This window comes from Gallinula chloropus (genome assembly GCF_964237585.1).
Source record: "Gallinula chloropus genome assembly, contig: HAP1_SCAFFOLD_143, whole genome shotgun sequence".
Taxonomy (NCBI): Eukaryota; Metazoa; Chordata; class Aves; order Gruiformes; family Rallidae; genus Gallinula; species Gallinula chloropus.
This window is the reverse complement of record NW_028168343.1, coordinates 1-107,274: the sequence shown is the minus strand read 5'-3', so window position 1 is coordinate 107,274 and position 107,274 is coordinate 1. Positions and strand designations below refer to the sequence as shown.

General features: G+C 41.1%; 2 protein-coding genes and 1 long non-coding RNA gene across 3 annotated transcripts; all 3 read right to left on the bottom strand.

The window, feature by feature from the left end:
* Positions 1 to 24,101: 24,101 nt before the first annotated feature.
* LOC311204600 (DNA mismatch repair protein Msh3-like) lies at positions 24,102 to 72,014 on the bottom strand (the record flags this gene model as incomplete). Its single annotated transcript, XM_084281004.1, has 12 exons — positions 24,102 to 24,556; positions 27,612 to 27,786; positions 29,941 to 30,070; positions 30,274 to 30,460; positions 49,551 to 49,708; positions 53,014 to 53,128; positions 56,629 to 56,736; positions 58,402 to 58,518; positions 59,770 to 59,834; positions 63,156 to 63,324; positions 65,351 to 65,538; positions 71,958 to 72,014. 12 exons carry the CDS (start codon positions 72,012 to 72,014, stop codon positions 24,448 to 24,450), a joined length of 1,578 nt encoding a protein of 525 aa, XP_084137130.1. The 3' UTR covers positions 24,102 to 24,447.
* Positions 72,015 to 74,242: 2,228 nt separating this feature from the next.
* LOC311204599 (ephrin-A4-like) lies at positions 74,243 to 75,450 on the bottom strand (the record flags this gene model as incomplete). Its single annotated transcript, XM_084281003.1, has 4 exons — positions 74,243 to 74,331; positions 74,416 to 74,475; positions 74,667 to 74,735; positions 75,120 to 75,450. The coding sequence occupies 4 exons, from the start codon at positions 75,448 to 75,450 to the stop codon at positions 74,243 to 74,245; spliced, it is 549 nt and encodes a 182-aa protein (XP_084137129.1).
* A 2,702-nt stretch (positions 75,451 to 78,152) lies between these two features.
* LOC311204603 lies at positions 78,153 to 79,433 on the bottom strand. The gene is made up of 4 exons (XR_014618079.1): positions 79,387 to 79,433; positions 79,077 to 79,148; positions 78,812 to 78,933; positions 78,153 to 78,246 (listed from the first exon to the last, which is right to left on the bottom strand). It is a non-coding gene; the product is annotated as an uncharacterized lncRNA (long non-coding RNA).
* Positions 79,434 to 107,274: the final 27,841 nt, after the last annotated feature.

Below are 107,274 nucleotides of genomic sequence, written 5' to 3'. Positions count from 1 at the left end.
TTGTTGTTTTGCTTTCCCAAACAATTACAGTCAAACTGATCCTACAGTCCATGATGTTCTTGTAAAGACCTTCAGTATCACCTGACTGGCCATGAACCTGATCCAAACAGTGAAGCTTGGCCGGCAATGCTACTGAGAGAACAGGAAGAAGAAAATCCCACTCATTGGTAAACACTGTGCTTACAGCCAAATTGTTCAAAGCAGAATGACTACTCATAAAGTAGTTATAATAATAATAATGATAATAAATGAGAAAAGAGAGAGGAAAGTTCACAGGGCAGGAAAGTATTATCCTGCAGACAAGACACAAGCTCAGTTTCAAAGTGGCTCTCTTGTCCTTAGAAAAGCCACCCACTTGTCAACTAGTGCCTAACAAGAAAAGCCTCATTTAGCCACCTTCAGTTTAAAGATATTTGTTTTGACATGCAAAATCAAATCACAGCAGCAGACAATCAAAGGAACAGGAGAAAAAACACCAGCTAGTCTAATTCCATGGTTTTCATTGTGACAGTTAAATAGGTTACCATCTTTTATGCTCCTTTTAACATGTTTGATCTACATCTAGGACATTCCAATCCTCTCATTTAATCTATCATGACAGCATCAAAACAGGTATTACACTATGTTAAAGAGGCCTAGTGTGAAAAATACCCCAAGACGCACGCTTCAGGTGGCATGTAGAAGTTTCACATGTTGTAAAATATTTCTGCTGAAGAATTATGCAAATGACTTTTGTTTTGCACAGCCACAAGGATTAATAGGTAGGCATTATACACACACAGAGAGTATCATAATTTATTTTTTTAATATTTTGTGGATAATTACACTACTGATCGAGGCTGCCTGAAATCAATGTAAGCTCAAAAGCAACCCTGTCAATCTGACAGCTGGACATTTCTTCAAACCTGAGAAAGAATCCCTAGGCCAAGTCAACTTTTGGAACTGCGTAAAGGCATGTTCCTGTAGGATGCAACACAGTGGCAGTGCTTAAAGGAGGGAACCTGATCAGTATTTAATAGACTGCCAACTGCAAGAGAGAACTCCAGCACATTTGCAAATGTGCCTGTAGCTAATGAGTGCATGTGCAGCTCAGAAGGGTTACAGATCTTCACATAAAACCCTGACCTAAAGCTAACATTCGATTTGAAATCAAATTACGGGGAGGGGGGGATATTGTGTAAATAATTCATAAGAATTTTAATTGACATTTCTTTTCTGTGGCAACAAGCCTATTAGCATTTTGGGTGATTACCTGTTTTTTAATTGCTCTTTGGGTTATGGTTGTGCATTATATAAACTACACAGTCCTGATACGCTAGAACAATCTAATGACTAATTCTGCAATTGTACTCACAGTGACATAAGCAGTCTGACTTTCTTCAGTGGAATTATACTAGCAAAGGCAACTTACCAGTGAGAATGTATCGCACCATACCTTTATTCTGAGCCAAATTACGCCAACATTTTATGCACTCTGCTGGTTTCCACACCACTAATTACAGGGTTAGATATTATTTAATTCAAGAGCAGCTGATCTCAGTACTTTTTCAGATAGAACTGGTGTCACAGCAAGAGTGAAGGAACAGTATAGCATAGTACATTTACACATATTCTCACCCACCCCAACTCCTTATAACAGTACTTTACTAGTATTATTAAGCCTATTCTCAAGCATCATCCTGTGGAGATATTATAACCTACCAATCTCTCTTTCTTAGCCTGTGTTTAGGTTTTTTTCGATTTTAGAAAACACAGCGGTGGTAACTCAATTCTATCTAAGGATTCAACGTCAAAGCAGCTTGGGGAGAGGGAAAGCGTCACAAGCAGTAAAACCTTGGCCTTTGGATCGGATCCTATCAGTTCATCAGGTAAGTCTATTAGCTAGCCACTGGTGTTGACCATCTCATTTCAGGAGAAGCATGTCTGTGTAAATAAAGTTATACTCAGAGCATATCCTTAATGCACATCACCTTCATCTCCATTATAAATTCGTGTCTAGACACAACAGGAAGCAATACTGGAAAAAGGTTTAAGGTGGGGTTTTTTGGGTGTTTGGTTTTGGTTTGAGATTTTTTTTGTGGAGGATGGTTTGGTTTTGGGGTTTTTTTTTCAAATGCAATCATGTGTGTTGACAGATTTCAAGCTCCTTCTGGAAACCTCTGCCAATGCTCTAGCACATTCCCTTCCGCTGCTCTGCACAAGTCTGCACTGGGAAAAGCTGGTGAAAATGACAGCCCAGGAGATATTGGGTAATTATTCTGCGCAGTCATAGCTTCCAGAATCCCTTGAGTTCCCAAACACTCTCTCTTGTCAGGAAAAGTCATACCCCTAAAAAGACAAGGTCTATGCTGCTGTATTGGAAGATGTTCTTGTATGCACCAAAAGAAACAGCATAAGAAGCATTTATGGGAACACATAAATAATAAACAAAGCAAAAATAAAATGACCTGTGGAAGCTTAGAGTGAAGAATTGTCTTTCTCTGAGGACTCATAGCTTGGTGGATACGATGAGTCAGAAAAGACATTTATTTTTTGGCAAAATAATATCAACTGGTATTGATGCAGCGCTCTGTATCCAAAGTGATTCAAGTAACCTGACCAGTTCTACCTGTAGATTTATACACAGTGCCCCAATCTGTTATCTACAGGTAACTAAATCTGTGAGCAGCTCTAATTGCTAACAGGAAAACTCACATGCCTCAAGTTGGGCATGTGCTTAAATGTTGTCAAGAGTTGGGCCTAAATTACAAATTACATTCCTTATGCCTCTGTGATCGAGCATGGCAGCTGTTTGAGCTTCATGCATCAACACACCACAACTACTGAGGCAAGAGAGCGCCTGACCTCATGATACTACAGGGAGAATTGCAGGTAGAGTGATTAAAATTACTCAGACGGAATGAGTCTTAAAATATAAACCCTATAAATTATATAGTCCTGTTAATGCCACAGGGACAGACTATACGGCAACTTCCATACACCTTCCCTCATTTTCACACCACCACTTGTTCAGAAATAAAGTTCAAACCCTGACGTCACACAGAAGAGAAAGCAAAGGGGCAAACTTCCCACCAGAGCCTTGGTAAAGAAGGGAGAAAAGGAAAACCATTGGAAAAAGCATTGGGAAAAGCATTGGGAAAAGCATTTCTTTTAGCAACAGTATTAATTGTAGTAAAAGTGTAATTTTCTAAGCCTACCACCTCTAGACTAAAGGAAAGTACGGGACTGCCATCTGCTGGCACTGCCTTATAATGAAAGATGGCAGCAGAATACTTTTTTGGGAAGTTCCTGGCCAAAATAACAGCACTGGCTTGAACCGCCAAGGCACGCCCTGCCTACAGCAACTGCATCAAACGCATCAGGAAATACAGAGATTATGATGTTTTCAGAGACGTACTGCAAGATGTAACAGGGACCAACACAATCTTATACAGAAAACCAAAAGCAAAGGGAAATTGCAGAAACACAGCAAATGTCTGCTTACATCTGCAGACCTGGAAGCAGGTTCTAGTCCAGCCAGTATACCAATTCAACACAAGATGAAACTCCAGCAACACAGAACAGCATTAATCAGCCTGAAGACTATTTTTGCCTTGTTTGTACATCTTTTGGTGCACACTTGTGCCGTGTAATCTCATGCCACACATCTCCACAGAAGTGAAGCCTTCCACTCTGATTTTTCCTGAAACTAAGGGTAACATCTCAGGAGTGTCAGCTTAAAGTTACTGTAAATTCATAAGGGTTTTTTGAATCAAAAAAGTTTCATACCAAGAAAATCAATACTGCATACATTTTATTGTAATATTCCCTAGGGTCTTCCCTTAACGATAAAACCATTTATGGCTAAAATTAAGTTGCCCAATTGTTCCATTACTTCCTCTTTCTCATTATGCTCTAAAACATCCATTCAGCATTTTTTTCCCCTCTACTAATGTAACAGAAACTCATCTGCTCAACAAGATTTACTGCTTGCTTTTTTTCCTGTGTTCACAAGAGATTGTTGTGCATTTTGCAGTAAGTCTTTATTATCTAGTAATGATGGCTTGCAAATTAAATTAGTTTTTAATGGCACAGTTAAATTCTAATTTATGTTTTGGAGCTTTGTTTAATTAATTTAGTTGTAATGTAATCGCTTTCTCGCTATTATCTCACATTACATAGGAAGAACAAAGGACTAGTGACTCCGCTCCTCATATTCAGTTGTTTTGGTTTTATTAAATCTCGTTACTAATTGCATTTCCCTGAGAAACTTTTTAAACTACCGTAGGCTTATCTGAAGGGAGGGGGCAGGTGGCAAACTCTGGTTGCTCGGGATCCAGAGCCTTGAAAGGGTCGAACAGAACACTTAGTGCAGCTCACTGACTGTACGCACTGCTCCTGGACGCATCCTCTTCAGAGGCATGACCAGTTGCTGCCCTACAGATTTTTGGTGAAAGCTGTGTGCGAGAACAGGGCAGTAAAGAAAAAGTAACAGCTCCGTATATTGACTTTTTCAGCTGCAAAGGTCTGGCCTCAAACCAGTCTGTTACTAACAACCTTCATAAGAGCAATTTTGGAGGACTGAAATGAGCCTTAAGGAGGGATTGTACCTCCAGGTCTGCCTCAGAGTGATTTTTCTCCCCTGTATTCCCATTAGATCACGTTCCACCCCTTAAATCTTTGCTTTTGCGACAACAGTTTCTCACAGGCATGCCACCTGCTAAAAGCAGGATGTTAAAAGGAAAGTATACAATATATATCTGGTAAGAAATAGATCCTATATATCCAACATATTAGTTTTGAATCAATAAGTTTGATTTTGTCCACAAAGCTTCATGAACTAGTTAACCTCGCAAACAATCACATGTATTCTTAAAGGTCTTCCTTGCTGCCTTTACTTGTCTAAATAAATAATGTTAACTTGTTTTAGTTTAGTAGTATAAAACAACACACACAAGTCTATGCAAAACCAAAAAATTTGTCTTCTCTCATCTGTGTGTCGCGGCACTGTAAGCTGTTCAGGCCCGAAGAGCAAACATGTTCCAGATGCTAGAAGAGATCACGGACAAAAGCTTTAGAGGTCTGTTTCCTGCTAAGGTGACAACTCCCTGAATAGCCAATGCAGATCCCTACAAAGCTGCTACTCCACTTTCTAGCCTGTAAGATGGTAACAGCAGCTTTAACTAGAAATAAGGAAAATAAAAGAAAAGAATAAGAAAAAGAGAGTAGAAACTTTCTGGATAGACATTTTGGTACAGTTTCAATTTCAGCTCCAATGTCTTCTGACACACCATTCCTAGAAGTGACCCAGGAGAGCCTATCAAACGGAATTTACCCTCTGCAGTCTGCAACTCATAAACCAATAAAAGCTGTTTCTGGATGTTAACAGCATAAGAGTAGGCGCTGAAATTAATTACAGGCCTATATTCAGTCCAGGGACAGCTGCATTATACAGGTGTACTGTTTTCTGATAATACAAACCTTCAGAGAATGGCTTTTGTGGTTTATTATGATAGGTGTAAATTCAGTTTTGCATGACCTTGCACGTTAAACGTGATTAATATGGCACCCAAAAAGAAAGTAATTTTTAGTACTGAGGTGCAGTATAGAAAAAACTTAAGGGTTTTATCCTACTCTTGAATAATTACTACCAAAGCTATTCCTCATGGGAAGAATTTGCCTTTTTTTTAACTACATACCATATCTCTAAAAACCTATAGATCCCTATGTCACTGTTTGCCTTTAATGGCACTAGCAATAGATTAATAATTGTCCATAAACATTTAGTGACATTATTTTTAAACTTAAAATTCTCTCAGAAGCAAAAGAATATGAAACACTGCTAAGAACATATTTTTTAATTAAAGTTTCATAAGGGTAAAATACCTTTTCCTCAATGTATTCTTAACATCCAGAAGACAACATCCATTTAGTTGCTTTTGATACCTCTGGTTACATCTAATAGGCACTCATTTTCCAGTTCTAAACTGGTCTGAAAGTTTTTCACAATTAACAAAACTATCCAACAAGATGAATCTTCTGAAAATGAGAATTTCTTTCTGCACAGAAGTTATAATTTATTCAAGCCCAAAATATTCCTCACCTGTTTGCTGCTGAATAAAAGATTGCCTGCTACAAGACAGTCATATAATCAGTATGACAGACCACTACAGATTTCAATTACTGGATCATGATCAGTGCCTAGAATAAAGAGGGAAATTTTGTAGAAGAAATCCATAGGAAATAAACTGGACTGACAACTGACTAGAATTCAGTTTTGCTGAAGTGATACTGAAATAGGGAGAAGTAGCAGTACATTGATTAAGTTTCAAACTGCTGCATTACTAATACTGTCTCATGAACCTGTATGCTCTGTTATCACCATGGCAACATGATCATCAGAGCAATCCAGAGAGCATGCAACACTACAGACTGTTCATTTACATTTGTGATAGACGCTGAAAAGACTTAGGATTTAATAAGCCCAAATTCCCTCTAGTGCACAGAGGAAAATGAAGCCCAGAACCATAATTGAAGTTCATACATAACAGTTATAGGAAAGCAAAGTGGAAGATATTCTCAGTATTTTAAATACATAGGTTTATCCTAGATTTTATAGTAAAAATTTCCACCCTCCAAAATTCTTATGACCCATTATTACTAGAAAAAGTACACTGCTAATCTCTCATGCTGTATCCAAACAGAAATGCTATTATTTTCATGTTAGTCACATCTATTCTGCAGCTAAAGTAGTCTTCAGATTCTGGACTTTAATCTTCACCTTTAAAATCTGAGTAGTTTGCTCAAAAATTCAGATTTCACTTCATACCAGACTTCAAATACTCCCTAATCTCTGGATATTTATATCTCAGTTATCATGATGCATACATAATAAAAGGCTACAAAGATCTTTAAAAGATCAAAATGTACGTCACCACGCTCATAACTCTGAGCGAAGTATAACACAGGTTTGCATCAATCCCCTGGTCACTACCTGCATTTTCTCTCCTAGCTTGAACAGAGCTGCAACAATCACCCTTTAGTGAAAGGAGGACACTCAGACGGTCATCCAGTTTACAGCATGGTTCCACATAGAGGTGCACCAGCACAAGCCACAGAGCTACAAATTAAAGTAGGAATAAGCAGCTAAGAAAAGGTATACAGGAATTACAGTATATAGTCTTCTTGGCATAGGCTATCAGACTTAGACATACAGTATTGTAATATGCAAAAAAACCTGTTATACTGGTGGCTCTTTAGGTTTGAGCAAGCAATATTTCACTCTGAATAATGATAGAGAAAGGATTCAGGCAGACACAAGTGAACTTATTTGCAAAACCACATTTTGGAAAAAAAAAACAACCCTAAGGAATTTATTTACAATTATGATTAAACCTGTTTTTTTCTAAAGAAAATCCAACCAGAGTAGGGCAGTGAGCTGGGATGAAGATGTTGACTGAATGACACAACTTCACAGGACATGATTATTTGAACACTACATTTTCACAGATCTTCCTGCAAGTCATCTCTTTTGAGAGATTTATAATCACGGTACTGTAAAAGCTGTCTGTGGAGAAAACTTGAGAAAAAACAGTAAATAACTTTTTGAGATTTCAGAAAAATATATTTTAATAACATAAATTGTGTCTGCTAACCTAGACTTGTGTACTTTATGAAACGAAAATTACAGAGACTTCTCCATCAGCCACTACACATAATGCTAACTAAATGCCTGCGTTCAATTCACAGCAACAGGGACGAGGATGTCTGGCAAAATATGAAGTTCTCTGTTAGGGCAGGAGTGGAGCTCCACATGGGGAGGAGGAGAGGAGGATCATAAGAGAAAATGGTTTGCTCTGAGGTGTTTTATTTTTTTAATGGCAGTTATTCGCAACGCCTCATGAAACTGAAATACCACCGTAAATCCCGGAGAAAGAGAGAGAAATTAAAAGGCATAGAAGCAAGTGAAGCAGTCAAGGGCACAAGACAAAGATATCAAATCAACTTCAGCACAACGTACATGGTATGTAAACAAAGATGGGCTTATATGGCATGTGTACATACATGGTAACACTGACAATTTAGCAGTTTATATATTAACTGGAATTCGAAGCCAGAGTAATCAGACATGCCAAGTTTATCAAATCCATCAAACTGAACCCAAGCAAACACTCAAAAATAATACAAGTAGTAAAACCAGATTAGGCAGTAGTAAGCAGCAAACACTTAAATGTAATTCAGAGCCATTACAATGTACTCTTGTCTACAGTCATCAGTTCTGAACAACGCGGAAAAGTAAAATGCCATCATTTTCCAAATGTATAATTACAGCAGTTGACAAAGCTAATTGCAAAAGAGTATCACCAGCTCCAGTTCCCTGCAAACTAGAAACTTCATGGATAAGAATGTAATTATTATAATTTGTCAAGTTCCTGTGCCATCAGCTGCACTACCAACACAACACGTGTTGCAGAATGCCTGCAGAAACAGACCTTGAACCCAACTACTACAGTAAGGGAGATCATTTCTAGTACAAGCTGAGAGTACATGTGACAAAAATATTTACTAGAGGAAATCCAGCATGTAAACATACAATCTGAAGAAACGAAATTCAAGTCAGCGCCAGACTGTACTTGTAATTTCTTTTTGAACCAGCATATTTCTTGGCTTTTATCAGAACATCATGAACAACACCTGTATTACTTCAACCAAAAGTCAGGGAAACATGAAAACAGAAAGCGATGCCATAAAATCAAATGCAAGATTGGCCACCTCACAGTTTTCTGGTTGGCCTAGAATGAATCAGAACCTTACGCCATAACTCTCGCTGCCATGACTCATGTTTACTGAAGTCTCCACTTCTTCCCACAAATGCTAAAATACAGGGAAAAAATCTACTTCCTTACTGAGATGCTCTAAGCACTAAATATTACATTTATACTACTATATGGTTTCAAATAACATTGAAGACTGTATCTAAGCCTCCCCATATAAGAAGAGATAAGAAATCACTGCCCTTTTATTCATTCACTTTCCCTGCTACAGCAAAACAGTGCCCCCTTTAAGAAAAGAGCCCAAAAAACATGCCATCAGATGCTCAAGGATTTTTAAAAAACTGAATTACCTCAGTAAAATCAAAAAATAATGAAGCATTTTTTATGATACTAATCTTGCAGAACACATTAACAACTTGTGTCAAGGGTCTGACGCAACTTAGTACCAAAAATGCATTAAACACAACTGCCTTTGACTAATAGATATTTTATGTTAAAGGATAACTTCTAATTCTGCCAGGTGCAACCAGGCTGGTAAAGGGGCAGGAGGGCAAATCCTATGAGGAGCGGCTGAGGGAGCTGGGGGTGTTTAGCCTGGAGAAGAGGAGGCTGAGGGGAGACCTTATCACCATCTACAACTACCTAAAGGGAGGTTGTAGAGCAGTGGGTGATGGTCTCTTCAGCCAGGTGACAGGAGATAGAAGAAGGGGAAATGGCATGAAGCTGTGCCAGGGCAGGTTTAGATTGGATATTAGAAAAAAACTTTTTTTAATGAAAGAGTTGTTGGGATGTGGAACAGGCTGCCCAGGGAGGGGGCTGAGTCACCGACCCTGTATGTGTTTTTAAAAAAGGGTAGATGAGGTACTTAGGGATATGGTTTAGCTTAGGACATGAATGGTTGGACTTCATGATCTTCAAAGTCTTTTCCAACCTTGTGATTCTGTGATTTTTCTAAGCAGAAGGCTGGTAAACACAACAGTTTCTTGAACAAGCCATTACTAGACTGATAAGAAAAGAACAAAGTAGTGTATGGAAAAGGTGTAGTTTGCTGCCTGTACAATGTGTACAAATGACAGGGGATATCACAAAGCCTGTACCAGCTTGAAGGTGCCAAAGCAACAGGTTTCTCTACTTTATATTCACAGACAACACCAAAAAGGGCAGGAAGTCATCTTTGCTGTAAATGCAGCAGTATTTTTATTTCTATTTGCAGTAATTGTACATCTAGGACATTTATGCAGTACCCAGTCATTTCATACATATCATTCTATTTATTTTTGGTAGCTGTACTGTGCACACACGAGTGTATGCGATAAAATGCAAGATGAATCCATGTTTTCATTTCTAGAGGAAGGTTTCACATGAGAAGCACTGTTGTTATTAAACTGTTACGTGAGTGTTCTTGTGCTTTCCAAGTGGCAAAAATTCCTATATTTGCCATTTTCTACAAAGATATGATGTTTGTTCTTAATTCTCAGTAGGCAGGTATCTCACCAACTTCAATGGGAACTTTGACATAGGATCACTCACAGTGATGTCATTATGACTCTGTCCTGAGATGTCAATTATTTCCTCAAGAAATAGATTCAGACATAGCACAGAGAAGAAAAATCTGTTAGAAAAGAAATAACTTGCATATACAACACTAAAATGGACCACAGTAAGAACTGAGAAAATAACCTTTCAAGGCAGAATGATATGTATTTTTGAAATAAAAGATGACCAGTACAAGTTCACTCAATAATCATCTGATGTTTAAAGGAGGAAGTGTAGTCCCTCTAAAGAAATCCCCCCCCTTCTTTCCAAAGCTTAAAGTGTTCAGTAAGATCCATTTTAGGAGAACAATAAATTACAGCAATTTGAGGGCAAAATATGGACAGGAAGGAGAAAAGAGTAGTCGCTCCTTTCCTACTTTCCTTCCATTTTCTGATATAGTAGTTAGTACACACTTTGGAGTAGTAAAGGGGACTCAAAGCAGGGATCACTTATTCTGAGTGCTCACCTAAAGGGGAAAAAAAATAGGAGAAAAAAAAAAAAGGACTTCCAGCTGAACACTCTAAAGGGCATTTGCTAGCAACAATGATTTCAACTCTACCCCTTCAGGCTTCAGTGGAAAAAGGACCAAACAGCCCTGTAGTCACACTCTTCCTCTAGTATTGTTTCCCCTGCCTGCTTATGTCCCAAAATCCACATGGATCTCTATTTACTTGCACATTTTAAGTTGTAACAACTGTTTTATTTTGCCCTATACTACCAGTCTTCCCATAGAAATATTTACAAATGATAATTCAAAAGTTCTCAAGCAATACCCCATAAAATCTAACGTGTAACATCAGGTAACAATTTAAATACATGTTCTGTAATAGCTCCAAATTTTTATTTACACTACACATATTTTTCCCTACTGAGTTCTAATCCTCTAATGTTAATGTAAATTCAGACTTCTCATATAAGAAGTTGAAGGGTTTTCAAATATTTTACTAGTTCTTACATACTGATTTTAGTTTTTTCCACAATGTAACTATCCATTTAGAGTCTGGTCTGAATTTCAGGAGTCAGCAGGATGATTCTTGTTGATTTCAGCCATCATCTGAGCAAACCAAACCAAGGTAGCATTACTTAGAACCTGAAACACAAGTAGGGCATTGTCTAATGAAAATCATTTCTTCTGGTGGGTATTGAGCAGTGGGTGGTGAAGAATTTCAGTAGACACCAGTGATTACACTGACATAAATACCCTATCATTAATCCTGTTCCTTCCTAATAGTAATTAACTAACTCTGACATCCTGCTTGTACTCAATTCTGTTCTACTTTACATTCCCTTCCTTAGGTTTTTATTGCATCCCTGCAATACGGCTTACTCCTATCTCCAAACCTTTCCTCTCCACTTGCTCCTTTCCTCTTTTCTTTCTTCAGAGTCACGAAGCTGAAATCTCAAAAGCAGCACAAAGTCTCACCTGACTATCAGTTTCTTAGTAAGGGTAACATGGACCATAGTTGACGTTAGTTACAGTACTTGTCTTGGGACAGTCAGAAGAGTTGTGCAAAAGGTACAGCACTCAGTTCTGTATAGAATACAGAATATTCTATAGAATATAGAATAGAGTCAGGCAAGAAAAAGTGCACTTTCCCATGAAGCTGATGTACACCAATAGCTTTGCAATGGCTTGTAAACCTCTAGTACTCACCAGTGCATACCTCATAAGCTGTGCCCAAATCGCTTGGACACTAGTGCTGAACCAGTATTTGTTCTTGCAAATAATTCATCTCCCCTACAGCCTGAGACATTATAAACTCTCCTGACGCTTCCGCCGCGTGCTGCCAGCAAAGAAGAGGTTGTATTGCCTTGGGTCCTTTAATGGGCAATCATTTCCTCACTTGCAAAACCAGTCCAAACACAAGGCGTAAATCTTTTGTCAGGGTTTGTGGACTTAACTGGGGAAAACCTATCATCTTCTCTGTGGAATGAATTACATGTAAAGCCACTGCAAATCTCCTCGGGGTTTTAGCAGCCTCAGGAATTTGCATTACACATCGCTGCCACGGGCACTTTCTCCTCTCCTCTGAGTGAAGAGCCCACCAGCTCAGTGCTTAACAGAAAGCTCTTGTAGGAGCAGCACCCCCCATTCACTAACACATGACATGGGTCTGCTCAGTCGCCTTCAGAGTTCCTCTGCTCCTTTCTCACAGCAACAGTGGGCCGATTCCCTCCTCAGTGCAGGGCAGTTACACTGGTATGTTAGCAGACAGTTTCACTGTGAGGTCTGTTAGGAAAGTGAGGAAGTGAGTGGGGTTTTAAACACAACAGTTAAAAAAAAAAAATAAAATCTACTTTCAGTAAGTGGAGCTGATGGAATACTATGTTTGGGAGTGAGTTAGGCTGAGAGCAGTGCTGGTCACACACTGATGTTCTAGCTGTTGCCAAGCAGTCAAGGACTTTTCAGTTGTTGATAGGTCACTGCTAGCGGGAAGGGAGGGGACACAGCCAGGACAGGTGACCCAAGCTGGCCAAAGGGGGTATTCCATACCAATGATGTCATGCTCAGCAAAAAAGAGGGGCAGGTGGGGGGAGGAGCAGGCAGCTCCAGGACACACATTTTTGGGGACCATCCAGTTTCAGTGCAGCTCTGAGCTGTGCGGCTGAGTTGTGCAGTTTGCTGAGACACTGCCTTGTGCACCACCAGTTTCATGTGTTTTGCTCTGAAGTCCTGTCATTATTATTATGTTTATCTTTCTGTTATGCCAGTAAACTATCCTTCTCCCAACCCACAAGGTTTTGGTTTCTTGGGTTTTGCTTCTCCCTCCCTTTCCCCCTCCCTGAATTCCCACCCCCCACACTCCCTCCTAACTAACAAGTGGCTGCGTGTTGCCCAGTTCTCAGCTGGGGCAAAACCACGACAGTCAATGAGAACACATTGTCCTTTTCAAAATCAAGTAAATGTGGTAAATGCTTTATTCCTTATGAGGTGAACAGAAAATGGAAACCAAAACAATAAAACAATAAAACAACAAACAAGTTCAAAGTATCAGGAAGGTGAAATGGGGATTCATAAAGAAATGAGACTTAACTACGGGGGCTCTATTCTTACAATAAAATAACTATCCTAAAGAGTATTTAGTAAACGAAAAGACTGAGAAAAAGAACAGGTGCTGTGGAGTGCCCGTGGGGGCTGGTGTTTGCCCCAGCTGCTGGTCCAGGCCCGGCTTCGATGGCTCCGGGGTCTCCCTAGTCTTGCCGGTGGTGTGGCCTCTTGGGGTCTGAAGCGTCGTCTGAGGACCCACTCGCTCTCCTCTTCGGGGGCCGCCGTGGTGAAGAGGTGGAACTCCTGCCGGGTGATGACTCCCTGCCCTGGGCAGCCATGGAGGAAGCTGCCACCTCCTGTCCCAACTCCTCCAAGGACTCCTCCTCTGCGCTGGTGTTGGAAGACGGAGTCACCACCGGCGAGGGGGCAGGAGTGGGCTGTGAGGAGGTGGTAGGAGTCTCCTGCAGTGAAGGAACAGGACTTCCCTCTGGTGATGATGTAGGAGTCCCCCCAGGGATGAGGGCAGGCACAGGGCTGGTGGCAGGGCTGTACTCCTGATCTTCAGCAGCCTCGTAGAATGGGAAGCCCATGTGCAGGAGCATCTGCTCCCTGCAGCTCTCTGCAGCGACCTCAATGAGTTCATTGACAAAGTTGGCTGTCCGGTCGTGCAGAAAGGGCTGCAGGGTACGGACCATGGACACCCCGTCCAGTCCTTGGCTGCACAGAACGAAGATGACGGTGTTCTTCAGAAGATCTGCGTCCCACCACTCAGCCCCAGATGGCAGATGCTGGTTCAGCCAGGGGAGCAGGGGCTCCAGTGTCTCCTCAGACTGGCGGAAATAGTCTGCCCAGTCCTCAGGTGTAAAGCCAGCCACATCTCTGCTGGGTGCCGGCTCCTCAATCTCCTGCTCTTCTTGGTCATCATGGTCCTCCAGTGGATCTGATGGTGGTGGCAGATCCAACTCCAAGAAATCGTCCTCAGACCGCAGGGAGAAGCGGACGGTGTTGACCTGCTGCCGGCACAGGGCGCACGATGATTTGTGTTTTGCCCACCGCAGGACGCAGCCCAGGCAGAACTTGTGGCCACAGGGTGTCACGTAAGCCATGTCACCTGGAGCACCCTGGCAGATGGGGCAGCTCCACTGTTCCTCCTCTGTTGCCATGTTGACTTGTTGCAGCGGGCTGGGGAGACCTGCACCGCAGAAGGGAGAGGGGCCACAGTCACTGGCTGTCCCGGGAAGGGGAGAGGAGGAAGCAGGTCCCTGGCCCCTGGCTCCAGAAGGACACCCTCCCAGCTCCCCAAGCCCCACAGCCCACCCCATGGCCACCCCATAGCCACGATTCCTCACACGGCTCACCTCCAATGCCAAAAGCACACCACACAGTGTCCAGCTGCCTCAGCCAGGCAGGGCTGGGGAAACACACCGCACGGCTCTTGAACGGGCACCAAAGCTGCCAATGGCAGACACCAAAACACCCAGAGAAGCCTGGCTCGAGCCTCCACACCTCGCAGGCACGCTCAGTGGGAGTCCAGGCACGAGCCAGACTGAGCCAGGCTCTGCCGGTGCCCCAAGAGAACCACCCAGCGACGTGACGTCACATCCCACTGCTTGCTGGCATCACAGTGGGCCTCCTGCTCCTGGCGATCTTGCACAGGGTGGCACTGGCCCCTGTGCGGATTGAAAATGTCATTTCCACGCTCCTGGAACTTGGAATATGGCAACACGTTTGATCAGAAGCACAAATAGTCCAGGGCTGACCTAGCTGAGGCCAGACAGATGAGAAGAAGCCATCAGCAATCTTTGCTGCCTAAGAAGCCGCGTTGGGGGGAAACTCAAACAGAAGGCAGACTGCACTGGAAAAAGTCTTGGGTTTGGCATTTTTCCCTGCCTGAAGCTGATGCTCATACTGGGTTGGAAGGGACCTTTAAAGGTCCTCTAGTCCACCCGCCCTGCAGGAAGCAGGGACATCTTGCCTAGATCAGGTTGCTCAGAGACCTTGAGTATCTCCTGGGACTGAGCCTTCACTACCTCCCTGGGCAACCTGATCCAGTGATGTAACACCCTCATTCTAAAGAACATTTTCCTAATTTCCAACTTGTATCTACCTTGTCCTGGTAGTGCCCACCACACTCCCTCCTAAAGAACAATCGTCTGCGTGGGGCTCAGCTCTCAGCTGGGGCAAAACCAAGACAGCACCTCTTAGTGATTTCTGGCCTGCTGCTGGCTTTCATGAGCACCACTGAGAAGCTGTACAAGCCTCTAAGGAGACAGGACCATGCAAGATAGTTAAGCTCTCCTGTACCTATCAGCCAAGACAATTCCTGCTCTGCTAAATGCATGGTAGGAGGCTGGAGGCGTGAAGGAAGGAGATGTTGCATGTTTCCTCTTCAAGCACAGCTCTGAGGGAACACAGTTTAGCGTTCACACTGAGATTGTCTCCTCGGGGTTTTAGCAGCCTCAGGAATTTGCATTACACATCGCTGCCACAGGCACTTTCTCCTCTCCTCCAAGACCGTGGCTGTGTCCAAGCCTAGAGAAGAGCCCACCTGCTCAGTGCTTAATAGAAAGCTCTTGTAGGAGCAGCACCCCCCATTCACTAACACATGACATGGGTCTGCTCAGTCGCCTTCAGAGTTCCTCTGCTCCTTTCTCACAGCAACAGTGGGCCGATTCCCTCCTCAGTGCAGGGCAGTTACACTGGTATGTTAGCAGACAGTTTCACTGTGAGGTCTGTTAGGAAAGTGAGGAAGTGAGTGGGGTTTAAAAAAAAAAAAAAGAAAATGTACTTTCAGTAAGTGCTTGACAAAGCAGCTATCTGTGGTGCCAAAAGACAATGGACAGGAAATGGAAGGGAAATTTTTAAAATTATTAGTAGTGATCACAGAGATCTGTCAAACAAGCTAAGGGAAACTGATGTGCAGCACTGGGCCACTCACTATCAACGTGCCTCGAGGCTTAGTGGATATAAAACTGAAACACCAAGTGAAGTCGAGACTTGAAAAATCTAATTTCAGATATTCACAGAATCCTAGAAGAGTTCTGGTTGGAAGGACTCCAAAGCCTATCTAGTCCCAACCTCCTGTCACAGGCAGGGAGATCCTCCACTAGCCCAGGTTGCCCCAAAGCCCCATCCAACCTGGTCTTGAATACTGCCTGGGAGGAGACATCCATCCACAGCTTCTCTGGGCAGCCTGCGCCAGGGCCTCCCCTCACAGGGAGTTATTTCTGCCTCATATCTAATATAAATGCTCCCTCCTTCAGCTTAAGGCCGTTCTCCATTGTCCTCTCTACTACAGTCCCTCATAACCAGTCCCTCTCCAGCTTTCCTGTAGCCCATTCAGGTACTGGAAGGCTACAATTCCCTTGCTTTATCACCATGGTGTTGAAATGAAGTATTAAAGGATTACCATATAAAGGTGGAGGAGGAGTCAAAATGCCTCTCCCTATCATTCTCTTTCCTACATTCCAAAAATGCAGAAGGAAGAAATTATTAAATGTGTAAATTGAAAACAAAGCTATGCAGACAATGCTAACTGGGATTTTGTAAAACACAGGGGAAATAAAACAATTCCTAACCTAGAATCTAAATCGACCCTCACTAGAGTGTCTGGGAACATTTTTAAAGGGCCCTGAAGATAAAGCTTTTAGAACTGAGGATGTGCTGAGAAACTGCAGGTAGCACTAAACCCACTCACCCTGGCAAGATGCAAGGAGATGTGTGGTCCAGCATTTCCCAGTCTGTAGGAAGAGATCCTTGCAGGCAAGCATCTTGTTTACTGTGTGCCTGGTCTCATCAAGCCTGCATCTGATTATGAGGCATGTGGACAGGTCTTCACAGAAATTGGGGTAGAGAGGAGAGACTGCAGGACACGCTGGCCTGAAGAACAGCACAATGAAGGAATGTATGGAAGCATTCTTACATTACAGCATTGGGAATATAAAATCCAGAGCAATGTCGTAGCCTCTGCTGAAATGCCTGGTTATCAGAGGGAGGAGGAATTAGCTGTAAGGTGCTGCTGTACAGAGGAAAGTTTAAATTCAGGGACAAGGGGCTATTTTATTTTTGTTGAACACCCTCTGTCTTCATCAGGAGGAAGGAAAATTATTGGCAATGATGGATGAGATCGTTGTAGCACATACCAGCTGAGAAACAACCGGTGAACATGAAGAACATACTGCAAAGCCTGTTAGAACTGTTACATGGAGTAAGACTGTGATTAAAGGAAATTGGGCAGCAATGGTGGTGAGGATGTTAGTATGCAAAGGTGCCTTGGAGAGACCCAAAGAGGAATTAAAACAGTCCTGTTTAGGATCATAGACTCACAGAATCATTTTGGCTGGAAAAGATCTTTGAGGTCAAGAATGAAAACTCCGTGGGAGTGGATAAAATGTGAGCATACCTGCTGCCTGTGTGCCACACATCACTTGGGAAACAGGTGGAGATTTTTTCCCAGCTGTTGGGTATAGATGGGAAGGAAAACTACAGCTGCTCATCCTGATGGCTTGTGGGACATAACACAGGCTCAAGCTGAACTTACCATTGGCCACAGGCTTGAACTTAATTGCTCCTGAAAACAGAGTGTCAAAGGCTTACACAGTTTTAGATTGCAAATTAATTAAAGGATTAGCAGGGCTTTATTTTTCTATGTGGAAGCTATTAAAAATATGAATTTGCATAGATGATCAGCTGGTTTAATATAGCTAATTATTGCATTAATGCAGTCTTTGCTTAAGTAAAGTACTGCAAATAGAGCGCAGTATACGGAGATGCCTTCAGTGAGCCAAAATTAAATGACATTAACTCAAAGTATGCACAAGACATAACTAAGGAGAACATAAACACCACAGATACCAACCAGCTGGGAAGAGGGGAAGTCTCCCTGGACACTATGCTTCTTGCAATGTGACAATCTTAATAGCTGGGAGCATTCCAGCTATTCCAGCTGGAAAAGCCAGCTCAACGTACCTTGGTGTTGTGTACTTGGCTTTCTTAAAACTTAGTTACTTTGGAGTTTTGAAAAAAAATCCCAAATTACAAGCCTTATCACTCCCTGGAGATATGCTTTTTGAATAGGCTGACTTAAACTCTGACAAAAACGCTGTTTCAAGGTCTTCTCCTTAAACATCCCCCCCACTTCCCTCTTTGCTTGCTCTCACTGAAGCACTTGTTTTTCCAGTGATTGCAATAGAGAAGTTTGAGGCACACAGGGGGGGCTGACAAGCTGCCTGTTAGCACATCCAAGTAGAGATCTAAGGAACGATCTTTAGCCTTTTCACTGCTAAATAAATATTTGCCCTGTGTGGTGTTGTCCCCTGTGGTGGATCAACTAGAGAACAGACCTTTTCCCTTCTCCTTTCCTCTACAGCAGTGGGAACCTCAGCTGACTAAACAACCCAGTCCTCCGAGGGCACAAGCCTGGTCCTCCTGTCCCGCTGGATCCCGCAGGGAAGGGACATTGGCATTCCCCCACCCACAGCCCCCCTACTCCCAAGTGATGTTGTCCAGCCAGAGGACCAGGGCCCTGGGGGAGGTTGAGCGTCCTACTCAGCCATGTAAAGGCAAACGCCAGTCCCCCACCCTGACAGACCTACCAGCAAAAGGAGGTCCCGTATGGCAAATTCAGTGGTACCTGCCTCTAGCCGTGAGCATCACGGTGCTGTCATTTCCCCTTCCCCAAACTGAGAACTAAAAACATGTGCTCACACAATACACGAGTCACTCTGAAATGCTCTAAGGTGACAGTCAATTTCTAATGCTTTACGCAGAGGGGAATATGCAAAGAGAAATATTTCAGTATCTAGGCAGAAGGAAAAGCTCAGCACTTGACTGAAACTTTTTATTTTGTGTTACATAAGAGTGAGATAATTATATCTAGTAATCTTCCTGGTATTCAGGACACCGAGTTTTAAGTCACCCTGGATATTTGGATTATTGTAAGTAAAAAGCAATGTTGATTTCTACTTCTTCATTGCAGATTGTTTATTTAAATTTTGCTGTGTTTTCCAATCCCTTCTTTCCCAGGAATCACCGATTGCCACAAACAAAGACCCAAACATTAAAAATACATTTAAATCAGAAGTATTTTTCAGTTTTGTTACTAGGGGCATCTACCAGTATTTTAAATAAAAATTACCTCATTTTATAATACCCCCCAAAATATTGTTACTTAGAAGGAAACATCTGGAAGGAAGGCAGTCAAAATTTTAAAAATTCCTTGCAAGTTCAAAAAATATATTTGAAAACTCTGCCTTTTAATGAACATTATATAAATATATATTTAAAAGACAGGCAAAGCCCTGTATTTCAGGGCTGAACTTTATTCTGTGATGAACCTGTGCAGGGCTGAGGATGGAATAAAAACGCCTTCTCCATCATGAGTGATGAGAACACCTCTGTGTGTGACCCACAGAGAGGAGAGGGGCCATCAAACTTATCTCCCTGCCCTCCCTTGATGGCTTAGTTCATCCTCCACAAGCTGCGATGTCAATGACATGAATCCTATGACCAGGCACCACCTCCATCTCCCTGTGACTACTTTGGGCAAGATGCTCTTGATCACACCTCTGAAGGAAAGATACTGCTTGTAGTCTGAGTGCTGGCCATCCACAGCAACAGCACAAGAGCTCACTGCAGCACTCAGCCTTGGGCAAGCTCTCTTCACCTTATGTCTTCTACCTATAGCCAAAGCATCAAACCAGTGCCTGCTCACTCCGTTTCCTATTGCTGTTCTTAGAACAGTGAATTATTCCTAGATTTCTGTATTTGTCTTTATCTTGCTCACCCTTTATTTCCCCTGAATAGTATCTTAGGCCTTGTCATCCTTTTCTTTACAGCTCATTTATGACTTAATCCAGTTTAGTCTCGGACAAATAGATTATTTCACAATTAATAGCATGACCTGCAAGGACTCACATCTTACAAAACAAGATGTTTCAGAAATTCTTCTTTTTTTTTAATTAAGAGAACATCCTTTGCTTCCTACTTGTCTTTATGGCTAGGCAAGGAGAAAAATCTATAATGTAATTAAGGAAGTCATCAAGCTTGTGCATCAGTAGCTGAGGAAGAAACTAATATACGGTTCAAGGGAAGGATTTCCACACCAAGTGTGCTTAGCCATGTACAGTGACAAATGAAGCATTGTCAAAGTGAGCAGAGTTCTATAATTTTGGTAAGAGAATTTTTAGTACAGGACTGTACCAAGCTGGGTAAATCCAGAGCTTCTCCTAAGCAGAGCTACAAAACAAGGACCGTCAACAGCACTGGACTGATGTGGTTCTAAGACCCAAATAAGTGGTCTTACAGCTGAATCTTATGCTTACCTACCAGCTGGACTGGTAGGTCCCCCAGAACTGAATTGGGATTTAACAAACATTTGATTTGGGTTCAAGTGTCAAGGATTTTGCAGGGAGGTGTGAGGGAGGCTTTGAAAACAGATGGGAAAATGATGCTGTGATGGTAAATTTCCGCTTGCTGTGGCCTTTGCGTTTAGGAACAATTAAAAGGTGATGAGAAGCATCCAGTCCATTCATGGGCTGTAAAACTGGAGAGGGGGAAGAGGCAGAGGGCTCAGACTTACATTTCAGATTGCTGTCCAAGACTGGCAGTGCTGGTGCTAATATTTTGAAGGAGACTGCAGTGGCCACCTGGGGTGAGAGTGGGGAGGAGGCCCTCCAACAGCCATTCTAGCAGTGTGATCCAGATTCTGGAGCAGCGTCCTACTTCTCTCAGTGCAATGCAATCTACCAAACTCTTATCTCCCTATGAAACATGCACTTATGTCAGACCTGCAAGAAATTCAAATAACTGAGTTAAATTCTCACTGAATTTTACATATAGTAGAAATATTTGGATGCTTTGCTTTCCCACAGATTTGAATAAATAATACTTTCATTGCAGTGAACAGACTTAACTGCAATACCTGACTCAGATGACATTTCAGTGATCTTTAAATTCATTTATACGGGTTGTAAACTTATGTGGTAGGTAAATTAATGTAATTTCTATAAATACTTCTGGAAAACTTTGTGATACATGGGAAAATCCTCTTGAGAGTTACTTCAGTGAAAGGCACTGTGTGCCAGTAAGAAAGGTAATTGCTACTGGTAATGTGTTTTACTTTGGGTATTCTATAATTACGTTCTTACATAACCAAACACAAAAAGGCAGTGACAAGTGTACCCAGCCCTCTCTCGCCTTCTCTTCCATCAAAACCATCTACCAGTTTTTGTTGCTAACCTGTGGCACTGCGGTTTCTAAAGGCAATAACATTCCAGACAAGATGCACAAAGGCATTAAAATTTATATTTCAAGAGCAGGGGAGAGGAAACAGTGGGAAAGCCTAAGGGAGTGATAAATACTTCAGGAAACCAGGTAAAAGCCATCAAGTGCTAAAGTCTTTCAGGGAGACCATACCTTTATGTATAGTACAAATCTGTATTTTTCACATCAGTATTACATCTTACTATCGTCAGTAACATGCTGGCACAGGCAGGAGGAGCCAACACTGTGCAGGTTCCCAAAAATATTCATATTTTGACAAAGATATTTAGACATTCTTTTCTTGAAGGCGACCTCCAGAAGAGCACGAATTCCCACTACAACCAAGCATGTTCTGTGTATGGATCACTCTTCTTTAGTCTTGCAGCTGTCAGCATGAAAGATCCAAACTTGCTGACTCAGCACTGGGACAAAAGGTTTATTTCTCTGGTTTAAAAACTGGGCACATGTTTAGGATTGTACCACCTACCAAAAACCGTACTTCAAACTGTCTTTATGATGAAACTTACTGCGCTGGAATTGAAAAGAAAAGAAGAAAGGAGAAAAAAAGGAAAACACAAAAGAGGCTTCTCATCTTTCCATCTCTTAGAACTCCTGCTATGACAGACACGCAAGTCCCAGCTTACAACAGCAAAAAAACATGGAAAAAAACCCCAAACCTCCTACAAAATTAATGCCTTTGCAGGTTTTCCAGCAAGCCTTTGTTTCTTTATATCCCTCTAGTGTTCTGTGCTAACAAAGGCCAAGGAATGTCTGTCTGGCTGCCTGTCTAGACTACACCTAATCTCATGCTCTGCAAATGTACCCAAGTGAGGTCTGAACTCGTCACATCCCAGAGTCATCACACTCACGTGGCACTCACCCTGCTAATGAGGGTGGCTGCTCCACGTCATCAGAAGAAGCTCTAGATGAAGTGGCACTGTACTGTGTGATTCATTACAGATGTATCCTAAAATCAGCAGCAAACACATGTAACAATAGTACGCCATCTCTTCATAGTGCATCCTCAAATGGTTGTAACTTTTTACCTATCTGCTAGGAATCAGCAGAGAATAAAACAGTGGCTTTAATAATTAGCCTGCACATCTAGAAATAAACCTTACTGGGATAGCAAGATAAACTCTGTTCTTGAACTGAGCAGGGCTAAATTCAGAAGTTATTTCTAATACGATCGCAGGCATTAAGAGAAAAGCCTGCTGTAATTGCTTTGCTCTTGATAGTATGAAGGGGCCAGTCCATTTCTCCATCCTTAATTGTATTTCTCAGTTCTTTTCAGACTTCATACAGGTGTAGTGGGTATTTTTTTCCTTGTCAGAGGCACAGTTTGAATGCTCCCCTGAGGGTAAAGAGAGTCTCACTAAAGGCACATTTAGCACATATGGGAATTCAGTAATGGCTTATTTATTCTCTTTGAAGACTGTGGTCACAAGTCCTGAGTTCCAATGCACCACAGCTGTGTGCATTAATAATGGAGTATTACACTCGTGCTTCACAACATGTGGCAAAGCTAAAAACACTTGGGCAACAACACCTTAAAAAACTGCTTCCTTCTTCAGCTCTTCTGATTTACATCAATACACCACACACAGCAGAAGCAGATGCTTGTATTAAATAGATGCTGCTATTTGAAGCAGACAAACTATATATTTTTTTTAATTATGCTTTGTCATCTGAACTATCAGGAAAAAATATTTGGTGCAGGTTAGCAATTGTTTTTCACAGGTAAAAAAAATTACAAGCTTTTCTGCATGAAGTTCTCTATATTGGAAAGGCTAATTCAATCCCATGTGATATCACTACTTCATCTTCATCTGACATGCATTATTCAGAAAAAAAAATATAAACTGAAAAAAATTAGAAAGGTTCAGCTGTCTCCAAGATTACAAAACCTCATTTCATCAAGACTATAAAAAAGACTAAAATAAAGACTATATTTTATTTAATTTCTTTCCACTTTTTTTTTTTTTTTAAAACACAACAAAGTATTTACCAAGTTTTAAGTGTCTGGACATCACTGTCCACTTTCATAGCAAGTGGTTATGTTTATAAAGGAAAATCAATTGGATATCACACTCAAAATTTAAAAAACATCATTTCTGTTTTTAAACATGTTTCCCAGCTTTACTCTGCATTTGACAGAGCACAGGGGATGTCAGTTGCATAGTCTGAATTGCCTTTTTCATCTCATCTTATGGTACTCCAACATTATTTAGGGTATGTCAGTCTTCAGACCATGCCAATATCAGAAGCTGAAGCTGAAAAAGAAGCAGGTATGCATAAGAATGAAGAGGAAAACCAGTCAATGTGTGTTTTGTGCTGCTGCTTTGAGAACTACTAGTTGCACCATCTCTCCTATCCAGCCACACACTGTTCGTAATTCATGGTGCATGTTAGAGGGTGATCTACAAAACCAGTGATTTTTAAATGCATTAATACTAGAACAAACAAACCAAAAAAGTCTCTTTATGGCAGTCATTTACCAGTTGCACAGCAGTATAGCATAGTCAAGACTCAGCTACATTTTTGCAACACAGAGGGATTTTTATAGAAATTGAAATGTGATAAATTTAAAAGACATTATTTTATTTAAAAATATTTGCCAAATTATTTATCAACGTAATTTTTCTCTTGTTTTCTAAACATATTAGAAACCAAATCCAATGCCACTAGACATTTTGCATTAAAGGAAAAGGGTGAAAACACTTCAGGGAGGAAATGTGGAGTGAGAAAGATACAATCAGGAAGTGGGTGTGGAGCATCATATCACAATGCATCATCTCTTATCTCTCAAAAGGCAGAAAAGTCAGCTTAATGCACCTATAATCTGTTTGTCTTCAGATCTGTATTTTGCATCCCCAATATTTTCAATCTTTAAGCATGATTTGAAGACTAAAAACTGTCCTTTCTTTCATCTTCAGGTTCACACATACTTTTCCATTTCTGTAGTTCCTGAGAATCATTTATCTGCCATACTTCAGCAAAGCACTTCAGCCTTTTCCTGGAAAAAAGGGGGGTGGGGGGCAAACAAATATCAGTCAGAATGTGGAAGTATTTTTAAATTAAACACATCAAACCTTGAAAGCCCTATAGTCTTATGCAAAATTTTATACACAGTCAAAACCAGCAGTTTGCACAGTTTAAAATGTTATGTGATCTTTAAACAATTAGTTAACATTTCCAAACATATTTATTCCAGCTCTGTCAGTCAACAATTTAATTTTATAGCTAACTTCAGAGCACTAGAAACACTGATGAGATGAAATAGAACACTGAGCAAGAGCAAAGGCAACAAACAGCATTGTAGTTTGCACTGTTTAATTTTCAGCATTCAATTCCAACAAATGTGCATTAGTAGAACCATAAAGAGATATTTTCAATATAAATGAGTAGACACATCCTTCTGTGTTCTTTTTTTAATACTTTTTGATTTAAAAAGAGCTGACACAAATAACAACAGGATGTTTAAAATAGGTTAATACATTCCTGATGACAAAGATGTCAAGACTGGATGGAATTACACAGTGGATTTTCTTAAATAAAATGAATGTGTTTTAAAAACTAAGACAAGACAGCTAGCCTGTGGGTATTGTTACACCACAAGTATACTGCTACGAAGAGGTCTGAGTTTTATTCCCAAGTTCATGATAATTTTTATTTCCTACCACTGATATGTCATACCAAATTCTGAATTTGTTAATGCCTCTTTTGAGGAGAAGGTATAGGAAAATACTCTGGCATTTAGATGACATCATGGTAATAAGGGAAAATAAACAGGAATATACAAAAGCAAGTATTTCTATAATGACCTACACGGGAGAACTGGAAAAATTAATACAATCATTTATACTCTTTGAAGTCATTGGACATAATAGTTGTTTGTTGGGATTTTTTTTTACTTTGTCATTGACTTGAGCTCCAGGTTTATACAGCTGCATGAAGTTCCCTACAAAGTGTGTGCAAAAGGTCTCCAGGGAAGGAATAACCTGCTACAGGTCAAATCTGATGAATTACCAACTGATGTGCCTTGGATGTCCCTTGTCCCTCACCCCCTGTGTAGCTCACTGTCCTTAAAGGGAGAAGAGAAAGCGTCAAACATCACATGGTGTAAGCTAGTCTCAGAGGCAGCAGGTTACCCACATCTGATGGACTGACCCCAGCCCCCATCCTCTTGTGTTGCTGGGGGAAGAGGGAGAGAAATGGGGGGTGGAGTTGAGCCTGGGAAGATGGGAGGGGTGGGGTTTTAAGATTTGGTTTGATTTCTCATTACCCTGCCCTGTTTCAGTTGGGTAATAAATAGGTGCATTTTATTCCATGTTGAGTCTGTTGTGCCCTTGGTGCTGATTGTGGAATGGTCTCTCCCTGTCCTCATCTCACTTCTGAGACTCTCATTATATCTCCTCTCCCCTGCCTAGCTGAGAAGGGGAGTGACAGAGCGACTTTGGTGGGTGTCTGGCCTCCAGCCAGGGCCAAACCACCACAAGTACAGAAGCAAATTCTATACCAAAATCTAAAATAGAGACAATCGCTTACCTACCTATTCAAAAGCTGAACAACTGGGCACAATTAAGTCCCTTAATTAAAACTGGCTGGTCAGCCCTCATGCTACCCCTCCATGGGCACTGTAAATCAATCTTCTAATGACATCACTGGATAGTAGTTTTACTGCCCACAGGTTGGAGACACACTAGAACTCTGTGCCCTGTCCAAGTAATATGCTAGCATGATTTTCACAGAACAAAGTAATACAAGCTAAATGTACATATAGTATTATTTTGCATCTTAATTTTATTACACAGTAACACTACCCTTCCAGCTCATACTCTCACCTTTCTGGAAAACATTTTTTTTCCTTGATTTTAGAACCCCACATAACAACAGAGTCAAGTCACTGCTAGTAATTTGTTGTTTTACTTTTGTCAATTATGGGCTATTATTTCCAATTAACAGAAGCCACCACATTATTTTTCCCACAAACTGTCATGTATCATCAAAAGAATTATTTTGCTTTTTGAAAAAGGGATAAAAACTGGTGTTAAGCACTAAGCACTGTTCAGTTTCAAAAGAACTGCTTGCACCTACAAATAATTAGTACTCAAAATTTTCTCATACAAAATTATTCTGTCAGGATTAGTTACAACCACCAGGCAACAAGGATGTTAATTTATTATATTCCTGAAGGTTTACTGATAGGACTGCCACTGAAAACAACAATAACAAAAAATTCAGTGGAAATTAAAATGAATGCTCGCACATACTTATATCTAAACTATATATATAATGTTACAGGTTTTATAGAGGTGATACTATTTGACACACATAAGAATTTTCATAACTAGTCTCTATATAAAGTGCATAAGCTCCTAAATGAAAAGTGGTTAGCAGAAAGATATTAAAACGCCCAAACTTTCAGTAAATTTTTGTGTGTTGTGTCGGGGAGTGGGAGGAGGAGGTAAACAAAATAAATTATAAATTATTAATACTTTAATTAAATCATAAATACTTAATTTTTTAAGTTAAACTGAAGAATATTCATCTATATTGTATTATGCAAATACAAGTTCCACGGAGAATAATATCCTTTCCAAATTAAATATATTAATATTTTCACTATCGCTGGTAGAACAGAAGAGATACTAGATGTGAGTTATATTCTAAATATTAAATATATGTTTAAATATTTTCTCTGAAAACAGAGAAAATACATACATGAAAGCATACATTACGTATTTAGCATAAGAAAAAGACCCCCCACAGTTTATTCCTAATGTTAGCTCAACATGCATTTAGTTTTTTCTAATCCTGTTTCAGAGAGCAGCAATTAACCTCTGACATAGTATCTACCTTTTAAATCTAAAGCTTTGATTGAAAGAGATAGCACGATTTCCCTAAGATTTTTTTTTTTTTGAGGTTTGTTTCACTGTCTTCCCTGAAAAGTAGAGGAGGGTAGCTGAAGTAGTTCTTACTGTACATTTTTTAATGCATACTGTGTGAAATGTTCTTAAATTCATAGCTGAATATTCATTGAGGAGAGGGGAAATCACAATTGTTCTGACCTTTTCATATTCACTATCCTCTCCAACTCCTTTGATTTGTGAGCTGCCTTCTTCAAGATTTCTTCAGGAAGATCTGCCAGTTTGGCAACATTTAGCCCATAACTCCTTGCAGAGACTCCTTTAGTGATTTGATAAAGGAAAGTGATAAATTCAGGATTCTCTTCGTGTTCAAATCCTAAAAAATAAAACCAAAATGAGAAACTATTATGTTAATAAAACACAGCAGACCAAAGACTGAAATGACAAAGACTGTGGTCTCATTGCCATTCATGCTTCAGGTATGATTTATTCTGTTTTACCTACCCATTGTGAGAATGAAAAAACTCTTAAATAGATGTTTACCTGGTGTCTTTTTTAGCAGACTTATCTCTGTGTGTCAAAAACTGTACGTCAAACTGATTAATTATGTTGCAACTGGGACACTCCATCTCATGTCTGCTAAGCAATGACAGTGTCAGTAACCTATCAGTCAAGAAGTCCATAACCACACCACATTAAAAAGCTTCCTGCCTACCAGGAGGCTGAAAGCCATAAAAAATGCTTAGAAAAAAATACAAGTTGGGATGGTGGATCCTCTGCTAGGGGGTTTTCTACAGGATGAAAAGGTACAAATGTAAAAGACATCATTATAGGTCCTATGACTCCTTCCTTTTCCTCCTAAGACATCCTTGTTGCAACTCTGCACAAGCCAGGCCTTGTGTAAAGACCAGAAACTCTACAACATCATTCACTACCATTCACTTTTCTGTTTTAAGATTGCAAGATTTTGGAACAATGGACATTTCCATAACTGATAATGACTCAAGGTGAATTGAGTTATCTAAGTCAAAGATTGGGAAAAAACATGCCATAAAACTCACCTTAAATGAAACAATTAAAATGTTAAGACAACAGAAGCTAAAGTTATAGAGTAAGAAACACAGATGCATTTTTGCTCACAGGCTATTGTGTCTCTCTGTAGCAAAACTGTAAAGACTACATATAACCTGAAGGTTCAGGTAAAATAACATTTAAGGTAGAAATGCTGAAGCAGGACATAAACATGAAATAAGACAAAGTGAAACATAAATGATAGGGCTTTGTGGACACAGCTGTTAAGGACTAGTAAGTACTGAATGTTGGTAACATCTCAGTTGTATCATGGGATCAAAGATCAACACTCCAGTTAATGAACTTTGTGAGCAAAGGACATGCTGATGCTCATATCAATTCTTAAATATTCCTAAGAAGAATTCAGGCAAAGCAGGAAAACCAGAATACAAGCAGAATTGTCAAGCACCTGATTAAACCTGATACATCAAGAAAAAGAAAAAAAAGCAAAGGTATGGAGGGAATTCCTACATCACAAATCTGTTCTAAGTTTGGATGCCATGTGAGTAAGACACATGTAGTGGATAAACCCTGTGTGAATTTTCGAAAGGTATTTGACAAGAGCCCTGCATCAAGTGCTCCTCTGAAAACTAAGCAGCCATAATCTAAAAGGAATGCCTTTGCATTTGTATATAATTGGTTAAAAGATAGGAAACTTACAGTAACAGTCAGTTCTCACCATGAAGGGTGATCATCACTGCAGTTAGAGAGGCTCAAGGTACTTGTCAAACAAGGAAAAGGGCTAAGCAGAGAGCTGACAAACTTTACTGAAAATACTAATTCAGAGCAACAGTGACAAGCATAAATGCTGCAACTCTTCTGCCTGGCAAGAGCAGAACTGGATGCAATTATGATCAGCAATCTACAAAATTAGGCATGGCACAGACAGGAAGAACAAAGATTATTCCTCTGCCTCTTCCAATTCAAAGAACTGGGACCACCAGGTGAAGCTACATGTTGTTTCAAAAGAGTTTCAAAACAAACAAGAGGAAGTTGTTCTTCACACAATGCAGTGAAAACTGCTTACACAATAGGATGAAGATGCCAAAAGTACACATGCACACACAGAGAAACTAGACAACCTTGTTGAAAATAATAAAAATCAGAAAACCATCTAGCTCTTGAAGCCCCCAAAAGAGCAAATGTTTGCAGACAGTGAGATCTTCTAGAGAAAGAGTTAACACACATTTGATCCCTAATCCCTCCTCCCTAATCCTTTGTATTCATCTACTGTGAGTTACCAAGCTGTGTGACTCTTTTATCTGACCCAGGTTACTGATTCTTGTATTAAATGTGAAAGAGAAATGGTTGTACAGTTTTCAAGCCCTCCAAAATCTCTGTATAGGCTGATATTCTAGTGAATTTGAACATGTAACTTTCATGTTGAGGTTTAAATTACACTTCTACAGTTTCTGCCTACACCTGTTGTGTGAAAACCTCAGATGGATTTATACTGTACCTTTTTGTTCAGCACTTTCCTCCTCATTCACCAAGAAAGCCATGTGGTAATTACCAACTTTGTCTGGATACATCTTCTCTAGCTCACAAACCGAAGGATAGTGAGTGACAAACAGTGTCAGTGACTCCACCTACAACAATGAGGTAAGGCATGTAAGAAGGTTTGGCTTAAAACAGTTATAAAACACAACACTGGTATCCTCTATCCATGCCCCTTTGCTCTGAGTCTAGACATGCTACATTTCTACAAGGAAACAGGCATCATGTCCAGTTCAGCCTAACATGGTACAGGCTGAAAAAGCATTCACAACCACATGTCAGATCAAACACTTACAACTCTAATGAAATGTTCCAGTGTAGCATAAGCAATAGCAATTCCATCATGTGTGCTAGTTCCTCTTCCCAATTCATCCAAAATTACTAGTGATCTTGAAGTTGCTTTTCTTATTATCTCAGCAGTATCTGTCAGTTCTTCCATAAAAGTACTTCGACCTTTGTAAATGTTGTCTGCTGCACCCATTCTGCATTGAGATTCAAAACAGATCAATTTATTAACTTCAAATAAATGCCAGATAATGTTGGGAAAAAAAAAAAAAAACAAACCTTCTTATAATGAAACCATTTTATTATAAATGTCATGTTGCTGATCCAAGCAGAGCAGTAAAACTAAGGCAGAACATTCACCTTCCAGAACAAGCTACTGCTTAGGAAGAAAAGCTGCAAGAGTACATGCTGCAGATGTGAGGTTACTCTAAAAGAGTGAAAGATCTATCCATGTACCATTAATAAAATATTCATGTACCATTAATAAAGGCTTGCCTGCATTCTCCAAGACTATACTGACCCTATGGGCCTCTGGGGAATGTCAGACTGTAGGAACAGCAGAGAATTTTTCTGGGCCATCAGTAATCTAAATCCCAAGGTAAATCTGTAGACAGGAATCTCAGCATAACATGTCAACTATAGGAATTAGAGGAAAAAGATGAGGTAGACAAGGGGGTATTTCTTATCATGCAATTCTTCTACCTTCACAAACAGTAGCAGGCAGCCTGTTCTCCTAAAAAGGACCCTGGGAATTCATACCATTCAGCTCACTAGAACGGTAACAGCAAATGTAGCAGTGAAAACAAATTTTACTTCTTTGGTTTAGTGTGACCATGTAATTTGCATGTTTTATAAATGCCTACAAGACCTGAAAGTGTCAGATATTAGAATCTCCATGTAGTGATAAAGTGGACACTCAAGGTGACCGGGTATTTAAGCATCCAAACAGATACAGAAGCTAGTTTCTTCAGGCTGTAACAATATAACAATGATTTCCCCTACTTACACAGGTACACAATCTTACTATCATGTTTAAACATGTTTAAGAGAAACATTTCTCTCCTCATCCTTTTCCACAAATGTCCCTGAACTTAATGGTCTCCAAGCAGGTGAGCTTCTCTTACGCTCTGTACACATACACATGCAAACTCAGACACACAAATTCCTTCACGTTTCATACAGGTCTTTTAGCACCATTTCAAGTCAGATTCTATCTCAAATCATGAAACAGTTTTCACCTCAGAAACCGACTGGTAATCCACCCTGTTCTTCTCTTCTGCAGCTTTCCTAACCTATTCAATTAATACGCTTTCTAACTGGCAGAAAGAATTTCCTTTTCCCACATATGCTTTTCAATTACATTAACCACATTACAATACCACTTCTGAGATAGGTTATCATTAGCAATCCACGGAGTACAGCTGCAATAACGGATTTGTTCGCTCTCATCAGCCAACAGTATAGTTACATACAAACCTCATTGATTTAAGGAAAGCTGACTCTTGGGCTTAACATATCACATTTTCAAATATAACAGCTGGCCACAACAGTATTTAAAGCCAATCAAAACCTTTAAAGAGAATCCCAAGACAGCCTTTTTTTCTCAATCTTTTGCTGCATCTCTCTAATGTAATCGCTTCTGTTGCCTACAGAAGCACTAACAAGATACTCATAATTTTATGGGGATCTCTGATTGCCAAGAGTAACTGGCTACAAATAGGCTGGACACATTAAAATTATGATTTCTGTAGGTCCTCTGGTTCCTGCCCTGGAAATTTTGTATGGTGTCATGTGTAACTCCATGACATGTGAATCTTGTGACGAACTGATCTTGGTTGGAGATGGGCAGGGCATTACCATACAACAAGCAAACAGCACTTCACTGAGTATGCACTTAAGATTGCACGAGTAGTAGGTATACTCCAACATTACTATGCTTATCACTATTAACTACAAATAAATTTACCAGAACAGCAAATACTTTTCATGTCCAAACAGTCTCTGGCTCCATAATGGGCAACTTCAACTTCATTTACAACCCTAGCATTATTACAATGTAATTTTTATTTGGCTTTTCATTACAGAGAGAACATCTAACAGGCTGTCTTTTCTGAACTTAGCATGATTACACTCAGAGTTCTCATTTCTATTTTTCTCTTGGATTGCATCAGATCCATAGAGCCCTCAAAATCATTTAGCCATTTTGCATCTTATCTGCATTCAGGAAAATAATTTTCAGAACTTCCTCACTAAATGCTCAAGATACAAACAGAAATTAGTATTATCGTTCTCTTGTTCTTAACAACAGCTGCAAAAGAAGATTTCTTTTCAGCATCTTGAAACATTCAAATCCAACTCAGGCTCATCTACAGATTTAAAAAAAAAAACAAAACAGTATGTTTCTCAATGATATAAAACCTCTGAAATATCTTCCTTTGAAAATGGATAAAATTGTTCTTTCTGCCTGTGCCCTTGACACTAGAAGGAAGAATCACACTTGTTTTTCAAATGTATCTCGTCAATAATTTTATCCAAAAAAAGTAAGAATAAATATTTTAATGTGGACGTCTGCATTTATCAAACTAACAGTTAATATGCAGCAAGGCATTGCTCCAACTGTGTGTTATTCCTGATCTAATGAAGTTTTTGATACAAAACACCTATTGCTTAAACATTTCTTCAGGTTTAAAACAGCCACTATAAATCCCACTACAGTGGGATTCAGTCGCTTTCAATTTACATTTAAATGTAGCTTGCCTCTTAAATGTTTTTATATGTCAAAACATTAAACTTTCTCCTGATGTTCAATAGAATGAAGATGATTTACCACTGTTAGCAGCTAATTTACAGTTAATACCTGGGTGCTATCCCAATGAACTTTTAGGGTAAAAATGCAAAGAGAAATGTTATAGATACTGAGCCTTAAAGCTGTCACCCCTTAAATCATCTTGTTTGTCTGCCTTTTTTCATTTGTTTTACATAGGGTCCTAAATGAAGTCTCCAAGCCTCACTTTTGCTGGCACCCTGCCTCCAATGGGGTCAGATATTTTTCTGACTTTTATATGTACACAAAAATAACTATTTGATTACATTTTAATACTGCATTCACCCTAACAATATGTCTGGTGACAATACAGTGGGATATGAGAAGAGGTATGAGTCATCCCTGAGTGATGCAGTCATGTTATGCACTGCATAATATTTATTTTCTTCCTTCTCTTAACTGAACACCCCCCCTCCACCCAAAAGAAAAACCAACAAATCAACAAAACACAAACATGTACAGGAAAATGAAGTTTACAAGAGAGTAAGGCAATCACAACAGCAAACCATCAGAGCAGGAACAATACCACCCAGCCCCACCACCTCTGCTCTATTTGTCAGCACACCAGCTGCTGGAAGCAGTGACAGTTAATACGAAAACTTCAATTTCTGCTATGGAATTTCTACTGTCTACGTTCAGAAAAATTACTGCATTCTGCCCATGACAAGTGTGCAGATATCCAATGTGGAGAGTGCCTCTTTAGTGCTGGCAAGAGATTCATCACTCCTCAGCAAAAGCAATTTGGCTAGAAACCACTTTTTATAATGTCTCTTTGACAGCCAACCAAATTTCATAAAATTAAAAGCTCTTCTTCTTACAATGTTCAACACATCTATTATGTAACAGGAAAAAAAAAAGGGAGGAAGCATTATCTCTTTTCATTGCTAGGTTTCAAGTGGTAAAGATTCTTGTCTATAAACTCAGAGAAAACAACAGGGAAGCAATGTTTCCAAAAATTAATTTTGGTGGGATAAGTTAGATGATATGCAGCAGCACCAGCCAGCTTTATACAAACCAGCTAGTACAACATGCTTAACCTGCATGTGACCCCTTAGAGAGAAAGACACAGATTTCCACATCCTACACTTGCAGCATTCAAAGGGTGCTTTTTCTAATCTGCTCTCCTGAGTCAGTGCCTGCACATAGTACTGACCTTCTCCAATGCCAGTGTTCATCATTCTAGGAAGTTATCCTTGATATTTTGTTCAAGGAGGCTCTGGAGATGTAAGGAATCTTTTTAATGATACAAGCTATGATGTCACTAGAATGAAATAGTAACTTTGTACCTTTTTTCCTTGCAGCTGAAGAATTTTTATGCAGTTAGTATCCATTTAGACCTGCACTCAACAGGCAGGAACTAATATCCCTGAACTGCGTGGCCCTGAAAGTCACCTCCAAGTCTGGTGCTCTCAAGCTTTTGATCAGCTAGAAACATCTGAGGGCTTTGAGAGTCACCCCTAAAGAGCTGTTTAGAAGGAGAAAATGTAAATTGAGGCCATGGAGGCCTTCCTGTAGCTCCTTCTCACAGCATCCTGCTCTTAAAAAACCAAAGTGTCCTGGAGACAGGGAAGACTTGCAGGCTTGATGACTACCAGTGGCACAAACCAACAGAATAACACAAAACCTTATTTTGGAGCAGAGCAGAGAAGGCTCCCAGAGAACTGCAGCTGCCCTGTGCAGCAGTCCAGGGGTGAACGTGATGACTTGTAGCTTCAAACCGAGACTGCCCCAGGGTGAGAGAAGGAGGGGGCTGGGGGGGGGATGTGAGGGGGTGGGGTGGGAGGAATTCCCTAGCAGAAAAATTAATCTGAAATCCAGACACTTCCAGTTAAGTTTTTTTTCCATGCTGCCTTTCAGAAGAAGTTATCTAACATGCTATTGGTGGGGTTGATTATAAAATTAAGAGCACTGCATGGACCTCAGGTATCATATTATTCGTTTCTGTTGGGACAAATCCCTCACAGTGCTTGTGAAAACGACCACACAGCCCAAGAGCTCCCAATGGTAACAAAAAGCAACTACATAGCACTGAATAAATCCCAGAAAACAAGACTGCAAACCCGTTCCTAAAGCCTTATTTACATACCATTGACAAAATCCTGATACTATTTATTAACTATAAAATACTTAAAGCTGAAAAATAAACTTAAATGAGATGTAGAAATATGCATTTGACTTCAAAAGTTTATCTAAAATACTTACTGGAGAAAAGAAACCTAGTGCCTATTGCAGAAGAATAAACCTGATTGGTATAGAATCTCTACACAGTGCCTCTGTCATTTTCAGGTGAAAGTATTCTGGTTTCCAGCTATGGTTTACCTTCCCTGGGATCAGAACTGAAGCCAGGCTTCATCTCAGGATGCACTCAAAGTTAAATTATTTATTCAACCAGAACAATTAACATTAAAATTACTCTTTTCTCTGAGAATATCTTAAATATAAAGTGTAGAATAGCACTCTCTCAACACCAAGAGAGAAACTCCTGTGATTCAAGAACATTGAGAAAAACAAATAAAATAAATCCTTAAGACGAATTTACAAAAAAACCCCTTCAAAATATAATTTCAAAGTTGACTGTATTTGAACAGGAATTATTAAAATAAGTAGCTTGCAGAAGAAAGGACAACCTTGTGTAGCTCCAGGCCTGGAGGTTGGTGGCCCTGCCTGTGGCAGGGGGGTTGGAGCTCTATGATCCTTGGGGTCCCTTCCAACCCAGACCAGTCTATGATTCTAGGATTAGATGGGGTCTTGCCTTAGAGGTTATCCTATTCCTTCTCTAGTTCTCTACAACATTAACACCCTACAGTTACTACTTTTCATTTTTTTTTGAAGATCTCATGAACACTGCTTGTATCCTTTCATCTTTTGCAGAAGACACTCTAACCAGCTGAAGTGTCTGCAGAAAACAAATGCCTGTGAAAGTGGGAGCACTATCTGAAGATGATGTTCATGAGAACAGAAACACTTGTTACTGGTCCTGACATGAACAGAGGAACACAACGGTAAGATAAATCCTCTGCCACTGAACCAGGTTATTGACTTTCTGCTAGGCACCTAGCAAACAACACTTACTGAGACTTCACTGGTTAGAAATTAAAAGTAAGTTTGCAAACAGGTCTGCCAAGAAAATGAAAACAGGCATCCGAATCAGAGGATTGGCAGGCTGACTACTCTGTGTCCTCTCCTACTGTGGTACCAAGAATCCCAAACACCTTTAACCAGAACAATTGTTCAGTTTTGCCCACAAAAGAAATTTGAAACCCTGAGTATTTTAGAAAGACTCCAACTGCTAACCAGAACTTAACAGTGTTTAGTATAAAAGTAGCCCAACTTGGATATCCTAACTTCTGGCTACTTGCCACATACAATGAAAATTTATCAAGTAATTCTTTAGAAGACAGCATCTGCAAATTTCTAACTGTTCACTGGCAAGAAACTAATGCTTCACACTCCCCCACAGGGTACTGGTAAATCATTCACTTCATTTCCATGAACCTCTTACTGATTCAAACTAAAACCTGACAATTAAGAACAGTAATTTACAGAGCTGTGATTACAGAATTTACAATTATAAAAAAAACTCCTTATCCTAATCATTGTTATCAGGAGTTTTTATTTTTGTATTATTCATGGACAACTTCTAAGAAGCAAATGTGTGCAAAGTTGCGTGGATGGCAATGTAGGAAATCAGAAGATGTTACCTTATTTAGAACAGTTGTTGAAAAGCCTGACAGAACACATTATAAATTTAATGTGAAATACATTTTTATTTTGTAAGTTATTGTAGACACATGGTATTCTCAGTCTCTGACAAATTAGTGAAAGCCTAAGATCACTAGGGATACACACTTTGTACTATCCTGGAAAGAAAAGTAAGTCCAAAGTCATTTTAATACTCAGTTTCATAGCATTTTGTAACCTTTTCCTTTGTCCCCCATACCACTAGCTAATTGAAATAGTCAACACAAGTAATCACTTAAATCCTCATTACCTTATAGACCTGGCCAACAGAGGCATGCTGCACAGGCAAGCACCCCAGAATGTTAAAAGAGATGTATCTAACAGGACTGGCTTTCAAGATGTGAACTGCATTGCTTTACTTGCTGAAAACCGGAGGACAGAAAAACATCCCTGGATTGCATTTAATAATTTGAAAGCTGAATTCACCTCAACAGACTGAATGGGACTCAGGTGGGACTGAGTTCAAAAGACACAATGCTGCTCTAGTCAGTACAGTCACTGAATGAGAAGAAGTTACTAATATCCTCTCATTTCTAATGCTTTACAAGGCAATAGAAATTCAGTTGTTCTTAGAATCACAGCATCAGACTGGTTTGGGTTGGAAGGGACACATTTATTTCTAATCCCCTGCTATGTGTAAGGACACCCTCCAGTAACCCAGGGTGCCCAAAGCCCCATCCAGCCTGGCCTTGAACCCTGCCAGGGATCCAGGGGCAGCCACAGCTTCTCTGGGCAGCCTGCGCCAGGCTCAGGCTCACAGGGAAGGATTTCTTACTTCTATCTAATCTAAATCTACTCTGTTTTAGTTTAAAACCATTACCCTTTGTGCTATCACTACTTGCCCTTGTAAGCTTCCTTCCAAAAGCTTACGTTACATTAATTAGTGAAGAACACCCAAGAAAGTTATTCTCCAAAATTCAGCAATGATACCCTCAATAATAAGAGAACTCCTTAAAAATACCTGTCACCTAAGGAACATAAATTACACACAGTTAATCTGGCAGATTTCTGCTTAATTCTAAATCTTTCCATTGTATTTTTAAAACTGGACTTGCTTGAGTGAGTTCACTTTGTCCATCCCACATTACACACAACCTTACAGGAGCTGGCTCTCAAGGCACAAGAGTCAAGCCCTCAGAGGAACAGGGAGTCTGGTAGCAGGAAGAGGATGCAATAGCTTAAATTCCACGCTCAAACATGCCAAACACATCAATGGACTGCTTTCCACAGGTCCATCAGCTTTTACATTTACTCAAACACAGAACTAAGCATTTCTTTTTCTTGCCCTGAGTGAGAAAGGTATGACTTGTTCCTGTACAGAGGCACCAAACTGAGGTTTCCCTACTGCAGTGTCTCCTGAGGGACAGATCTGCCAGCACTGACAGAGAGCACAGCAGAAGGCCAGTGCAAGGTGGAGAAGTTTATGAAAGCTGCATTAAGCAACTGAAGCTCCAAACAAGTTTACCCCAATTTTCCTACAGGAAACCATTAACACTGTATAAATGTTGTTGATGGTCACAAGGGAAAGAACAGATTAAGAGTACAATCATTTTGCTGAAGGTTAAATTACAAGCAGAGATATCCAAATTAGGGTGTTCACTTGTGAGCTGACAATATTAGCCCAAAGAAGCTGAAAAAATGGAGACAAAGAAAAACTCATCCCTAAAATATGCACAGGTTTACACTTGCTACTCTTGGATTCCAGGGAGGGAACTCGAGGTAATTAAGTTAATGTGCATATGTAGCTGAAGGATTGAGGCCAAGGGGGGATTAAAAGGCAGAAACTATAGTAACAGACTAGGGACAACAGCTGAAGTATTCAGTGCAAGTGAACTTTTCCCCTTTAAACCTGTGGACGCTATGGAAAATCCAATTCGCATTGTGACTAGGTTAAATCATATCAGGGGAGAGTTTTAGAAAGATAAATACCACTGTTCAGTGTCAGAGTTTCAACTTGACTGTTAAGAGAGCTGGTCAGCTTCACAGTCAAATTTTTGTTTGTCCCCCCTCCCCCTTGCCCACACAATACTATCACAGGGAAAGCCTTTCAATCCCTATCAGTAATACTGCAATAAGCAACAGAAGTTGTTTTGTAAATCTCACTTTATGTTTAAATAACTGTCTTTTATTAACTTAAATGGATTTTCAAGCCTGATTTAAAATGCTGCAAACAAAACAGGTGTTTTTATTAATAATTTTATCAAATGAAAGTTACATAAGCCAAAGACTGTTTTGTTAAATATTATTACATGTATATGAAATATAATCCTAACATTGGAGATTTATGTTACTATGAAATGACCAGACATGAAGCTAAATTATCTACAAATATATGTACAGCACAGCTTAATGTATTTCTACTGAGCTACTTAACACTGTCAGAAATACAGTTCAGATGTACTGTGATATGTCCAACACACATTTTTAGAAAAAAACACAGCAAATAATGTTCAACTTATTTGAACACTCACTACAACTTTTACATATTATTGTCTTTTTCAAAAAGAACATCTCCATGTGACAGAAAACAGGTTCAATGAATATTATTACACCACCTTTTTTTCCCCTTGAAAGGTGGGCATAATCTACCCCAGAGGCATCATTACAACACTGTAAATATAAATGAAAGGCCTAAGTAATTTTTGTTATCCTGGCAATAAACACAAACACAATTAAGCAAGAAACAAACAAAATAAATTACTCTGCCACAAAGCAGTAACATTTCTGGAAGTTACTTCTGGGTTCTTGACAACTAACAAGTTCTGTTTGTCTGACTGTCATTGTTGCTTTCCAGAGCAATAGCAACAATGCTTGTTTAGCATATAATTACACGTATGCAACTGCATTGTAATAACAGTTCCCTGCTTCCTGCACAATAGATAAATTAGTGTGTATGACAAAACCAGTAAGCACTGCTATACATATACAGATACACACATATGTAATAAACATGAAAAGGTACCTTTACTTTTTAATTTTCTAGCCTTTAAGAATCTAACTACACAGGCAAATTGAGAGAATCTAGTTTTTGCATGACTTTAAATTTAAATGTTTATTTTCAGGCATAAAAAAAACTAAAAATAAACTAAAAAAAAAAAAGCCAACACAACCACCACCACAGTTCTAGAGAAAACCCGGCAAGACACAGACAAGTTACTCTGCTGAGATAAACCCCTCCACAGTTTCTATTCAGCACTCAGTCTCACGGTGATTTCTGCATTACATAGGATGCCCAACACTGCTGTCACCTCAAGACTTGAATTTCATAGCCTAGATTTTTATGGTAAAGGTATGAAGAAACTGACTAGCTGAATTTCAATGCCAAGTTTTGTGATTTAACTGATATTTCTAGGACAGACAGGAAGACTAATCTTCGTAATCCCACCCTATAAGCCTCAAGTAAATCAATAAAGCAATATATGGAAGCAAGGAATTTTTTAGTTTAGAAACTAGTCTTTTGAGTTAAGAACAATAAAGACTGCATGTGATATGCCAGACACTATAAGCTATTCTGGCAAATTACTGAGGAGTTTACCAGAAAGGACAAGAATTTATTATGCTAAATATGTGAATGCTCAAAACCTGTCTCAGTCCAGCCCAATGATTCTGACTGATTCTGGAGGCTGTGGGCAGCACAACAATTCTGAGAAAGACGCAGAAACCTGTAAATGGTAGTGATGTAGTGATTTCGGGAAAAGGCTTTTCCATAGATTTAAAAAAAAAAGTCATGATTATGTAATCTCTAGTGCATAATAGAATATACTATAGGATATGTTGGTTAAGATTTCTTACAAAACAGAATTAATGCAGACCCCCTCAAGGGGTGAAAAACAGTACCATCATACTCCATCCAGAGAATAAAAGACTAACAAGAAGATAGGAAAGGCACATGTAAGACATAAAAGCCCCCCAAATCTCCTGTGGTCTGCTAACCATTTTAAAATGTCATCAGTGTGCTGCTCCCTCAGCAATCAAGATGAAACACACAGAGCAGCTTTGGGTGGATGATGTCCATTTCTTTATCGTGTTTAGTGAAATCACTCTGTAGGAAGAGATTTCTAATGAAGAACACTTCTAACCCACTTTCAAGCAAGCGTGTTCCTGGACAATCTCTATCCAAATACAGCTCATCTGTGAACCAAGCAATGCATAAAAATCTAACAAGCTGCATCCTGGTTACAAACTGTTCTTTTTGCCTACTGCTGTCCGAATAGCACCATCTCTGCAGTGGAGCTCTGAAAAAATGGAGCTTGTTACTTATTATTTTAAATACAAAAATCTTCCCTCTGCTCCTGTGCACCTCCCTCCAACTGACCAACTGGTAAAACTGGAATGAAATTAAGGGCAACATTATTTGTGTAGTTCGAAAAAGCTGGGAAGAATTTTTGCCACCAGCAGCTACATCAATGGAACATTCATTTCCATTAATATTTACAAGCACTACTTTGTTTTTATTCTTAAGTGATTTACCTCAGATTTCAATTTATTGTGAAAGGCACCTGGGAAACATCTTCCACTCAATTTCCACTCAAACAGAAACGTTCTCTTTTTCCTGCTTCACATACCACTCCATCCTGTGCTTTCTGATTTTTTTCAAGATTTCTTATAAAAGGTAATCTTAAGCCTTGAAACATTTTAACCTGTGTAAAAGTAAATCATCCCCATTTAAATATCTGTAAAATTATTGAGACAGTGACAGTCCAGTGAAGCAAAGAAAAAAACAAATGCAAACATCTAAAACTGACTGCCCAAATGTTTGCTGGTTTTATGCACAGTATTTGCTTTGCATCACAGTTTTTAATTGTAATTAGATCTGTAATGATGCCATAAATATGTACATTTTATAGATTTTTTTAAAAGCTTGTCTAGAGTGAAAATAGTGAGGTTTGTCTAATAGTTTCTTTCAGCTCCACACACTCATGACAAAACTGTAGAATGAGTTTGTCAAGTTGTCAGAATTAAATAGCTGTTAAAGTACTTAGGGAGGTAACATACAAAATTTATCTATTGTGAGACCCCACCTTTTTGAAAGTCCAAAACTTAGAGAACAGACAGAATAAAACACAGAGAAGAAAGCATTATGGCATGTTTGATGGACAGCCTTTTAAGAAATGTGGATTTATAAGGGCTGAATTTTCCTGGGTTTTTTAGCTTACTTTGAAGAAATCCTTCATATCTACACCATCTTCTCAGCTTTAACAGCATTTCTTTCCAGAGTATCATCTCATCTTCTAGACAAGGTAAGGATTAAGGGCTTCAAAACAAATTCAGTTGTTTCTAAAGGTCCTTTGTATCATATGTAAGAAATTACTACAACTAGTCACAGTTCTGTCTTGTAATATACAACTATAGGTGGAATAAACATACTTCTCCTACATGGGAGAACAATGTGTCAGTCAGAAGCTGATCCCAGTTTGTTTTCTCACCTTGGCAGAGAATAGCCACACTCTGCTGTGCACAGTAGAAGACCTGACAGAAAGAATACATTATCTACACTCCCCTGAGTCTTATGCATCTCATGTTTGTGTGCTTCAGCTGATGATCATGCCACTGACAATACGTGAGATTTTTCTGGCACAAGGAAAACAACCCTCTCATCCCCAAAAGCTGGGCACACCAATGGGAAAAGATTTCTCTTCACACACCTTGCAGAAGCAGAGATACCTGCAGTCCTTGGAGGGATTATGTGAACAAGCCAACAGCTCCACACATTCTGCATTTGTGCTTGAGCCTACAGAGGTGCAGCCAGAAGCTTTCCCTTACTCTCTGGCCAGTAAATTCTCATTGTGCCACCAACTACCAAGGCTGAGAAATAAAATGGGTGAAGAGTCCATGACGGCTGTAGCACCTCATAGAAGAAATGTCACTTCAGGATGACATAAGTGCTCTTTCTTCCATCTTCATGAATCCCATTGCACGTGATTGACAAAGGTCTTTCTGCTCACAGGATGATGGAAATAAGTCACATCAGCAAGCATTGAGATGTTGCTTTTTTAGATCTAACATCAGCTCTCACTACCCATGCAAGCATGCAGTGTTCACAGGTAAAGTGTAATGGCCCACATGTCAGCTTTGTGCATTTCAGGACCAGTTAAAGGTGCTACCAGAGCAGTAGCAGAGCAAGCAATGACAAGCAGCAAGGGAAGTACAGCCACCAGCTGGCAGAACAGCACGATGCATTGAGGAACTTGGTGATGAAATGTCTTGGCCTCTAAAGCAGCTTCCTACTAACAAAGAGAGACTTAATCTCATCAGCGTCACCATGTGAAGCCAGGCATACATACAAATAATGCCATTTCTTCTTTACTCTGGAACACACAATGGAAGCTGACTGACTGACTTGTGAAGAGGACTGAAAACATGCACGGTCACTTTGTTCAAAGAGCTGAGAACACAAAAAGAGCTTTGTTTCCTTACACCTATTCTCTTTCATAGATGAGAAAGAAGGTGGGAACTACTAGGATGCCTCTAAAACAGAGTGCCACTCTACCACAAGAAGGCTCAACTGGAATAAAAAATCCAGGCTGGAGTGATGTGCTGGTCTGTGACTGACTGGCTGTGTCTTGCTCAATGACACTGCAATGGCAAACCAAGCAATGCAGCCACCTGGGATGTCTTTTCAAGGGTAAAGCCTGCCTGTTCAGAGATGATTTCTTAGACTCGAAAAAGATCAATGAGGTGAGAGAGGCCCCTGAACTCTGTCACCACATCTAACAGCTGTGAGGACATAGCTGATGCTTACCATGGGTTGGGCCTGAAATGCAGTTTTCAATAGCAGGAGTTGATCTTCAGTTGGCAAATCTCAATAGCACTGTTGTTCCTTGTAGCAATCAAAACTCCTTCCCTTTACCAACCCCCTGATCAACTCAGAACCACCACTCCTGGCCGAGGTATGTGGCTGGAACTGGATCTTGGATGCTGGACTTGAAATAAACGACCCAACTAAGGCCAGCAGCCAGGAGGATGAATTTGCCTCATTATTTCAGTATTAAATGAGGCTGGCAGTTCTCAACCAATATAGAAAAACATCCTTTCCTTTCCTCTGCCTCCCCTCTCTCCTTATGAAAGCAAAGACCACAAATGTGTCCTGTGTGTGAAGGACAATGAGGTAGGTCTCTGAGCAGAGGTTTGAAGACTGCCTTCAAAGTCACCTTTCAGAAGCTCAGCCTGAACCTGATGCTTTCCCTTGGTTTCCATATCTGCAAACACAAGTAGGCTGTGTGCAAGCCAGGGACACACACAAGTACCTCAGCAGGAAACAGCTTCTGCTGCATTGATCAGAAGCATCAAGTTACTGTATGATGGCAACAGCTCAAAGTCAGAGGGCCTAATTTATATGGCTCTGCAACTTTGTTATGCCAAACAGACGTGTTAAAGATCAGCTGCCTGAAGATCTTTGCACTCCAGTTTTAGTTGAATGAGCAACTATTACACATGTTCAAAATCATTATACAAAGACAGACAGACAAGCCAGTGACACAGCTATGTCACTTAAGCCCAAGAACGGATTCAGGATTCCACTGTGGCCTTGTCTATAAGAAAGACCCTGTATACAGACACTCAATACAAGCCAGAAGAACAAAACCATTCCTCCCCAGCTGAGGTGAACAACTACCATCTGTTTTCACAGCATTTTCAGATACACAGGGGAATTTGAGCTGAGTATCTCCTAGCTATAGATTTAGCAATAAGGAGTGCCCTCCATGTTAAAAATACATTTAAATCATCTGTTACAAGGATAAAATGTAGGACAAAGTTCTGTAAACCTTCATACAGATCACGCAATGCACAGAGCCTCTACCAAGACAACTGCCTGGAAGTGCAGGCAACTGCATGTCTTACATAAAGCAAAAGCATTAAACTGCTGCTTACCCAGGCAACCCACCACTATCACTCACTAACCTGTACTGCCAACCTCCACCACCTCTCTCTCTTCTTAATACACCTCCATAGACAACTCAAACTCTATATTTCTTCGCTATCATGAAGATTAAAGACATGCTGAGAATCAGTAGACAGCAGGATAACTTTCAGAAGAGACAAAGTGCACAAAAGGATAATCTACATGGATCTTACTGATGCTTCTATTTATTCCTGCAACGTTTAAGCATGTGGCACGTAACCTGCAAGAGGCAATTTCCAAACTGAAGCACAACGCAATGTATTAGCTCAGTCAACTGAAGCTGCACCTTCAACAGTAAGCCCAATTTGACTGATGGTGTTAAATGTCCTTGGAAGATGCATGTCACCAAAGTGTGACTGTGCATCTGATCACTGAATATAAGTGAAACTGCTTTTAATTCAGCACACAGGGAGAGCCAGGCAGGTAGGCGCTCTAGGAAGGAAATTCTTCTTTGTCCCTTCACCATCATCTAGAGTTGGTAGGAGTTGGCCTCTTTCACAGTATTCTTTCTAATGGCAGCTTGTGATTTAATAAATTGAGTCAGAATCTTGAATACAAGGCACTCAGTAATTTGAATTATTAATTACCTTGTTTATTTGAACACATTTTACCTTGAAGTTGTTCTAGCATTCTTATTCTCGATTTTGAAAATTGACCCTCATGAAAAGCTACTGGTGACTTACAGGTACTTTTCTAGCTCTAAGAAACTGCATTAGTAATTAAGTGAGACCTCTTTTAAAGGTCAGATTTCTTCAGCAGCTAAACATCATCTCTTCTGACCACATGATTAGGTCAACAGAATTTCTCTCATTAGTTCCTCCATATGTACATCTCCACACTTGCTTTGTCTTTCTACACAAACACAAACATGTTAATTTCCATGTTTGAATAACTGTAGTAGAAGAACAAATTGAATGTTCAAATTTGAAGCAGAAATTCAACCCATTTACTGAATGGAGAAACTTGATTAGGAATTTTCAAACATCAGAGAACTAAGTACTCAAATCACACTGAAAGTCAATATAAATTGAGCACTGATCTTTCCAAAACTACGCTAAACACAGCTTTAAATACAGCAATATGAAGAATATTTCAGTGGTTTTTTTAGTCTGATGTTATGAAGCTCGGACCACCAAACAGTAATGCAAACTTTTTGCTTACTAACAACCACTATCACCCTCTTCTCAGGTTTAGGAACAAAATCCTATCAATGGAAACACTCAAGGCTATTTTTAAGCATAAAACATGGTGAGATTTGGGAGAGTCCATCAGAGCACTCAAGATACTTACGTGAATAACACGAGCTGAATACTTTTCACCCCCACCCCTCCAAATTTTCAATTCACAGACTTGTAACAGCATATCATCTGGGCTTAGGGACATTTTGCAGTAGAAGATTTTCTCCTATTATACCTCTTTAGGATGGAATGCTCAACACTACTGTGAAATGTTCAGAGTAGCCTTAGCACTCTACTGTGTGTATACACCCAGTAATGAAGATTAATCACTTTTATTTTCACCGTACCTGTAACCAATATAATTCCTTTTGCATCTTTAAAAATGTTTAATATAATGCTGTATTTAAAGCCAGTTTAGAGAAGCTATCATACATAAATACTAGGCAGATCCAAAGGAATAACCATAGTAGCAACCTCTCCATTTCCATGGAAACCCTACTTACAACACATGATCAAATCTTACATGAATGTTAATCTCTTAAATCTATATAAATTCACACTTCAAAGATGCAGTCTACAAACAAAAGAGTCTGCAATATAAAGCACCAGTATCTCAAAAAATTTAGCAAGCAGCAGAACTGTTGGTGCTCCTTATGCACAGAACTCCTCAGAGTCAGCCTGTAAAGCATCCCTCACAGCAGGGGTGCTAGAAAACAACACACCATGGCAGTGATGAAAATAACTTGGAAACTGACATCTTCCCATGCAATGTTTTTTAAAGATTAAAAAGATACCAAAATCATCATCAACAACAAAAAAAATCTCATTCTCCAGAAAGACATGTATGTGGTCTGGTGTGGCAGTGCAAAAAGGAGGTCAGCATAGATGTGCCCTTCTGACAACAAAACACAGAAGAAGAAAACAACTAAAAAAGCCAAACCAAAACTGGGGGCAAGTCAAGAGAAAAATCTAATAATTTCAAGCTCATTCCCTACTAGAGCAGAGTTCTTGGCAAAAGCAGAGAACTTTTTCTAAGGCTTTATACATGTCTGTTCAGTGAGAGCACTAAAGAAACAATTTAAGACATTTTGCATGGTAGCTGAATTTATTGGTTTTCTCTTCCAACCAGGCATTAAAAACTACTCATCAATTACTTCCTAGGGCTAAGAAATACTATGAGTGTAACACCACGTTAACCTAGACTTACATACTTTAAGGCCTTCCCAGAACACTGAAAAAAAACCCCAAAAAACCCTACCCCAAACTCTCAAACTAACCAAAACAGAGGTACCAACTTTCTGCACAGTCTCTGTACACGTTTTCCCTCTGAGTTGCAGAACCTGCTAAGTTTCTCCTTTTCTCATGGCAGAGAGCAAAGTTCACGATTTGGAGAAGATGTGGACAAAGCAGGAAGTAGGCATGCCCAGACTGGGGACAAAAGACCACTCTGTGGCTACTGACAATCCAACACAGCAGAACAGAAAAGAGCACTGACAACTGACCTACAATCATCAGCATGGATGATGATCACTTGGGTATGTACAGCAAGGAAGGGCTATACTCCATAGGCTGAAGCAAAATGATCCAAGTATTTTAAGCATTTTTACTGAAAGAAAAGCTACAACTGGGTCAAGATCCTGTAAGAACACCACAGTTAATGCCTGTCCCACCAGTACAATCAATTCCCTCAAAATACACTATACAGAAGAGAGAAGTTTAAAGAGATGCAGACAAGCAGATCCACTTACAGTCTTTTACAAACTGAAGTGACCACCCTGGATTTCTGAAGGAATGCATTACATAAGCTCAGCTTCTTTTCTATTTTTTATCCTTCCTGTTAACCTTTTAACTAATGCATGACTCTTCCTATCTCAATGTATGTTCAATTTCTTCTTGATTAATATTGAGCCAATTAGCTTACTCTTAATTGCCAGCACAATGACAAGATTTTAAGTAATTCTTTACTATATTCATCTGGTGTTTGACACATTTCACATTAAATGAAGAATGGCATATCTAGCTGAGCTTCCAAAGCTAATTTAGACAAGGGAAAAAAATAAATCAGTCAATCCCCTGTGTTAGAATTTGTCTGGGCTCCAAATTAATGGTCTGAAACCTCAGTCAGTAAGTAACATGCTCTGTGTCTGCTTGGCTTGAAACCTGAAAGAATAAATTCTATCTTCAACCACACTACATTATCAGAACAGATCTGAACAATATCAATAATGTAGAGAAAAGCCAAGTAGAATCAGAGAAATGCAGTGCAGAACAGGTGGAACTCAGATACATAAATTTCAAGGTACTGTAGAGGATAAGAACCGATTTATTCTCTTTCTAGAAGGTACAAAATGAAATGGCATGCCCAGTGACTCTGTCACATTTCTTAATTTTTCTGCAAAAATAAGCAATTACAGCCAAATAAAAATAGAGAAAAGGGGAGATTAAGCTTAAGAGTAACAGGCCTTTGCAAGTATGGTTAGAAATTGTCAGTGTGAACACAAGATAAGTACTCTGTTCACTTACAAAGGAAAGCAAAAATAATGTTCAAATTGTTAATAATGTTGTAATTTTTTTCTGTAAAGTAATTCAGATCTTGTGTGTCCTATATTCCCTTGAGAAAAGCTCATCCAATCAACCAGTCAATTACTTTCAACGCAGGACAGGGAAAAAGGTAACCATTTTGAATTTTCAGCTCCAATTAATTTTATAAAGATAACAGAAATTGTTTTCTAATTTATTCACCTGCTTAGCACCAAAGTGCATCAAAGCACAACTGCGTTCATTTTTGTCATGACACAGTGAGGCCTAAGAACATATCATCATTATATGATGAAGCAATCCCAAATGACCAGTATTTAGATTCCTTGTAAAATTAAGAAATGCACTCTGCCATCACAGAACTAGAATTTCAGAAAAAATAATCCTACTACAGATATATAATTGTTGTGAAACTTAAAACCACAAATAAGTTTCCATCTCCCGTACCACCAGTAACACAGAACTTCTGCTGATTACAAAAACAGACTAAAAAAAAGGGGGGAAAACCAGCTGGATGATCCTTGGCAAACATTAGACAGTAAAATAGGGAAGTTTTGACTTCAAAAATTACTCAGCACTGTCCTGAAAATGAGACATGTTAAGTGAAATGAACTGCCATTATTAATTTTTTTAAAATACCTGAAGTGTGTTCAAGACTGATAGTACAGAAAGGACAAAACCCCAAAATTCTCAGTGTCAAATACTGTATGTACAACTGTGCTGCCCTGCAGAAACCGATCTGATTTTTAGAGGTGACAGTATTCATTTTAGGGGAAACATCATTTGGCTATCACCTGGCAGAATAAATTTGGCTGAGGTGTCCATTCAGACACATGATGTTCAATACCTGCATCTTAATCAAGAGAGACACATTAACATTTTTATCCTTTAGAGATTCAAAGACTCCAAAACAAGTACCATAGCTTAGCAGGAAATCAGAACCAAAACCCAACAACCAATGCACGTATTTAAAATGAAAAAGGGAAACATCAAATATAAATTCTAAAGCTCTAAGTGAAACATTAAATTATACTTGGATGTGCACACACATGCCCCACCACAGTAACATTTTCATAAACATACAGCAAAGTTTGAAAGATTATCTGGTAAAAATACCATCCACAATACCAATCGTCGACTCCTCTGCGGGAACATCAGAACCAATCTGTGCCATGACTGTGATCAATGCAACTTGCTTTATATATGAACTCTTTCCTCCCATGTTGGGTCCAGTTATTATCATGACCCTTTCACCATCTCCCTGGAAACATAAAACATTGGTGAAACATATTGTCCTGCACATGGTGCTGTTCTAAGAAAGGCTGCTGAGTGTATGTGCCTACAGGGATAAAGGACAAGCCCTCAGGACACAGTCTGTAGTTGAAAAAGCTTCCTTCACAGCATTCAGTTTTCAAGAGTTTATGATGCCACGTATCAAAAATCTTCCTAAGTCCACTCCAGGCTCATAAGAGAGGAGCATCACTATCATCTTTCATTACTCTTGAGCAAAACAAAGTGAGGAGAACCTTCTTGGTCCATCAAGGAACCAAGAGAATCCATGAAGCATCTGTACAATTTCATTTGAAGGGGGAACTTCACCAGCTTTCAGCACAGCCAGTGCTGTCCTAATTTGGATTCTGCTCCAGTTAAGGAGTTCTCATTGCCAAATGGGGGGGAAATCTGGCAGCCAAAGATCAGACCTAGACCCCTTCATAACTGCTTGCCTTGGTACAACACACACACACATTCAAACAGAAGGGCTACAAGAAGAAATCAAGACATTTTTGAGTTTGGCAATACGTGACTGCAACACAGATATTGTGAGCAGATTGTATCCAATCTCTGATTGACTGGTGCATCCAACCACTGAAATCTTACAGAAAAATGAATCAGATGCAAGAGCTTGTCTCAGCTGTAAAAGTCCCTACAGTACTGCTGTAGGTCTATGGCTCCAGAATAAAACTGTCATCTTCTGGTGGAAGACAGTTGCTAATACAAAATTAAAACTCATCAATGAGTCTATAAAGCCTTATCACAGCCTGCATCAAAACTAGGAAATTAGATTATGCAAGGATGTTGAATAACTAGAGTTTTTACTTTCTACTACATACATACAATGAAATCCAACAACTGATGAACTAACCAAAAGTCAGCATATTTCACTGCTCCACAGGCGGGGCATGTCAGACAGGACAAGCATAATGAACATTAGACACACTACTTAGGGAAGTTGGAACTGACCAGGCACTGTGATGACAACAACATATCTCTGAGGAATAAACATGATTATCTTTACAGGGATTTCATTTTGTTAAGAGGGAGGCAAATAAGATTTATATGTCACATGTCATAATCCACATCATAGAAAAGATGGATGGAATCAGTCTTAGGTCAATGCAGAAAACTGTTTAGCTTTTGCTGGAAAAAAAAAAACCCTGTCCATAAGGAAGTCACAATAAAGTCAAAACCCAAAAAATGTCATTATCAGGAATAAAGAATGGAAGTAATAACATGCATATGACTACATGAGAACAAAACTCACAACATTCTAGTCTCTGAGGTGTAGTTTCAATACAGCAACTGAAACTTCATCAGGACCACCATTTGGCTCAACACAACAGAATTACAGATACTTAAATCCAGGATGAGTTAATCTGTTAGAACCCACAAACTTCTTCCATGTGTTTGGTATCCCTCTGGGGTCCCTCCAGCCATGTTCTGACACTGGTGGCTGGCTTGCAAAGCCAGCTTTCAGAAAGAACATATGCTGTAACATCAGACCAGAGAGCCCATCTGCCCTTATAATTGCACAGAACCATAAGCTAACATCTTAGTGGAATTTATGGATGAAGTTAGAATTTCCATGAATATTTGGATGAGAGAGGGAGAACTGAAAAATAAGATGTTTATTTCAGGGCACTGCAAGAAAGCTTTTCCTAAAGTTAGTTATTTGACAACATTTCAGCTGAAAACATGACAGCAATTGCATTTTACTGTTGATTCAAATACATCAGCTTAAAACCAGACACGTTTTAATAAACTGGGTTCCCACCTACCTCTCTCAAAAAAGACAGAACTCTAACAGTAGAGGCAAAAACGATTCCACCACGATCAGTTGATTTTGTAATATTCAGTATTTAGAAAGCCAACATAAGAATGGGGCTAACAGGGGAAAGTGCATGATGATTACTAAATGAGATGATGAGTTTTCTGTAAATGCCATCTGTCGTTTGTTTGGAGTTGACAAATAATTTTGAAAACATTCCCTGATGTATTGCACAATATCTGTATCATTGTTCAGTATATAACATGGTTTAAAAATATCTCCAGAGAAATACATACACATTTGAATGGTATTTATCACAGCCCATGCTCCACACTGACATACCTTTTATATATCAACTGTATGAAAAAGCAGTTACGTGTACACAGTTCAGTGCATTTTTTGTATTAAGAACAGAAACACAGTATTTAAAAAAAGGTTCAGAAAGGTAAATATTTAATAAAAAACGCCAAAAGGGCATGCCACTTAAAAAAACAAATTTAGGTTTTGATGAAAAAAAAAGGAGGAAACAAAATAAAAGATGTTTATCAGAAACAGATTAAGTGAAGTAAAATATGACAATATTTCCTACCTGTGGTAATTGTGTATTTATAGCAATTTTAGGTAATGTAGGTCATGCAATTTAGGTAATGTTGCATAGAAAATGTCAGGAAATAACCTACCCACTTTCTTTGACGACTTGGCAACAATAACAAGCAAGAGTCTTACTACTTCTCAACATCACTCTCTATTGCAGAAAACAACAGCCAGAAGGAGACTTAGGGGCAACACACTGCCTGCAAGCTAAGCATGGGGGATCTTTAGCATATGTTAATATGAAAGGCTTCTTCCAACCAGTGTGCAATCTACAAAGAATGGACTTGCCACTACACAGTCAAGAGTCAGAGCTCCAAATCTGCTCTGTCAGATTAAAAAAGGCTGCATGAAATCAATACCTCCAGAAAGAAAGGAAAACACATAGTAAAGTAATACCACCAAAAATGATCTGAGCTATCTTAGAACTGTCTTGGAAAGTGAGCCTGTAAGACATGGAAACATTTGTTGTGCATTTGAACATTAAAAAGTTCCACTAATCTCACATAAAGTTATGACAAAATGTAGACTTCTTCTGATAACACTGGTAAAACCCCTGGAATTATTAATTTGTTTTTCAAAAAGAGCCACTTTAAACTTTTATTTTCCTAGTTTTGAGATCATCTGTTTTAGCTTAGGAAGGGATTGGTTGGACTTGATGATCTTCAAAGGTCTTTTGCAACCCTGTGATTCTGTGATCTTTCTTAATGCCGTGAAAAGCGAACAACGTTGTAAAGAGAGTGTCTGGCTGCTAGATAGCAGAAAAAGGACACAACAGATGTGATCACATCTAGCCATATCTCTCTGAAATGCAACCAAGCAGAAAGCTGTATGATTAAATTATTTATTTTAACTTCGTGGCCAGGATGCAGATGCCAAATTCCCCCCCTTGGATGATGCTGAAGCTCAAACCATTTCTCAGTACTTACTGAAAGGTTAGTGGTATTTGGAACATACTGATCCTGTTCTCCCAGTAGCACATCAATCACAGGGTGCCTCCCATTTTTTATAATTATTTCTCGACGATTATCTTGCACAGTTGGTCTGCAGAAAGGAAGAGACATTAATTTCAACATTCATTGTAACTGATTACTTAGAAGTACTGCAGCTAAAGCCTGAAGAAGGGTAGGAAAAAAATAGAAATGACAAAAATTAATTAATGCTGTCAAATATTTCTAAGGACTTCCCTGGTTTCATTCAGTGATAAAAAAGTATTAGCAGATTGGGTAACAAAATTTTAGAATTCTTCATTTTTCCACTCCCTAGGGAATGTTTCGTTTGTTTAGTTGTATTCTAAAGGAATACTAGGAACTACAAAATGAACAAGCAGTAGCAAAAATACACAAACTGGAGGGGACTGCTTTCTTCCCACCACTACAGTGGCTTCTGCAAGTGCCACCTTTTGCAGACACATTTCATACTCTCAGAATGATCTTGCTGAACTAGTCCAACCTGCTACTGCATTAAACCCTAACTAGTGTGGGGAGTGGAAAAATAATTGTCCAACTTTGTATATTATGACTGATAACACATTAAATGATATAAATCAAAGAGTACAGTATGACAGAGCTGTAACTCTCCTATAAACATTAGCAGCTCTCATAATGTGACAGCAACTCCCAAACATATGAGTCATCAAACCATAACAGTCTATAGAAAGAGCTTACTATTTAAGTTGACATACTGAAATGACAGTACCTTTTCAGAGATTAGTATGCAAACCAGATCAATACTACTTACTTTCTTCTCTCATCTCCAAACCATGTAAAAAGTTTTGCCTTTAATGCTTCCACCTTAGCTACAAATTTATCTATGTGTCTAGTCATACATGTGTAATTCCACGTTATACATCTTCACATCAACAAAGTTCTACCTCCAAGAGCTGTGTGCTCTTCACAGAGAGAAAAATGCAAAAGAAGCATGTTCCACTAAATTATGACTGTGATTTCCTTTTGTTCTCTTGCAACTTAAATTTACTTTTTCATTGCAAACTGAAGTGCAGCATTCAATGGAGAGGTAAATGTGGTGTCATGTCTCAGCAACATTTTGTTACACAAGAAGTATAATCACTCTGAAATAAGAGCAGTAATTTAGGAAAGTGACGACAGCTGAGTAAAAGAGTAATACTGGAATAAAGACACATATTTTTTTTACTGGAAATTAACTAACACTTTGGATGGACTTTAGAGGGGAGGGAAGAAAAGACGCGAGGAGCGTGATTTTTCCTGAGTGGAAGAATGAGGATGCAATTTGAAAAGAACATGGAGATAAAATAAATGACATATTAGGAGCACAATGCACTGGAGAAAGAGGTGCAAGTTAAGAATGGTGTGGGTTGGTTTCTTTTTAGCACGAAGATATTTCCAGCAGTTGAATAGCTGAGATTAAACCAATATGGACAGAGTCTTAGGCCTTTGGGATAAAGAAAGGAAATGTCACCCTCCATTTGATGAACTGGTAAGCTGTTTGGAGCTGTAATATGATAGTCCTAAAAGGGAGAACATCCCTAGAAGCACTTCCTTCTGGATTTCTCCACTTTGCATTCAGAAGAGAGGCATAACAGCTGAATGATCCATTTGCCATTTTATAATTCTGCCCTCTACTTTGGGCATAATTGTCTTTATCCTAACTGCTCAAGCCTCCATACACGTAACTGTGAAATATGATGTGAGTTTCAGATGCCATGAGCCTTGCTGACTCTGCCTATTCTGGTTTCACACAATGGGGCTTGCAGAGGCAGGCCCTCAGCCACAGTCATTTAAAAGTTCTTCCCTGTCCCAGTTAGACAATCACATGTCATGCAGTAAGAGAGAACTGGGGGACGGGGGTGGAAATTGCTCTGGAATGTATAACGTCCTTTATTCATGCATCTTTTCAATGGTGCTCCTTAAACAAACTCACTGCTTGCAGAATGGATACTCAAACTTCAGATGATGATCTCTGGGCTACCTACACCAGTTAGGCATCTAACTTTGTGTCCTGGGAGCCCAATGCCTTACATTGTCCATGTCAGGGTTGAGTCTCCCAAAGCAGGGTTCCAGAGACAGGTTGAAACTCCAAGATATGCTTACTACTCTCCAACAACCATGTGGAGCACCAGTGCTCCCAACCTCACAACTTGTTTACCTGCCTCAGGTAGGATGATATGAAACAATCCTCAATCAAAAAAACATTCTTCCGAAATACTCGAGTTGGTTAATATGGATGTCCCGTCTTTCCTTCAGTAGTCCTCCAAAATTAATTATTGACACCTTCCCTGCAGCTGAAGTTTCACTGAGAAGTCTCCTTCCTGCCAGTTTATAAGCTCTAAGCCACTCTTTAAAATTCAGTGAATTATTTAAACACTGCACAGTGAATTAATAAAATTTCAGTTTGTTTTCTCATCTCAGTATACAGAATAAACGAGCAATTACTTTTAAAGAGATTTTGATTAGCAGCAGGCATGATCAAGAATCCAGAAGTGATCAATACTGTCTTTAATGCTGTATAAATGCAGAAGGATATCTAAGTGGATTTCCCTTTATCCACACACATTTAATACATGATTTGCTGTTATTTCCACGGGTCACAAATGTTACCAATTCATATGGTTATACATAAGCAATTGCCCAATTACTTGCAATGTAGCCCCACAATGACATTTAAAAACCACACAGCACTTTTCAAAAAAAGAGTATGTGGACTGTATGGAAGAAGGAATGGCTGAGGACTGGAAACAGATAGCCCTCACAAGGGTGTTCACAGTAAGCCTCAGAAACAGTAAATGCCAATCTCTAGGACAGCACTCAGCAAGCTGAAGCAGTGGTTCAGCGAGCGTCGAGTCTCTCTGGGGACACAGACCTCGTGATATAGAAGAAAACACACCAATAAGACTGACTATCTCTGTGTAGGTGCAAGGGATGTGGGTTTGCGAGGGGGAGGAAGACCCAAGTTGCAGATTGTACACAATCAGGAGCCAGCTCTGGACCAATCTCTGAGGCAGAAAGCCTTAAGGGTTCATGCTTCCTCATGGCAGAATGCAGCAGGCTGTGGTGCCTGGTGTGCACGTGTGGGTCTTGCACAGAGGGAAGGGCACAGCTCATCAGATTTAACACACATTCCTAGGTAAGGCACCATCCCTGCTCTGGAAGCTGGCTCTAATTACCTATTATTTACCTGAAATACATCTTTGAAACATACCTCATACACCTTAAAATCTTAGGTATTATACACTATAAAGTCAGACTTTGATGAGGAGAAAAGAAATAGGAGGAAAAAAATTTCCATGCAAAGTCCAACATATATTTCTGTTTGTGAGGTACCATCTACCAACCACACACAGTTTGAAAACCAGACAAACATGAGATGTCAAATTTAAACCGCAATGTTTACAGACTTGAATTAAGCCCAGAAGTGCCGCTTTGCAAAATCAGATTAAGTCGAAACTACTGCAAACAATTTCAATAATGCATTTTATCACGGTACACATATTAAAATCAAATTTATTTAAAAAGCTCTCTCATAATTCCCTATAAAATCTTACATAAAAATTAAACATTTATTACCTGCAGTAGTCTCCTTGTTTAGCCACCTGAGCCAATGAGAACAGACAGTCGATAGTTGCTAGGTGACCAAGTGCTTTAGACACGGGGTGATAATGTTCACTGAAATGGCTACACCAAAACAGGGGAAAATAACAGGAGGAAGAAAAGAGGAAAAAAAAAAATCATTTCATACAGATAGGAATGTACTGTCAAAATACACCTCGTGCATGCTTCTCACAGAGCTCTCTACAGTCTCTAAATTACTCTGAATTCAAATCTCCCAGCAGTGTATTAACTTACAGTATGAGGACACAATCTTGCTCACAGCAGACTTCGTGCTTCCCTTGTAACAGGGCATTATTTTTAAGCACAAAAAGGCGGCAAAATGAAACTCATTTAATAGCATATAAAGGGTCCACAGTTGATCCCTGCTGCCTAAATAAGGTCTCTGAAAATGCCACTGTTTATCACAGTGGCAGCTGAATCGCAACTGCCAATTCACTTCAGCTGTAAGTTACAGTCAAATAACCCCCCCTCCAAACAATAAAAAAAACCCCTCAAACCCTGAAGTGCCTGAATACAGGATTTGTCTACAATATCAATAAAATATGGTAAGTACAATAGAAAATTCAAGAATTCACCTTCCATTTATGGTACCGATGCCCCTAGTACAACAATAACATTACCAGGAGAAAGCAGAGTTCATTCTTTTAGTACTGTAGAATTTATTTCTCTCCACTCCTAGCCTCAAAGATACAATTGGGGAATATAAAGCAAGTAAGGGAGCAAAAATGAATAAATAAATAAATGGAGGGCTGGGGAAGATCACTCTCTACACATCTTTCCTTGCTGTACGCTGCTATCATATGACACTATTGAAATCATCAAAGTGAACATGAAAAGCAGCAGATCTAAGTAAAGAAAGGTCTACTAAAACTTATATAGCTAATATAGTAACAAAAAAAATAATGTAACTATTTTTATGGTATTGCAAAGGCAATACATCTGGAAGAGTGAATTGGAATTTCAGTTTCTAATAAAGTTTACAGAACCTCTGGGTTCCTACCAAGAGGCAAAACTTGGCATCAGTTACATCCAGTGAGGCAATTTCAGAAGGAAGTTTTTGTGGTATGGAAAAAAGCACAAGTGAGTTAATTATTATTGCAAGAATTGAGGGATAATTTCAGTGTGCTAGTAATTCCTGGAAGTAAAGCAGTGATTTATAACCTGACACCTGAAAATTAAAGGTGTTCAGAAGTTTGAGAAATATATTTTAAACTTAACATACACAGGTCTATGGGGCCAGATGGGATCCATCCCAGGGTGCTGAAGGAGCTAGCAGAAGTGCTCACCAGGCCGCTTTCCATACAGGGGTAGGGAGAATCACACTCACACAAGCAACTGCCCAAACACCCTGAACATTCCTAACTGAAAAACTGTAACACTGCAATTGTTGTATAATAAATTCTATTCTCATCTCAGTTACACTGTACTAGATTCAGTTTCACTCCATTTTCAAATTTTGAGAGCCACTGTATATATTTAATAGTGTGCTGTCATCAGAATTTTAAAATCTAGAGACATCACTGCTGCCTTCAGGACTTAGTGTGTAAAGGTCTCGCTTTCAAATGCTTTATGTTGAAGAACAGTATTTTACCATGGGCAGCATAGCTGAGTTATCAACTGCGTTTTTTCCTTTGGTTGTTTTTTTTTTGTTAAGATAAAACTCTTTCTTCTTCTGTTCTTACAGCAATAAATAAAATAATAAAAAATGAGTCTATTTTGTCAACTCACTCTAAAAAGTTTAGCCATTCAGCGTTGCAGTCAAGGACTAGCTGCTCCCGGAGCTGATTCAGATGTTTGTCATTTTCTATAACAAACGGCGAGTGGAAACGGCTGACAGCTTTTGTGCTGGAAAACAGAGAGAAGCCAAATAGGAAATCAAGGTTACTAAGCAATCAGTTACACCATCTACATGCAAAATTGGACTAGTTTTCTAACTCACTCTGAGCCTTGAAAATGCACGGTAAAAAAGCCAGTTCTTTTATTGTGGTACCAAACTCTATTGATACCAGTGATCTTCACTGTGAATAAAGTGATTGGCTACTGTACTGCTGCCCATTCTGAAGGCTGCATTTTTCACAATGTATTATGTATCACTGAAGCTTATATATCTCACAAAATTCTCTTCAGCAACAGGCTTCACAAAGATGATTTTTCTTTGACTGGCTGCATATACAACAACCTCCAACAAAAAAATTTCTACTTTAAAGCTGAAACTTCACAATAAACCTGGAATAAACTTAGTAAATACAGACTGTATTGCATGGATACTAGTTTCCATTTAAGGCACTTGCTCTTTATTTATGTATTTCCATTAAGGACTCATGTTGGCATTCCCAGGCATTCTTTTACAATATCCAGAATAGCTGTATTTTTCCTTCATCGCCTTAATTCTGTCTACTCTGTGCACTTCAATATCGAATTCTTGCATAAGTGAATAGAACATCGCTTCAGAGTTCACCTTTATTATGCCTACTTCTGATGAGACATGGCTCTGTGTACACATCATAACATAAGGTATTCTACCTGTTTAAATAATAAATGATCTTCCAGTTCACCTCTGTTTCATGTACTGGAAAAAGTATCTAAACTATCTAAAATCATGCTTACACAACACTAAGTAACAAAGCAAGCAAAGCTTGTTTGTATGAACAAATAAAATTAAAACATTTTTAATACACTAAGTCTTAGATACTGAGATATTTTGCACAGCTACTTTTACCTTTCTGAATAAAGTAAGAACAACTAAAATTTTATGAAAAATGTATATCTACAATCTACAGGCACAACTGAATCAAAACCGTAATTTTCATGCCAATACATCTGCTTTGAAACATTAAGTACTATTTAAAAATAAACACTTTTAAAAGTTCCGGTTTTTCAGCTTGGTCTTGTTTGGTTTTAAGCAAAACTTACTATGGCAATAAATCAATGTAACCATTTTCATTGGTTGCTTTTAGTTTAAAGAAACCCCAAACCACAAACACACATGGAGCTGTGACAATGTGTATCTAATTAACTGTAAAACCAAAATGGCCCATACTATATTTTTTTCCTTATATATTAAAATACAGCAAACTTTAAAGACATTTTACATACCTACTAACCATAACCCAGTCAGATGGAACGGATGATTTATTGGAATTCTTGACTTCTATCATAAACTAAACAAACAGAAATATAATATTACACGTCATGGGAAGTTAAGAAGACTACAGAAGCATAACCATAATGAAATCAAGAAATCTGCAAGCATCAGACGAAACCCATACTCATCCTGAAGAGACTGAGCAGACCAGAAGCTAATGTTCTTTCTTCCCTAAAAATGAGGGTAATCACGTACATTTGCTGCCAATAGAGCAACTTCTACCCTGAGCTGTTCTTTTGCTCTGCCATGTTCCTGCCTCATCTTTGCCCTTTTGCTCCTCCATCTACTAAAATGTTCTGCTCACCTCCCTCTTACCAAGCCAAACCCAGACTAAAGCTAGTTAAGACTTACCTGATCCTGACTGGGCCTCGCAGAGAATTCAGCATTTACACAGACTCTACACTATACACAAGCTGTACTCAGGCTGTTTCACAGAATCACATAATGATCGGGGTTGGAAGGGGCCTTTGAAGATCATCTAGTCCAACCCCCCTGCCAGAGCAGGGTCACCTTGAGCAGGTTGCACAGGACACAGTCCAGGCAGGTTTTGAATGTCTCCAGAGATGGAGACTCCACAACCTCTCTAGGCAGCCCTGGCCCTGAGCTCTGCCACCCCCACAGTAAAGAAGTTCCTCCTCATGTTTAGCTGGAACTTCCTATATTTCACTTTGTACCCATTGCCTCTGTCCTGTTGCAGGGCATCACTGTCAAAAGACTGACCCTGTTCTCCTGACACCCAGCCTACAAGTATTTAAAAGGACTGGTAAGATCCTCCCTCAGTCTCACCTAGGCTAAAGAGTCCCAAGTCCCTCAGCCTTACGAGTAAGATGTGCTTTCCTGCCCAGGGATCAGTGATTCCTATTGAGCCATATTTACCTACAGTATTTCACAGACAAGAGCTCAAAACCTCAAATGCTAGCACTGCATGTACAGTACCTTCCTTCATGTTTGGATCAATTGGAGTTCAGAAATGGAAAGAACAGAGGAAACCAGCAGTAATGGCAAGAAGCTTAGTCCAGTGAAATTTACATTACGTCTTTCCTGCAGTATTTTATACAATTCATGTCAGTTATTTTTATAACACCAGCCTGAGGTTCTAGACGTCAAAGAATAAAAAACACAGATGGAAAATTAATTTCCAGCAGAGATTAGATTAGCCCAGTATCTGATCACCTTTACAGAAATGCCCAAGACTCATCTGACAAAGCTCTTACATTACAGTTAGTATGATTTAGATAAAACCTTCCACACCTCACCAGAATACCCAGCAATCACCTTAGACTACAAACAAGAAGAATAACCCTAACATGAGCACACTCCAGAATGGACAGACTACACTAGTTCTTAATTTACCTAAAACACCTTGAAAATAATCGGTACCTCTGAAACCCTGAAGTTGCATAATACACAAGACAAAGATTTGAAAATGAATCAACTGCTGCTGCTACTAGTAGTGTTGCTGATGTGCTAGTATTGCATTTTTTTCTTGAATTTTAGCTCAAAACAATTAAGCAAGCCGTGTTCATGAAGAGTAGTCAGAAAACAAGACCATATTTGTGTCTATGCTAGACGACTAACTGAACTCAGAACAGTTACACAGCCAGTTCAATTGCCTGGTGTGTTTGTGTGGCTAGCAAGAAATAAGTAGAGAGGTTGCAATCTTCTTCAAAACAACAAAAACATTTCCTTTTTTACCCTTTAATTCTTAGGCCTATTATATAAATATGTGCAGTATTAAATAAACTGGGCCTGAAGCACTGCTTATCAGGAAGCAAACTTTTCCCAAATGTAGCAATTTCTCTCTAAATCCTGCCTGAAAAGAATAGCAATGCTATCACTATCTGGACAGCTTTCTGTCCTGTTTAGTGATGCTATTAGTTACATTAGAGGTCTGGAAATGAAAGATAAGACAGATATGGATGTAACCTCATATTTTTGAAAAGGTGTATGTCAAGTGGATCTTCACAAATTTAAGTTAATAAACTGTGGGCTGACTGCATTCATAAGAGTGTGTTTGGAGGGCACACATGCAGGAGCAAAGAATCTGAGTGCCTCCCTGACAGAACGTCTGTTCTCTGAATGTGTTCAGAGTGGGAAGATAAAGAGAACAGATTTCCTGGCAGCTTCTTTTTCTTCCGGAACCAGCAAACCATAAACCTACTTCTGACCAGTCCTGTTGCAAAGAAGTGCTTGAACACAACATCTATCAGAGTGCTAGAGTGCTACAACAGCACAAGTTCTGAGGAAGGCTGAGCTTAACTCAGACTCGTGTCTATGCTTTGCTCCTCCCCTTCAATTCCCTTTCCTCACTGACCCTCTTCTCTAACCCTTCCTCTTTTGTGTCTTTTGATGTCTGCAATACACTCATACCAGATGTAATTAAATGACAGATAGCTTTAACTTGTGCAGCTCCATTAATGAATTTCCCAAGATAGAGCTCTTTGCCTGCAATGGTTTCTGAGCTGTCTGCTGCTACAAGGGGCCCCTCTAAAACAGGCATAGTTAACTGGTGGTTTCTGAAACTCTCCAGTTCAGACCTGGCTACTTTCTTGATACTCTCCTCTTTCATCAACTCTTCCCTCTTTCACACACATGTCATCATCCAACTCTTAAGCCAGTATTTCAGAGAAATCCTTCAAATCCTGGCTCTTTCCTTCCTCATGCAATACCGAAATGCACTCTTCCACATTTCCTCTTGGACTTAGCATCTTAGCTGACATCCTCCCCGACTCTCCTGCCACATGTTTGTTCTTCTGAACCTCAGTAGCAAAAGAAATATCCACCCAAGGTCTTTATCAAGTGATACTCTAACTCATCCCTTCTCCCATCCCCTCTCAGCATTGTCTATTTGCTCCCTGCTGCATCTCTTGGGTCTTTCTCAGCGTCCCAGGTCCTCAGTGGGACGGTGATCTGCTTCCAGCTTCATACCACACTGTCCTCACTGATTCATCTCTTTTACTCTCAACCCTCATTCAGTTGCCAAGCTAATTTCTTTTCCCAACTTTCTGTGGAGTTTTCCCCAGGTCTCCCACTCTCAGTTCCAGCGCAATGCTGAACAGTGGTATCTCACTGATACTTTCAATTCAATACACAAAAAAGCAAAGCATTACTGAAACAAATTTGACTGCAGTAATGTGGTTTTATTATTTAAATCACCAAAGAAATTGACTTAAATAAAGTGACACTGTCAAAAACCTGTTTTTTGAAGTTGTGCAAATATAGGCAAATGACCTGATCAAGTACCATACTAAATGAAGAGAGTTCTAGTTAAGCCTAGCTTTTAAGCTATTTTCTAGACAAGCAAGGGAACAGCCATCCATAATAGACACCATATTACCTCTTGACCAGAAACTGTAACATACTCGGCAGAAGGATTCTTGATCTGTTTACGAATGTCTACCAGATGCAACTGGATTTTAGAAAGCACATCCGAGATCTCCTCTTTTTTCTTTCTGATGACAGGGAAGTCCGTAAGGTCCTTGAACAATTGGGTTTTATCTCCAGTCCTATCCATAAGAAGCAAAAGATATAGTAATGGTAAAACCAAAAGACACACTCCCCAATTCTACTGGCTGTGTCCATATTTTTATTTGTTATTCTCACTTAATACTAGCTTCATTCCTCTCTCAGTAAGTTTTTTCTGTTATTTGTTCATAGTACAGCACATTTACCAAAAGCTGCTATGCACAGTATATAAACACAAAGGCATTTAAACACTGATAGTCCTTTCCCCATTGTATTAAAAAACCCATCTATTGCTATTGCTTTCTACTCGTCTACATTATATTTGCCCTTCTATGCCAAACCCTGCTGACTTGGATTTCTGTCATCTCTCAGTGTGCATCCTGCGGCTTTATGCTTGTTTTCCCTTAGTCAAGTAAAGCAAGAAAAGGAATCACAAGACAGATCATTCCCTTCTGGCTCAATCCAGAATTTCAGAATACAACTGTTGTCCCAACATGGAGGATCCCAAGTACAGACAACCCCTTTTACCATGATCAAAAGTGAAGCTCTAGATAATTTCTGCATAACAGGAACACAGATTTTTTTAGAATTTGTCCAAATTTGGACAGATTTTAATGAGGATTACAAAGAAAAAAAACATCCTATAAAGTTCTCATCAAAGCAGAATATCACCAGGAGTTTTTCAGAGTACCTTGCTTCTTTTCTAAAGAAATGATTAACCAGAGCAGTTTTTAATACATGCAAAAAATCTGCTCTTTTCTAGTCTTAATGTCAGAAAATGACAAAATAGTTTTGACTGCAATATCTCAGCTCAGGATTGAAACCTGAAATAACATCATTCAAATATTTAAAACTGGAAGCCGAACAAACTATTAAAAATATTGTTGTCATCAAAAGTAACAAAAATTTAAGTTGTCCTAATAACTATCAGGCAAACAACAAAAAGTAGTACAAACAGGCCTAAATGAACTGAAGTATACATTTGTACTTTAGAGCAAATACAAAACTGTACCATTTAATTAGATAATTACCTTGAAATCTAATATTTGGAGAACAAATAGTTAGCAAACTGAAAGTACTAAAACACAAAAATAATAGAAAGTCTCATTTTCTACTTATATCAATACCCCTTTTGCTTGAGAATGAAACTACAGATGGAGCCAGTGACCATACAGGTAACGCAAAGCTGGACTTTGATTTTGCATTACACAGGATTATTATATAAGTGACAGTAAAGATGCCATTTGTAAATACAGTACTAATTTTTAGAAATGATTTTGTGCTAATTAGACTTGTTTCCATGGGAATGGAAAGGATAAAATGATCGGTAGTAGCCAGCAGCTGATTGTGAAGACTGTCACTATGTGATGTACACCAAAAATTCAAAAACTGACAGTTTAAAAACCCCAACATAAAACCCAACATCTCAAACTCCCCTTAACCCTTAATCTCAAACTCCTCCCTGGAGCAAAGGGCCACTTTTGAAAACCATTACAGGATTTACCTGCACTATACAACTAACACAATGCAATATACACATGCACGTGCAAGCATGCATGTAGCTGTCAACTGCATATTCTCTGTTGTTAGTGAGCATATAAATGTATTTTTAAGAAGGATGGTGGGACATGCAAAGCTTTGAAAAATTTTCACAAACAATAGTAGAAGCCACATTCCTGACTGCAAAGCAGCCACTTTGCTAAAGGTCAAGTCTCACTTCAAAAGGAATAGCTTAAAAACAAAGTATTTCATACATTGTTAAACAATTTAACATGAGCAAAACACATTTTGCTATAAATTCATTCCCCCAAAGAGCCAAGAAACTAAAAAACTCTTCAACCTGAGGCAGATATCCACTAGGCAAAATATTTGCTTGCCTGGTTTAGGGGAAGGGTATGAGCTGTAGAAAAGCACAATCTCTGCTTAACTATAAGCAACCTGTACATATATAAAATCAAAAATATAAACCTAGGGTATATTAAAATAAGATGTGTAATTCACATAACTGAATACATGTAGTCAGCAAGCCCACAAGGCACAGAAGACTAATCTATTTTCTCTACTTACTTGGCTGCTTCTTCATTAAGGATCTTTAAATAATGTTTTACTGGGGAGAGAAGTTCTGGGATTTCCAAAAGCACATTTTGTAATAGTGGAGTTTTCACTTGAGAATGTATGACTGGAACAAGAGCTTGAATTTCCAAATCCAGACGGGACAGGGTGCTGAGTATCAAGAAAAACTCTTGGGTTGAGCACTGAGAAAGAAGGCAATATGTAAACCATTACAGTGTATTTTCATTTAATCCTACATAGTTGGGGTTTTTTTGCATTCAGAAAATGACATAAAATACAGTTTAAATGAATTAACTGTAACACAGTTGCATAATCATCACATTCAAAAGGTTAATAAAGCATGCTAATTGTTTTAACCATTGTTGTCAACAAACAGTTGAGAGCTGATGTACATTACACTTTTTGCTGGATGGTGGTCTGTAGCACATATGCAGTACACAAATAGCTGAAAAATGGACTAATTATGTCCAAGAATCAAAAACGCAGGCTGAGAAACTTTATGAGTACCACAACTTCTCCATATGGATTTCTGCATCTATGTGCTGTTATCTGAATCCCCAGGCTGCTGTTTTGGCAAGAGGGGGTTTGGAAAGACAAGGTCAGGCACTAAGAGGCAGAGTCTTGGAATAAGAACACAGAAAATAAAAGAAAAAAAAACCCACAGAAAGAGAAAACCAGCAGTCATTGCTTAAAGTGCTTGTAGCTATTGCCAGTTTCAGCCTCTGTCAGGTCACTCCTAGGTCTATGTAATAAGAACACACTAACCTGGACTTTGCCTTTCATCCTCTCCTCAATTGGTAGAAAGAGATTGTTCTACCTATGTCAGACAGTTAGCCAGGTACCACAGAAGAGGAATCTTCCAGATTTCAGCCAATACCACACAGCACTTTCAGAGCTTGCTTCATGATATCCACAGAGCAGGAGCATATTGGTTCCCTGTCCTGGTTTTGGTCAGGATGGAGTTAATTTCATTTGTAACAGCAGATGAATGCTGTGTTTGAGAGTAAGATGGGAGTAGTGCTGATAACACCCTGATGTTTCTAGTTGCTGTCAGACAGTCAAGGACTTTCTCAGCTCTTCATGAGAAAGGAGGGGCGAAGCCAGGACAGGTGACCCAACTGACCAAAGAGAGTATTCCACGCCAGTTACGTCCTGCCCAGGATATCGGGGGCTGACGGGAGGAAGAACGGGGGCGGCTCCGGGATGCGCGGTTCTTGGGGGACGGTCGGGTTCTGGGACGGCTCTGGGTGGCACGGCCTGAGTTGTGGGTTCGGTGAGAAACTGCATTGTGTATCAACAGCTTCATGTATTTTTGCTCTTTTATTACATTGTTACATTGTATCTTTCTGTTATCTTAGTAAACTATCCTTATCCCAACCCACGGGCCTCTTAATTTCATGATCTTGGGGTTATTTGCCCCTTCCTCTTCCTTTTCCCTTCCCTTACTTCTCACCCCCCCCCTCCCCTTCCCTTTCACCTGCTCTTTTCCTTTAAGGAGCAGGCAGCTGCGTGGATCTTGGCCCTCAGCCGGGTGAAACCACGACACAGGTCTATTAATTGGAAAAATTCACTCTGGGATTCGCTTGTGTTCTTTGTTTTGATGGGTAAACACCCAGTTCCACTGCCTTTTTTTGTGCTCCCATGAAACACAGGCACTGCTTTCACAAGACCTATCAAAAATAAGGTATTGTTTTCATGCAGGTTTTTCAATAGTCCTCTTTAGAATGAAGATAAATGGGTAGATTAGGCAGATTGAAGAAGATGACAAAAGACCAAGGCATCAGTCTGGTGCAGTATATATGCTACAGCTTGATATGGACTGATTCTGAAGTGGTGTTCATCACAAAGCTCTTCGAGTCTGCTCAAGTTGTGGATGCTTAATCAATCCTTTTGATTAAGCCTACAAATAGCTCCCAAATTACATTTTGCCTTATTTTCCAAAGCACTTGATATTTCCCTATTGCTCTGATGTCACGGAGTGGAACAGCAGTCTCTGGTTGCTCTGTTGACGTAAAAGGAGGGATCAACAACACTTGAGAAAGTGTCTTGGAAGTCAAAATCCTGAACATTACAAATTCTTCTTTAGAGCGCCAGACCTTACCTCTTCAGTTAGGACTCCTCTAGGACTGTTTGAGCCCTGTTTCTCTCTTCCTTAGTTCTCCAAGGAAATTACCCTTTTGGTAAGGCATGGCGACCTGGTTCAGGAACGGCAATGGCGCCACACTCTGGCAGCACGGTCCATTCAGCTCACAGACACCAATGTGGTGGACGGCAAATGGCGTTTATTAGAGAGGGGCACGGGGCTTTATACCCCAGGGATCGGATGTCACTTCCGTCCGCTTACCTCACCGGCTACCTACTATTGGTTACCTAAAGAGAGGGGGGGGTCCTACCTTTCCGTACAGCCCGAAATCTTCTGACCGCCAGGCCCTATCTACCGACATTTCCCCCCTCCCTGTGCTCACTAAAACTTCTTATAGTGCAAAGTGCAAAAGTGACACACAATACTGATATATAAAAAGGTGATAGCTTATAACAGTGTTGGACTACAGTAGTGACAATATATAATAGTGATAGTACATAATAGTGATAATATATAATAGTGATAATAATAGTGATAATATGTTAGTAATAATATATAATAGCGATAAGTTATAATATTGATAGCTTATAATAGTGATAGCTTATAATGTTAGTAGCATAAGGCACATTAAGCGAATGATAGTCGGGGGTAGCTTAGACAGTAGGGTATACTAGGGACAACTACAGAACAGTAGGGGTAGTGCTCAGTGGTTACTTTCTTAAAGCATCTGTCTGTTTTCTACAAAGAGAATGTTAACCCTCTCTAGACGACTCTTGACGAATGCTGTGAGCTTGTTCAGTACTCAGGGTCCGAAAATCAGTGCTATTATGATCATTACAATTGGTCCCAACAAGGTAGATATTAAGGTGGTTAGCCATGGCGAGTAACTAAACCATGATCCCAACCATCCTCGTTGGGCCTCTCTTTCCTTTTTTCTCTGAGCTAACCTTTCTCTCAGTTGAGCCATCGAATCCCTGACTAATCCTGTGTGGTCAGCATAAAAGCAGCATTCCTCTTTCAAGGCTGCACAAAGGCCTCCTTGTTGCATGAACAGGAGGTCTAGTCCTCGTCTGTTCTGCAAGACAACCTCTGTGAGTGAAGAGACAGATTGTTCTAGATGGGTCATAGATTCCTCGAGTCTTTGCAGATCTTCGTCGATGGCAGTTTGTAGTCGAGCCAGGTCTTGGTGATGGTTCAGCATAGTGGTCGCTCCTGTGGCTGTACCAGCTACTCCCAGGCCGAGCAGTGTTGCTATTGTCAGTGCTGTCAGTATTTCTCTCTTTTGGATCCTGTTGTCTGCATTTCCCCAGTAATGGCTCATTTCTTCATCCGAATGATATAGGACCCTGGGAATAATCAAAACTTGTACACAAAAGTCAGTTGATGAGTTAAAACGCTTAATGGACACACAGGGGGTTAGACCTGTCTGATGACAGATCCACATCCCTGATGCGGATGGAACTGCCCATTTATGGGTTCTATCGATCGCAACCGTTTTTGCACAGACCGCGCTGTTCCAGCTCGCTAAGGTGGCATTACCAAAACATATGCCTTGGCCTTTAACCTGGTCCAAAGTGATTCCTCTCCGTGGTGTATCCCACTTGCACTGAGTCGGGTTATCTTTCGATGAGTAGCTAAAAGGAGTGTTGAGGGCAATACCCTCATAGTAAGGGCGATAAGCATCATAACATAGCCAACATGCCTTAGTAAGATTGGGGTTGGATCGATTCAGTGATAGGAAAGTAGCATCTAACACATCTAAGAATGATTTGCCAGATGAAAGGTGAGAGTCTGTGATCAAATTGCCTAAGGAGACCTTTCATTTAGCTGGTAGGGGACTGTTTGGGACAGAAGTAGAAATTGTCAAGCTGTCCTTTCCTTGTTTGTTGTGATTTTGGAAACGCAAAACTAATCAGTTTTGGAATATGCAATGCAGTCAGTCTACAGTTTTTCCACCCCGTCACCCATTACTTAGCAAATAAAGCTTTAAGTGGGTCTCCATGCCTGGTCAAAACCGGCTGGAGTCTTCTTTTTTGTCATGCGTCATCATAAATACTGGGTTCACTGGATTCACGCATGCGTGAGCTTCCTTTTCTAGTACTTTCTGTGGGGAGGTGGTGAGGGAAAACTGCACATGCGCGTTTCCGAGAGCACACAGTTAGGTGAACATGCAGTTGAGCAGCAGAGCCGTACAAAATGGCTGGCGTTAGAGAAGACAAGACCTCAAATCCCTTGCCTGAATCGCAGGATTCGTATGCAACTCCATGAGTGGCAAATTTTCCTTTCTACAGCACTATAGCCAGGCAGTAGGGGCAATGTCCTTGCTATGGCTCTAGTGGTATATTGTTCCCTTGCCATTAGACTTTCAGGTTGTCGCCTTCCGAACGAGCGTGGCTCCACCCATCGGAGCAACCAGACAGGTGGGTATTACCGAGACCAAAAGGTCTCCTCAAGCCCAGACAATCCAGAAAGAATCAAGACTTTCCCCCTCTATCAATTGCCCCAATTCTAGGCAGACCACCCAGGCTTCCGGTGAAAATGATCGGGAGATGTGGGAGCGACGCTTTAAAACCGAATGCCATATATCGTCAGGACCCATTACTACCCTGATTACCCTTCTTTTTGCGGCCGGTCTCCACCGCTGCCACAGTTGTGCACAGCAACAAAATTTAGTTTTTGTTCAGTTATACAGTTATATGCACCAATAAAGTTTAGCTTTGTTCAGTTAATCAAGAGTTTCTATCTGTGTCTCTATTAGACCTCAGGGGAAGAAAGTTGCTACACCACGTGACTAATAACTTTATAGTAAGCATAGAAGGGATAGGGTTATATGATCCTAACAGTTACTTGTTTTGTTGGTTTTAGAAACTTGATGTTTTATTCTGTTACGGTAACTGCTTGCATGCGGTTCACCACGTGTTGGATCTATAGGATCAGACACGGTAGAAATACTTAATATGCCATATACTCTGTCAAGATTGTTGATTCAGGAGATCTGTAGCATTGGCAGTTTTGTTGGAAATTATTTCCAAAACTGCTTGCAAGCAAATTATGTAGTTCAGGTTGTAAATTGGTTCCCATGCCCCTGTTATCAATTCATTAGGCTTCCATGTGGCCAGCCTGTAATGCTTTGTTCTTTTCGGAGGCCACTCATTTTTCCTCCTAATTTTGTGTTCCACCTATTTCAATCTCGACAGATCTTTTACAATTGCCTTGTACTCCAGCTGCTGAGTTGAGGCTTGTATTTCCTCTAATACCAATTCCTGTTATTTTCCATTTTCTTTGCTACGTAACCAGCCTTGCTCTCAGTTAGCTAATTCGTGAACGCTGCAAACCGACCCATCAGATAAGCGACATTGCAAGATGCGAGTTGCTACATTCCATTGGCTTCCCTCTACCCCCATAAATGAGGGCAGGGATAAACACAGCCGATAAGGCAGGCATCCTCACTGTGACTTCTTTCTTCTCCCTGGAAAGAAAATAAACAAATTCGCTTCTCAGTGAGAAGAGGAAAAAACAGCAAGGTGGGGAAAAGAGGTGGGGAACAGTGAGTCCTTAATGTTAAAGGCAGCAACAAGGCAATTTCTTATAAAACTATGCAGATAGCATCTTCTTTTCTAAGTGTGGAGATAAACTGTAGTGTCTACCAAAAATGTTACAGGTATTAACTTAGGTTCTACAAAACAAGTAATCAGTAAATCACGTCAGTGGTTTCCAGTGAGTTTTCTGATATATATATATACACCCTTCGCCCCCCACTCACTTACAAGGGGACGAAGGAGCTAGCCTCCCGGCAGCTTGGGGGACACGGTTAAATACAATAAAAGAGCACTAGGAACAGGATTTTCGACCTTGATTTGTGGATTTTTTGCTTGTCTTCGTACTAACTTTTCCAATTTATCTGTTGGCACCCCATCATGAGTTCTCAGGGAATGCCTTTTCGCCATCCCATGGTCCACAGACGATTATGTTTGTTTTCTATACCTTCCGTAATTATTTCCCTTTTGCTTCTCTTTCTGATAACAAAATTCCATCTCCTACTGACAGGGACACTCTCAACACATAGTCTGACTCCTGTCCACACAAACAGCTTAAATTTGCCACTCGTTTTGTCTGTCTCCAGCTGCTCTCCTTGCGGAGACACAGAACCACAGATCAGAACTCACACTTGCTTCACAGTCAGACTGCATCTCAGTCAAACACTTAAATCATTCAAACAACACACGGTACCGGGCACAAAGATTTCTTGCATATGCAAAGCACAACAATGGTTACGAAAAGGTTTTTCTCTCTCTCGCAGATACGCTGCAGCTCAGTCACATACCACTCACGCCAGAGTTAACTCATTTTCACTCACACAAATAGTTCGTCAAATTTAAATCAATTTCCAAAACTCAGTTCCTTTTAGCAATATCTGAAGTCAATACCAATACGACCTTCACAAGGGCTTCCATCCTCCTTGCGGGTCCGAGGGCGTCCCCTCCGCCGGGCTGGTCCCGCCGCCCGGCAGCCGTTCACCTGACGCAGGCGAGTTTCCCGGGTTTCGGCACCATTTGTTGCCTTTTGGTAAGGCATGGCGACCTGGTTCAGGAACGGCAACGGCGCCACACTCTGGCAGCACGGTCCATTCAGCTCACAGACACCAATGTGGTGGACGGCAAATGGCGTTTATTAGAGAGGGGCACGGGGCTTTATACCCCAGGGATCGGATGTCACTTCCGTCCGCTTACCTCACCGGCTACCTACTATTGGTTACCTAAAGAGAGGGGGGGGTCCTACCTTTCCGTACAGCCCGAAATCTTCCGACCGCCAGGCCCTATCTACCGACTACTGTCTTCTTAAAAAACGTCTTGTAGCTGTAAGAAACACATGGAATGGCAAAGCTGTAAATGCAAATAGTTTCTGTGTCTGTGTGTGTACATATCAGGGAAGAAGCAGAATATAAAGACAATGGAATAGCTCAGACTCCAATTCAGCTGCCATGCTTGCATAGCCTGATGTACTGTTTTTAATAGGGTGTCATCTTGATGTTGGAGCTGTCTTAAGCATCATGAAATGACTAAAATTTGTTGCAAGCCGAGAACATACATGTGGTTTTACAATGGCTCAGCTCAAAGACCATAAGTCGTCTGACAGCAATTGCAAACCACCACAAGGTGAGGCTGAGTCCAGAGTGAACCCTCTTGTACCCCCCAAAATCGCAAACAAGATCAACATGGGGGAAAAACGAACTGCCAGTTTAATTTCCAGGGCCAAGTCAGAGAGAACGAGGGTCTGAGTCTTTTTGTCCCAAATACAGACCCGCCAACCTGGCTGCCAGGCTGTGTGTTGGTCTGAATTGTGAACTCTTTTCTCCACTATCTGAAAAATCCTAATCTGTTCTGGAATGGGAGGAAACCCTTTTAAATCAGCTGTCCATATCAACTATAAGCCATGTCATCTGCATAGGAAGCACTAAAAATCAAGCCTGAAATCATTTTTTTGGTACTCTTGGTTAAATCAAGGAGGAGACAGATGCATCAAGTGGATTCACAAAAGGACCATCCTGGGAAAGACATCTCTTTTGCAATGCTCATGCTCCTCAAGCAATAAAACCAGGGAAGTTACCAGACCTCTTAACTTACTCTTGCCAAATGTTCAAGAGGATGCTGCAGTCATGAGATGGCTTTGAGCGTTGGCCCTTGGCGGGTCTTTCTCTGCTCTTGCAGAAGTCATTTTGAAAAGAGGACACGTTTTGAACACACAGAACACGTTGCTACCCCTTCCCATCTCACGTCAAGAGGATGTGTCTGATGTGTGCCCGACAGAGGCCATCGTGCTGAGCCACAAGGTTCAGAAAGGACCCCCTTGCTTTCCAAACTCCTCCGGAGAGAGGAGCCAAGGTGCAGCTAGGTCCAGTCTTAGTTCCAGACTTGGTCAACAATTTATGTCTGAAGGATTAGATATAAAACTACATGTCAGAGTCAATGTTTGCCAGCCAGAGCCCCCAGAGGACTTTCACTGAAACAGCTTCACAGAGCGGAAACCAGTAGAAAGTTTATTAAAGGGACAGATATAAAAGTTCCCGATTGCTGTTGATAAATGCACTTACTGATATAGGACTAGAATGCCAATGACAATGCTATGATTCTAACAAAATGCTGAGACTATAACCAAATGTTAGCGAAATACCACCCTGGGTATTCTCACCACAAAAACAAAGGGGTGAAATCGCAACCGCGCGGCGTAACTGTGTCTTGGGTGGAGGAGAAGCAGCACAGCCCAGCAACTGCCTCTTCGGGGGTCTTCAGTTTCTTCTCTCCCCCCTCCAGGTGGTCGCTTTCTCAATACCCTTAATACCCTCATCTTGAAGACGCTTTCCTGGTGGTGATGCTCAACGTGACTTGGGTGGAGATTCAAGTCCTATAGTCACCCACGTTTAGCACGCACAGCTTTCTGCTCATTGGCATATTGAGGGCTGCCAACTTTCATGTTTATTTTGATTAATTTAATTAATTAGTTTATTAACTGACTAATGTGCTTAACGAAGCAAAAGGTCTCATTCTAGGCCCATCAGGGGATGCTGTGGCAAGGGGGGGCGAAGCCCCCAGGGACACCCGCTGCCTGGGAGCCCACTGCATCCCCCCCCTCACCTTCCAGCCTGCAGCTCCTGGCCCCAGCTCGGCTCCTTGAGGAGGGGGTCTGGTGGGTGAGGGGTGGCCCGGGCTGCCCCATGGGCTCGGGGGTTGAAGGCAGCAGAGGAAGAGTCCAGAAGGGGCAGTGGGGCAGCAGGACCTGTGTCCCCTCCGTGGGCGATGCCGGGGTCAGATCCGGAGCAGGGTGAGGAGCGCGAGCACCAGGCACGGGGCGCGGGGCTGCAGCGGGGCCGCCCTGTCCCGGGCGGGCACCGGCTCTGCCAGGACAGGGTGAGAGGTGAGGGCAAACCTCGCAGCCCCCCAGTGCCCCCCTCACCCCCCACCCCCACCCCAACACTCACCCTCTGGCCCCCCACGCCCGTGGGGCTGCGAATTGGGAACCTTTGTCACCGGCTCCGGCGCTGGAACAAACCCACCCGAGTCAGGATGGGTGGAATGGGGGGGTCTGTGCCCCCCCCCCCAGTGCTCCAGAGCAAACCAGGGTCCCCAGCAAGGACCAGGCTGCCCCAGATTCAGGAGAAGGGGGAACCCCTAGACTTTTTGGGGGTGCAGACCACCCCACCCCACCCACCCCACCCCGGACTGCACTCACTGGTGTGTCTGCAGCAGACGGAGACTCGCAGCTTCAGGCAGCGCCCGGCGCTCCCGGGGTTGGGGACAGCTGGGAGTGGGGACAGATCAGCGGGGGGGGGGGGGGGGTGTCCCCCCCAGAGCTCCAGCCCGAGACGGGACCCCCCCCCCCACCGCCACGGGCCAGAACCGGGCCTGGGGCTCCCCCTCCCGGCCAACAGCGGCCGCACCCCGGGCCACGCAGACCCCCGACCCACCCCCCCTCCATCACCCCCCCCCCATGTGCAACCGGACACCCCCCTCCCCACATACACCCCCTCCCTGTGCACACCCCCACCGCCCACCTCCTCCCTCAAAGACCCCTCCCCCTCCTTTTTCAGGACACAACCCAACCCCGCTGAGACCCATCCCCAGGTACCCCCATCCCTCAGGACCACCCCCTTTGCCCGCCCCCCCCCCCCCCCCCCCATCTCACAGATGTAGTAATAGGTCTCCCCAGGCTGGAACTCGACGCCCAGAGGAAAGGGGGTGAAGCGCTGGATCTTCTCCGGAAAGCGGACGGGGCCGAAGGGCGCCCGGGGCCGGTTGCACTCCCAGCGCTTGAAGGCGCCGGGGGTCTTGTTGCAGCCGCGGTGACCCTCCAGATCCACCATGAAGAGCGTGAAGGTCTCTGCCCGCCCGCCGGGCGCGGCCCCCTCGTAGTGCGGGCAGTAGATGTCCAGGTAGTCATTGATGGCCACCTGGATGGTGTAGTCGTCCCGTAGGAACCTGATGGAGGGGGAGAGACGGCGGGTCCTGTGGGCCATGGGGTGGGATGCCCTGCTGGGGGGGGGGGCCTGTGGGCCATGGGGTGGGATGCCCCACTGGGGGGGGCCTGTGGGCCATGGGGTGGGATGCCCTGCTGGGGGGGGGGGCCTGTGGGCCATGGGGTGGGATGCCCCACTGGGGGGGGCCTGTGGGCCATGGGGTGGGATGCCCTGCTGGGGGGTCCTGTGGGCCATGGGGTGGGATGCCCCACGGGGGGGGTCCTGTGGGCCATGGGGTGGGATGCCCTGCTGGGGGGGGGGGCCTGTGGGCCATGGGGTGGGATGCCCCACGGGGGGGGTCCTGTGGGCCATGGGGTGGGATGCCCCACGGGGGGGTCCTGTGGACCATGGGGTGGGATGCCCCACGGGGGGGGTCCTGTGGGCCATGGGGTGGGATGCCCTGCTGGGGGGTCCTGTGGGCCATGGGGTGGGATGCCCTGCTGGGGGGGGGGGGTCCTGTGAACCATGGGGTGGGATGCCCTGCTGGGGGAGGGGGCCTGTGGGCTATGGGGTGGGATGCCCTGCTGGGGGGGTCCTGTGGGCTATGGGGTGGGATGCCCCATTGGGGGGGGGGGGTCCTGTGGGCCATGGGGTGGGATGTCCCACTGGGGGGGGGGGGTCCTGTGGGCCATGGGGTGGGATGCCCCACTGCGCCCCTGTCCCATGGAGCAGGTGGATGGGGGGGTTGAGTTGGAACCACTGCATCATCAGCAACCAGCTGTGGTTGCTGGAGCTGAATGGGTTTGGCTGGGGGGTTGGAGGGGGGGGAAGGGGACGAAGCCCCCTGCCCCAGGCACCCACCTCATGGCCATCACCCCCAACCTGACTGGGGGCTGCCCCCTGTGACACCCCTGCGCTGGCTGGCGTGGGGGGCACGGGGGCTCCGAGGGTGGGGTGGTGAGCAGGGGAGGGGGCCCAGCCGGGTAGTGGGGGGTGGGTGAGCAGGGGAGGGGGCCCCAGCCCCGGTCCGGGCGCTGCCATGGCGTGAGCTCACTCCCGCCTGTGCAAACAGAGCAGCCAGCCAGGCCGGGGTGGAGCAGCCGCTGCCGCGGGCACCCACACGCGTGTGCTCCCGTGCACATGTGTGTGCACACGCCTGGGCCCTGCCTGCCCGGGGGGGCGGGGGGGGACGGAGCAGCAGCCCCCCAGCCCCCTGCCCAGGCTGCGGCCTGCGCCCGCCTCTCCCAGCCGGGCCCGTCCTCGGCACTGCTGCACCCCCCCCCGCCTCACCCAGCTGCTGCGGGGCCCGCAGGGTCACCCCGTCCCACGGGCTGGGGGGGGGACGACACCCCAACACTGGCTGCAGCCCCCTCGTGCCCCCAGCACGGGCACCGGCAGCGCTGACACCAGCGCCGGTTCCGGCGGCCTGGGCGGAGGCCGCAGCGTCGCTCCCCAAGCTGGCGGTGCTGGGGAGGTTTGGGGGTCCCCCCCTTGCCCCCCCCCACCCCCACCCCCCAAAGCCGGGGGCTCTCAGCGGCCAGGACGGGGCACAGGCTCCCTGCTGACTCACAGCATCCCCACGCCGGCCGGGACGGGCCCGGGCACGGCCAAGAGCTGCCGGGGGGCTGGGGCGCTGCCCTGACCCCGTGAAGGGCCAAAAGCCCCCCCCACACCCCCCCCACACCCCCCCATCCCCAGGGCACCCATGGGTGGTGGGTTCCCACAGCTCCCATCCCTGTCACCCCACCCCAGCGTCGCTGCCCGGGGAGCACCTGCCCACCCCAGCCGGGTTTGGTGGGGTGATGAGACCCCTTCTGTGTGTGGGGGGGTGCAGCCCCCTCACTCCCACCCCCAAACCCACCCCCCTGGTCCCACCCAGCCCGGAGCTCGGGAGTGCCTGAAGAGGAGAGGGCAGGAGGAGGGATGGGGCTGGACCCCAGCCCGGACACCACGGCACAGCCCGTGGGCAGCCCCCCCAATCCGGGGCGGGGGGGCAGTTTGGGGGGCTGCGGTGCCCGGTACCACCCCCCCCCCGCAGCAGCCCCACCTGACCCCAGGCTCGGTGCTGTGCCGGGTGCCACCGGCCCCACACCGCCGGTACCGGGGCCAGGTGCAGGTTGGTACCAGGGACTCGAACCCCCCCCCACACCCCACCCAAAACACCCACCGGCCTGGGTGCCCCCCCCAACCCCCGGGTGCTTCACCTGCCGGTGCCGCCCGGTGCCGCCCCGGGGCTCGGGCTCACGGGGGGATGCCCGGTGCTGCTACGGGGTCGGTACCGCCCCGGGGGTACCCACCGGCTCGGTAACGCCCAGAAGCGCTCGGTGGCTCGGTACCCCCCCCCCCGGGATGCGGTGTCGCTCGGTGATGTTGGTTGGGTACCAGCCCCGGTACCAACCCACCGGGCATCACCGAGCGACACCGCATCCCGGAGGGGGGGGGGGGGGGGTACCACCCCACCTCGGTCTCACCTGGGGGGCACCCGGTAACCCGCTGCTCCCCCCGGGGGGGGCACCACCCCCTCCTCCCCTCAACCTCCCGCCTTCCCGACCCTCCCGGTAGCGCGGGGCCCCCCGGATAGGGGGGAGGGGGGGGGGGGGCTGCCTCGGCGGGGCCCGGGGGGCTCACCAAGGGGGCGGGGAGGGCTACCTGGGGTTGCTGCGCCCAGGGCGGTACTTCCGGTGGGCGCCGCGGGGGCTGCTGGGAGATGTAGTCCCGGCCCCTGTGTGGTGGTTCCCCCCCCCCCCAACTCCTCCCCGTTACCCCCCGGCGCGGCCCTTCCCTCCCCACCCCCCGGAGTCCGGCGCTGCGACGGTCCCGGGCCGCGCTCAGGCCTCAGGCGGGGGGGGCGCGGGCCTGGGGAGAGAAGGGGAGGGGGAGAGAGGGGGGAGAAGGGGGGGCCATGGGGCGCAGCCCGGATCCCCCGCCCCGCCCCCCCTCGCTGCAGCCCTCTGCCCCCATCCCTCCCGCCTCCCTGTCCGACCCCCCAGCCCCCCATCCCTCCTGCCTGCCCCCCCCAGCACCCCACAACCCCTTCTGCCCCCCCATAGCCCCCCCCAACCCCTTCAGCCCCACATCCCTCCTGTCTGTCCCCCCATAGCCCCCCCAACCCCTTCTGCCCCCCCCATAGTCCCCCCCAACCCCTTCTGTCCCCCCCATAGTCCCCCCCAACCCCTTCTGCCCCCCCATAGCCCCCCCCCCAACCCCTTCAGCCCCACATCCCTCCTGTCTGTCCCCCCATAGCCCCCCCAACCCCTTCTGCCCCCCCCATAGTCCCCCCCAACCCCTTCTGCCCCCATCCCTCCTGTCTGTCCCCCCATAGCCCCCTCTGCTCCTCCTTCCCCCCCATAGCTCGTGTCTGCCCCCCCATCCCTCCTCTGCCCCCCCCCCATCCCAGCCGTGCCTGTGTCCCCCCCCTCACCTGGAGGGAATCACCGTGACATAGGGGTGATCCGGGGGGGTCTCGCTGGGGGGCAGCGAAGGCACAGGGGGCCCTGAAGGCAGCGGGCGCTGGGGCGGGGGCGGCTTGCTGGGCCCTGGGGGCTGTGTGGAAAGCGGGGGGGTCAGAGCTCCAATGGGGGGGGGGGGGGGGGGGGTCCCCTAACCCCCATCCCTTGCCCGGGGGGGCCCAGCCCGGGCAGACGCCGTCCTGCCCCACACGCCGGCGCCGCCGGTGCCGCCGTTACCTGAGCGCCGGGTGCCGCGGGGTCTGCGGGCAGCGGGCGTGTGGGGGGGGGCGGCCTGTCCGAAGGGGGGGCCTGGGGCGGACAGAGCGGGGACACTGAGGCAGCTCCGGGCACGGAGGGGGAGGAGGAGGAGGAGGAGGAGGAAGAGGAGGAGGAGTGGGGGTGGGGGGGTGCAGCGATGGGCGCTGAGCCCCCAGGGGCTGCAGCCCGGACCCCCCCGCATGCAGAGCCAGCCATGCAGCAGCAGCTGGGCCGGGGCAGCCAGGACCGCCCCCCCCCCAGGCCCCCAGCCCCCCAGCCCGGGCTTTACCTTGGGAGGAGGGTCCGGCGGGAGGGGCCGGGAGGGCGGGTCGGGCCGTGCCGAGCCGGGGGCAGCCGGCTGCAGAGAGAGGGAGAGGGGGGTGTGGAGGAGTGGCTCCGTGAGATGCCAGGCCATGGCTCTATGGAGCCATTGTTCGAGCAGTCTCCTGTGTAACTTACTAGTAGGAGTAGGCGTTGCCCCATCCCGACGCAAACGATGGAGAGGAAGGTCGGTGTTTTTGAGAGCGAATGTTACACAGGGACAAGAAGGAGAAGCAAGAGGTTTGTTTCAAGGATCTGCTGTTCCTGAGAAAGGGAAAGAAACGCTGTTCCCAGGGTTACCGACAAGCGAGACGCTCACGCGGGGAGTGTGCTTAGCAGCAGTTTATTCAGAGAGAAAGACACAGCGCTGGGCGGGAGGAGACCTGAGTCTCACCACTCCGCGCTGTGGAGAGGTAGGATACAAGGATTTATACTCTTTAATAAACAAAGCAATCTATTTTCCAGTTATTCATTCATTTTTGTGATTAGCCAAGCAAAGTTCATATATTCGTTTTTCTTCGTCTTCTTGTCCAATCATTAAACAGACTTTTTCATTCCTCCTTATCGATGACCCTGGTGTCAGATGTATTTCGCACATGGTTTCCTTTCACACTAGTGTGGTCACAGACTCTTTTTATAGGATGTTTTCCAAATCCGCTTCGTCTTCTTTCTCTTCCTCTGATCGCTCGTTCCATTCCATAAGCAAAGCATAATACAAAATAAGCTTAATATTAACTTCAAAATACTTTACCTTTGTTTTAACTCGTACAAGCATAAAAAGAATCATTCCCTCCTCCTGCAGTTTATTTTGATCGAGTCTAGGCAAGCAGAAAAGCTTCTAAAGCATTTCGTTGATGATCATTCATCCAAACCTCGTACTATTTCAACTATTATCGGAGGAATCAGCAAACGTTCACTTGTCCCTTAGTTGGCCCCTCTCCCATATTTGCTCATCTTTAACAGCAAGCTCATCCATTGGCTACTTAATTTCTGTGGTTTCCACTTCTAAGTGACCTATAACTCAATTCCATGTCTCGTTAGCGACTCACAATGTACGTTACACAATCATTCTTACAAAATCAGAACGTTACAACCTGTTTCAAGGTACATGTGGTTTACTGAACCAAAGGCTCATCTATCACACCCAGATTGCAAGGTGAGGGATGTAACCTTTAACCAAGAACCAATCAAGTGGTGACAATTCTAATAGGCATGAGTAACAGTTATAATATGCATTAAGGATAGGATAAAAGAAAGCCGTTGGCCATCATCAACCCATCACTTTGCTTACATGAAGCGGTGTCCCGTCTCTCAGCTGCGGCAGAAACTATGTCCTCAGGTAGTGGGAAAACTCTGAAATCGTGGGGGAGAGGCGTGCAGGCCCTCCGGAAGGTGACCCAAGAGCAGGACACTTGGAGGGTGGTGAAAGAATGTTTGTGGGTCACCCCACAATTGGGAATCGGGGCGGCCACACAAACTTTGCAGCCCCCAGACGGTGACGAGCCTGCTGAGCCCAAAGATCAAGAGGGCGATACGCCTCATAAAAGTTCGTGTAAAGTATCATTGGTTGGTTTTCCCCCAGCCCCTGAGCTACAAGGGGCAGCAATAGGACGTGATTGGGATTTTTGCAATGGGACAAATTCAAATTGTTAATTAATGTCTGTCGAATGTTCACAGTTCTTACTGACTATTGCAAATGCAATTGGAAAACTGTTTATTGTTTGAATGTTTTGATTGTCGCTGTTGAGCTGTTGTGCACACATTTTACTTTTCCTTCCTCCTTACTTTATCTCCATCCTCTATCCATCACGGAGTAGGTACCATCAATAAGATGGCAATGTTGAGCCACGGGGTGGTGTGACATACTGTATCCCTCAACGAATGCCTGTACCAGAGGACTTATGTCTCAACATTGCTGAAATATTACATTAAGATGCTTGTAAAGGGTTAAGGAAGACTTGCTACCAGGATGGCTTGAAGTGCCCTAGCAGTGACCTCCCATGAACAATGCCTGGCTTGAACGACTCTGCCTCACTGATAAAGAAGAAACATCAAAAGGGATGTAAGTTTGGGTCTAACACCATGTCTTAAGTAAATTGCACACTCAAGGACTATGTGCTCTGTGGAAATAAAATGACTTCTTTAATGAGTTCCAGTACCCCCCTCCTCCTTATCTGTTCATGAATTCCTTGCTTGTCTCTAATTGGTCACAAATGCAGGCAAAGCATCTCACTTTAACTAGTTCAAGCTCCCCTTGTCCTTCAAGGTACACAAAACCTGCTAAATCCAACTTGTAGTTGGGATCAGAGTCAAGGGGTAACTGAGTCTGCGCAAGACAGAAGGTTACTTGCGGTGAGGAAGAGGAGCCATCCGACTTCATCCCCACGACCCTCCACGACAACCCCCAAACAGCAGTGCGCAGGCACAATGGGGAGGAGTTGATGGAAATCACTTCTTGGGGCACATTTTAATATGAAGCGGGACGAGTTAGGAATATGTACAGGGGTATGAGGTCACCTAATGAGTAAGTATCATTGTTAGTGTGCGGGTGTTGCAGGCTGAATAAAGTAACTTAAACCTTGACTCAGTTTTGAGTCTTAATTCTGTTCCCGAGAATTGTGGAGACCTCCTCACGATAAAGCACCTCATTGGACATCACTCAGGGGTTCAGCCCAGCCGCCCCCAGCCCCCCAGAGCAACCTGAGGTCGGTTGGAATGCGAGGGGGTTTAACCTCTGCCAAAGCCGCTGATCTGGGTGTGGATCGTGACATTTTAATAGTGTAGTCGGCAGGATTCTCGGAGAACAGAAAGGTGTGAGGTCCTGAGAGTGAATAGGGGAACTTTGATGCTTAAGTTGGACCCTCTCAGGATGTATTGCCCCTTTGAGTTGTATAGGATGGCTGCCCCTATGGCAGTCGGTAGAAGTGAACCAACAGTTGCTGCTAAGAGAGAGAACTCCTGCCTGTCACGCAGGAGACCGGGGTTCCATTCCCCAACAGGGAGTCCTTTCCTGGTGACATTGATTTATTGGTATCGACTTCAGATATTGCCAAAAGGAACTGAGTTTTGGAAATCGATTTAAATGTGATGAACTCTTTGTGTGAGTGAAACGAGTTGACTCTGGTGTGAGTGGTGAGTGACTGAGCTGCAGCGTATCTGTGAGAGAGAGAAAAACCTTTTCATACCCATTGTCGTGCTTTGCACATGCAAGAAATCCTTGTACCTGGTACTGTGTGTTGTTTGAATGATTTAAGTGTTTGACTGAGATGCAGTCTGACTGTGAAGCGAGTGTGAGTGCTGATCGGTGGTTCTGTGTCTCCGCAAGGAGAGCAGCTGGAGACAGACAAAGCAAGTGGCAAATTTAAGCTGTTTGTGTGGACAGGAGTCAGACTATGTGTTGAGAGTGTCCCTGTCAGTAGGAGATGGAATTTTGTTATCAGAAAGAGAAGAAAAAGGGAAATAATTACGGAAGCAATGGGATGGCAAAAAGGCATTCCCTGAGAACTCATGATGGGGTGCCGACAGATAAATTGGTAAAGTTAGTACTAAGACAACCCAAAAATCCACAAATCAAGGTCGAAAATCCTGTTCCTAGTGCTCTTTTATTGCATTTAACCGTGTCCCCCAAGCTGCCGGGAGGCTAGCTCCTTCGTCCCCTTGTAAGTGAGTGGGGGGCAAAGGGTGTATATATATATCAGAAAACTCACTGAAAAACCACTGAGGTGATTTACTGATTACTTGTTTTGTAGAACCTAAGTTAATACCTGTAACATTTTTGGTAGACACTAAAGTTTATCTCCACACTTAGAAAAGAAGATGCTATCTGCATAGTTTTATAAGAAATTGCCTTGTTGCTGCCTTTAACATTAAGGGCTCACTTTCCCCTTTTCCCCCCTTGCTGTTTTTTCCTCTTCTCACCGAGAAGCGAATTTGTTTATTTTCTTTCCAGGGAGAAGAAAGAAGTCACAGTGAGGATGCCTGCCTTATCAGCTGTGTTTATCCCTGCCCTCATTTATGGGGGTAGAGGGAAGCCAATGGAATGTAGCAACTCGCATCTTGCAATGTCGCTTATCTGATGTGGGTGGGTTTGCAGCGCTCACGGATTAGCTAACTGAGAGCAAGGCTGGTTACGTAGCAAAGAAAATGGAAAATAACAGGAACTGGTATTAGAGGAAATACAAGCCTCAACTCAGCAGCTGGAGTTACAAGGCAGTTGTAAAAGATCTGTCGAGATTGAAATAGGTGGAACACAAAATTAGGGGGAAAAATGAGTGGCCTCCCAAAAGAACAAAGCATTTCAGGCTGGCCACGTGGAAGCCTAATGAATTGATAACAGGGGCATGGGAACCAATTTACAACCTGAACTGCATAATTCGCTTGCAAGCAGTTTTGGAAATAATTTCCAACAAAACTGCCAATGCTACAGACCTCCTGAATCAACAATCTTGACAGAGTATATGGCATATTAAGTATTTCTACCGTGTCTGATCCTATGGATCCAACACGTGGTGAACCGCATGCAAGCAGTTACCGTAACAGAATAAAACATCAAGTTTCTAAAACCAACAAAACAAGTAACTGTTAGGATCATATAACCCTATCCCTTCTATGCTTGCTATAAACTTATTAGTCACAGATACGCGCGCACACATACACACACACCTTGAGCTCAGTTCATTTTAAGTGTACTTGGAAGCATGATGATTTTAAATGACTATTTTTGCACTAGAATTGTTCTTAATTTCCATTGGTGAAAGATGCTATATCAACAGGACTTTTCTCTACAGATTTAAGTAGCTGGAGACTCCCTTTCAGTCATTTGATTTTACCTACTGGTCCCCGTGTTATCATCTTTCCTCCCCAGTTTTCATTATTTCCACTCTTCCTTCTTAAGGAAATCACATTTGGAATAGTTAAACTAGAATAGTTACAATAGAAACTGTAATGCTTCAAATATTATTTCTATGCTATTTCACTAGATTTTTATCACGAATATGCTTGCCGATACATTCTTATGATTGCCTGACAGTATGATTATTGCCTTATGATTCTTAAGTCTGCCTGACAGTCTGTATAATCTTACACGTAAATTAGTATTTTAGAATCACTGAAGTTCATTGTAACTTATACCATAACTCAGTGTGAACGACTAAATGAAGTACATAGCTAACTGCAGTTTTGATCTTTGCCTGTCCTGACTTGACATCCTGCAGATGTGAGGCAGCATATATATACTTTTCCTGGAGTAGAGTATCATTTTCTTATCATCATTCTCCTATTCTTAGACTGGGTCTTCCCAAGAGTACGGATCCAGCAGGGCTTAGCATCTGAGAGTCTGCATTTTGGAAATCTTAAGCCACAATTGTATTCTTGAAATGAAAGTATTGTTTGTTAACTACGAGAAAATAATGTTTGATAAACGTCACTCTGTGAGCTGTATAATCAAATATTCTTTTGAATGAAATGAGTAATCTTCAGATAGTAGCCTAATATTCGTTTAAGGGTTCAAAAATCTTGTGTCTGTGTGTGTATGTGTGTGTTTGTGTTTGCACATGAGAGAGAAGAGAGGTAGAGGGAAGCATAAATCATTCACCCACGGTCCAATTTGTCCTAGTGTTTGTGAGTGGATACTGGAGAACACATGACAATACAGAAACTTGGTAAAACTGCCCCCCAAATACTGCAGTAGTTCCTTTGAATATGGATTGCAGAGTTGTAATTAGTATTGTTATATTTAACTGGCCTTCAAAAACCTTTCTTCTGTGAGTGTTTTCTGAACCTACAAATGTCTCAGGCCTCCATAATTTCCTGGGGAGACCAGAAAGTTTACTAATACATTATTTCCTACATGAAAAGCACCTCTTGTTTGATTGAAAACCAGTGCCTAATAATTTCTTTGTTATGTTTTGCTTCCTGTGGTATGAATAATTAATATTCCTCTTAAGCTCTTCATGTGGTTCTTGATTTTGTTGATTTCTGACCATTCTTACTGAAGATTAAAAAAATACAGTAGATTTAGAAGAGTGCCAGTGCTTTTTTGCTCAATTTCCTTCTTTATTGGCATCCATTTCTTCTTTACCATCATAGCACAATGTACTGGGAAGACACTTTCAAGGAACCATTCAAGATTTCTGTCTTGCTACCTCTCTTTTTTCTATCCTCAATGATGACCTTTTTGAATGTAATCGATTCTGTAGCCTTAGCTGATTTACGACTAATTCCCCTTCAGCCTCTTTGGGCTGGCTTCCTGCAGTACCTATAAATACTCTTACTGGCATTAACAATCTCAGTTTCCTCAGAGCTCTGTAGCTTCTTCTACATTCTCATCCTTCTCAATCTGCTGCCTTTAGTTGATCATCGACTCCTACTGGCAATGTGTTGTCATGAATTAATGCTGTTCTACCTCTTCAGTCTGTGCTGCATTATTGTCTCAGTTACTGTATCAGCATCCTGTGAATTTCTCCCTCAGCCTTCAAACACATTCTAATCCGGTCAACGGGCACTGCTAAATCCTGAGTCTTCCTTAGGAGGGGTCTTTCTTAATGAGTCTTGTAGGAAAAAGGCTCCTGCATAAAGAATCTTATCTCCGTTGATTCTATCCATTCATCTGCTACATTTGGCCTTGTCCATTTTCACTTCAGAACCCTTCATAGTCCCATGCTCAGCCTACATCGCAGTCTCACTGCAAACTGTTTAGAATGTGACCCCTGCACATTTCTCTGAAACTATGTGATAAAACCCAGGGCTATGCTACATGCACAGTACTATTAAAGATGTTTAATGCATGACTTGTCGCGATGATTTATCTTAAGTACTGGTTCCTTATTTGCAAAAGCGCACATTTTCCTTAGGTTAATAGCTTGGCTGTTAATATTTACTTCTAGATCGCTTTTGTGGTGAGTATAACAGTTACTTATGGCTAGTCATGTCGAAAAAATATCACAGTAAAGCAGCACAATATTCATATGTGTTGGGTGAAGGCATGTTTGTCAGCGTGCTGATGGGTAAGATGTTTTCTCAGGAGAACTTCAGATACACAGAGAAATGTATGCATGAGGTCCCTTAGTCATAAAGATATCATCCTGCTGTGCTGAATTTAGTATGTATTTCATAAGCAAACACAAACTAATTTTTTCCCCTTGAAATACAAAATAATATTCAAAACCTAAACAGCTTCCTTGGGTAACTTGGAATTTAAAAGGAAGCTTTATCTAAAGGTTGGCAGAATATATTTTAAAAAATCTGCTCAGAGACCTCAGGAAATTACTTTTTCCTATGGCTCTGATTAAATATTTCATGGCAGCACATGCTTTCTTATTTGTACTTGCTATGTCAAGATAAAAAACTCAAACAAACCAAACCCTCTTTTTATAGTAAATACACTTATTTTGGATATAATACCCATCAACACCAGAAGGCATGACCTAGGCAGACTGCTGAGTCTGCAGGGTGAATGTTGTCCCACGCTGAAAATGAACATGCAGGAGCATTCCTTATTGACAGCTTCTGGAGCTGGTTTCTTAATTTAACACTTGAAGAAATACATTGAAGACCACAGGCAATTTGTCGTGCTGAAAGAGCAGGGAAGCACGTCGAACTTTAGAGCTTTGGATCAGTAGAGAATCACTGCTAGATAACACAAGCTGCTGTTTTTTCTGTTTTTAAAAGTAATAACATTTTCATAAGATTAAAATGTTTCCTTTTTCTGGAATAGGTGCTGTTGTGCCTCTCTCCCTCACAAGCATTTTAGATTACTAGATTTCCTGTAATTAAACGTTGACAAACAAAACTGTCCACAGTCTATTCTAGCAGTCACTGTGTGACCTATCATGGGCAGCATCCCTTTTTTCCACATTTTTTTCTAACCCTGCTTTACAAGCTTATGTTGTTTTCTTCCTTTTCACCCATCACAGAACTCCCACAACCTCGAGTAAAATAAAAATTAATGATACAGTACTTCGTTTTGTTTCTCTGACCAAAGTTTTTACTTGGTTCATGAATCATTTTATTTGTCTGGATTGAGAGCTATACCTCCCTCAGATGTAATGTGAAAGGGTACACATCTCCAGCCCTTGCTTCTAGGATGTCCTTTCTGATTCAGTCTTAATTCTTTTTGAGTATTTCAGAGAATTTCTCTCCTAGCTTTGTGTTCAAGTAGCAAACTGTGGAGCTTTTTCTTCCGTTCCAAGCAGATAATTTTGTATAAGCTGTACCAGAATCTCCCAGCAAAGGATCTCTTGATACTTGAAGAAATATTCCAGGAAATAGATAATGAATCTTTGCACATTTTCTTTGACATCAGAAAATGTTAGCAAGTGTTATAATTATTTGTTTAAAATATCTGCTCCTTAACACTTTACTATGGAGAATTTTTTTTTGTGTATGCCTGAGGCATAACATAGCAAAAATATTTTCATCTCAAAGAAAAGCAGAAATCAAACCTTCAGTCACCTAGTGGATAAAGGCTTTGTAGAATGTCTGCAAAGAGACTGTGAATTCTGTGAAAAATTAGTTCAAAATATCAAGTTTTCTTTAATTTTCTAGAAGACACAAATCTCGTTTCTTCTTTTCTTGCTGGTTGTTGTGATTTTTGTTACGGATGCGATCCTAACATACATTGGCCTCTATGTTGTACAGCCATATGCTGAAAGACAAACTGTCTCAAAACCTTTAAAAACATTGCCTGATGCTATTGACGTGCAAATAAAGTTATGCCTTTTTATGCAGCTACATGAAATCACTTCTTTCCATAACCCTGCTTGTATAGGGTTAGCTCTAGCTATTTGTTAGGGTAGGTGGGATTACCAATTACAGCTTCCTTCTGTTAACTTCCTAAATCCCCCATAAAACAGTAAGAGAAAGCAGTTAATCACCCCTGCCAATTTTAACAGGAAACAATTATTGCTGGTGAATAATAAATGTTTCACATTTACAAATTTACAGTTTTTTGGCACATGCAGCTTCCTGGAAGTTTAAAGGCACTCTCTGCCTGTCTTTAAGTAAGTATACAAGCAAAGGGTTTTTCTAAGTGTTTGAGATTTGGAAAAATGAAGAAGTTAAGTCTGAGTTCTGTTCTTATACTGTTCACTGTGGACTTAAATAGAGCTCTGCATGTGCACCAGGATTGACCCGTGTGAAGTCATGACTGACTCAGCCATTGTTTATAGAAACAGTATAGCATTTCGTGGAAGAAAGAGAAATTTTGCCTTTGAAATTTAAGTAAATATTATTAATTTTCAGAAAATGTTTCCTTTTTTTCTTTTTTTCCCAGATAGCAGTTAAATGTTTTCTAAATCTTTGCAGCTGATAAAGAAAACAAGTGTCATAGAATATTAAACCTCAAAATAATAATAAAAAATACAACTATGCACAGTGCTATTAAACTACAAAAATTTAATCCTTTTTTTTTTTCTTCAGCTTCCTTCCTGCTTATGTTCATGGAAGCAAAGTAATGGATTAGTGCACATAAAAAGGTGAACAAGCCTTTAAAACTCAAAGCTAAGAAGAAAAAAAAAGACAAAGTTGTTTTACTGAAGTTAATAAACTCCACATTCTGAGACAAATATCCTCAAGCCATTTGTTTAAACAAGCATTAAGTTTAGCAGCACTACACCATAACATGATACTCCAAATTAAACTTTTGCATCTCAAGTGACCTTTATAGCAGTTTTACAGTTCATAAATTCTTTACAATAGTGCTATGTGGAGTAGTTTTAATAAATCTTAGTTGTGCTGTAAACGTTATAGCACATACTTGAAATGGCATTTCCAGTCCTAACAAACACAAGTGTGGAATGATTCCCCTATTCCATATGGAGGATTTTGCTTCAGTATTCATGAAATACCAGAGAATATTCCATTAATAAGGGGGAAAATGCCTCAAGTAACCCAGTCATATTGGAAAAGAAAAATATGACTGATAAACTTATTTATCAAAGTGGATGGAAAGCATAACAACTCTTCCCATACCAATAGGAAAATCTTCTTCACGGTGCCGAGCTTGTAAAGTACTCCAGGATAGCTGCGTGGAGAAAGGATTATGTTTTCCATTTTCTGTTTTCTTTTAAGACTTGATTCACAGAATCACAGAATCTTAGGGGTTGGAAGGGACCTCAAGAGATCATCGGGTCCAACCCCCCTGCCAAAGCAGGCTCCCTATCTCACATTACACAGACAGGCATCCAGACGAGACTTGAATATCTCCAGAGAAGGAGACTCAACCACCTCCCTGGGCAGCCTATTCCACTGCTCCGTCACCCTCACTGTGAAAAAGTTCTTCCGCATGTTGGTGCGGAACTTCCTATGCTCCAGCTTACAGCCATTGCCCCTAGTCCTGTCCCCACAGACCACTGAAAAGGGGCTGGCCAATTCCCCCTGCATCCCAAGTCTAAGATATATTCCTTGGCAAAGTGTCAGACCTGTAGAACTGTAAGCTGTGTGGTCTGTTTCATTCTCTCCATTACAATGGGATAAATCTGCCTAGCTAAAGGATGTCTGCTTAATCTCATTTATCTGACTCTTTTGTGAAAAAATAAAATGCAGTTAAGTATAGTACTGAAAGTACACTCATAATGTATTAAATCACCTGTTTTTATATTATATTTTCCAGCTGTATTTTCTCCATCTTGTAGTCAAGCTACTTATTTACTTATTGACTCCTTGATATCTTTTGACATAGTATTAGTACACTTGTTGAAAAATTTCACCACCACTGAGTTATCATTTTGAGGAAAGCGTGACATCCTCTGTCTTAACTTCCTTCTCTTTAAGAGTTCAGTTTTGAAAACATTTTCTCATTCATGTATATCTAACTTACTTTGTTGTTTGTGCTTCTGAGAGCATTTTCCAGTGCTCATAATTTTCACAATTTTCTTTTTTTCTTGATCTCAACCCAACTTTTTATCCCCACTGTATTTTTATCTTTTTTCCTTTTTTTCCTTTTTTATGTGAATAAACTTTTCTTTCTCGCTCTTATAGTCAGTAAAAGATGTTTTTATTCAGACAAATTTAAGCATCTGAAACTGAAAGTTTTCAAACTTTAGGTTCTTTGTAGATGTTGCTATTGAAAATAAGCCAAGCTTTAAAAAAAATCCTCACATTTCCATGAATGTTAAATTATGGATTCTGAAGTCAGAACTCAAACCTTTACGCATTTTAAGGATCTTATTCATAAAAAATGCACGAGTTAATGATGAATTAGTTAGAAGATAACTACTGCTATGTATGTTTTGTTCTTTCCCTAAAATAAGCAAAACCTACAGGGTCTGCAAAGCTGTCACTGCTACTTGAGGGATGCATAATTTTCTTATGAGGAAATGTAATTACTGATCTATTCATTTGCTCGTAAATGATGAACAATAAAAATGGAGGCTTATGGTGAAATAAAGATCATATATTGGATAGACAGAATCATACTGAGATCATAAATGTTAAGGTCTGGCATAAATTATTAATACAGAAAATCCATAAGAGAAAAATTATTCTAAGTAGTCCTGTAAGAAAATGTATAATGTAGTATTAATGAATCTCAGTTATAGACCAATTATTAGTATTTGAGACATTGGCTTTTAGCAGCAGTTAATTGTTGATCTGCAAAGACAGTTTAATAATGAATGACAGATTCCAAAAATGGTCTTTTCCTCCTGAGGATGGAAATATGCAGATCAAGGTATCTGTTTGAGCAATTTAAAGAATACAGAGGTTAATAGTCTCTATAATTGCCAGAACCTGTGATGAGTACTTAAAGCAAACAGTCAAATCTTGCAACATATGGTATCTATAAATTACACCATGATGTGAGGAGTGGGAGTTGATTTAGTATATTGTTTTGATGATTTTGCATATAATTATAGGATGTGAATTTTTTCCATCTGCTTTAACACTTTACAGTTATTCCTAAACACGTTGGAAAAGATTTTTAAGTGTATCATCCTTAGAATTAACTATGTTAAACATGATACTGTAATAAATGCCAATGCATTGGTTTTAAACATCTGATTCACAGTAAAGTAAAGATTTTCTTCACTTTGGAAGTTTGACAAAACTTTTAACCTCTTTCAACTTTGTTTTTGTTTATTATTTAGATGACAGTGGTTCAGAGAGATGTAAATTGAGATTGGATTCTGAACGTGCTAAAATCTTTAGGAAAAAACACTTCTGTCCTTCAACAGATGAGGCAGAAAAGGGAATGGAGGCATGAAGAAGCAAACATTTTGTGCCTTTATCAAGGCAAAAACTAGCCAAGTACAGATTAACTACTAAACCACTGCAGTGATCAAGCTTGTTGGCAAAAAGCACCTCCGAGCTCACCAGACTCTGAGAGGTATAGCCTTGTGCAAATTAGCAATTTCCTTTTATAACTTTTTCAAATGTTAACAAATGTTGCAATCCTTTTCTTTCAACCCTGAGTAGTGCTGATTATAAATTAGAGAATCTCATCAGCATGTGGACGCTTGCTCTGTTTCCCTGCTTCATCCATTTCTCCTCTTCACATGCTGTCCCCTCCATTCTTTCCTTTCCTGTAATGTTTTCTTTCCCTGCAGGGTTCATGCTGTGTAATGTCTCCACCCCTCTTTCAGTTAGCACTAGAACTGTAAGTACTGACGTTTGAGAGTTGAAAGAACTTAAGTGTAGGAAATTCTGAGGCAACCATAGAGTGCTCAGCATAATTACCTCCTTCCCAGAAACTGAAGCGTTTACATATTGCTACTCCTAAAACACGAAAGCCCACAAAGTCTCAATTCTCTTTAAGCAGTTCTAGTTTAAAGTTGTTTTGATTTTCATAAAAGAAGTAAGACTGGACCACCCTTCTTGCTTAGCAGAAGTAACTTCTGTACATAAATCTGACAGACTTTGAAACCACAGTTGTTCTTCAGAGAACTTTAAATTATGGACTCAAACAAAAACAGATTCTAAATTAGGAAATGTTTCTGCCAGATTTCAATATACAATGCAAAATTGGAACAATTCGTAAGCGTGGTGTTACATTCTTTAGTCTGTGCAATGTCCTAGCTGATCATAAAAAGTGCTACATATGATAACCAAACAGAAGCCTGGTAACGTTTTGGGAATGCTACATTCTATTATAACATACTCAGTGGAAAAAGATACGATTGAGAACAAGATACCTGGGACAAAATCACTGTAAAAACGACACTTTTATATGCAGAAAGGAGCCTTACTAGATTGCCTGGTAAGAAAATGTCCAAATTTTATATTCCTTTCAAACCATATTTCTACTAAGAAGTAAATTCAACTTGTAATACAAACCTTAGCCTTGCAATACCGACCTTAATACTCAGTGGCAGCACTGAAAATCCAAATAATTCCAAGAGCCATCAGTAACAAGGGTAGGCCTCTGAAATACATATCCTAACAGATAGAAGCAAAATATTTGAGTTGTTTTGAAATATCTCTTTTTAGTGAAAATGCACTGAGATTGTGTTGGAAAGTAGTGCCACTTTCCTGTCATTTATTTGAGTGTAAAACTTGTAAAAAGACAGCTTGGTTACACTGACAATCAGATGAAGTATTCTTGTTACTTATGGTCATTAAACATTTCTGTAATCATCTCTAAATTAGGAACACCCATTAACATGTATATTTGGAGATGCTAATGTTGCCAGCATTGTTCTTTGTGAATACCTTTCACACAGAAAAGCAAAACTCATGTAATCCTGAGCAGAGTTTTCTATGAAAAATAATGCTGAATACCACCCACAGATTGGAGAACTTCCATTTAAGTCACTCTCTTCTCATTTACAACCATCACTCGTAGAACATATATTCCAAAACAAATGCAAAGATTTATGGCAAAACTAGATCACCTAGAATAATATGTATTAGGTTTAAATATAAGCTGTCCTGAGCCTGAGTGACAGTCTGGTTTTACTGCCTAATAATTCAGAACTTGAAATGTGCAGTGTGGCAGATTTTACCTAGCTAATAATAAGTAATTGTTCTACTTCATATTGGAAAAGCTTTGGAACAGCTTGTTATGAACTTAACTTCTCAGCAGCAGAAATTGGTTTTACCTTCCATCAGCAGAGAAATAGCTCAAGGAAGGACCATCTATGTGTTGACATAGATGTGCCCAAACACTACAAAACATACCTTTCTGAAAAATAATGACAATGCCAGTAAAAGAAGAAAGAAGCCCCCAATTCCACTCCAGTTTTCTATTTCTTTGCCTTGTAAAAGACAGCACCATGACCTTCCTTAAGAGCCTGTTTATTTATTTGTTCATTTATTTGAGTAATTTTGCCTCTCCAAATCCAGGAGAGCTCTGTTGTTTTTATTCTGAGATATTCCCTTGATTCCCTATTTGATACTCTTTCTTCTAAAATGTTAAAGTGAAATTCAAAGCAAAACAAGGATGCCTTGCTCACTAATTTTTAGAGCTCCTTAAATACATAGCCTGCAAATATGATAATTTGTGCCAACCAAAGTTCCCAGGTGTTCTAATGTTATTCTTATGAGTAGTATTTTAGACCTCTGTGCTTCTGAAGAAGATGGTCCAGCCTTGCATATAGATCCAAATTGTTATTCAAGTTATGCTTTCGTATTCTGACACATACCCTGTCACAGAACACTGATGTGAATGAATAATACTGCATGATGAATACAGAAAATCTTTCTAAAGTAAAACAGCAGACCAACCAACCAAATCAGAAAGGAAAAATCAGTGAAAAGGGTAAAATAAAAACATCAAAAGAAAATAAAAATGGTGAAAGAAGCCAATGGATGTTAAATTACTGCTTTCTGACTTCTGCTTCTTAATAAATACCGTTTCTAGAAGGTCCTCTTATGTGAAGAGGGTTGTGCAGTGGAAAGCCAGGCCCTAACTCCTACTTTCCTAACTTAAACAAGAGGAGCACCCATAGGCAGCAGCAGAGCTATTATCTTTGAGTAATTTCATTTGTGTATAGATGTTCTGCTAGAGACTGATGTTACATAACTGTAGGAAATCTGTCCAGGTTTGACATACATTCCAAAACACATACTATATCCTTCACTGCATCATAAAATTTGCAAACCCACACTGGAGCTAAACCTAAATATTATACTGCTATGTTTTAACTGGGCACTCCGTATTTATTGTGACAAGGGGATAATGCAGCTTTCTGTGCATGACAGCTATTCCTGACTACATTTAAGGTTTCCTTTTCTACTGCAACGGATGTGGAAGAGCCTTGTGCTTACTTTTCTTGCAATACTGACCACTGAAAAGCTAGCTGTGCCAAAAAATCTCACATCATGGTAAACGACAGTGGTCTTCAAATATATACAAGATTGCTGAAGAGAGGAAAGAGGTAAATTGCTTTCCATATCTGGAACACGTGTGACAAGACCTAAGTTAAAGCAAAGTATATTAAGGCTGAAATACCTCAGAAGACTTTCTGCCTTTAAGGAACATATTGCTGTGGGACACTGTGGAAGCCCCATGACAGTATCTGTCAGGTATGCACAAGGTGCACTTGCTTTTGGCTTGAGGAAAGAAAGGGAGTAGATAATCTCTTCACATTCCTAGCAGCTGTGTTTTCTATTACTCTCGTTAGTGGGACATTGGAAAGAAATCATGTGTGATTTATCTGGGTGCCAATAGATACACTAGTTTCTTTGCATTTCAATGATTAATTGTTCTAATGCAAACTTCCCAAAACTTTATACTACGATTGGTGAGACTTTTTTGCACAACTATGACATTGTTAAAATCTGTTTTCTAAAGCCACTTTGAAACAACTTTCAATCAAAATGCTTATTTGGTTTTTTTGCAAGTTTCTTAAACATATTAATTAAAAAAACCCTTTTGATTTATTTTGTGTGTGTGTGTGTCCATGCAATAAATCCCCTATTACTATGTCAAATTTTAGTTCCCGTTTCCCTTCAGATTTGGAAAGAAAAAAAATTAATTGCTTATGAACACTACCATCACTGTAGATAATGACATCTTAAGAGACTGATGATAACAGGTATGTACAGGGATGGTAAAATACTGTAGCTCGTTTGTGACTGATTAGACATGTTTGTTGACTCGACATGGGATGATCATAGGCTGTGCTATTTTTTCTAAATGAGATTGTATAACAATGTTGATGCTTTTGTAACATTTTAGAATTTTCAAAAGCCATTGAGTCTTTTTTTCTTTTTAATACAAGAAAGCTAATTTTCTCATTGATCTTTTGTAGAACTAGCAAAACATAACTCCTATGAAAATTACCCACATTTAACTGGATAATTAATTTGCAAAAGGGAGGATCTGGTCCAAGAAGCAAATTAAACAAAGTGGGAAACCTAAGTAGTTCAGGAGGGGAGGGAAGGAGGGAAATGAGTGATAATTCAAATTTGCAAGGCAAATCTGTGGCAGATGACAACTGAAGGTCACAGTAACCTTGCAGAATACGACATATAAAACCTTGGAGTATTGTTCTTAAATGTTTCCCTAGGGGAACAGTCTCTCAAGCAGTGGGAATGTTGCACTTACTTTTCTGAAAAATGTTTTTCTGAACAATTCAAGGCAAACCCATACTTAGGTTCTGTTAAGTCCTCTTTGTAGTGTTGGCATATCAACACAAATTTGAGTTTTGTCCAAATTTTGACCTTCACATGGCTTTTGCTCTTCCAGACTTGAATATTCAATACAAATTGAGTCTTTTGTTCCTTTTCATTTTTACCTAAATCCTGGAATTAAAAAGTATGATGCTGAGCCACATTGACCTTAACTGTAATTGCAGCACTTACTGAAACTCTAGCTCTGAGGACACCTGCATTTTTCTGAGGGGTTGCAGTTGACTTGAGAGATGCCAAGATTATACCATTTCTGTTACTCATGCATATATCAGCAAGAATGTATTAATGCCTGTGAGATGATCATGCTGAGCCAGAGTCACAGGTTATAGGAGCTAGAGGCATAGATTTTACCTTGCAAGCTGGATCTCTCACTACTTAAAACCTACAGATCCAGAGCATGCAATTTGATGTGTGACAAAAGATTATTATTCTGAAGATTTGTCATGGTCTTAAGAATTTAATTTCTATCAAACAGTAGGTCTAAAAATCCTGTTCCTGAAGTAATTATAGGGCTTGAAAAGGGACACAGTTTATACAATATATTATTTTACTCTGATTTCTAATAACTTGAACAATGGGGGGAAAATCAAATAACATGAAATAAAAATTCTTAAATTTCAGTTTGACGATAGTTTTTTATTGCCACTGGCAAAATTAAAATTAAAGGGTTGATTTAGAATGTATCAATGTATTTATATCAATAAGATTCCATAAAAGTGATGTATTTCACATTTGAGACAGGAAATTTGTTCTGTCTAAAATGAATAATTTTAAATAATTTCCAGTTCTTCCTATTCTTACTTGGACTAGGACAACCTGTCTTCCAAAAGAAGGCCTCATAGATGTTAACAACAGTTCTTAAAAATAAAAGGCATAATAGCTATGTGTTTATACAGAACATCAGAAAAATGTACTAGAAAAAGTGAATTATTTGAAAAGCAACTTTTGGGCTTTCTGAATGGGATCTTACCCTCTTTTTGGAATGAGGACATCAACAGAGAAGTATATGCAGAAACCTCAGAGGGAAATCCTTTAGAAAGGCACTTCTCACACAAGCAACTTTGAAGCAAGCAACACATAGGCACTGATTTGCTTCTGACTATGACCTAAGGTTTTCCATTAGCAGATGACAGGTATCCTTCTCCCATTTTCACTGTGTTAAATTGTTCACTTCACTGTCTCCTGCAGTACAGATTTACGGCTATATGCTGTGCACTCTGTGTATCAAATGTAACCGTCCTTTGCTCTCGAAAATAGAGCACTGCTGTAGCAACATGCTGGAGACAGCAGACCTGCTTATATGAGGAACTGCAAGGCATAATTATTTCTTTATCTTGCTGTGTATTTTTGAAGATCAGTGTAATGCCTCCTTTTGAGAGACAAAAAAAAAAAGAGCCTGGTGTTCAGCTTGGGCCAGACAGTCTGAGCTGTTTAGAGGTAGAGGAAAACTGATTGGGGAACAGGACTTTATCCACTGTGATTGCACTGGTTTCACATTGCTGAACTGCAAAAAGATTAAACCAAAAATGTTTTACTGAGCAATTAATAATTATCCAGTAATCCTCATCCAGCAGGGCTTGTCTTGTTGCTGCCTAGCAGGCAGAAGTGTAGATACAGTGTTTCAGAAGACTTCCCTATTGTAAAGATGCTTTTCTACACACTGCCATGCAGCAAAGGGAATTCTGTGTTGCATGTCTTTCAGACTCAAAATTTTCATTGCATAAACTATTGGTTATTTTCCTTGCATAAATTTTCTCTAGTTTCTGCACATTCAAGTATTTTTTTCTATTGGTAGTAAGTTGTAATCCTATACAAAACTGTAACCTTAAATTATTATTTTTGTTTTTATCCAGTTGCAGAGAGAATGATAAGAAAAATAAATCAATGTCCGATAATGTGCTATAAATCTTGGGGGATTTCTGGTGGGCTTAAGAGTGTCCTTGTAAAATAATGCTCTGATTGCACAGAGAAACGTCAGCCTGGGTAAATTATCTGAATAAAAGTGGCAGATAGATGTTATGGTAGTTATTCTTGAGGTCACCTTGAAAGCTGTGCCAAGAACAGGCCACAGTCCCAGTCTCACACTAAATACCAAGAAGAGCAGAAATTTAAAACATGCTTTCATTCTGTTTCTTCTTGTTTTTTAAAGGAAAGCCCCGAAGGGTGGGTTTTGACTGCAACATGTACTGTAAGGTCCAGATAAATTATGCTTATGTAGTGTGACCGTAGGCCTGTCAGTCAGTCAGAATTGCTGCTTCAGGTAGTATGGCACAAACAGTAGAGCTCTGTGAAGTACTTAACAGCTGCTAATTCAAAGGTATCAGAACAAGGTATTTATAGGTCTGAAATGTGATGGACAGTAACACAATATCTGCTGGTGCTAGACAAGAGTAGGGAACATACCATGGATGTCAGTAATGCAAACTCACCTTGCCCAGCTGTGTGATGAGGAGAAGCCAGGTCTGCTCACTCCACTCCTCTGCAGCACCTGACCTGCTGTGGGTTTATCCAAACATGGACAGGTATATCTTTCTTTTTATGGCTACATAAAGAAAACAGGAATCTTTTTTTTGCATGTAACCATTGTTGAGCTTCACTATGCATGTAAGAAGAGGAAGGTTTACATGATTCTTGCTCCTGCTCCCCAATTCCATTGTTCCCATCAGGCACTGAAAGTGAAATAAGGCAGCGCAAAAAAGACGACAGGTGCTACAAAAGGAAATGCATACAATTCCTTATTTCACAAAGGATATATGTGTTATTGACAGTAACAAAGACACAGTACTAGATCTAACCCACCCTCATACACTAAGCAGGATCAAGCACACTATCAGTAGACCATGGCCACCTGTTTGCAAACCATATTTTACCAAAACAAAGAACTACAGCAACAAAATATTAAAATCTTTGGACACTGTCCATGAAAAGTGTTTTCTGTCCTGGAGAAGTTTTTTTCTTTTATGGAATGCAAATTAAAGATATTTTTATACACTGGAAAAAAATAATAATTTACTCTCTGGCGCTGTCTGTTCACCAAACAATTATCAGTTATATACCAAACTATAGATCCTTTCCCCATTTCTATACTACTTAAACTTTTTGTTTCATCTTTACTTGCAAATCAAATCTTCCAAATAATTCATTAATGTTCCCTGAGTTTGGTTACACACTATTGTATCTGATGAAGTGTCAATCCATTCCTCCTTTGTCCACAAAGCCAGGTACTCTAAAAGGTGTTCAAGGCCAGGTTGGATGGGGCCCTAGGCAACCTTGTCCAGACCATGCCTGAAAGGTGGTGGCCCTGGCTGTGGCAGGGGGTTTGGAACTCTGTGATCTTTGGGGTCCCTTCCAACCCAGACCATTCTATGATTCTATGATTCTATGATATGGTCTTAGGAAATCCAAAGAGCTGTTACCCTTGAAACTTTCTGATATTTTCAAATTCAAAAAAAATCAGTTGAGGAAATAAAAAATACGTGCATTTATGTGAACAGCTATGGGAATGAAAACTATTCTGTAATTTCCCATTGTTGGGAGTTTTTGGTTTGGGTTTTTTTTTTCAATATAAGGAATGTAAGGTTTGCTGTCCTGGGAATACTTTGGACATTACAGTAAAAATGTATTTTGGACATTTGGTAAGTTTCAGGGGATAATTGTGGCTAGTCAGATATCAGGAACAGGTCAAGGTTATGCCTTATAAAGTTATTCTTCAGTGAAATATCAGTCATTTTATTTCAATATTTTTAAAATGCTATCTCCTCTGGCATGCATCATTTTTTCCACCTAAAATTTAATTTATTAAATATTTGAATCCAGACAGCTTTTACATATGCCTTTTTGGTTCTTTGTTTTCCGAAAGATTAGAGCACAGATACTACTGAATGTTTGAATATTCTTTGACTCCTGCTTAATTTTCTCTCCTACTGTTGTGCACCAAACCTATGTTTTGATTTTCTCTTTCTGCATTTAGGGAATCTTATCTTGTTTCCTTTTATGTTCTTGTGCTTTTCTGATCTTATCCCTGAGGGGCTTGAGCTGTTCCTTTATATCCACGTTTAGACCTGTAATCTTCTTTTCACTTTTTGTTTCATTCTTTTTGAATTTTCAGGTCACTGGAGAAATTCTGATGCTTCCACAATAGTTTCTGACTATTCTGCCATTCTGTGCTTCACTGCTGTGTAACCCACCACTATGCATTAAATATCTTCTCTTTCACTAACTCCCAGCAGCTCTGCACTCCCTTGCCCTTAAAACTTTTTTTCTCTTCTCAGTAGACTATTCCCAGTACTCCTCGAACAGGTTGAAGTTTGCCTTCCCTCTCAGCCATCGCTTTCCTGCTCTTTTACCTTCATATTAATATTACTTCCCACAGCTTTTCTGTAATCTTTCACAATTTCTGTTGCTGAATCTACCCTTTGTTTACGTGTTCTGTTATTTTTGATAGTTGAAGCAAGATCTAAAACAGGAGCTCCCTTTACTCGCCAAAACAAAAGCTGCTCCCAAAAGATTCTGTGGACTGACTGTACTATCCTGCTTTGCTCCTTAGGTAGCTCCGAACAATTGCAATCTCATTTTCCTGCGAAGGCTTTGATTTTAGGAATATTGAGTCACTGCTCAAAAAATACGTAGCTATCTTCCCCTTTTCTAGTATTAATGTGTGAAAAAGTACACCTTTGATAGATGGTACACGTTCCTCTCTTGCTCTCACATCTTTGCATCTTTTTTAACAGTAATGGACCCCTGTGGTTTAGCTCAACAACTTTCTGGGATGCCATTTTCATTAGGTTTTGATTGTGCTTTTATAGTTCTTTCTGCTCACACCCGTTACGGGGTAGCTGTGTGGTAAAGTCCTAAAGGCTGGTCTACTACTTGACCCTCTCATGACTCTACTCATTCTCCTTTGCCTAAAATCAGATGGAAAAGTAGGCTTTTGTGTTCCCCCCATGCCCTTCCCCTCTGAGACTGTATCACTAATCTTATCTCTATTTAAGTCTCCTTCCCTGTGAGCACTCAAAGATATCCTTCCTCCTCCTTTTTGCATGGACATTAAATCTTTTTGCTGCCTATTTTGCATAATGCCATGCCAGACATCATGACACCTGTTTACTCTCCTCGGTCTTCTGAAATGTTGATCTCTGAATCACCTGTCTCCATCGGCCTCTAGGATCTTTATCACACTGTGCTATCTTCTGTTCTTCCACCACTGTGCTGTCAGATGCTTGCAGTCTCTGTTATGCTGCGTAGGATTCTATGTAGCAGTATCATTAGGCCCATCTAAATAAGTAACATGGTGAAGTAAACCAGAGAAATACCTTGTTTGTCTGTCTTATGGGTGCAAGCACGGGCAGGCTCCTTCCTGAAAGGATGTGCAGTCTGCACTTCAGGGTAGCCAATGTCAGGACCTTCCAAAAGACCTTTAGGTAGTGACTTTTCTTTGTAAATAATCTTAGGTACCAGCACAGGCAAGAAGTGGTCTAGGGATACTGTTCCTGTTTTAGACGGTTCCACATGTGAGTGCTTTTTCTTTCAAGAAAAGGTAATAATAGAAAACTAAGAATAGAGTGAGTCAGAACAGAATTAAAATACAGCCTTGACTTTCTTGCCTCTTAGCCCCTCAGGAAATCACATGCTGATTGTACAGACTGCCTAGTGTTTTCTAAGTTCCTTTATTTTGAGTCCTTTCTGGGAAGCAGAGTGATTATGCCTTTGCTGTTGCAGGGACAGGCAGCTGACTCCCACCCTCGAAGCACTGGAATAAGCAGAACTTCAGTACAGCAAATACCTCTGGGGCAGAGTAATTATGTGATTTGAAATATGCCTTCTGCTCCAGTCTATATTCAATTTCAGCTTATCTCAGTTTTTTGGCCACTGGTCTCCTATAGTGATGTCCTAGGTGCAGAACAACAGACAAACATGGGCTAAGAAGAGCATATTTTTAAAATTTTATAAATGTGCAGCTGTACAATTTGACCAGTTTCCTGTGGTTTTTCACTGAACATGCCACATCAATGTACTTTTGAGGAGTAAAGGATGAGGTTCTCTTGTTTCTAATCATGGTGCCATATTTTATTAGGTATTGTATTTGGCAATGTTTACATCACTGTTAAAATTGTGTCAGCAAAATCAGTACTTTCAATTTCATAAGCTACAGGGGGTTTTGGGTGTGGAAACCAATCACAACACTTTGATTTGATTTGAAAATAAATTTGAAAGCCCCCCTCCCTGGCAGTGTTCAAGGCCAGGGATGGGGATTTGGGCAACCTGATCTAGTGGAGGGTGTTCCTGCCCATGGCAGGAAGGTAGGAAGTAGATGGACATTGAGGTCCCTTCCAACCCAAACCACTGCATGATTGCATGATTATAGTCTCCATCAAACATTAGTATTTCTTTTATTAAAATAAAATATCCATTTAGGTTTTTAAATGTTTTATATTAACCATGACAAACTAGAGCTGAAGTATTCTTGCTTTTTGTGAAGCTTTTTAAATTTTCCATAGGTCAGTAAAAAAAGGTGAAACAAGAATAGGGTTCAAATAAGTAATTTGAAAATCAACAGATATTTTAACATTTGCCGTTAGTACCATATTTCTCATGCATTACCTCTTGCTAATTTGGCTAAGTTTGCATTGAGATTGATCTTTTTAATATATACTGGTACTGCTATTCATGCTAATTTTGATGATTTAATTTGACCCATACAGAAAGCCACCTTTCTAGGGCATTTCAGAAGTTGTCACAGCTGCCTGCAAGCGTATTGTGCAGTTTAAGGTTAGTATGCTCAAGAGTTAGACCCTGGAAATGTCCATTCAGACTGAGGCCTCACACTTCAGTCACACACTTAAGACTCCTGCAAGAGTGCTGACTGTATAATTTATTCCTAATTATCTTGTGCAATGACAGTGGCAGAGGGATCACACTGAGCAGTATCTAGGGTAGGGTTTGCCTCTTCTAATTGCCCTGAGTATTACCTGCTTACAGAGAAACCTGCTGCTCCCTGAGTGTGGCCGTATCTGGTTCCTAATTGCCAGCAATTCCTTAGCTCCTTGTGCTTGCTTCAATCTGGATGCAGTCAACTTTAATGCCAGTGTTAGAAGTATTATAAAATCTCTCTATATAATTCCTCTTTAATTAGCATCCTATTATCTTAAATTGCTTCAACATTTTTATTTTATTTTTTTTCTAAAGCTCCTCCATTCTTTTAGTAATACCCTTTGTGTACAACTGCCTAAGTATTTCACCACTGGTTGGATCTGCTACAGTTTTTTTTACTTTGTTTTTTAATAGCTTATTCAAAAGGAGAGAAAAGCACAGTGGGCTCTCAGTAGAGTGCAGTAATATCGGTGTTAGTGTTCTTAGGGTTTTTCTTTCTCTGGAGCATAATGGTTGAACTAAGTCTTGCAGTGAAGAGCAAACCTACTGGGCTAATGGCAATAAACTTGGAAACAGTGAGAGATTTGTTCATTCAAGTTCAATGTGTGAATAGTTCCCTGCAGCTCTAATTAGGACCCTGGTTCTGAATAGATAATTAAATATCAGATTGGTTATCCAAGTGAAGGGATTAAGGAGAAAATATACCATTCACATTTATAGGAAAATGCAAAGTTCCTCATTTCTGTTGTTTGACTAATGTTACAGTGAACTCCATCTGAAATACCTTTCAACGTGCCTGTGCAAGACAGAAGGAGACACAGATGAAATGTGTCTGCACTGCGTCTCTCACGGCAATGATGCACTGCATAAGATAAAGCTGACATTTTATCTTTAAGAAAGATATTCCTTATCCTTTGGAAACACGAGCATTACTGCGTACCAATCAAAATAAAAACAGTTCCAGCATTTCAAATGGTGGATTGTCTGTTTGGACACCTCTCCCTCACTCCCCCACCCTCAGTTATTTCATGGGTGGCTGAGTGCAAACTGCACTATGGGACATACATATTTGCGCTCTAAGCACTGTTTCTCAGGTGGATGGGAAAGTTTAAATTTAGTAATCTAATCACCTCAAGCAGATACCCTGAAATCACACGTTTTGCAAGGTTTTAGTATGTGTGAAATACCTTTGACAAAACCCACCTGTTTCTTTGAAGTTTCAGTGCTTCCCAAGGCTAACCCTCCATTCAGTTTTTTTCCTCTTCACATTAATATTTCAGCATTTTAAAGTGTTTTAAGATTTTTTTTTGGCATCTCATTTGTATGCCAAATACAAATTCTGATAATGCTTATATTGACATAGCCATATAGTTCAGACAAGCAGTGCAGAACTTAAGACCGGAGAGGTCTACAAAAAAATATTGACTGGAAGATTGTTTTAGAAATTTTAAGATTGTGCACTAGTAAATATTTCTTACCATTTTCCAAAAGAAGATTTCATACATCCTTTTGTTTAGAGGACACAAAGCTATTTGTGCTTAGTGACAGAATAAAGGTTAATTGATTGTCCTGGTTTTGATGAAAATTAGGAAGGAGAATGGAAATTTCCTATGTGTCAAGAAGTCATTGGTAATGACAGAATAACCTGAAACATGTCAATGCCTCGGGCCGTTCAGTCTCTCAGACATGCTGATGTGCCCTTACTTCTACTCCTCATCCCTCTTTAGGTATGAAAAGCAAACATTCTGTTTCTACGCAGCCTTTCAGCCATTTTCTTCCATTCACAGAAAACAATTCAATTACAGTAAATTTCATGGTGGGTTTTTTCTTTCTACACCAGCACATAGGCTACATGAGACAGTGTGTGACTATTTGCCTAAGTTTTCGAAGTCTAGACTTCATTAAGTTCAAGAACAGAAATGTTTGTGATAACCTAGCCTGACTATTTTTGTTGCGCTGGTAATCTCATTTCCAATTTCATCCAATAATTCATTGTAAAGGGTGACTGACAGAGCAAAAAGTCCCTTTTCTAAAATCATGATTGCCTACCTCCTAATCCCTTGAAACTTCTTTCTGCCACCAGTCTTGACAATTTGTAAATGTTATGGCAGCATCGGCTATACATACTGAATATAAACAATTTATCATGCCTTTATGAACTATGGATCAGGAATCACTAATGTTTTTCATGACCTGCACTGTTAAAACTTGAAATATCATATGTGTTTTCTATTCACATTTGTTTACTCAAAGTTAGGAAGCTGATGCTGACATTTTCTTAAAAAGAAGATTACATAATGACAAAATACAGTCAGTATACTTAGAGGCATTCCTTTGGAAAGAAAAAGCAGTTGGTAATGCAGTATCCTGAAAGTCTCAGTGGTACCACAAGTTCATTGTATGTCAGTGTGAATTAGAGGAAACTCAAAAACATCAGAACAAGAACAACAATATATTTTTTCACGTTGTAATGAAAAATAAATTAAATTTATTCTAGAAGTTGCCTTTAATAAACATTAAAGCATACCTGGAAGACTATAGCGCCAATAAAAAGTGAAACAAAAATAGAAAAGATTGTATGAATAGAATTATTTTTCTTGATGTTCACAAACACTGTAATTTGTCATCTTTGCTACTGCATTTCTTCTTTATTGAGAGATGATATCTAGGGACTTTTTAGTGGGCCCTGATGCATGAGTTCTCTTTTTGAGTTTCATACCAAATTAGTAGTGGAACTTTTATTTTGCCACATAAATATCTGATTAGATATTTCTCATAGTAACACTTAACACAATAAATAGATACGGCTTTCAAAGGCTTCTGTACATATTGTAATATACATTAAGATCAATCAACGGATATTTTCAAATCTATATTCCCTTTGTCAACATAAGTTCATTAAGCGTTAAGTATAGGTTGTTTCCTGTATGATTAAAAAAGTAATAAAGCATATGTTTTTTTTAAATTCTGTACAAGAAGAATTATACTGTAAGTCTTAACCTCTTTTGTGAGCTGATCGCAGGTTTTGTTTGTGCAACAGTTGCTAACGAAATACAATTACTAATGATGTCATTATTTCATATGATACTTTTAATTACAATGCTTACTTCATCAGTCACACCCCACATAACTGTTTCCTTTGAAACAGAAAGTATTACACCAAAAATTTTTCATATAGGCTGGACTGGAACCTTTTGGCTCTTCACCATAGTTTGGAACTGTTCATATCTTAGTTCTTCATATAGATGTGTGGACCTTCACCTGCTAGGTGAAGATCAATAGCTGAGAAGCTGTGCTGAAGGTAGCATCAAAGTCCAACAAAAAAATTAAAACTGTCCTGGCTTACATTGGACACTGTCACCTTTCTAACTGTCAGTCTCTTGGGAATGTCTTTTTAATTTATTCCATTGCATTTTAATGATGTAATGCTTGAGTTCCTAGGTTGTTCTGCAATATTTTGATATACTGATAACAGCCCCGAAATTTGTGTAATCTTTGGAACATTTTCTTTTTTGTATCAAGACTGTTTGATGTAAACAAAAGGAAATGTTACAAAGGCCAAGAATATTAGAATGATGATAATTCATTAGAATAAATGAATTTTGCTCATTGCAGCATCTCTGTCCTGATCCCTGATCAGGTAACTTCAGATGCCTTTGAAAGAAAGGTTAGATGTAAAGACCCAAAGAGCACTGTGGACCATTTCTGTATGTTGTCTATTTTTAATGTGGCTTCAGTGTGTAATAAGTAGACTATCTAGGGATTGTTATCAAACCTTCTATGACTGTAAATAAGTAACTAGGGCAAAGGGGAACCATTGTTTCATCACTAGGAACAACCTGAAAGAACTTCAGCGCTTGCTGAGTTGGTGCCTGTGGCAGACTATGGCTGTGAATAGGCAACCAAGGCAAAGGGGAACCATTGTTTTATCATTAGCAACATCCTGGTAGGATTAAATGAGTTAACCAAATAAGACACTGAACACAAGGTAGAGGAGGACTACGAGAGACCAGGACGACCCCCACTACCAGCTTACACGGCCACAGAAAAACACCAGGATATGCCACGTGTACCCGGAACTACGGGACTATAAAAAGGGGACTCCAGAGGGGTGAGGCGCATGCCGTTTGCAGGAGCAAGGGTCTCCTCCAGAGGCCCAGCACTGTTTTGCCTGCTCACATCTTGCTTAAATAAATTATGTTTGGAAATTTACAAATTTGTCACTGCCGTTTATAACACGCAGCCTTCTCCCAAGGGATTTCAGCTCTTTTCCCAACAGACAAAAGAAAAAAAACCCCTGTGTCAGCAGCCTTATCCCAAATGATTTCAGCTCTTCTCCCACCAGACAAAAGAAAAAAAACCCCTGTGTCAGCAGCCTTATCCCAAATGATTTCAGCTCTTTTCCCACCAAACAAAC